Source organism: Chiloscyllium plagiosum, unplaced genomic scaffold (assembly GCF_037043375.1).
Source record: "Chiloscyllium plagiosum isolate Xiang-an unplaced genomic scaffold, Cpla_swu_hap1 HiC_scaffold_9, whole genome shotgun sequence".
Taxonomy (NCBI): Eukaryota; Metazoa; Chordata; class Chondrichthyes; order Orectolobiformes; family Hemiscylliidae; genus Chiloscyllium; species Chiloscyllium plagiosum.
In genome coordinates this window covers 114,715,738-114,859,916 of record NW_028270147.1, presented here as the reverse complement: position 1 = coordinate 114,859,916, position 144,179 = coordinate 114,715,738, and the positions used below count along the sequence as shown (strand labels likewise).

The 144,179-nt window shown below is 47.1% G+C and overlaps 1 long non-coding RNA gene and 1 gene segment (V, D, J or C); one reads left to right on the top strand and one right to left on the bottom strand.

Moving 5' to 3' along the window:
* Positions 1–48,120: 48,120 nt before the first annotated feature.
* On the bottom strand, positions 48,121–99,726 carry LOC122554661 (uncharacterized). Of its 2 annotated transcripts, XR_015758247.1 has the most exons (3): positions 99,632–99,726; positions 91,124–91,198; positions 48,121–48,996 (listed from the first exon to the last, which is right to left on the bottom strand). It is a non-coding gene; the product is annotated as an uncharacterized LOC122554661 (long non-coding RNA). The 2 variants fall into 2 exon arrangements; XR_015758248.1 differs by lacking the exons at positions 91,124–91,198; positions 99,632–99,726 and adding an exon at positions 59,998–60,105.
* On the top strand, positions 98,333–109,332 carry LOC148149266 (Ig kappa chain V region Mem5-like). The segment is given in 4 exon segments: positions 98,333–98,399; positions 98,586–98,884; positions 99,384–99,417; positions 108,455–109,332. Coding segments are annotated over 4 exon segments (711 nt in total).
* Positions 109,333–144,179: the final 34,847 nt, after the last annotated feature.

The window sequence follows — 144,179 nt, the reverse complement described above, 5'->3', positions numbered from 1 at the left end:
CTCACCCCATTACTTTACATTTTCCCTGACTACTGCACCTAACCCACACATCCCTGAACACCATGGGTAACTTAGCTTGGCCAATTCTCCCAACCTGCACATCTTTGCACCATAGCAGGAAACCAGAGCACCCGGAGGAAACCCACACTGTCACAGGGAGAATGTGCAAACTCCACACAGACAATCGCCTGAGGCTGGTATTGAACCCAGGTCCCTGGTGCTGTGAGACAGCAGTGCTAACCACTGAGCCAACATGCTGAACATTATTGCTTGCTGTAATGTCTGCTTCATGACTTGTAACATGTTTTATTGTTTTAAATAAATAAACTCACAAAGTTAATGGATTGATTATGGGACCATTATCTTTAACATGTCCTGGTGAAAAGCAGGAGAAAACACTGCGCAGATGAAGCATATTGTACAAGCAGCTTAATCTGCAGGTAGAAAATATAAACTACATTGTCTGATTGTGTGAAAGTGTATGAGGCAACAAATGGGCAAGGAACAAAAGTAGACCACTCGGCCCTTTGAACCCGCTCCCCCATTCAATAAGATTATGGTTGATCTGATTTTAGCTTCAACTCTACATTCTCTGATAATTTTTCATCCCTTCAGTCATCAAGAATCTATCTATGGTCATGGCTGATCATTGAGCACTGTACTGTAATCCCTCCCTAGCCCATATGGCTTGAATCTTTAGCCACAAGAGCTATCTCTACCTTCTTCTTGAAAACGTAATGTTTTGGCCTCAACCACTTTCTGTGACAGAGAATTCCACAGGCTCACCACTCTCTGGGTGAAAACATTTTTCCTCATCTCTGTCCTATAGGGTTTACCCCTTAACCTTAAACTATGAGCCTGGTTCTGGACTTCTCCAGCATTGGGAACATCCTTCCTCCATCTAATTTGTCTCGTCCTGTTCCAATTTTACAGCTTTCTCCAAGATTCCCTTCCTTCATTCTTCTAAACTCCAGTGAACATAATCCTCACCAACTCAACCTCTCCTTATACGTCAGGCCTGCCATCACAGAAATCAAATGGCATTCAGTAATTAATATTAATCAGCCCATTGTGGAAGACAGACTTTGAAGGTCAGGGTTATGAGACAATCTTTGCCAGTTCTAAAATTCAGGTTCCTGTTGCAGTAATCTCAATGGAATCATTCGATACAATCTTACAACAGCAGAAAGATGGGCGGTGTGGATGGAGGATGCAGACAGTGGTGTAGACAGTGGGTGTAGATGGTGGTGGAGACGGTAGTGTAGACATGAGCAAGACTTTGTGTGGTGATCAGAAGAGTGGCTGTGTGGAATCACAAAGAGAGCAGCCAGTGACACAGTCAGGGACACGCCCTGGTGCTGGAGGTCATGCTGCTGCTGGCAAAGGTCGCATTTCATCTGGAACTGCAATCCCTCCCTCCACACTCCACTCTTGTCCTCACATGCCTCACTACAACCTCTGGAGATGCCAGCTAGCACCTTGTGCCCTCCATTGACCTTGTCTCCATTAGCCTTGACCCTCCTTCCAAGCATCCACTTGGGCCTTCACTGAAACTTGAGCCATTTCCTCTGAGCTTAGATCATGTATTTGCCATCTTGTGACTGCCTCATCTAGTCACCATTAACCTGCACTGCCCTCTCAGCATGGAGCTTAGATTGATTCAGCGCAGAAAAGGCCCTTTGGCCCATTGAGCCTGCACAGACATAACTACCGCTAAAGGCACTCTAATCCCAATTTCCTGCACTTATCCCAAATCCTTGAATGTTATGATATTTAAAGGTTGTAAGGTTTCCAGCATCCACTACCTTCCCTGACAGAGGGTTGTGTGTTTATAGCTTATATCACATCAGGCTCACGGAACTTAACAAAAGCTCAACTCTTTGGGCCTTTTGTATGGGTGGCGTGGTGGCTCAGTGGTTAGCACTGCTGTCTCACAGCATCAGGCACCAGGTTCAATTCCAGCCCCAGGTGACTGTTGTGTGGAGTTTGCACATTCTCTCTGTGTTGGTGTGGGTTTGCTCGGTGTGCTCCAGTTTCCTCCCACAATGCAAAGATGTGCAGGTTAGGCTGAATTGACCATGTTACAATTGCCATAGTATTCAGGAATATGTCAGTTAGGTGCCTTAGTTTGGGGAATGGGTCTAGGTGAGTCTCTCTTTGGAGGGATGTTGTGGACTTGTTGGGCCAAATGGCCTGTTTCCACACTGTTGGGATTCTGTGACAGTCCATTCCAGATTCCCACCACTCGCTGAATGAAAACATTATTTCCCAAATCTCATTTGTGATGTTTGTAGTGAAATCCTCCAAACCATTCATTTTGTCTAGTGTTGTTTACCTCTTGAGCTGCTGGTTCAATAAATGTTTTATTCCTTTTGATAAAATATGAATTCCCAGACAGGGGCTGTTAACCTTGTCCAATCAGGGAGCCCTGGCTGACAGATTAAAAAGGGGAGTGTCAGAAGTACTGATACTCTGGTACCTGACTCTGAATAACAACCTGCCAACCAACCCCCTCCTTCTGTCACCCTCAATCTCCCCATGCTTACTCTTGAGGCCCCTTCAATCCAGCTTGTGCTGCCTTTGGGAGAGGTTGGCCTTTCGTCCATCACCCAGGAACGTGGTCATCATCCCAGAGAAACATAGTCTCACTCATTACAGACAGAGACAACTGATGGTGTGATTAACCTGAGGGTCACTACAGCTGAGGCAGGGGGAGAGAAGGTGGCACCTTAATGGTGGTAGCGCCCTTCATTAATCCACTTCAACCCTCTTGGAATTCAAGAATTCAGCCTCTCTTGTTCAGACAACTCCCCTCCCTGTAACGTAATATTGATGCATCTAGTTTAGGGCTAATTGACCATTGAAATACGACTATGGCTAGTCAGCATTGGCTGGGCAGGCAGCCACTATTGCAATGACCCCAGCTCCAGAATATCCCCTTGTAATCGGGCAACACATTAGGGAACACAGTGTGCACTGCCTCTGAAATCCCTCCCTTACTGAGAATACACTCTCAGCATTCACCTTTCTCAGCTACCATCTCAATTTACTATAAATTCTGTGTCCAACGATTCAGCCCCACTAGCTACCTGATGAAGGAGCAGTGCTCCGAAAGCTTGTACTTCCAAAGAAGCCTGTTTGACTCTAACCTGGTGTTGTGTGAAGTTTAATAAAGACTGAATTGTTTTTCATCCGAGATTTCGGAAGATTAAAGCCTCATCTTCAATCCCCATCACAAAGCCCATTCTCTGTCCATCACTCAGAGACAAATGCCTTAGCAACACCTACAGGCAGCACAGAGTGACACAATCACACTCAGTGCGATACCTACACGCAGTACAGAATAGCACGCACACACTCAGAGCCACTTACAGGCAGCACTGAGTAACATGCTCACACTCCATGCTGCCTGGAGGTGTCTCTCTGAATAATACACCCACACTCAGAGTGACATCTACAGGCAGTATTATGTAGTACACTCACATTCAGAGAGACGCAGCCTGCAGTATCAGCGATTGACCTAAGATCATTTCAGGTACTATCCAGCATGCAGCAGAGAGTGGACAGTGCAATCCCAGCAACTGGGCCTGGACCAACAGAGTGAAGGGGAATGCCTTAGATTGTAATCATTGAGTCCCAACAGATTTCAGTTTCTGTTCTGTTTGGAATCTTGTAACCTCCACAGATTCCAGATGGAAGAGATCATTTGAAAGTGATTGATGATTAGCTGGCAGTCAATACACAACAGATATCTTATTGATTGACAGGCCAAGCAGCCAATTGTGACAACGTCATGCTGAAATGCAGCCAATCAGCTGAACGGTGTGGTCCATTCCCAAAGCACACAGAGACAGAGACTGAATCTTCTTCATCTTTATTCCCTTTTCCAGACTGACATTGACAGAAAACAGACTGCAATTAACAGCCCAGACAGAGGAAGTTGCTCAAATTCACAGCCATAATGGAGCTTGAGGAAAACACTTGTGGAGATTTTCTCAATAATGTGAGAGTCTTGTCCCTTTAAACAGTGATAAAAACCTGAAATTGGAGCTGGTGGCTGAGCAGGAAAGAGATCTGGTTGACTGAAGCAGAAACGTCTGAGGTTCACATTGTTTTCTACAGCTGACAATCTTCAGCAACTTGTAGAGATTTTACTTGTCATCACAAATCACACCTGTTCCCATCAAACACTCACAGGACAAGGACAGCATGAGATTTGACACACTGTAAAGCTCTCTCTACACTGTCCCAATGACCTGCCTGAACTCCTGAACCTCAGTAATGTCTCCAAGGAGTTCTGAGAAGGAAAAGAATTGAAATTTAATTCTCACAATGATCTTTGTCCTGCCAGCTCAACCCTGTCCTATTTAAAGTTGTGTCTCCTTTGTGGACTGTCTCAAACATTCTACACACATTCTGATCTCCTGAGGCTCTTGCTGAGGGGAGAGGGGAGGGTCACGTGGGTGAGGGCACAGGAGAAACGAGCGTTGGACTCCCAGTCAGACCCAGAGAGAGTCAGCAGACTGCTGACACTGTAGGTGCTGTCTGAAGCTCGCAGGTAGTTGCTGGTCTGAACCCCGTCCGAAATGACTGCACCATCCTTCTTCCACTGCACCTCCAGCTCATCGGGATAGAAGTGATTGGCAAGGCACACCAGGGTGGCAGTGCCCTTGGCATTGACCTGCTCTGGGGAGGGGGGCAGCAGGGTCAGCTTGGGCTGAGAGTTCTCACGGCCTGAAAGACAAGAAAAACAATTTTAATCCCTGCCAGTTTCAACTTTCAAAATATTCACTGGGAAAACGTTTGAACATTTGTAGCCAATACCTAACAAATCTGACGAAAGAACAGGCATTGTTTAAATTGCTTCTTGGGATGTGAGTGTCACTGGCAGGGCCAGCATTTATTGCCCATCCCTAATTGCCCCTGAGAAGGTGATGGTGAAAGAGAAGGGACAGTTTTGGACCATAATTTAGGAAATGAATGTGGGCAGCTGGAAGGGCGATCAATGGGGGAGCATTTCAGTAACAGGGATCAGAACTCAGTGAGATTGAGAGGAGGGATGGAAATGGAGAACAACGGAGAAAGTGTAAAAGTTTTCATTTGGGAGTGAAATATTTTACTAAACTGTGCGGTGCTTTGGTAAAAGTGGACTGGAACCAGCGGCATGATGGGAAATCAGTGTCAGGGCAGTAGGATCCCTCAAAGGAGGAGTCAGAGATCGTTCAGAATCTGTTCCCACAATGAGTAAGGGTGGGACTCCCAAATCTAGACTCTCAGCCTGGGATGTCAAAAGGCAGCCAGAGTAGGGCAGACCAAACAGGGAAGGTGATGTTGGTTATCTGGAGTTCAAACCTGCAGAAAGCTGAGAGGAGGATAGAAAATGCAGGAGTGACATTGAACATGACCTGAGGAAAGCAAAGAGCTGACAGGATGAAATCAAATAATAGAATTTACAGTACAGAAGGAGGCTATTCAACCCATCATGTCTGTGCTGGCTCTGGAAAGAGCTATCCAGCTAGTCCCACTCTCCAGACTGATCTCTGTTGCTCTCTAACTTCATTCATTTGCAATATGCACATTGAAACCTCCAACAGAATCCACCTCCACCATCCTGTCAGGCAGCATGTTCCAAATCCTAACAACTCCCTCATCTCACTCCAAGCTGTCTTGTTGACCATCTTGAAATTGTTGCCTCTAGTTACAGACATACCAACTCATGGAAACAAAATATCCTCCTTAACCCTGTCAAAAATTGTTCAAAACAGTGAACTACTCTATAAGATCACCTCTTAATCTTCTCTGCTCAGAGGGGAATAAGCCCAATCTCTCTAAACTTTCCTTGTATCTAAAATCACTCATTCCTGGTATCATTTCGATAAAACCCCTTTGACCTGTCTCCAGGGTTTTAATATGGCTCTTTAAATAAGGTGTTCATAACTGAACACAAGCTTCCAAATCTGGTCTGATCAGTGATCTGTAGAGGTGTAGCATTGCTTCCTTGCTTTTTTACTCTGTGCTGTATTTTAAAACCCAAGGATTCTGTAAGTTTATAACTAAAAATATAATAAGGGGTTAGAGGATGAAATATGAAAGTTTGCCAGCCAGTAATATAAAAGAAGATTGCAAGACTGTTTTTTTTGTCGAAATATAAAAGCTAAGAGGAAGGCAAGACTGGATGTTGGACTGCTGGAAAATGAGGCTGGAGAAGTACTAATGGGGAACAAGGAAATGGCAGAGGATCTGAATAGTGACTTTACATCAGTCTTCACAGTAGAAGACACCAGTAGTATACCAGAACTTAAAGAGATTCAGGGGCAGAGATGAGAGTAATGGTGATCACTGAGGAGAAGGTGCTGGGGAAGCTGAAAGTTCTGAGATGGATAAATCAGCCAGACTGGATAGACTACACCCCAGAGTTTGAAGGAGATAGCTGAGCAGATTGTGGAAGCATTGATGGTGATCTTTCAGGAATCACTGGAGTCAGGGAGAGTCCAAGAGGACTGTAAAATGGCGAATGTAACCCCCCTGTTTCAGAAAGGAGGGAGGCAGAAGATGGGAAATTATAGGATGGTTAGTCTGACCTCAGTCTTTATTCAGATTGTAGACTTCAGTTTAAGGACGAGATTGCAGGGGAGTTGGAAGTGCATGGTCAAGTCGGGCTGTGCCAGCATGGCTTCATCAAGGGGTGGCCTGACAAATCTGTTCGAATTCTTGAAGGAAGGAATGAAGAAGTTAGATAAAGGAGAGCCAGTGGACGTGATCTATTTGGATTTACAGACAGCCTTTGACAATGTGCCATACAGGAGGCTACTAAAGAAGAGAAAAGCCCTTGGTGTTCGGGACAAGGTCCTGGCATGGAAAAAAAGGTTGGCTGCCTGGCAGAAGGCAGAGAGTGGGATAAAAGGATCTTTTTCAGGATGGCAACCGGTGACTAGTGTGGTCCTGCAAAGGTCCATGCTGAGACTACAGCTATTCACCAAAAATAAATGATTCATTAATGATCTGGATGAAGGATCTGAGGACATTGTTGCTCAATCTGCAGGTAACCCAAAGATAAGTGGAGGGACAGGTCGTGTTGAGGAAGTGGAGAAGCTGAAGAAGGAGTTGATCAGGTTCAGAGAGTGGACAAAGAAGTGGCAGATGGAATACAATGTGGGAAAGTGTGAGCTTATGCACTTTAGTAAGAAGGATAAAAGCATAGACTGTTTTTTAAATGAGGAAAGGATTCACAAATCTGAATCACAAAGGTACTGAGGAGTCATAATCAGGTTTTTTTTAACGTTACCATGTTGGTTCAGTTGGCAGTTAGGAGCACAAATGCAATGTCAGCATTCATTTCCAGAAGGCTAGAACATGCTCAGTGGTTAGCACTGCTGCCTCACAGCGCCGGGAACCCGGTTCGATTCCTGTCTTGGGCATCTGTCTGTGTGGAGTTTGCACATTCTCCTCGTGTCTGCGTGGGTTTCCTCCGGGTGCTCCGGTTTCCTCCCACAGTCCAAAGATGTGCAGTTTAGGTGAATTGGCCATGCTAAATTGCCCGTCGTGCTATGTGCGTTAGTCAGGGATAAATATAGGGGAAAGGATCTGGGTTGGTTGCTCTTCAGAGGGTCGGTATAGACTTATTGGGCTGAAGGGCCTGTTTCCATACTGTAGGGAATCTAATCACAAGAAAAGAGGTGTACCGCTGAAGCTGTCTAAGGTCAGAACACAATTCATGTATTGTGAGCAGTTTTGGGCCCTGTATATAAGGAAGAATGTGCAGGCATTGGAGGGTGTACAGAAGAGTTTTACAAGAATGATCTTGGGGATGAAGGGCTATCATATGAGGAACAGTTGAGGACTCGATGGAGTTTAGAAGGATGAAGGGAATCTCATTAAAACTTACAGAATACTGAGATACCTGTCTCTAGTGGATGTGGAGAAGATGTTTCCAACAGGGGAAGAGACCGGGACCCGACGGCACAGCCTCAGAGTGAAGGGAAGACCCTTTTGAATTAAGATAAGGAGGAATTCCATCCGCCATCGGGTTGTGAATCTGTGGAACTCACTGCAGAAGGCTGGGGAGGCCCTGTCATTGAGCGTACTTCACACAGAGGTAGCTAGGATCTAAATGCTTCCCACCATGAGTGGAGGAAGTGTGGTCAGTGACAGCAGTTGGATATCCAGGTTTCAGAGCTTGAGCAGCAGCTGGTGTCAGTGCAGAGCGTCCGTGAGGCTGAGAGCTCCGTGGAGAGCACGTTTCTAGATGTGGTCACTCTGCAGCTTCAGAGTATGCAGGGAGAGAGGGAATGGGGAAGCAGCAGACAGTCCAAAAGGACCAGGCAGCTAGTACAGGAATCCCCTGAGTGCATCCCACTCCCCAACCAGGATTCAGTTTGGAATCCTGATGAGAATGATGGTACATCTGGGGAGTGCAGCCAGAGACAAGTCCACGGCACCACGGGGATTTCAGCTATTCAGGGGGACACAAGGAAGACTGGAAGAGCGATAGTGAGAGGAGATTCGAGAGCGAGGGCAATCGATAGGTATTTCTGCAGCTGCAGATGGGAATCCAGGATGGTGTATTGTCTCCCTGGTGTCAGGGTCAAGGATGTCACTGAGCAGCTGCAGAGTACCCTGAGGGGAGAGGGGGAACAGGCAGCAGTCGTGGTCCACATCGGTCCCAGTGACAGAGGGAGAAAAGGGATGGTCCTGCAGTCAGAATTTAAGGAGCTCAGGAGGGAATTAGCAGCAGGAACTATAATGTAGGAATCTCCGGATTACTCCCAGTGCCCCACACAAGTGAGAAGAGGAATGGGAGGGTGAATGTGGGGCTTGAAAGAGGATCCAGCAGGGAGGGCTTCAGATTCTTGGGACATTGGGACTTGGTCTTGGGGAGATGGGACCTGGACAGACCAGACAGTGTTGCTCCTGAACAGAGCTGGCACTGAGCTCCTTTGGAATGATTTGCTAGTTGGAGAGAATTTAAACTAACTTGGCAGGACTGTGGGAGCCAGGGGGAATATCAGAGAGGAACACCAAGGTCCACAGAATTCTCAGTGCAGTCAATAAGTTACCACCCAGTGGGAAGGATGTGGAGGAATACAAATGCAAGAAATTTACAGAGACCTGAAAGTGTGATAGAGTCGTTATAATGTGGGGGAAAGGGGGGATTTAATTTCTGAATATAGACTGGGGTAGTAGCAGTGTAACAGGCAGAGAGGGGCCAGAGTTGTGAGAGTGTGTTCAGGTGAAGTTTCAGGTGGCATCATGGACAGTAAAGAAGGTTGTGTAAGAGTACAATGAGATCTTGACCAACTGGGTCAGTGGGCTGAGGAATGGCAGATGGAGTTTAATTCAGATAAATGTGAGCCCTGTATTTTGGTAAGACACAGGAGATGGGTGAGACCCTAAACAAATATTTCAGGTCAGTATTTATTGTGGCGAAGGACATGAAAGCGAGGAAATATCGAAAAATAGTGATATCTTGAAAAGAGTCCACATAGAAATGAGGAGATGCTAAAGGTCATATAAAGGTCGATAAATCCTGAGGACCTGATCAGGTGTATCCCAGAACATTTTGGGAAATGAGGGAAAAGATTGTTGAACCCCTTGCTGAGATATTTTCATCATTGACAAGCATAGGTAAGGTGCTGGAGAACCAGAGAGGTTGGCTAATGTTATGCCATTATTTAAGAAAGACTGTAAGGAAAAGCCAGGGAACTATAGACCAGTGAGCCTGATGTCGGTGCTGGGTAAGATGTTGGAGTGGATTCTGAGGGACAGGATTTATATCCATTTAGATAATCAGTGTGGTTTTGTACATGGAAAATTATGTCTCCCTAATTTGATTGAGGAGGTGACAAGGAAGATTGATGAAGGCAGAACAGTAGACATTGTCTATATGGACTTCAGTAAACTGTTTGACAAAGTTCCACATGAAAGACTGGTTTGTAAGGTTAGACCACACGGGATCCAAGGGGAGCGAGCCATTTGAGTGAGGAATTGGCTTGAATATAGGAAACAGAGAGTGGTGGTAAAGTGTTGCTTTTCAGACTGGATAGAGAGATAGGTAGAACAATACAGTGCGGAACGGGCTCTTTGGACCTCGATGTTTCACCAACCTATGAACCAATCTAAGCTCATGCTCTACGCTATCCCATCATCATCCATGTACTTATCCAAGGATTGTTTAAATCTCCCTAATGTGGTTGAGTTAACTACATTGGCAGGCAGGACATTCCATGTCCTTACTACTGTCTGAGTAAAGAACCTGCCTCTGACATTTGTCTTAAATAAATCATCCCTCAATTTGTAGTTATGCCCCCTCATACAAGCTGACATCATCATCTGAGGAAAAGGACTTCACTGTCTCCCCTATCTAATCCTCTGATCATCTTGAATGTCTCTATCAAATCCCCTCTAGCTTCTTTTTTCCAATGAGAACAGACCCAAGTGTCTCAGCGTTTCCTCATAAGACCTTCCCTCCAGACTAGGCAATGTCCTGGTAAATCTCCTCTGCACCTTTTCCAATGCTTCCAAATCCTTCCTGTAATGAGGCGACCAGAGCTGAACACAGTATTACAAGTGCAGCTGCATTAACGTTTTGTATATGACATTACGGCTCCGGAACTCAATCCCTCTACCAATAAAACTTAACACACACTCTGCCTTCTTAATAGCACTATCAACCTGGGCGGCAACTTTCAGGGATCTATGTAAATGGACTTCAAGATTCCTCGATACATCCACACTACCAAGAATCTTTCTATTGACCCAGTACTCTGCCTTCCTGTTATTGTTCCTAAAATGAATCACCTCACATTTAGCTGCATTGAACTCTATTTGCCACCTCTCAGCCCAATTTTGCAGTTTATCCAAGACCCCCTGCAACATGCAACATTCTTCCACAATGTTCTCCACTCCACCAACTTTAGTGTCATCTGCAAATTTACTCATCTATCCACCTGTGCCTGTGTCCAAGTCATTTATAAAAATGACAAACAGCAGTCATCCCAAAACAGTTCCTTGTGGCACATCACTTGTAACCAGACTCCAGGATGAATATTTTCCATCAACCATCACTCGCTGCCTTCTTTCAGAAAGCCAGTTTCTAATCCAAACTGCCAAATCACCCTCAATCCCAAGCCGCTGCATTTTCTCCAACAGCCGACCATTTGGAACCTTATCAAAGGCTTTACTGAAGTCCAGATACATCATGTCAACTGCTCTACCCTTGTTAACATGCTTGGTCACCTTCTCAAAAACCTCAATGAGGTTTATGACATGACCTGCACTTGACAAAATCATGTTGACTATCTGAAATCAAATTGTTGCTTGCTAGATTATTATAAATCCTATCTCTTAGAATCCTTTCCAAAACTTTTCCTACAATAGATGGAAGGCTCACTGGTCTATAATTATCTGGGTCATCTCTGCTGCCCTTCTTGAACAAGGGCACGACATATGTAATCCTCCAGTCCTCTGGTACTAAACCTGTAGACAATGATGATTCAAAGATCAAAGCCAAAGGCTCCTCCATCTCCTCCAGAGCTTGCCAGAGAATCCTCGGATAAATCCCATCTGGCCCAAGGGACTTGTCGACTTTCACTCCATCTAGAATAGGTAACACCTCTTCCCTACTCACCTTGATCCTTTCTAGTCTAATATCTTGTATCTCATTCTTCTCCTTTACAATATTCTCCTTTTCCTGAGTGAAAACCAATGAGAAATATTCATTTAGCACCTCTCTGACCTCCACAGGGTACATACACAACTTCCCAATTCTGTCTTTGACTGGCCCTATTCCTACCCTAGTCAACCTTTTATTCCTCACATATCTATAGAAAGCTTAAGGGTTCTCCTTTATTCTACCTGCTAAAGACTGCTCATTTCTTCTCTTTGCTCTTCTTAACTCTTTCTTTAAATCCTTCCGAGCTAATCTGCTAATCTCTATCACTTCGTCTGAACCAACGTATCTCATTGTCACAGAAGCCTCTTTCTTCTGCTTAACAAGAGATGCAATTTCTATCATAAACCACAGTTCCTTTACCTTATCACTTCCTCCCTGCCTGACAGGGACATACCTATCAAGGTCATGCAATATCTTCCTGAAGCCAGCTCCACACTTTGATTGGCCCCATCCCCTGCATTTTGCTCCCCCATTCTATGTATCCTAAGTCTTGCCTAATCACATTATAATTGCTCTTGCCCCATCAATGACTCTTGCCCTATGGCATGTATCTATCCCTTTCCATCGATAAACTAAATGTAACTGAATTTTGGTCACTCTCTCCAAAGTGCTCACCTACAACTAAATCAAACACCTGACCTAGTTCATTACCAAGCACCAGGTCCACTGTGGCCTCCCGTCTTGTCAGCCCTTCGACATACTGTGTCAGGAAACCATCCTGCACACATTCGACAAAAACTGATTCATCCGACGTACTAGGTCAGATTACTCAGTATGGAAACAGGCCCTCCAGCCCAAACCGACCCTCCGAAGAGCAGCCCACCCAGACCCACTCTCCTACATTTACCCCTTCACCTAACATTACGGGCTATCCAGCATGGCCAACTCACCTAACCTGCATTTTGTTTTGGATTGTGGGAGGAAACCTGAGCACCTGGAGGAAACCGATGCAGACACGGGGAGAATGTGCAAACTCCACACAGACAGTTGTCCGAAGCGGGAACTGAACCCGGGTCTCTGGCGCTGTGAGGCTAACCACTGTGCTAACCACTGTGCCACCATGCCGCCCAGTGCCGGGTTATAGCATTTCCAATCAATGTTGAGGAAGTTAAAGTCCCCATAATGACCACCCTGTTCCTTTCACTCCTAGCCAGAATCGTTTTGTCAATCCTCTCCTCCACCTCCATGAAACTCTGCAGAGGCCAATAAAATACTCCCAGGAGTGTGACCTCTTCTGTACCTGTTTCTAACCTCAGCCCATACTACCTTGTCAAAAATTCTTTCAGCCACCATTTTGCTGTCCTTGACTAACAAAGCCACACCTCCCCCTCTTTTACCATCTTGCCTGTTCTTAACGAAAGATCTAAACCCTGGTACTTGCAATATTCCTGACCCTGTTCTATCCATGTCTCTGAAATGGCCACAAAATCAAAGCCCCAGGTACCTATCCATGCTGCAAGCTCACCTAACTTATTTCGGATACTTCTGGCATTGAATAGACACACATCAAACCAGCTTGCTATCTGCCAACACATTCCTGTGACCATGAAATTCTGTCCACGCCCTCCCTACTCTCATCCTCCTATGCACTGGAAGGACACCTCAGGTTCCCATCCCCCTGCTGCACTGGTTTAAAGCCACCCAAAAGCACCAGCAAATTTCCCAGCCAGGATATTAGTACCCCTCTGGTTCAAGTGATGACCGTCCTGTTTGTAGAGGTCCCACCTTCCTCAGAATGAGCCCCAGGGAGGGAGTACTTGAAACCCTCCCTCCTGCACCATCCCTGCAGCCACGTGTTCAACTGATATCTCTCTCTATTCCTTGCCTTGCTATCATGTGGCCCGGGCAACAAACCAGAGAAAACAACTGTGTTTGTTTTAACTCTCAGCTTCCGCCCTAGCCCCCGAAATCCTGCCTTACATCCCTATCCCTCTTTCTGCCTATGTCGTTGGTACTATGTGAAGTATGACTTGGGGCTGGGCACCTTCTCCCTTCAGGACTCCAAAGACAGGATCCGAGATATCACGGACCCTGGCGCTTGGGAGGCAACACACCAACCGTGAGCCTCGTTCTCAGTAGAGATCTGTGAAATGAGGAAGCTGGAGAAATCTACATTCATCCCATGTGGCTGGAGGGTTCCGAGATGGAAGATGAGATGCTCTTCCTCCTGGTTGGAGGGTTCCTAGGCGGAAGTTGAGGCGCTGGAGGCAGAATGTGAACAATGTGAACAATTCCTCATCCTGCGATAGGAAGGATGTTGTTAAATTTAAAAAGCTGTGGAAAAGATTTACCAGGACATGACCAGGAACTGGAGGGTTTGAGCTACAGGGAAAGGCTGAATAGACTGGGGCTATTTTCCCTGGAGCATTGGAGGCTGAGGAGTGACCTTATAGATGTTTATAAAATAATAAGGGGCATGGACAAGATGTATATCCAAGGTATTTTCCTTCGGTAAGGGAGTCCAAAACAAGATGGTATGGTTTAAAGTGAGAAGCAAATCATTCAAAAGGGACCTGAGGGGTAACTTGTCACACAGAGGGTGGCATGTGTATGGATCGAGCTGCCAGAGAAAGTGTTGGAGGCAGATACAATAACAGCATTTAAAACACATTGGGATGGGTACATGGATAGGAAGGGTTTCGAGGGATGTAAGCCAAATGCTGGCAAATGGGATGAGGTCAGTTTAGGACTGGTTAGTATGGACAAGTTGAACTGAAAGGTCTGTTTCCACGCTGTATGACTCCAGGACTATGAGAGGCTGGAAAAGCTGAGACTTTTTACCCTGAAGCAGAAGGTTCTGAGGAGTGACCTTACAGAGGTTTAGAAAATCATGAGAGACATAGATGATGTGAAGAATTCAAGAAGGAGGTGAATGTTTTGTAGCGATGGCAAAAAATATTCCCAAAGATCATTCAGGGATGAGGAACATCAGTTATGAAGATTAATTGGAGAATTTGGGACTGTCTTCTTTGGAGAAGGCTGAGAGGAGATTTGTTCGAGGAATTCAAAACCAGGAGGGGCCTGGACAGAGTAAATAGGGAGAAAATGTTCCCAATTGAGAAAGGATTGAGACCGAGAGACCACAGATTGAAAGTGATTGGGAAAAGTAACAAAAGTGAGATGGGGAACAATATGTTCAGCCAGTGACTGGTTAAGGTGTGGAATGCACTGCCTGAGAGTGTGATGGAGGCAGCTTCAATTGAAACATTCCGAAGGGAATGAGACTGTTATTTGAAAAGGAACAATGTGCAGGGTGACAGGGAGAAGGCAGGAGAATGACACTCAGTGAATTGCTCATTCAGAGAGCCATACAGACAGGATGAGCAGAATGGCCTCCGTGTGCGCTGTAACAATTCTGTGATTGTGTGATTGAGCAGAGTTAAAGCTGGGGGAGGTGGGAGCTCGGTGTCTCACTGTGCTGCTGCTGCTGCTGCTGCTGAGGTCAGTGAGATCAGAGACTGGGAAAGGGAGCCAGAGCTCACATCAAACTCTGCCCGTGTCCGTCACACTGAGACTGGCAGGAGGCTACTCACTGATTTCACACCATGCTGCAGGAATGGGACCACAGGCTGCAAATGGACAGAGCTCCTCCACACGGTGAGTAACACTGACTGACTTATATCTTGCTGCTTAAAGGGGGCAATGGAACTAAAGAAATACAGTTGGACACCCTGTTAGACACAGTGCTCCTCAATCAACCATTTCATTCACTGCAGCTCCCCACTAACACCTTCAACAATTCAGTATTTGTGTTTTAGAAATTGTGTTTAGAAATTGAAAGGGTTAATAAAGGAGGATTGAGGTTGACTTACTCAGCCTGAACTTGGTTCCTTTACCGAACATAAGAGTAGCTGTTGTACTACATACAGTAATAGTCAGTGACATCCTCATTCTGAACGTTGCTGATTGTCAGGGTGAAACTGGTCTCATATCCTCTGCCAGTGAATCACTCGGAGATTCCTGTGTTTCGAGTTGTTGTTTCATAGATCAGGAGGGAGGGTTTCTGTCCTTCTCGCTGCTGGCGGTCTGACCCAGTCCCACTGACAGCACCAGGGGAGACCGGCTCATGATGATGTCCCCACTGATACCTGAGGGGTCAGAGAGAAACACAGTGAAGTCAGAACTGTCACAGAAAGAGCATGTCAAATGAGAGATTGTTGGAGACACTGAGCTTTCCTCTGGTTTCAGCATTTTCCCTTCAATCACAAGTCAGTGGAATTGGAGTGAAATGGAGAGCAGCTTAAGATTCAAGGTGAAGGAGAGAGATTTGTACCTGCGACGCAGAATTCCAGGGGCCAGAACAGCTGGATGTGTGAAATCATGGTGTGTGCTCCTGTCCCTGGGCCTGGTTCCTGATAAACTCTCCCTTCACTGGGCTCTGCTTTATAAAGCTGCAGCCTGTGAGAGTCTGACTGGGTGTTCCTCAGTATGAAAATGGCGTCAGACAGAGAGAGCCACGTCAGCCCCTCACACTTCCTCTTCTCTCTCTCTCTCTGTCACAGAGAATCATTGATGTGAACAACACTGAATGAGGCCATTTGGCCCATTGTGTCTGTATTGATCGACAAAAATATCTGAACACTGCTCCAATGTCATGAGAGTTTGTGACTCAACCAGCCTTTTAGGCAGTGAGTTCCAGACTCCCACCACCCTCTGAGCGAAAACATTTCTCAATTCTCTTCTCAGGGTCTACCTCAACTGAACCTGAACTCACTTGAGTTGAGAAGGATGAGAGGAGATCTGACTGAAATGTATAACATTCTAACAGGGCTGGACAGATTTGATGCTGGAAGGAGGTTTCCCCTGGTTGGGGAGTCTGGAACCAGGGGACACAGTCTCGGGGGGTACAGGGTAGACCTTTCGGACTGAGATGAGGAAACATTTCTTCACTCAGAGGATGGTCAACCTGTGGAATTCTGTTCAAGTTGTTGAGGACAAAGGACTGAATATGTTCAAGAAAAAGACAGAGGTAATTGTTTTGCATTTTAACAACAGCAAGGGGTATGGGAAGATGGCAGGAATATGGCATTAAGACAGAGGAACATCCATGGACATATCGAATGACAGAGATACTCAAAGGGCCGAATGGCCTATTCCTACTCTGGGTTTCTATGTCTCTATGTTGGTGTTACCTTCAATCTCTCCCCTTGGTCTTGTTCCCTCTACTCATGGAAAAGGTGCCTTCCTGCCCACCCTATCTCTGCATCCCATAATCTTACAGCCCTCTGTCAGGTCCCCTCTCAACCTTCACTGCTCCAAGGAAAACGACCCCAGTCTTTCTAATCTTTCCTCATCGCTCAGCCCCTCCAGGCCAGGCAGCGTCCTGGTAAATCTCCTCTGTACCCTCTCTAGTACAATCACATCCTTCCCAGAATGTGGTGTCCAGAACGTGTCTCGCTCTCTCTATCACTGTCTCTCTGTCTCACATCTGCCATGTCTTTCTCTCTACATCTCTCTCCCACTCTGAATTTCTCTTATATTCTATCTCTCCTACTCTGTCTCATAGCCAATCTCTCTAACTCTCTTTTGCTTCTTCACTCTGTCTCACAATCTCCATTTCTTCACCTCTCACTGTTTCCCTCATTCACTCCCTCACTCCCTCCAATTGTGATCTGCCCTTCTCTATTCCTTCCTCTTTTACTCTTCCTCCCTCTCTTTTGTCTTTACAGTCTCCCTCTCTCTCTCTCCTGCACTCTGTCTCAAATCCTACTCTTGTCTCTCTCTCTCATTCATAACCCAACCCTTCTATCCTGATTCCTTTCACTCTCAGTCTCACACTCTCTTTCTCTTTCTCTGTCTGTTTCTCACTTTCTCTTTCTCCATCCCTCTCAGTAACACCTTATTTCTCTCTCTCTATCCCTCAACCTCACCATCTCTACCTCCCTCTACCTCTCACTCACTCGCTTCATACATCTCACACTGTCCCAGACACTTCTCATTCTCTATCTCTCACCCTCTCACGCATACCGTCTCCCTCTATCTCTCTCACTGACTCTCTTCTCTCTCTTTTCCACAGTCTGCCAGGTGGCAATATTTAAATGCAGGGCGAATCCCCCTCTGCTTTGCCTCATGAGTGGATGTTAACCATTGACCCCAGAGGCATGTCTTCTCCTGTAGTAAGGCTCCATTCCCCACACTGAGCAGGCTTTAGCCTCTCTCAGGAAGATGGACCGATTCTTGTCAAATGAAGGGCAGTTCTGTGCTGTTGGCCTATTCTCACTGGGGACTGGTTTGGACACAAACCTCATTCCATGAAGGCCCAGCAGAGAGAGGAGATCCTCAGGCCATCAGTGTGAGCTGGAGGGACAGGACAGGCTCTGACCAACTGACCCATCCCGTCCATTCACAACATGTTCCAATCCCTTCCCCTCTCCTTCCCCTTCCATGATCAGTCTCCAGGTCAGGGTGTTCCACTGCGATGAGAGCTGGATAATCACATAGTTTCAACAGAATGGAACTCAGCCCCATACCCACCATGGTGTCCATGACCCACTGGACTCTCCAAAAGGGACCAGTAAACATGGAACTCCTTCCACTGGACAGTCTGCTAATAAATGTGGACCACCCTGCAATAGACACTATTAAACATGGGCATCCTTCCCACTGGACCCTCCAATAGAAGCCAGCAAACTGGGACTTCCTTCCCAATGCACAGTCCAATGGAGACCAGTAAACATGGACATCCATACTATTGGATCAGCCAATTGATACCAGTAAACATGGGCCTCCTTTCCACTGGAATGTCCAGTAGAGACCAGTAAACACGAGCCTCCTTCCGACTGGACGTTCCAACAGATAACAGGAACCATGGCCCTCCTTCCCCGTGTACCTTCCAATAGAGACCACTAGATATGTGTCTCATTCCCACGGGAAGCTCCAACTGAGATCAATAAACATGGGCCTTCTTCCCATTAGACTTTCCAGTATCTCAGCATTAAACCCCAAATAGGCCTCTGATTTCCATTCCCACAACATTGTCCGCCTCTGCATTACATCAGCCCCTTGAACACAGAAACCTTCATTCCTGTTTTTCCCACTCCATGTTTCCGATGTCCTCTCCCAGCTTCCCCCATCCATACTCCATAAATCCCAACTGTCTGAAATGGAGTGGTTCCTTCCCTGTCTCACATCAAGGAGGAGATGGACAGACCTCCCACTGTACAGTAACCATCACTGTCTGACATACCTCCCAATGTACAGAAACTGTCACGGACCGACATACCCGCCAACTGTACAGTGACTATCACAGCCCGACATACCTCCCACTGTACAGTAACCATCACAGCCCAACATACCTCCCATTGTACAGGAACCATCACAGCCCGACATACCTGTATAACTCCTGCCCTGGTTTGCCTTTCCAAAATGCAACATCTCACATTTATCTAAACTGAACTCCATTTGCCACACCTCTGCCCATTGCCCCATGTGATCAAGGTCCCGCTGTACACTGAGATCATCTTCTTCACTATCCACTGTTGCACCAGTTTTGGTGTCATTTACAAACTTAACATTACTCCTATGTTCACACCCAAATCATTTACTTAAATTATGAAAAGCAATGGACGAAGCATCAATTCTTGTTGAAAAGTGTGGTGCTGGAAAAGCGCAGCAGACCAGGCAGCATCCGAGGAGCAGGAGAATCGACGTTTCGGGCATAAGCCCTTCTTCAGGAATTAGGCTGGTGTGCCAAGCAGGCTGAGATTAAAGGTAGGGGGGAGGGAATTTGGGGGAGGGGTGTCGGGAATACGATAGGTGGAAGGAGGTGAAGGTGAGGGTGATAGGCCGGAGAGGGGGTGAGGGCAGAGAGGTCGGGAAGAGGATTGCAGGTCAAGAGGGCAGTGCTGAATTCAGGGGTTGGGACTGAGATAATGTGGGGGGAGGGGAAATGAGGAAGCTGGAGAAATCTACATTCATCCCGTGTGGTTGGAGGGTTCCTAGGCGGAAGATGAGGCGCTCTTCCTCCTGGTTAGATTAGATTAGATTAGATTACATTACAGTGTGGAAACATGCCCTTCGGCCTAACATGTCCACACCGCCCCGCCGAAGCGCAACCCACCCATACCCCTACATTTACCCCTTACCTAACACTACGGGCAATTTAGCATGGCCAATTCACCTGATCTGCACATCTTTGAATTGTGGGAGGAAACCGGAGCACCCGGAGGAAACCCACGCAGACACGGGGAGAACGTGCAAACTCCACACTGTCAGTCGCCTGAGGCGGGAATTGGACCCGGGTCTCTGGCACTGTGAGGCAGCAGTGCTAACCACTGTGCCACCATGCCACCCTTGGAGGGTTGGAGGGTTCCTAGGCAGAAGATGAGGCGCTCTGCCTCCAGCATCTCAACTTCCGCCTAGGAACCCTCCAACCAGGAGGAAGAGCGCCTCATCTTCCATCTAAGAATCCTCCAGCCACACGGGATGAATGTAGATTTCTCCAGCTTCCTCATTTCACAGATCTCTACTGAGAACGAGACTCACAGTTGGTGCGTTGCCTCCCAAGCGCCAGGGTCCGTGATATCTCGGATCCTGTTTTTGGGGTCCTAAAGGGAGAGCGTGCCCAGCCCCAAGTCATACTTTGCATTGGTACCAACGACATAGGCAGAAAGAGGGATAGGGATGTAAGGCAGGATTTCAGGGGGCGAGGGTGGAAGCTGAGAGTTAAAACAAACACAGTTATTTTCTCTGGTTTGTTGCCCGGGCCACATGATAGCAAGGCAAAGGAATAGAGAGAGATATCAGTTGAACACGTGTTTGGAGGGATGGTGCAGGAGGGAGGGTTTCAAGTACTCCCTCTCTTGGGGCTCATTCTGAGGAAGGTGGGACCTCTACAAACAGGACGGTCATCACTTGAACCAGAAGGGTACTAATATCCTGGCTGGGAAATTTGCTGGTGCTATTTGGGTGGGTTTAAACCAGCGCAGCAGGGGGATGGGAACCTGAGGTGTCGTTCCAGTGTACAGGAGGATGAGAGTAGGGAGGGCATGGACAGAATTTCACGGTCACAGGAATGTGCTGGTAGATAGCAAGCTGGTTTGATGTGTGTCTACTTCAACGCCAGAAGTATCCACAATAAGTTAGGTGAGCTTGCAGCATGGATAGGTACCTGGTGCTTTGATGTTGTGGCCATTTCAGAGACATGGATAGAACAGGGTCTGGAATATTACAAGTACCAGGGTTTAGATCTTTCGTTAAGAACAGGCAAGATGGTAAAAGAGGGGGAGGTGTGGCTTTGTTAGTCAAGAACAGCATAATGGTGGCTGAAAGAAGTTTTGATGAGGTAGTGTGGGCTGAGGTTAGAAACAGGTACAGAAGAGGTCACACTCCTAGGGGTTTTTTATTGGCCTCTGCAGAGTTTCATGGAGGTGGAGGAGAGGATTGACAAAATGATTCTGGTTAGGAGTGAAAGGAACAGGGTGGTCATTATGGGGACTTTATCTTCTCCAACATTGACTGGAAATGCTATAACTCGGCTCTGAGCGGCATGGTGGCACAGTGATTAGCACTGCTGCCTCACAGCGCCAGAGACCCGGGTTCAGTTCCCGCCTCGGGCAACTGTCTGTGTGGAGTTTGCACATTCTCCCCGTGTCTGCATCGGTTTCGTCCTGGTGCTCAGGTTTCCTCCCACAATCCAAAAAATGTGCAGGTCAGGTGAGTTGGCCATGCTGGATAGGCCGCAATGGTAGGTGAAGGGGTAAATGTAGGGGAATGGGTCTGGGTGGGTTGCTCTTCGGAGGGTCGGTGTGGACTTGTTGGGCTGGAGGGCCTGTTTCCATACTGAGTAATCTGATCTAGTACGTCGGATGGATCAGGTTTTATCGAATGTGTGCAGGAGGGTTTCCTGACACAGTATGTCGAAGGGCTGACAAGACGGGAGGCCACAGTGGATCTGGTGCTTGGTGATGAACCAGGTCAGGTGTTTGATTTAGTTGTAGGTGAGCACTTTGGAGAGAGTGACCAAAATTCAGTTACATTTAGTTTATCGATGGAAAGGATAGATACATGCCAAAGGGCAAGAGTTATTGATGGGGCAAGAGCAATTATAATGTGATTAGGCAAGACTTAGGATACATAGAAAGAGGGAGAGAAATGCAGGGGATGGGGCCAATCAAAGTGTGGAGCTGGCTTCAGGAACAGATATTGCATGTCCTTGATAGGTATGTCTCTGTCAAGCAGGGAGGAAGTGATAAGGTAAAGGAACTGTGGTTTACTATAGAAATTGCATCTCTTGTTAAGCAGAAGGAAAGAGGCTTCTGTGACAATGAGACAAGATGGTTCAGACGAAGTGATAGAGATTAGCAGATTAGCTAATTAGGAAGGATTTAAAGAAAGAGTTAAGAAGAGCAAAGAGAAGACAGTCTTTTACATGACATTATGGCTCTGGAACTCAATCCCTCTACCAATAAAACTTAACACACACTCTGCCTTCTTAATAGCACTATCAACCTGGGCAGCAACTTTCAGGGATCTATGTAAATGGACTTCAAGATTCCGCGATACATCCACACTACCAAGAGCAGTCTTTAGCAGGTAGGACCCTTAAGCTTTCTATAGGTACGTGATGATTAAAAGGTTGACTAGGGTAGGAATAGGGCCAGTCAAAGACAGAATTGGGAAGTTGTGTATGTACTCTGTGGAGGTCAGAGAGGTGCTAAATGAATATTTCTCATTGGTTTTCACTCAGGGAAAGAAGAATATTGTAGAAGAAAAGAATGAGATACGAGATATTAGACTAGAAAGGATCAAGGTGAGTAGGGAAGAGGTGTTACCTATTCTAGATGGAGTGAAAGTCGACAAGTCCCTTGGGCCAGATGGGATTTATCTGAGGATTCTCTGGCAAGCTATGGAGGAGATGGAGGAGCCTTTGGCTTTGATCTTTGAATCATCATTGTCTACATGTTTAGTACCAGAGGACTGGAGGATTACAAATGTTGTGTCCTTGTTGAAGAAGGGCAGCAGAGATGACCCAGGTAATGAAAGATCAGAGAGCCTTACATCTATTGTAGGAAAAGATTTGGAAAGGATTCTAAGAGATAGGATTTATAATCATCTAGCAAGCAACAATTTGATTTCAGATAGTCAACATGATTTTGTCAAGTGCAGGTCATGTCATAAACCTCATTGAGGTTTTTGAGAAGGTGACCAAGCATGTTAACAAGGGTAGAGCAGTTGACATGATGTATCTGGACTTCAGTAAAGCCTTTGATAAGGTTCCACATGGTAGGCTGTTGGAGAAAATGCAGAGGCTTGGGATTGAGGGTGATTCAGCAGTTTGGATTAGAAACTGGCTTTCTGAAAGAAGGCAGCGAGTGATGGTTGATGGAAAATATTTAGTCTGGAGTCCGGTTACGAGTGGTGTGCCACAAGGATCCGTTTTTGGACCACTGCTGTTTGTCATTTTTATAAATGACTTAGACACAGGCACAGGTGGATAGATGAGTAAATTTGCAGATGACACTAAAGTTGGTGGAGTGGTGGACATTGTGGAAGAATGTTGAATGTTGCTGGGGGTCTTGGATAAACTGCAAAATTGGGCTGAGAGGTGGCAAATGGAGTTCAATGCAGCTAAATATGAGGTGATTCATTTTAGGAAGAATAACAGGAGGGCAGAGGACTGGGTCAACGGAAAGATTCTTGGTAGTGTGGATGTATCGCGGAATCTTGAAGTCCATTTACATAGATCCCTGAAAGTTGCTGCCCAGGTTGATAGTGCTATTAAGAAGGCAGAGTGTGTGTTAAGTTTTATTGGTAGAGGGATTGAGTTCCAGAGCCATAATGTCATGCTGCAACTATACAAAACGTTAGTGCAGCCGCACTTGGAATACTGTGTACAGTTCTGGTCGCCTCATTACAGGAAGGATGTCGAAGCATTGGAAAAGGTGCAGAGGAGATTTACCAGGACGTTGCCTGGCCTGGAGGGAAGGTTTTATGAGGAAAGGCTGAGAGACTTGGGTCTGTTCTCATTTGAAAGAAGAAGGCTAAGAGGGGATTTGATAGAGACATACAAGATGATCAGAGGATTAGATAGGGTAGACAGTGAAGTCCTTTTCCTCAGATGATTATGATGTCAGCTTGTATGAGGGGGCATAACTACAAATTGAGGGATGATAGAGTTAAGACAAATGTCAGAGGCAGGTTCTTTACTCAGACAGTAGTAAGGGCATGGAATGTCCTGCCTGTTGATGTAGTTATCTCACCCACATTAGGGAGATTTAAACAATCCTTGGATAAGTACATGGATGATGATGGGATAGCGTAGAGGATGAGCTTAGATTGGTTCATAGGTCGGTGCAACATCGAGGGCCGAAGAGCCCGTTCTGCGCTGTATTGTTCTACCTATCTCTCTATCCAGTCTGAAAAGCAACACTTTACCACCACTCTCTGTTTCTTATCTTCAAGCCAATTTTTTACTCAAGTGGCTCGCTTCCCCTGGATCCCATGTGGTCTAACCTTACAAACCAGTCTATCATGTGGAACTTTGTCAAACACTTTACTGAAGTCCATATAGACAATGTCTACTGTTCTGCCTTCATCAATCTTCCTTGTCACCTCCTCAATCAAATTAGGGAGACATAATTTTCCATGCACAAGACCACACTGATTATCCAAATGGATATAAATCCTGTCCCTCAGAATCCACTCCAATATCTTACCCAGCACTGACATCAGACTCACTGGTCTATAGTTCCCTGGCTTTTCCTTACAGCCTTTCTTCAATAATGGCATAACATTAGCCAACCTCTCTGGTTCTCCATCATCTTATCTATGCTTGTTAATGATGAAAATATCTCAGTCAGGGGCTCAACAATATTTTCCCTCATTTCCCAAAATGTTCTGGGATACACCTGATCAGGTCCTTGGGATTTATTGACCTTTATATGATCTTTAGCATCTCCTCATTTCTATGTGGACTCTTTTCAAGACATCATTATTTTTCGATATTCCCTCGCTTTCATGCCCTTCTCCACAATAAATACTGACCTGAAATATTTGTTTAGGATCTCACCCATCTCCTGTGTCATACCAAAATACAGCATTCACATTTATCTGAATTAAACTCCATCTGCCATTCCTCAGCCCACTGGCCCAGTTAGTCAAGATCCCATTGCACTCTTACACAACCTTCTTCACTGGCCACGATGCCACCTGAAACTTCACCTGAACACACTCTCACAACTCTGGCCCCTCTCTGCCTGTTACACTGCTACTACCCCAGTCTATAATCAGAAATTAAATCCCCCCTTTCCCCCACATTAAAACGACTCTATCACACTTTCAGGTCTCTATAAATTTCTTGCATTTGTATTCCTCCACATCCTTCCCACTGGGTGGTGACTTATTGACTGCACTGTGGACCTTGGTGCTCCTCTCAGATATTCCCCCGGCTCCCACAGTCCTGCCAAGTTAGTTTAAACCCTCTCCAACTAGTAAATCATTCCAAAGGAGCTCAGTGCCAGCTCTGTTCAGGAGCAACACTGTCTGGTCTGTCCAGGTCCCATCTCCCCAAGACCCAGTCCCAATGTCCCAAGAATCTGAAGCCCTCCCTCCTGGATCCTCTTTCAAGCCCCACATTCACCTGTGTTACCGTCCCGTTCCTCTTCTCACTTGTGTGGGGCACTGGAAGTAATCCGGAGATTCCTATATTATAGTTCCTGCTGCTAATTCCCTACTGAGCTCCTTAAATTCTGACTGCAGGACCATCCCTTTTCTCCCTCTGTCACTGGGACCGATGTGGACCACGACTGCTGGCTGTTCCCCCTCTCCCCTCAGGGTGCTCTGCAGCTGCTCAGTGACATCCTTGACCCTGGCACCAGGGAGACAGCATACAATCCTGGATTCCCATCTGCAGCTGCAGAAACACCTATCGATTGCCCTCGCTCTCAAATCTCCTCTCACTATCGCTCTTCCAGTCTCCCTTGTGTCCCCCTGAACAGCTGAAATCCCGTGGTGCCGTGGACTTGTCTCTGGCTGCACTCCCCAGATGTACCATCATTCTCATCAAAATTCCAAACTGAATCCTGGTTGGAGAGTGGGATGCACTCAGGGGATTCCTGTACTAGCTGCCTTGTCCTTTTGGACTGTCTGCTGCTCCCCCATTCCCTCTCTCCCTGCATACTCTGAAGCTGCAGAGTGACCACATCTAGAAACGTTTCTCCACGGAGCTCTCACCCTCATGGACGCTCCGCACTGACACCAGCAGCTGGTCAAGCTCCGAAACCTGGATCTCCAACTGCTGTCACTGACCACACTTCCTCCACTCATGGTGGGAAGCATTTAGATCCTAGCTACCTCTGTGTGAAGTACACTCAATGACATGGCCTCCCTAGCCTTCTGCAGCAGTGAGTTCCACAGATTCACAACCCTATGGCGGATGGAATTCCTCCTTATCTTAGTTCAAAAGGGTCTTCCCTTCACTCTGAGGCTGTGCCGTCAGGTCCCAGTCTCTTCCCCTGTTGGAAACATCTTCTCCACATCCACTCGAGACAGGTCTCTCAGTATTCTGTAAGTTTTCATGAGATTCCCTGCATCCTTCTAAACTCCATCGAGTCCTCAACTGTTCCTCATATGATAGCCCTTCATCCCCAAGATCATTCTTGTAAAACTCTTCTGTACACTCTCCAATGCCTGCACATTCTTCCTTATATACAGGGCCCAAAACTGCTCACAATACATGAATTGTGTTCTGACCAGAGCCTTATACAGCTTCAGCGGTACACCTCTTTTCTTGTGATTAGATTCCCTACAGTATGGAAACAGGCCCTTCAGCCCAATAAGTCTACACCCACCCTCTGAAGAGCAACCAACCCAGACCCTTTCCCCTATATTTATCCCTGACTAACGCACCTAGCACGATGGGCAATTTAGCATGGCCAATTCACCTCACCTGCACATCTTTGGACTGTGGGAGGAAATCGGAGTGTCCGGAGGAAACCCACGCAGACACGAGGAGAATGTGCAAACTCCACACAGACAGTTGCCCGAGACAGGAATTGAACCCGGGTCCCCGGCACTGTGAGGCAGCAGTTCTAGCCTTCTGGAAATGAATGCTGACATTGCATTTGTGCTCCTAACTGCCAACTGAACGTACATGGTAATGTTAAGAAAAACCTGATTATGACTCCTCAGTACCTTTGTGATTCAGATTTGTGAATCCTTTCCTCATTTAAAAAACAGTCTATGCCTTTATCCTTCTTACTAAAGTGCATAAGCTCACACTTTCCCACACTGTTTTCCATCTGCCACTACTTTGTCCACTCTCTGAGCCTGATGAACTCCTTCTTCAGCTTCTCCACTTCCTCAACACGACCTGTCCCTCCACTTATTTTTGTGTTACCTGCAGATTGAGCAACAATGTCCTCAGATCCTTCATCCAGATCATTAATGGATCATTCATTTTTGGTGAATAGCTGTAGTCCCAGCACGGACCTTCGCAGGACCACACTAGTCACCGGTTCCCATCCTGAAAAAGATCCTTTTATCCCACTCTCTGCCTTCTGCCAGGCGGCCAACCTTGTCCCTAACACCACGGGCTTTTCTCTTCTTTAGTCGCCTCCTGTATGGCACATTGTCAAAGGCTGTCTGTAAATCCAAAGAGATCACGTCCACTGGCTCTCCTTTATCTAACTTGTTCATTCCTTCCTCCAAGAATTCGAACAGATTTGTCAGGCCACCCCTTGATGAAGCCATGCTGACACAGCCCGACTTGACCATGCACTTCCAACTCCCCTGCAATCTCATCCTTAAACTGAAGTCTACAATCTGACTAAAGACTGAGGTCAGACTAACCAGCCTATAAGTTCCCATCTTCTGCCTCCCTCCTTTCCTAAACATTAGCCATTTTACAGTCCTCTTGGACTCTCCCTGACTCCAGTGATTCCTGAAAGATCACGACCAATGCTTTCACAATCTGCTCAGCTATCTCCTTCAAACTCTGGGATGTAGTCTATCCGGTCCGGCTGATTTATCCATCTCAGAACTTTCAGCTTCCCCAGCACCTTCTCCTCAGTGATCACCATTACTCTCATCTCTGCCCCTGAATCTCTTTAAGTTCTGGTATACTACTTGGTGTCTTCTACTGTGAAGACTGATGTAAAGTCACTATTCAGATCCTCTGCCATTTCCTTGTTCCCCATTACTACTTCTCCAGCCTCATTTTCCAGCAGTCCAACATCCAGTCTTGCCTTCCTCTTAGCTTTATATTTTGACAAAAAAAAAGTCTTGCAATCTTCTTTTATATTATTGGCTGGCAAACTTTCATATTTCATCTTCTAACCCCTTATTGCATTTTTAGTAATAAACTTACAGAATCCTTGGGTTTTAAAATACAGCACAGAGTAAAAAAGCAAGGAAGCAATGCTACACCTCTACAGATCACTGATCAGACCAGATTTGGAAGATTGTGTTCAGTTATGAACACCTTATTTAGAGAGCCATATTAAAACCCTGGAGACAGATTAAAATGAGTTTTATCGAAATGATACCAGGAATGAGTGATTTTAGATACAAGGAAAGTTTAGAGAGATTGGGCTTATTCCCCTCTGAGCAGAGAAGATTAAGAGGTGATCTTATAGAGTTGTTCACTGTTTTGAACAATTTTTGACAGGGTTAAGGAGGATATTTTGTTTCCATGAGTTGGTACGTCTGTAACGAGAGGCAACAATTTCAAGATGGTCAACAAGACAGCTTGGAGTGAGATGAGGGAGTTGTTAGGATTTGGAACATGCTGCCTGACAGGATGGTGGAGGTGGATTCTGTTGGAGGTTTCAACGTGCATATTGCAAATGAATGAAGTTAGAGAGCAACAGAGATTGGACTGGAGAGTGGGACTGGCTGGATAGCTCTTTCTAGAGCCAGCACAGTCATGATGGGTTGAATAGCCTCCTTCTGTACTGTAAATTCTATTATTCCATTTCATCCTGTCAGCTCTTTGCTTTGCTCAGGTCCTGTTCAATGTCACTCCTGCATTTTCACTCCCAAATGAAAACTTTTACACTTGCTCCATTGTTCTCCATTTCCATCCCTCCTCTCAATCTCACTGAGTTCTGATCCCTGTCACTGAAATGCTCCCCCATTGATCGCCCTTCCAGCTGCCCACATTCATTTCCTAAATTATGGTCCAAAACTGTCCCTTCTCTTTCACCATCACCTTCTCAGGGGCAATTAGGGATGGACAATAAATGCTGGCCCTGCCAGTGACACTCACATCCCAAGAAGCAATTTAAACAATGCCTGTTCCTTCATCGGGTTTGTTAGGTATTGGCTACAAATGTTCAAACGTTTTCCCAGTGAATATTCTGAAAGTTGAAACTGGCAGGGATTAAAATTGTTTTTCTTGTCTTTCAGGCCGTGAGAACTCTCAGCCCAAGCTGACCCTGCTGCCCCCCTCCCTGGTGCAGGTCAATGCCAAGGGCACTGCCACCATGGTGTGCCTTGCCAATCACTTCTATCCTGATGAGCTGAAGGTGCAGTGGAAGAAGGATGGTGCAGTCATTTCGGACGGGGTTCAGACCAGCAACTACCTGCGAGCTTTGGACAGCACCTACAGTGTCAGCAGCCTGCTGACTCTCTCTGGGTCTGACTGGGAGTCCAACGCTCGTTTCTCCTGTGCCCTCACCCACGTGACCCTCCCCTCTCCCCTCAGCAAGAGCATCAGGAGATCAGAATGTGTGTAGAATGTTTGAGAAAGTCCACAGAGGAGACACAACGTTAAATAGGACAGGGTTGAGCTGGCAGGACAAAGATCATTGTGAGCATTAAATTTCAATTCTCTTCCTTCTCAGAACACCTCAGAGGCATTTCTGAGGTTCAGGAGTTCAGGCAGGTCCTTGGGACAGTGTAGAGAGAGCTTTACAGTGTGTCAAATCTCATGCTGTCCTTGTCCTGTGAGTGTTTGATGGGAACAGGGGTGATTTGTGATGCCAAGTAAAATCTCTACAAGTTGCTGAAGATTGCCAGCTGTACAAAACAATGTGAACCTCAGAAATTTCTGCTTCAGTAAACCAGATCTCCTTCCTGCTCAGCCACCAGCTCCATTTTAAGGTTTTTATCACTGTTTAAAGGGACAAGATTCTCATGTTATTGAGAAAATCTCCACAAGTGTTTTCCTCAAGCTCCATTGTGGTTGTGAATTTGAGCAGCTTCCTCTGTCTGGGCTGTTAATTGCAGTATGTTTTCTGTCAATGCCAATCTGGAAAAGGGAATAAAGATGAAGAAGATTCAGTCTCTGTCTCTGTGTGCTTTGGATTTTTGTTTTTTTTTTCTTTTTTTTTCTTTTTCTTTTTCTTTTTCTTTTTCTTTTGTGCAGGTGTGAGACACAGTGGAAGACACAAAGTGCACCAATCTTTATTCAATTTCCACCACCAGGAAGATAGGAAAACACCCGGGTGGCCAGTGACAAACACTGCCCTTTCTGTGTGCTTTGGAAATGGACCACTCCGTTCAGCTGATTGGCTGCATTTCAGCATGACGTTGTCACAATTGGCTGCTTGGCCTGTCAATCAATAAGATATCTGTTCTCGTATAGACTGACAGCTAATCATCAATCACTTTCAAATGATCTCTTTGATCTGGAATCTGTGGAGGTTACAAGATTCCAAACAGAACAGAAACTGAAATCTGTTGGGACTCAATGGTTACAATCTAAGGCATTCCCCTTCACTCTGTTGGTCCAGGCCCAGTTGCTGGGATTGCACTGTGCACTCTCTGCTTCATGCTGGATAGTATCTGAAATGATCTTAGGCCAATCGCTGTCACTGCAGGCTGTGTCTCTCTGAGTGCGAGTGTACTACATAATGCTGCCTGTAGATTTTTTTTAATTTCAAAAATATACTTTATTCATATATATTTAATCTATACAATTGGACATGTCATCATTCTGTAATGAGAAAGTGAGGTCTGCAGATGCTGGAGATCAGAGATGGAAATGTGTTGCTAGAAAAGCGCAGCAGGTCAGGCAGCATCTAGGGAACAGGAGAATCGACGTTTCGGGCATTAGCCCTTCTTCAGGAATGAGGAAAGTTGGTCCAGCAGGCTAAGATAAAAGATAGGGAGGAGGGACTTGGGGGAGGGGCGTCGGAAATGTGATAGGTGGAAAGAGGTCAAGGTGAGGGTGATAGGTCAGACTGGGGTGGGGGCGGAGAGGTCGGGAAGAAGATTGCAGGTTAGGAAGGCGGTGCTGAATTTGATGGATTTGACTGAGACTGTAAACATTCCATTTTTTTGCGTATCGAAACAGGGTAATCATTCCTATTCACAGGTTGGTGCGATTACATTGAGCTGAGACGCCAGTGGAGCCCAAATGACTGCGTGGGCCCCCTGTTCTTCTTAGGCAGGCAGATGTTAGACGGTGGTCTTTCCCTACTGCGCCTTGGCGGCAGCTGCCCCAAGCTTCAGCGCGTCCCTCAACACGTAGTCCTGGACCTTGGAATGTGCCAGTCTGCAACACTCAGTTGGGGTCAACTCCTTCAGCTGGAAGATCAACAGGTTTCGGACCACCCAGAGAGCGTCCTTCACCGAGGTGATGATCCTCCAGGCACAGCTGATGTTCGTCTCGGTGTGCATCCCGGGGAACAGGCCGTAGAGCATGGAGTCCCGCGTCACGGTGCTGCTCGGGACGAACCTCGACAGACACCACTGCATTCCTCTCCAGACTTCCTCTGCATAGGCACATTCCAGAAGGAGGTGTGTGACAGTCTCGTCCCCCCAGCAGCTGCTTCGAGGGCAGCGTGCGGTGCAGCTGAGAGTCCGGGCGTGCATAAAGGATCTCACAGGCAGAGCCCTTCTCACCACCAGCCAAGCCATGTCTTGGTGCTTGTGGGAAAGTTCTGGCGATGAGGCATTCTGCCAAATGGCTTTGACAGTCTGCTCAGGGAACTGCTCGACAGGATGCGCTCTCTCATTTTCCCGAAGGATCTCAAGGACACTACGTGCTGACCACTTCCTGATGGACTTGTGGTCAAAGGTGTTTTTCTTGATAAATTTCTCCATGAAGGACAGGTGGTACGGAACGGTCCAACTACTCGGAGCGTTCCGTGGCAGCGAGGCCAGGCCCATCCTTCGCAACACCGGGGACAGGTAGAATCTCAGTACATAGTGACACTTGGTGTTTGCGTACTGGGGATCCACGCACAGCTTGATGCAGCCACACACAAAGGTGGCCATCAGGGTGAGGGTTGCATTGGTGTGTTTTTTCCCCCATTGCACCGGTCTTTGTACATTACATCTCTTCGGACCTGGTCCATCTTTGATCTCCACATGAAGTGGAAGATGGCCCGGGTGACTGCGGCGGCATAGGTTCTGGGGATAGGCCAGACCTGTGCCACGTATAACAATACTGAGAGTACCTCACACCTGATGACCAGGTTCGTACCCGCGATGGAGAGCGACCGTTGCTTCCATCTGCCCAGTTTCTGTCTCAGCTTCCTGATCCGCTCCTGCCGGTCTTGGCGCAGGCCCCAGCCCCCCCGAACCAAATACCCAGCACCTTCAGGTGGTCAGTCCTGACGGTGAAGGGGATAGAGGATTGGTCGGCCCAGTTCCCGAAGAGCATGGCTTCGCTCTTGCCTCGGTTTACCTTGGCCCCCGAGGCCCATTCGAACTGGTCACAAATGCACATGAGTCTGTGCACGGACAGCGGATCCGAGCAGAAAACGCCGACGTCATATATGTTCAGGGAGGCCTTAACCTGCAGACCCCCGCTGCCAGGAATAGTCACCCCTCTCAGGCTCGCATCCTTCCTGATGGACTCGGCAAATGGCTCTATGCAGCACACAAACAAGGCAGGAGAGAGAGGGCAGCCCTGCCTGACTCCAGATCTGACTGGGAAGCTATCTGATTCCCACCCATTGATTGAGACTTCACTGACAATGTTGGTGTAGAGCAGTCTGATCCAATTAGCGATTCCCTCCCCGAAGCCCATTTTGGAGAGGACATCCCTCATATATGTATGCGATATCCTGTCAAAGGCTTTCTCCTGGTCCAGGCTGATGAGGCAGGTGTCCACCCCCCTGTCCTGCACGTAGGCAATCGTATCTCTGAGGAGTGCGAGACTCTCAGCGATCTTCCTGCCCGGTACAGCACAGGTTTGGTCAGGGTGAATCACCGACCCCAGAGCAGACCTGACCCGGTTGGCGATGACCTTTGACAAGATTTTGTAGTCTGTGTTTAACAGTGAGATCGGTCTCCAATTTCTAATTTCTTCCCGCTCCCCCTTCTGCTTGTAGATGAGGGTGATGATGCCTTTCCTCATGGATTCACTCATGGTACCTGCCCAAAGCATACTGACATACACCTCCAGCAGGTCCCGACCAATCAAGTCCCAAAGAGCGGAATAGAGCTCGACCGGTAAGCCGTCGCTTCCGGGAGTTTTATTCTTTTCGAAGGACTCGAAGGCCTTGGTCAGCTCATCCAGAGATAGCGGCTGGTCCAGCCTCTCTCGTGTTCCGTCGTCTAGGACCTCCGTGATAGAGGACAGGAACGACTGGGAGGCCGCGCTGTCGGTTGGCTTCGAGTCATACAGACTGGCATAGAAGGATTCACTGAACCTCATGACGTCAGCCTGAGATGACGTTAGCGAGCCATCTTCTTCCTTCAGGCTGCTGAGCACGGAGCTCTCTTGGTGCACCTTCTGGAAGAAGAAACGTGAGCACGTCTCGTCCTGCTCCACCGAGCGGACCCTGGACCGGAAGATTATCTTGGAGGCCTCCGAGGCAAAGAGCGAGGCTTGCTGGCCCTTCACCTCCTTGAAGTCCTCCGTGACATCGACCCCCAACGTCTGCAGCAGGAGCAGGTTCAGCATACTTTCCTGGAACTGGGACTGTTTTCCCCGCCTCTCTCTCGTCTCCTGAACACCTTTGAGGATGAAGAACCTCTTGATGTTCCCTTTTACTGTTTCCCACCAGTCCGCTGGAGACTCAAAGAGGGGCTTCACGGTTCTCCAACCTGCGTAGTCCGTCTTGAGCTCCTCGATGTTTCCCGGGGTCAACAGCTTGGTGTTCAGTTTCCATGTTCCCTTACCAGCCCGCTGCTCGTCCTGTAGGTGACAGTCGGCCAGCAGGAGGCAGTGGTCAGAGAAGAACACCGGCTTGACGTCGGTGGATCTGACCGAGAGCGTTCGAGACACAAACAGGTAATCTATCCTTGAGCGGATAGACCCATCTGCCCGTGACCAGGTGTATCTACGCTGCGCTCCGTCTGCAGGGGTGCTGAAGACGTCGTGCAGCTTGGCGTCTTTGACCGTGTCCATCAGGGCTCTGGACGTGGTGTCCAGTTTACTGTCCCCCCCCCGCCAGATCGTCCATCTGCATCGATGATACAGTTGAAGTCTCCGGCCAGAATGACCGGCCTGGACGTAGCCAGCAACAGTGGAAGCTGCTGCAGGACGGCCAACCGTTCACTCTTACCCACTGGGGCGTACACGTTGATTAGTCTCACGGGAGCGTTTCTGTATGTAACATCAGCAACGACGAGGAGTCGCCCGCCCACCACCTCCTTAACCTCGGAGATGGTGAAGTTGCCTCCCCGTAACAGAATACCCAGGCCCGAGGAGCGGTTATCGTTACCCCCCGACCACACTGACGGCTCATGGACCCACAAGCTCGACCATCTCCTGTAACTGCTGAGGTGCGGTCTCCCACACTCCTGCAGAAACAGGACATCGGCTTTCACGTTGGCCAGGAAGGCCAGTGTTGAAACACATCGCGCAGCAGATTTTATGCTGCGCACATTGATAGTTGCAATTTTAAACCCCATTTTGTTAACAGGTTGTAAGGTTACCCATGTCCGATTGTCGCTGGTCTTGCCCCTCTCGGGTAGCTGTCTGCATCCCCGTGCAGTACGCAAACTGCTGGACCCTCGCTGGGCTGAGGTAGCTGTCCAGTTCCTCACTTGGCCCATTTGCCCGCTTCGGTGTCATCGGGCCGAGACCAGAGTCCACGCTGTCTGTTTCTATATCTGCTGCTCCCAGTGACCTGGAGCTGTGTGGCGGCGGGGCCATCCTGGCTTTCAACTGGTGGGGGGTGGTGGTTTCCTCAGGAGGTTCATCCCTTGGTTGGCAGATGCTGCCCTCCTTTCTCCTCGCAGCGCTCTGCCTCTTCTTTTGGTGACGATCCTCCTTATGCCCGTCCTCACCCTCCGAACAGCTGTTCGTGTCTTCCCCATGCAGCTGCCTTTTCCCCTTTTTCTGGGAGGTCTTGGTGGCCGGGTGGATTTTCCTCCTCCTGTTTTGCACCATGGTCCATTTCTCTGCCTCCTTCTTTCCCTTCTCCATCTCCTCCTCCTCCATCTGTCCTGTCGGAGCTTCGCTCGGCAGCTGTACCTCTCCGGTAACTGTCATCTGCTCTGCTCCGGCCTGTCCTTCCTGTTGCGTGCCCCCAGACACCATTCCCTTGCCGGTTTACAGTGCCTTGCCGTCCTTTTGTGGCCTGCCTCCGGCCATCTGCGCATAGGTGGCCGCCCCTGGTCTTGGGCAGGCCCTGTACACGTGGCCCGCCTCCCCGCACAGATTGCAGTTCTTTTCCTCCTTGCACTCTTTGGTCGGGTGACCCTCCTTCTTGCAATTGCGACAGATCGTGACCTTGCAGTCCGCCGCCATGTGGCCTGACCTCCCACAGGTTCGGCACACTTTCGGCTGCCCTGCATAAGTCAGGTACCCTCTGCTCCCTCCGATAGCAAAGCTGGAGGTGGGTGGAGGATATTCCCGCTGGCATCCACCTTCAGGGTTACCTTGACCTGTCGTTTGCTGGTCCAGATCCCGAAAGGGTCAACCACATCAGTGCTTTGTCCCTCGACCTGCACATATCTTCCCAGGAATGTCAGAACATCGGTTGCTGGCACGTAGGGGTTGTACATGTGGATCGTAACAACCCGGCTCCTCTGTGGAGGAAGCACACACAACGGGACCACCGACAAGATGGAGCACAGCGGCTCCCCTTCCTTTTCCTTGAAGACCTTCAGGAGCTGCTCACATTGCTTCACGCTCCTGAAGGTGACGTCGAAGTAGCCTGCCCCAGGGAAATCCTGCAGGCAGTACACATCTGCTGCGGCGAACCCACAGCACTCGAACAGCACCTTCTTGACGAACACCGTCCGATCGACTGGTGTACGCTCTTCCACCTTCTTGACAGACACCCGGACGGTGTTTCGAACCCCCTGGCCCGGGGTGCGGGCAGCTGTTGAGGCCATAGCTCTGAGGTTGGCTGGTCCCTGAATTGGCGTTAGGCCGAAGCCAGCATGAAGATCCACCAATAGCAGGTCAGCACAACCAAACGATCCTCCAACGTCCAATCACGATCCAGCGATGATCTCCACTAGCTCTGATGACTCGCAACTCGACCCCTGTCCTGATAAGAACAGACACTTGATCTTAGCCAAAAGGCCGAGAAGCGTTCTCAGTTACAACTGAAAAAACCCCTTCCAGCTCTCAGTGTAGAAATTCAGTTATTTCCGTTTCCCTGCTCTATCCCAATAGCTTCCCTTTCTGTGTGACTGTGTTTCTGGTGTGTTGAACAATATCTGACACTTGCCTGCCTAATGCTCTTACACCCACTGATACTTGTTGAGTTCTCCCAGATACATTGCTGCTCCTTGCAGTTTGGTGACCCGCTTTGAGAGCCGTTTGTTCGGTCTTTGAGTGTAATTCATTTTGTGCCTGATCCCAGTGTTAATCAGAAGGACACTCCACCTTGCAGTCTGACAAACCAGGTTCACCCATGTCATGGCTCTACTTCTAGCCTCGGCTCCAGTCTTTCAAAGAGATTAATTCAAGCCTCTCCAGTTTGATCATTTGAAGAGTATTTCATTTATTTTGATTTCTCCTGGGATGGGCGGGCACAAAAATGTCTGCTATTTGTTGCCCTTTCCTAATTGTCCTGGAGAGGGCGGTGGTGAGCCATGTAATATCTGAGTAGGAAGGCACTGGGATCTGAACAAAAAAACCCATGAAACTCAATGAAACTTCCTCAATGAAACCCATGAAACTTCCTGAAGAAGGGCTTATGCCCGAAACGTCGATTCTCCTGTTCCTTGGATTCTGCCTGACCTGCTGCGCTTTTCCAGCAACACATTTTCAGCTCTGATCTCCAGCATCTGCAGCCCTCACTTTCTCCATGAAACTCAATGTCATGTTCACGAATGTAGTTGGACATGGGAACCCAGTCATCACCCGGTCTGTGACTCCAGTCCCACAGTGACGCGATTCATTCTTAACAGCCCCATAATCTGGCTCAGAACTCAGTCCGAGTAACTAGAGATGGGCAATAAATTTGAGGTTTCATTTACAATAATTTATAAAATAGTTCATTTTTAAAAAAATATTTAAAATATTTAAATCTATGTTAACCTGCGTGTACAAGGCATAATTTCAAAATTTGCTGATGGTATGAAACTTGGAAGTATTATGGCTGATGAAGAAGATAGCGTCAAACTTCAGAAAGGATGTAGATAAGTTAATGGAATGAGCAGATGGCTGTAGAAACAATTTAATGGAAAGAGATGTCACTGATTCATTTTGGAAGGAAAACGTGGAAAGACAAAACAAACTAAAGGGTACAAGTATGGGTGGGTGTAGGGGCAGTAGGACCTGGATGTTTATGAGCATCAGTCACTGAAGGTGGCAGGATAGGTAGCTGTTCTCATGACAGAGCAGCTGATTAAAGCAGATGCCATATCAATATGAACATAGAATACAGCGTGGATGTGAAAAGAATGCTTCCTTTTCGGGGAGAATATCAAATTAATACAAGTTCCCTCATAGAAGACTGAGATAAGCAGGTTTTTTTTTATTCTTGCATAAGGTCATAGGTCTTTGGAACTTTTCTTCAAGCAAAGAAATGAAACCTCTGAATGCTTGTAGTGAGGAAGTAGACAGTCATTGCTTATCAAGAATCTATCAGAGTGAGGCAAGAATGTGGAATAATCAGGTCAGCCATGGGGAGCAGGCTCAAGAGGATGAATCTCCTTCATTTGTCCCTAATTCGTATGATCGTGTGGCCAGTTCCACCGTTGTAAGATCAGCGCCTTGAAAGCTTGTGGTTTTCAATAAAGCAGCTGAAGTGGCTGCTGGTTTGTGTGGGCGCGAATGGAAGGGGACTTTACCCATAATCCTCAGCAGCAGGGCAAACGCTCTCTCGCCACTAGAGGGCAGCTGCTTCACTGTCCCTGATCAGTAAAAAAATAAACTGGGGCCCTGCTTGGAGCTAACTGGCTCAATCTGTAAAGATCCATAGAGAGCCAGTGCAGCTTTAAAAGTAGGGTAGTGAGGGCACCATAATGAAAATATCCCCTGTGATAAGAAAAGCGCTTTGATGTGACTTTTGTTTGTCTTCACAGTGTGCTGTTTTTTTCATTCTGTGAAACACGTAGACAATGTCAGTACTGAGTGACACAAAGAGTATATTTCCTCCTCTAATCCCTTTCCAAAACACCCTCTCCATCTTGCTTTACTCCTTATTGACTCTTCTACAATTGTCCCTTTTCCCTCTCTCCGTCCCAGAGGAATTGATGGCCGGAGTTCATGACCCCGCACTGTGTGAAGGTTGGTGTGAAGTGAGGCCAGTGTGTTGGAGCTTGGGCCCCTGCCTCAGGCCCAGGTGTAGGGGCCTGTTCAACAATCTGCACATTGTCCTTTTTCTCTTTCTGACTGTACTGGAGTTTTCAAGCTGCAATAACGAGCTGGCAACAAGGTGCCTTGTCTAAAATGTTCCCAGCACTGGACAGATCTCTGCTGTTGATTTTTTCTCTCTCTCTGGAGCCAGCTCTGTATTCAGTGCCTGTTATCATTTTGTTAGAGTTCATATGTCAGCTGCTGCTTCCTTGCCATGGAATTGGAAAAAAATCATCAACGCCTCTTGAGATTTAAATCATTTAACATTCCAATGATGTGAATGCATCAGTGTTGTTTATGGCAGGGAACATTTAACATTATGGTTCGAGGTTTTAATCGATCTTCTCTCGTGATAATACAGTTTGCAATGCTTCTCTCCCCTTACCTGTTATTCAGATGCTTGCAAACCTGTTATGATGAGGGCAGTGCGTCTTCAACACCGTGTGACGGAGTGGAAAATGCTGTAGTATTTGAAATGAAATCTATAATGTGTTTGAATTTTATTTTTGCAATGCCAATTTTCATAAACAATATCCTGTTCCATTTTTTAGTTATGTTTGTCAATGAATGTTCCCTGAGATACTGAGAGTTTACACAACACGCCATTTGCCTGTGACCCAGTTGTTGGCTGAAGCCTCTGGTTGTTCGGTGAGTCTAAACCTTTGTCTTGCTCTCTGCAGTTATACCATCAACTTGGTTTCTCAGTGTGAGCCAGGAGACCACTGTGTGGTGACTTCCTGCCCCACTGTCGGGGTAAAGGCAAGTGGGAACTGTCGAGGTAAATCCCATCATGAACATCAGAACATTCTGCTCAGCTGGAACTACATCCACTGACTAATTTCTCTGGGCACCATCGCAGTAAAACCAAATCCCTCCCTTTGCCAGCACAAAAAGAAAGTGCCCGTCAGATTCCCTGGTGTGTGATGGTTTAGCCCAATAGGAGCAGCACTGGCAGATCATGCTGTATCAGCCTGGACAGAAACCTGGGCAACCTCCAAATGAAAATGTGATCTTCAATGGATCTGCTGCTACAGGAAATATGCAATTGGAATCCTTGTTACTGAATCACCTCATCAAACCTAAATACAACTGAGAAAATATAAGCCAAATCAATTTCCCAAGGTCACAACACAACAAGAAAGTGGGGAACAGACAGATACTGTCCCCTGTCTTTAGGGAGCATTGCGTTTCCTATCCCCTCTCTCTCTCTGTGGGTTACAATTTTTACCATCCTTTCTGTGTGAGAATATTACTGTTCCAGTCTCCACTCTCTTGGGGACAGGGTGGGGGTGTCACATCCACCCAGTTTGTTCGTTCCATTTACTCTTCTGAAACAGGGAATCCCTGCTTCACTATGTGTGTGTGCAAGGTGTGAAAGCCCTGCACAGCTCACCCTTCATCTCAATCAGAACACAGGGTTGGTCAGTACTGTCTGGACCCAGAACAATAACACTGACTAACTGGAGACAACTCAGATCAAGTCCCAATGAGACAGCTATTGACCTTCACCCTCAAAGCCCACTGAGGAGGTGGTCATTAATCCCAGTGTTGTCACAAAGTAAGTTCTCCCAGAGATTCATGATCCATTCACCGGGGCGGCACGGTGGCACAGTGGTTAGCACTGCTGCTTCACAGCGCCTGAGACCCGGGTTCAATTCCCGCCTCAGGCGACTGACTGTGTGGAGTTTGCACGTTCTCCCTGTGTCTGCGTGAGTTTCCTCCGGGTGCACCGGTTTCCTCCCACCGTCCAAAGATGTGCAGGTCAGGTGAATTGGCCATGCTAAATTGCCTGTAGCATTAGGTAAGGGGTAAATGTATGGGTGGGTTGCGCTTCGGCGGGTCGGTGTGGATTTGTTGGGCCGAAGGGCCTGTTTCCACACTGTAATGTAATGTAATGTAATCTAATCTAATCATTCTAGATTTGACATAAGTGTGTGATGTTGTTGGATGACAGGTGGGAAGGCTTCGAGACAAAACATAAAAGGAGAGAGAATTATATTTCTATTATGCCGTTTTTGAGCTTACAGCCAACTGAATACTTCCGAAGTCCAGGCATTGTTGTGATGTGGGAATTGTGACAGCCTGGGCAAGGCAGATCATATGGCAGCACCACCCAGAGACTGGAGGCTGCTACTGCAGGCAGGGGACAAACCAGTTCTGCTGTAAGGGAAGGACACTGGAGCACACAAGGACATGAGAAATTGAAGCAGGAGTAGGACTCCAATGACTGTCCATCCTTTCTTAAATACCGGGACCAAAATTGCACACGATACTTCAAATGCAGGCTCACAAACACCCTGTAAAGTTTCAACTAGATTTCTCTACTTTTAAATTCCAAACCCAGACAATAAAGGTGAAAAATCCATTTGCCTTCTCAATTCCTTGCTGCACCTGCACTAACTTTCAGTGTCCCATGCACAATACTACCCCAATCACTCTGTACTGCACTTTATTGGAATCTCTCACTATTTAAATACTAGTCAGCCTTTCGATTATTCCGAAAAAAGTGCATGGTCTCACACTTTCTGACATTAAATTCCATCTACTGTGTATGAGCGTTTAATTTCCAGTTTGGTCACCTCTTTCTGATTGACTGTCTCAATGCATCTATCTGTAGCATGCCCCATTCCCATTTGTTGATGGCCCTGACGCTTGATTATCTAACCCTTTCGTGCTGGTTCCATTCGATGTTGACAGACAGGAGGTTGGAAGAACACAGAAAGCCAGGCAGCATGAGGCGGTGTAACCCTTCTTCAGGAATAGGGGTGGGTGTAGGGGGAGCTGCAGATAAAGGGGGTGACGGGGGAATGGTGGAGAACGGGGATAGATGAAGACAGGCAGAGGACACGACCTGGTTCATCAATGGAAGGAATGAATCTTTTGGTGGCAGAGAGGAGTGAAAGAGATGGGAGGGGCTGAGGAGGGAGTCAGGGGATGGCAAGGGAGGGTATTTGAAATTGGAGAACACAGTGTTGAATCCTCTGGGCTATAGGCTGTCCAGGCGGAAGATGAGGTATTGTTCCTCCAATTTGCGGTTTGGTTCATTGTGGCAATGGAGGAAGCCAAGGATGGTCATATTGGAAAGGGAGTGGGTAGGGGAATTAAAATGGGTGGTGACTGGGAGGTCTGGTCGGCCCCTACAGGCCCAGCTGAGATGCACGACCAACCGCTGCCTAAGTTTATGTTTGGTCTTCCCAATGTAGAGAAGACCACATCAGGGGCACTTGATGCTATAAACTAGGTTGGAGGAGGGGCAGGTGAACCTCTGTCTCACCTGGAAGGACTGTTTGGGGCCCTGGAGGGAGGTGAGGGGTTGGTGTACCAGCAGGCTTTGCATCGTTTCCTTTTGCAGGAGAAGGTTCCTGGGGGTTCAGCAGAGATAGTGGAGAGAGTGGCGCAAACCAAGAATTGTCAAAGGGAACAGTCCTTGTGGAAGGCAGACAGGGGTAGCGTGAGGAAGACATTCTTGGTGGTGGGGTCTTGTTGGGGTTGGCGGAAAAGGATGATGTGTTTGATACAAAGATTGTTTTGGGTGATAGGTGAGGACAATGGGGACTCTGTCTTTATTCTGTTTGGAGGGGGGTGGGTTTAGAGCAATGGAACGGGAAATGGAGGGGGTGCGATGGATGACAGAGGGAGCAAAAGTACGTTGTTCGAAATAGGTGGGTATCTGGAATACTTGGGAGTGGAATGCCTCCTCATCCGAGCAGATAGAGCAGAGGCGGAGGAATTGGAAGAATGGGATGGAGTTCTTGCAGGATACTGGGTAGGAGAAAGTATAGTCCGGGTAATAATGAGAGTCTGTCAGTTTGCAGTAAATGTCTATCTGAACACTGTCACCGGAAATGGGAATGGAGAGGTCAATAAAGGGAAGGGAGGTGTCCAAGGTGGACCAAGTGAATTTGAGGGTGGGGTGGAAGTTGTGGGCGAAGACCATGAACTGCTCCAGTGCACTGCACCAATGTAGTCATCAATGTAATGGTAGAAAAGCTGGGGCATAGTGCCTGTGTAGGCACTGAAAAGGGACTGTTCAACATAGCCAATAAAGGGGGAGGGATAGCTGGGGCCCATCCAGGTACTCATAGCCACCCCCTAGATTTAGAGGAACTGGAAGGAGTTAAAGGAAAAGTTGTTGAGGGTGAGAACCAGTTCAGCAAGGCGGAGGAGGGTATTGGTGGAGGGCGAGTGGATGGATCTGTTGGAGAGAAAAAAGCAGAGGACCAGGAGGCTGATCTTATTGTGTATGGATGTATATAAGGACTGTCCAAAGAGCTGGGGGCCTGGGGACTGGAGGTTACTGAAGAGATGGAGGGCATGGTTGGTATCAATGAAGTAGGTGGGAAGTGCCTGAACCATGGAGGAGAGGATGGAGTTGAGGTAGGATGAGAGGGGTTCGGTGGGGCAGGAAGATGTTGAGATGATTGGTCGGCCGGGGTAGTTGGGCTTGTGGATCTTGGGGAGCAGGTAGAACTGGACATTGCAGGGCTGGGGAACTATGAGTTTGGAGGCAGTGGAGAGGAGATCACTGGAGGCAATGGGGGCACTGAAAGTGCAAGTGATTTTGCCCTGATGGGTCACAGTGGGGTCATGGGCAAGGGGGAGGTAGAACATGGTGTCAGAGAGTTGGGGTTTGGCCTCTGCGACATAGAGGTCTGTTCCCCAGACTACCACCACCCCACCTTTGTCAGCGGGTTTGATGGTAAACGGGGTGTTGGTACAGAGAGAGTGGACTACTGCACATTCGGACGGGGGGTGGTTGGAGAGGGTGAGGGGGGTGGAGAAATTGAGGCGGCTGATGTCACATCAGTGGTCAGCAATGAAGAGCTCGAGGGTGGTGGGGAGTGGGGGGTGACCAAGTGGAGGAGGAAGGGTGGATGTGGGATAAGGGGTCCTCAGAGGGAGGTTGGGAGCTTTTGTTAAAGAAGAAGACACGGAGGTAGAGGCGGCGGAAGAAGAACTCCACGTCCTGGTGGGTGCAGGATTTTTTGAGGTGGGGAACGAACGTGAGCCCTTTCCTCAGAATGGACCTTTTGGCCTCAGAGGGTTCGAGGTCGTGGGGGGATAGTAAATATGGGGCAAGTCTCGGGGTGGGAGACGAGGTTTTCAGTGGGGTCCACGATGGCTGAAGGAGGGGAGGGGGCAAGGGTGAATAGGAGAGAATGGGTGTGGGAGAGAAAAGAGATTGGGGCAGAGGTGGTTAGTGAAGTGAGGTGGGGGAGTGGGAAGGTGGGGATGAGGTGAAGATGGAGAAGTGGAGGGATAGGGTGCACTGTGGGGGTATATGGGTGAGGAGGGTGAGTGAGTGTGCTGGCTGGCTGCAGGTAGGCAGTAGGACTCAGGGGTGACTCTGGGAAATGTAGACTAAGTCTTGGTTGCAGAGTGGGTGAGGCCAGAAGTGGAGGCCAAGGATGGAGCGAAGTCAAGGCCAGTCTGAATGTTTTGACCCAGGTTCAATTCCAGCCTCAGGTAACTGTCTGTATGGAGTTTGCACATTCTCCCCGTGTCTGCGTAGGTTTCCTCTGGGTGCTCTGGTTTCCTCGCACAATCTAAAGACGCGCAGGTTAGGTGAATTGGCCATGCTAAGTTGCCCATAGTGATCAGGGATGTGTAGGTTAGGTTCATTAGTCAGAGTAATAAGATAGGGGATTGGGTCTTGGGTGGGTTACTCTTCCAAGGGTCAGTGTGGACTTGTTGGGCCAAATGGCCTGTTTCTCACAGTAGGGATTCTATGACAGTCAATTCCAGATTCCCACCACCCGCTGAGTGAAAAAGTTCTTCACCAAATCTCATTTGCGGTGTTCATAATGAAACCTTTCAAACCATTCATTTTGTCTCGTGTCATTTAGCTCTTAAGCTCCTTGTTCAATAACTGTTTTATTCTTTTTGATAAAATATGAGTTCTCTGACAGGGACAGTTAACCGTGTCCAATCAGGGAGCCCTGGCTGACAGATAAAAAGGGGAGTGTCAGAAGGACTGATACTCTGGGACCTGACTCTGAATAACAACCTGCCAACCAACCCCCTCCTTCTGTCACCCTCAATCTCCCCATGCTTACTCTTGATGTCCCTTCGATCCAGCCTCTGCTGCCTTTGGGAGAGGTTGGCCTTCCGTCCATCACCCAGGAACGTGGTCATCATCCCAGAGCAGTCACACTTTTCACCTGAGGGTCATCACAGCTGGGGCAAGGGGAGAGAAGGTGGCATCTTCATGGTGGTCATACCTGTCATTAATCCACCGCAACCTCTCTTGGGGCTGCAAGAGTTCAACCTCCCTCCCTCAGACAGCTCCCCTCCCTGGAAGGTAATATTGCTGCACCTAGTTTTGGGTTAATAAACCACTGAAATATGATTATGGGGACTCAGCATTGGTTGGGCAGGCAGCCACGATTGACCCTGGATCCAGAAAGTCCCCTTGTAAGTGGGCAACACATTAGGGAGTACAGTCTAGATTAGAGTAGTACTAGAAAAGCACAGCAGGTCAGGCAGCATCTGAGGAGCAGGAAAATCGACATTTCTGCATTAGGGAGCACAGTGCCCACTGCCTCTGAAATCCCTCCATTACTGAGAATACACTCTCAGTATTCACCTTTCTCAGCTGCCATCTGAATTTACTATAAATTCTGTGTCCAAAGATCCTGCCCCTCCAGCTACCCGATGAAGAAGCAGTGCTCTGAACGCTTCTACTTTCAAATAAACCTATTTGACTATAACCTGGTGTTGTGTGCTTTTTAACTTTGGCCATCTGAATGAGCTGCCGTCTCAGACTGAATCAGCAGAACTGTTTTCCATTCATAATTTGAGAAGATTAAAGCCTAATCTTCAATCCCCAGCACAAAGCCCATTCTCAATCCATCAATCAGAGACACATACCTCAGAGAGACACCTACAGACAGCACGAAGTAACACACGCACTCTCTGAGACAGGCAGCAATGAATAACATGGTAAAAACAATGACTGCAGATGCTGGAAACCAGATTCTGGATTAGTGGTGCTGTAAGAGCACAGCAGTTCAGGCAGCATCCAAGGAGCTGTAAAATCGACGTTTCAGGCAAAAGCCCTTCATCAGGAATAAAGGCAGAGAGCCTGAAGCGTGGAGAGATAAGCTAGAGGAGGGTGGGGTTGGGGAGAAAGTATTCTGGATCAGTGGTGCTGGAAGAGCACAGCAATTCAGGCAGCATCCGAGGACAGGCAAAATCGACGTTTCGGGCAAAAGCCCTTCATCAGGAATAAAGGCAGAGAGCCTGAAGCGTGGAGAGATAAGCTAGAGGAGGGTGGGGGTGGGGAGAGAGTGGCATAGAGTACAATAGGTCAGTGGGGAAGGAGATGAAGGTGATAGGTCAGGGAGGAGAGGGTGGAGTGGATAGGTGGAAAAGGAGCTGGGCAGGTCGGACAAGTCCGGACAGGTCAGGGGATCGAGTTGCTGGAGGTTAGAAGCTAGGATGAGGTGGGGGAAGGGGAAATGAGGAAACTGTTGAAATCCACATTGATGCCCTGGGGTTGAAGTGTTCCGAGGCGGAAGATGAGGCGTTCTTCCTCCAGGCGTCTGGTGGTGAGGGAGCGGCGGTGGAGGAGGCCCAGCACCTCCATATCCTCGGCAGAGTGGGAGGGGGAGTTGAAATGTTGAGCCACTGGGCGATTTGGTTGATTGGTGCGGGTGTCTCGGAGATGTTCCCTAAAGCGCTCTGCTAGGAGGCGCCCAGTCTCCCCAATGTAGAGGAGACCGCATCGGGAGCAACGGATACAATAGATGATATTAGTGGATGTGCAGGTAAAACTTTGATGGATGTGGAAAGCTCCTTTGGGGCCTTGGATAGAGGTGAGGGAGGAGGTGTGGGCGCAGGTTTTACAGTTCCTGCGGTGGCAGGGGAAAGTGCCAGGATGGGAGGGTGGGTCGTAGGGGGGCGTGGACCTGACCAGGTAGTCACGGAGGGAACGGTCTTTGCGGAAGGCGGAGAGGGGTGGGGAGGGAAATATATCCCTGGTGGTGGGGTCTGTTTGGAGTTGGAGGAAATGTCGGCAGATGATTTGGTTTATGCGAAGGTTGGTAGGGTGGAAGGTGAGCACCAGGGGCGTTCTGTCCTTGTTATGGTTGGAGGGGTCGGGTCTGAGGGCGGAGTTGCGGGATGTGGACGAGAGGCATTGAACCATGCGGGAAGGGAAATTGCGGTCTCTAAAGAAGGAGGCCATTTGGTGTGTTCTGTGATGGAACTGGTCCTCCTGGGAGCAGATAAGGCGGAGGCGGAGGAATTGGGAATACGGGATGGCATTTTTGCAATTGATAGGTTGGGAAGAGGTGTAATCCAGGTAGCTGTGGGAGTCAGTGGGTTTGTAAAAAATGTCAGTGTCAAGTCGGTCGTCATTAATGGAGATGGAGAGGTGCAGGAAGGGGAGGGAGGTGTCAGAGATGGTCCAGGTAAATCTGAGGTCAGGGTGGAATGTGTTGGTGAAGTTGATGAATTGCTCAACCTCCTCTCGGGAGCACGAGCTGGCGCCAATGTAATCATCAATGTAGCGGAGGAAGAGGTGGGGAGTGGTGTCAATGTAATTATGGAAGATCAACTCTTCTACGTAGCCAACAAAGGCAGGCATAGGTGGGGCCCATACGTGTGCCCATGGCTACCCCTTTGGTCTGGAGGAAGTGGGAGGATTCGAAGGAGAAATTGTTAAGGGTGAGGACCAGTTCGGCCAAACGAGTGAGAGTATTGGTGGAAGGGTACTGTTGGGGACGTCTGGAGAGGAAAAAAACAGATGGCTTGGAGGCCCTGGTCATGGCGGGTGGAGGTGTAGAGGGATTGGATATCCGTGGTGAAGATGAGGCGTTGCGGGCCAGGGAAACAGAAGTCTTGGAGGAGGTGGAAAGCGTGGGTGGTGTATCGAACGTATGTGGGGAGTTCCTGGACTAGGGGGGATAGGACAGTGTCGAGGTAGGTAGAGATGGGTTCAGTGGGGCAGGAGCATGCTGAGACAATGGGTCGGCCAGGGTGGTCAGGCTTGTGGATCTTGGGAAGGAGGTAGAACCAGGCAGTGCGGGGTTCCCGGACTATAAGTTTGGAAGCTGTGGGTGGGAGATCTCCTGAGGTGATGAGGTTCTGTATGGTATGCTCACACTCCATGCTGCGGATAGGTCTCTCCGAATGTGGGTGCGTTACTGAGCGCTGCCTGTAGGTGTCTCTCTGAGTAACATATCCACACTGAGAGAGACACCTACAGGCAGCATTAAGTTAAACACTCACACTCAGAGAGGCACACATTCGAGATGAGAGTGGTGCTGGAAAAGCACAGTAGTTCAGGCAGCATCCGAGGAGCAGGAAAATCGACATTTCGGGCAAAAGCCCTTCATCAGGAATAGAGCCCTATTCCTGATGAAAGGCTTTTGCACGAAACGTCGATTTTCCTGCTCCTCGGATGCTGCCTGAACTGCTGTGCTTTTCCAGCACCACTCTCATCTAGAATCTGGTTTCCAGCTTTTGGCAGTCCTTGTTTTTACCTCAGAGAGGCACACGGCCGACAATGTCTGTGAATGGCCGAAGAATGTTTCAGGGGCTACCCAACATGCAGCAGAGATTGCACAGTGCGATCCCATCAGTGGGCCTGGACCAACAGAGTGAAGAGGGAATGCGTCAGATTGTACTTATTGAGTCCTAACAGCTTTCAGTTTCTGTTCTTTTTGGAATCTTGTAACCTACACAAATCCATGATCAAAGGGATCATTTGAAAATGATTAATGATTGATGATAGTAATTGATTGACAGGCCAACCAGCCAATCTCTACAAAGACCTGCTGAAATGCAGCCAATCAACTGGGGGCGGCGAAGGTCATCTATTTCCAAAGCACACAAAGACAGAGACTGAATCTTCATCTTTATTCCCTTTTCCACATTCACATTGAAAGAAAAAAACCTGCAATTAACAGCCCAGACAGAGGAAGCTGCTCAAATTCACAGCCACAATGGAGCTTGAGGAAAACACTGGTGGAGGTTTGCTCAATAACATGAGAATCCTGTTACTTTAAACAGTGACAAAATCTTAAATTGGAACTGACAGCTAAGCAGGAAGGAGATCTGGTTTACTGAAGCAGAGACTTCTGAGGTTCACATTGTTTTGTACATCTGACAGTCTTCAGCAACTTCAAGAGATTTTACTTGGCATCACAAGTCAACCCTGTCCCTATCAAACACTCCCAGGACAAGGTACAGCATGAGGTTTGACACAGTGTAAAGCTCCCTCGACACTGTTGCAATGACCTGCTTTAACATCCAAACCTCAGAAGGTTCTCTGAGCAGTCCTGAGAAGGAAGAGAGTTGAAATTCAGTGCTGACAATGATCTTTGTCCTGCCAGCTCAGCCCTGTTCTGTTTTAAGTTGTGTCTCCTCTGTGGACTGTCTCAAACATTCTACACACATTCTGATCTCCTGATGCTCTTGCTGAGGGGAGAGGAGAGGGTCACGTGGGTGAGGGCACAGGAGAAGTGAGCGTTGGACTCCCAGTCAGACCCAGAGAGGGTCAGCAGGCTGCTGACACTGTAAGTGCTGTCCGAAGCTCGCAGGTAGTTGCTGGTCTGAACCCCGTCCGAAATGACTGCACCGTCCTTCTTCCACTACACCTCCAGCTCATCAGGATAGAAGTGATTGGCAAGGCACACCAGGGTGGCAGTGCCTTTGGCATTGACCTGCTCCGGGAAGGGGGGCAGCAGGGTCTGCTTGGGCTGAGAGTTCTCACGGCCTGAAAGACAAGAGAAACAATTTTAATCCCTGCCATTTGAAGGGAATTCAACCCTCACAATATTCACTGGCAATACAATCTTTTGGAACATTTGTAGTCAATGCAGAATAAACCCAACAAAGGAACAGGTATTGTTCAAATTGCTTCTTGGGATCTGAGTGTCATTGGCAGGACCAGCATTCATTACTGTCCCTAGTTGCTCCTGACAAGGTGATGGTGAAGCAGCAGAGAGAGAAGGGACAGTTTTGGACCATTGTTTATGGAATGATTGTGGGCAGCTGGAAGGGCTATCAATGGGGGATCATTTTAGTGACAATGATCAGAACTCAGTGAGATTGAGAGTATGGATGGAAATGGAGAACCATGGAGCAAGTGTAAAAGTTTTCATTTTATGAAACTGTGTGGTGCTTTGGTAAAAGTGGATCGGAACCAGCGACATGATCAGAAATCAGTGTCAGGGCAGTGAGAGCCCTCGAAGGACGAGACAGAGATTGTTCAGAATCTGTTCCCACAAAGAGTAAGGGTGGGACTCCCAGATCTAGACAAAATGAACAAGAGGATTGGAGGTCATACTGACATGGATTGGGAACTGGTTTGTAGACAGGACAGAAAGAAGGAGTCTTTTTCTGAATGACAGGGAATTACAACTTAGGGCACCACAGGGGTCAGTCCTTGGTACTCAGTTATTCATAATATATAGTAATAGAGTCATAGAGTCAGAGAGAGGCCCATCAGCCCATTGTGTCCATACTGGTCAAAAAACAACAACCCAATAATTGTCATCCATTTTTCCAGCAAAAGGGAATTAGATGCAGTGTGTATTTAAGAAGGAATTAGATATAGTTCTTAGGATTAAAGGGATCGAAGAATGTGGGGAGAAAGCAGGAACAGGGGACTGTGTTGGATGATCAGCCATGATCATATTAAATGGTGGAGCAGGCTTGAAGGGCCTAATGGCCTACTGCTGTTCCTGTGTTTGATGTTTCTGTTTCTCAGATAATGATGGAATGTCTCTCATCATTTTGAAGCGGGAAGTCAGATGAGTGTGGAGGTGGAAGATGTGGGCATGGTGATTAATGCAGGTCAGTAAGGTGGTTAAGAAGATACATGGGATAAACTGTTTTTCTTTTTCCCTTGATGGAATGAGGGCATTTCTGGATCGGCAGCATTTATTGCCCATCCCTAATCACCCAGAGGGCAGTTTAGAGTCAACCACATTACTGTGGGTCTGGGGTCACATGATACAGATGGCCGCTTCCTTCCCTAAAGGACATTAGGGAATCAGATGGCTTTTTCCTGACAATCAACGATGGTTTCATGGTCATCATTAGTCTCTTAATGTCCTCAATTTTTTTTGATTGAATTTGAATGCCACCAACTGCTGGATTCTAACCCTGGTCCCCAGAACATTACCTGGATCTCTGGATTAACAGCTCAGCAATAATACCATTTTGGTTGACAGCGAAAGGAAGAAGTTTGTTTATTCTGGAACCATATAAAACCCCAGTTAGAGCACAGTGAGGGAACAGTGTACGGTTCTGGTCACCACATTACAGGAAGGATGTGATCCCTCGAGAGACCAGGACAGAGGAAGAGTTTGTCTGGAATGGGGACTTTGAGCTTTGAGGAATGATTGGATTGGCTGGGAGTGTTTTCGTTGGAACAGTGGAGGCAGAAGGGAGATTTGAAGGTGGTGTATAAAATGATGAGAGGCCTGGATAGATTGGATAGGAATGACTGATTTCCACCAGCACAGAGGGCAATAACCATGGGGAGAGATTGAAATCAGTTGGGGGCAGGATTATAGGGGAGTTGAGGGTATTTGTTTTCACCCAGAGGCTGGTGGGATGTGGGACTCACTGTCTGAAAGGGTGGGAGAGGCAGAAACCCTCATCATATTGAAAAAACACTTGGATATTCACTTAAAACAGTGACACCTCCAGAGCTATGGAGCAAGAGCTGGAAAGTGGGATGGAGCTCGATATCTCTTTAACAAATCTCCGATCACCCACAGATCAGGAGAACTTTATCCGATAACGTTGGAACAGACTCGGATCCACACACTTCAGGAAAGAGTCATGTTGGGTGCCTGTGTAGAAGGTTCTAGATTATATTTCAAAACTTGCTGCACACTGCTGGGCTGAAGGTCATGGGTGAGGCTGCACTGAGTCTTCCTATTCCAGAGTCAGGCAGGATCACTGCTCCTAATGACCCCATGACCCCTGGAAGGTGAGAGTGTGCAGACAATGGTTGAGGGTCTGAATCAGGAGACTCCAGCCTTAAAGAAAAACTTGGATTTGTGTAGTTCCTGTTCCCAACTCAGAATGACCCAATGGATCTTTCCTGCAGACTGTGCACAGCAAGATCCCAAACACCATGTGATAACTAGCAGAGAAATATATTCTCAGTGATTTTTGACTGGGGGATAAATATTGACCATGGACACCAGGGGGAACTGCCTGCTCTTCATCCAACAGTGGCATGGAATGGCATCTTTCACAACTGAAAGACTCCCAGCTTATCCAAAAAAAGAATAGTTCCTTGTAGATAACGTTGCAGGTAGGTCGGGGAGTGACGAAGTCATTTGGTTTGCTTTCCTTTATCAGTCAGTGCATTGAGTATTGGAGTTGGGAGTTGTTGCGGCTGTACAGGACTTTGGTTAGGGCACTTTTGAAATACTGTGTACAATTCTGTTCTCCCTGCTGTAGGAAAAATGTTGTGAACCTTAAAATGATCCAGATAAGATTTACAAAGATGTTGCCAAGGTTGGAGGGTTTGCGCGAAAGGGAGAGGCTGAATAGGCTGAGGCTGTTTTCCCTGGATCATTGCAGGTTGATGGGTGACCGTATAGAGGTTTATAAAATCATGAGGGGCATAGATAGGGTGAATAGAGAAGATCTTTTCTCCAGAGTGGGGGAGTTCAGAACTGGAGGGCAGAGGTTGAAGGTGACAGGGGAAAGATTTAAAAGGGACCTAAGGGGCAACGTTTTCATTCAGAGGGTGTTAAATGTATAGAATGAGTTGACAGAAGAAGTGGTGAAGACTGGTACAATTACAACATTTAAAAGGCATGGGTATATTAATAGGAAGAGTTTAGAGGGATATGGGCCAAATTCTGGCAAATGGAACAAGATTAATTTAGAATGTCTGGTCATCATGGATGAGTTGGACCGAAGGATCTGTTTCTGTACTGTACATCTCTCTGACTCTAATTGTATTTCGATTCAGCCCTTAACATTTCAGGCTCTCCCAAAGACATTTACAGACAGTTTTGTTTGACAAACAGTCCCTGTTGCAATGTCAGGAATGTGGCAGCCAGTTTCTACACAGTAAGATCCCACGAGAAGCAATGAGATCAAAGAGCAATAATGATGTTGGCTCAAGGATAAATATTGTCCTGAACTCAACCCAAAGCGAAAGTAATTTGGTTCATTTGGATGGAAAATGAGAAAATGGAAGGTGAAGGAGAAGGTAGGATTGCCGGTTAGTGATGGGATTGATTGTGACCAGAAAATAAAAGAAAGGGACGGAATTTTTGAAAATCAAAGGAAGTATAAAAGTGCAGGGAAAATCAATAGTGGAACAAACTTCAAGAGTTTGTATCTAAATGCATGAAGCATTCTGAGTAAGGTAGACAAAGTGATGCCACAAATTTAGGTAAATTGAGTTTCCAAGGAATTTAAACTAGTTAAATGTGGAGGAGGGCTCAGGAGAGGTTATTCAAGTTTCAAAAATACATAATAGGACAGAGCGTACAGAAAGGATCAGGAATCAAACGTAAAGCACAGCAGAAAGAGGACAACAATGATGGGAAGGACGGCAGTCAATGCAGGACTGAGGGTGTTGTACTTAAAAGCACACAGTATACACATTGAGCTTGTCGTGCAGATTGAAACTGGCAGGTACGATGTTGTGGATATCACAGAGACCTGGCTGTAAGGGGATCCAGGCTGGGAGCTAAATATCTAAGGATAAATGTCCCATCAAAAGGACAGGCAGATGGGCAGAGGGGCCTTGTTAGTATGAAATGAAATTAAATCAATAGCAAGAAGTGATATAGAGTCAGAAAGTGGAGAATGTTTGTGGGTAGAGTTGAGGAACCGCAAGAAATAAAGAATCTGATGCAAGTTATGTTCAGGTCTCCAAGCAGTAATAAGGGTGTGGGGAAGAAAATCAATCAGGAGACAGAAAAGCCATAAACAAAATGTCAGGGCAGACTTCAATGGATAGGTGGACTGGGTGGCACGTCTCATGGAATGTCTATGAGATGGTTTTTGGAGCAGCTTGTGGTTGAGCCATTATGGAACATCACTCAATTCCACATCACTCAAGTTCTGGATTGAGTGATATGGAAAGCGGTAAACTTGGTTAGTGAGCTGAAAATGAAAGTATCTCTATGGATATGTGACCATAATATGATAGAATTCCCCCTGTAGTTTGAGAGGGAGAAGCTGCAGTCAGATGGAACAGTATTTCAGTTGAATAAAGGGAACTACAAAGACATGAGGAAGGAGCTGGCCAGAGTTGATTGGAAGGGGATCCGAGCAGGTAAGATGGTGGAGCAGAAAGCAGCAGAGTTTCTGGGGATAATTCAGGAAGCAGAGTAGGAATTCATCCCAAAAAAGAAGAAACATACTCAGGGGAGGACAAGGCAACCATGGCTGATGAGGGAGGTCAAGGACAACATGAAAGCAAAAGGGAACGCATCCAATGTGGTGGAGAATAGTAGGAAGCCAGAGGATTAGGAAACCTTTAAAAATCTGTAGAGGATAACTGAAAATGCATTGATGCTGAAGAAGGTGAAATGTGGGGGTAAGCTAGCCAGTAATATAAAAGAAGATTGCAAGAGTTTTATCAGATATACAAAAAGGAAGAGGGAGTCAAAAATAGACATTGGATCACTGGGAAATGAGGCTGAAGGAAGAATAATAGGAAATAAAGGAATAGTAGAGCAATTAAATAGATACTTTGCATCAGTCTGCACCATGAAAAACACCAGCAGCGTCCCAGTACTTCAAGACTGTCAGGAGGCAGAGGGGAGTGTAGTGGCCATCACTAAGGAGGAGGTACTGGGGAAGCTGAAAGGTCTGAATGTCGATAAATCACCCAGACTGGATGAACTACACATCTGTGTTCTGAAGGAGATTGCTGAGGACATTGTGAAGGCTTTTTTCCTCACTTGTGATTCCTCACTTTCAGGAATCAATGAAGTCGGGGTGTGAAGGTTGTTTGGGGAGGAATTTGATGTGGCAAGGGACTGGAAAATGGCTCACATAACACCCCTGTTTAAGAAGGGAGGGAGGGAGAAGATTGGAAATTATAGGCCAATTAGCATGGACTCAGTTGTTGGTATGGTTTTTGACTTCAATTTAAGGGTGAAATTGCAGAGGACTTGGAAGTACAATGGGAAAATAGGGCTGAATCAACATGGCTTCATCAAGGGGACGTCATGCCTGGCAAATCTGTTAGAATTCTTTGAGGAGGCAATGAGCCAGTCAGACAAAGAACAGTCTAAGGAAGTAATCTATTTGGATTTCCAGAAGGCCTTTGATAGCAGGTAAGAGATCATTGTATTAGGTAAGGTACTGGCATGGACTGAGAACTGGCAGGTTGGCATAAAGCAAAGAGTGAGAAAAAATGGCAGCTGGTGACCAGTGGAGTTCTGCATGTGTCAATGTTGGGACCATAACTATTCACGTCATACATGAAGAAAGTGAAGACATTGTTGCAAAGTTTGCAGATGACATGAGATAGGTTGAGGAACAGGTAGTTTTGAGGAAGTGGGAAGGCTGTAAAAGGTCCTGGATAGGCTCAGAGAGTGGGCAAAGAAGTTGCAGATAGAATACAATGTGTGACAGTGTGAGGGTATGCACTTTGGGAGGAAGAAGAGATGGAAAGACTGTTTTCTAAATGAGGAAAACCTTTGGAAATCTAAAGCACAAACTTCATTCAGGATTCTCTGAAGGTTAACAGGCAGGTCCAGTTTGTGCTTGGGAAGGTAAATGAAATGTTAGCATTTATTTCAATAGGGCCCGGATACAAGAACAGAGATGTACTGCTGAGGCTGTGTAAGGCTCTGGTCAGACTGTATTTGGAATATTGTGAGCAGTTTTGGGACCCATATTCTAAGAAATGCTGTGCTGGCTTTGGAGGTGTCCTGGGGATGAAGGGCTTGTCATATGAGGCATGGTTGAGGACTCTGTGTCTGTACTCGATGGAGTTTAGAAGGATGAGGAAGGAGTTTATTGAAATTTACAGAATACTGATAGGCCTGGATAGAGTGGATGCGGAGAAGATGTTTCCAAAAACAGGAAAGACGAGGTAATCAAGGCACAGCATCAGAATGAAGGACGGCCCCTTTCGAGCTGAGATGAGGAGGAATTTCTTCAGCTAGAGGGTGGTGAATCTGTGGAACTCATTGCTACAGAGGGAAGTGGAGGCCAACTCACTGAGTGTATTTAAGACAGAGATAGATAGGTTTGTGATTGTTAAGGGGATTGAACGTTCCTGTGGAGTAGGCAGGAGAATGGGGGTGAGAAGCATATCTGCCAAGCTCAAATGGCAGAGCAGATTCAATTGGCTGAATGGCTGATTTCTGATCCTATTTTTAAAAGTCTTCTGGAGAGTTTCCCCAAACCCCTGGAACACTGAACCCACTGGACTGTGAGCCCTGCTGTAGCTGTTTATCATCAGATCATTAGGAGAAAGTGAGGACTGCAGATGCTGGAGATCAGAGCTGAAAAATGTGTTGCTGGAAAAGCACAGCAGGTCAGGAAGCATCCAAGGAGCAGGAGAATCAATGTTTTGGGCATGAGCTGTGAAGAAGGGCTCATGCCCGAAACATTGCTTCTCCTGCTCCTTGGATGCTGCCTGGCCTGCTGCGCTTTTCCAGCAACACATTTTTCAGCTATCATCAGATCATTGTCAAAAGATAACCAAAGAGTGGAGAGAATGTGCACCTATATGGGAATTTCAGGATACTTCGCAGTTCCTCGAATACCTTGAGTACAGGAAGTGTGGTCAGTGACAGCAGTTGGAGCTCCGGGTTTCGGAGCTTGAGCAGCAGCTGGTGTCAGTGCGGAGGGTCCGTGAGGCTGAGAGCTCCATGGAGAGCACGTTTCTCGATGTGGTCACTCTGCAGTTTCAGAGTATGCAGGGAGAGAGGGAATGGGGGAGCAGCAGACAGTCCAAAAGCATCAGGCAGCTAGTACAGGAATCCCCAAAGTGCATCCCACTGTCCAACCAGGATTCAGTTCATAATCCTGATGAGAATGATGGTTCATCTGGGGAGTGCAGCCAGAGCCAAGTCCCTGGCATCACGGGTGGCTCAGCTGTACAGGGGGGCACAAGGAAGACTGGAAGAGCGATAGTGAGAGGAGATTTGAGAGTGAGGGCAATCGATAGGTGTTTCTGCAGCTACAGATGGGAATCCAGGATGGTGTGTTGTCTCCCTGGTGCCAGGGTCAAGGATGTCACTGAGCAGCTGCAGAGCACCCTGAGGGGAGAAGGGGAACAGGCAGCGGTCGTGGTCCACATTGGACCCAGTGACAGAGGGAGAAAAGGTATGTGGTCCTCCAGTCAGAATTTAAGGAGCTCGGGAGGGAATTAGGAGCAGGAGCTAAAAGATAGGAATCTTTAGATTACTCCCAGTACCCCAAGCAAGTGAGAAGAGGAACAGGAGGGTAACACAGGTGACTGTGGGGCTGGAGAGAGGGTCCAGGAGGGAGGGCTTCAGATTCTTGGGACATTGGGAGTGGGTCTGGGGGAGATGGGACCTGGACAGACCAGACAGTGTTGCTCCTGAACAGAGCTGGGACTGAGTTCCTTTGGGGTGATTTACTAGTGCTGTTGGAGCGGGTTTAAACTAACTTGGCAGGGCTGTGGGACCCAGGAGGGAATATCAGAGAGGAACACCAAGGTTCACAGAATCCTCACCACCCAGTGGGAAGGATGTGGAGGAATACAAATTCAAAGAATTTATAGAGACTTGCAAATATGATAGAATCGTTATAAATGGGGTGACGGGGTCTTTGATTTCAGAATATAGATTGGGGTAGTAGCAATGTAATGGGAAGAGAGAGGCCAGAATTGCGAGACTGTGTTCAGGTGAATTTTCAGGTTGCATCGTGGCCAGTGAAGAAGGCTGTCTAAGAGTACAATGGGCTATTGACCTGGGCCAGTAAGCTGAGGAATGGCAGATGGAGTTTAATTCAGATAAATGTGAGTGCTGTATTTTGGTAAGACACAGGAGATGGGTAAGATACTAAACAAATATTTCAGGTCAGTATTTATTGTGGAGAAGGACGTGAAAGCGAGGGAATTTGAAAAAATAGTGATGTTTTGAAAAAGTCCACAATACAAATGAGGAGATGCTAAAGGTCTTAAAACATATAAAGGTAGATAAATCCCTAGGACCTGATCAGGTGTATCCCAGAACATTGTGGGAAACTAGGGAAGAGATTGCTGGACCCCTTGCTGAGATATGTTTATCATCAACAGCTACAGGTAAGGTGTTGGAGAACCAGAGAGGTTGGCTAAAGTTGTATCATTATTTCAGAAAGGCAGTAAGGAAAAGCTAGGGAACTATAGACCAGTGAGCATGATGTCAGTGCTGGGTAAGATATTGGAGTGGATTCTGAAGGACAGGATTTACATCCATTTAGATAATCAATGTGATTTTGTGCATGGGAAATTGTGTCTCCCTGATTTGATTGAGGAGGTGACAAAGGAGATTGATGAAGGCAGAACAGTAGACACTGTCTGTATGAACTTCAGTGAAGTGACAAGGTTCCACATGATAGACTGGTTAGTAAGGTTAGACCACATGGGATCCAGGGGGAGCTAGCCGTTTGGGTAAAAAAATTAGCTTGAAGATAGGAGAGAGGGACTGGTGGTAAAGGCTTGATTTTCAGATTGGAGATCTGTGAATAGCTGTTTGCCGCCAGGATTGTTGCTGGGTCCACTGCTTTTGGTCATTTAAATTGCTGCCTCACAACGCCAGAGACCCGGGTTCAATTCCCGCCTCAGGCGACTGACTGTGTGGAGTTTGCACATTCTCCCCGTGTCTGCGTGGGTTTCCTCCGGGTGCTCCGGTTTCCTCCCACAGTCCAAAGATGTGCAGGTTAGGTGAATTGGCCACGCTAAATTGTCCGTAGTGTTAGGTAAGGGGTAAATGTCGGGTTATGGGTGGGTTGCGCTTCGGCCTTGTTGGGCCGAAGGGCCTGTTTTCACACTGTAAAGAAATCTAATCTAATCTAATCTAAATAAATGATTTCACTGTGAATATAGGAGTTAACATAAGTTTGTAAATGACACCAAAATCGGTGGGACAGTGAATAGTGAAGAAGATGATCTCAGGGTCCAGCGGGACCTTGATCAGATGGGGTAATGGGCAGAGGAGTGTGAAATGGAGTTCAGTTTAGATAAATGTGAGATGTTGCATTTTGGAAAGGCAAACCAGGGCAGGAGTTATACAGTTAATGGTAGGGCCCTGTGGAGTGTTGCTGAAAAAAGAGACCGAGAGGGTGAAGATGAAGGTGAAGACGCAGGTGAAGGTGAGTGTACTGTACATTATTCCTTAAAACTGGATCCCAGGGAGACAGGGTGATGAAGAAGGTGATGGGAACGTTTGCCTTTAGTGGTCACTGTATTGAGTATAGGAGTTGGGACATCATATTGCAGCTGTACAGGAGATTGGTGAGGCCACTTTGGGAATAATGTGAAAAACTCTGATCATTCTGTGATAGGAAGGATATTGTTAAACTTTAAAAAGGTGCAGGAAAAGATTTACAAAGATTTTGCTCGGAATTGGAGGGTTTGAACGATAGGGAGAGGATGAATAAACTGGTGCAATTTTCCCTGCAGCATCGGAGGCTGAGAAATTTATAATGAGGGACATAACTAATGTGACTAATTCAGGAAGCATGTGAATGTTTTGTAGAGATGACAAATTATATTCTTAAAGATCATTCCAAGGATGAGGAACATCAGCTATGAATATCTACTGGAGAATTTGAGACTGTCTTCTGTGAAGAAGGCTTAAAGGAGATTTGTTCGAGGAATTAAAACCAGGAGGGGCCTGGACAGAATAAATAGGAAGAAAATGTTCCCAATTGAGAAAGGATTGAGACCGAGAGACCACAGATTGAAAGTAATTGGGAAAAGCAACAAAGTGAGATGAGGAAAAACATTTTCAGCCAGTGAATGGTTAAGGTGTGGAATGCACTGCCTGAGAGTGTGGTGGAGGCAGCTTCAATTGAAACATTCCGAAGGGAATGAGACTGTTATTTGAAAAGGAACAATGTGCAGGGTGACAGGGAGAAGGCAGGAGAATGATACTCCGTGAATTGCTCATTCAGAGAGCCAGTACAGACTGGCCAGGCAGAATGGCCTCCTTATGCGCTGTAACAATTCTGTGATTGTGTGATTGAGCAGAGTTAAAGCTGGGGGAGGTGGGAGCTCGGTGTCTCACTGTGCTGCTGCTGCTGCTGCTGCTGCTGCTGCTGCTGAGGTCAGTGAGATCAGAGACTGGGACAGGGAGCCAGAGCTCACATCAAACTCTGCCCGTGTCTGTCACACTGAGACTGGCAGGAGGCTACTCACTGATTTCACTCCATGCTGCAGGAATGGGACCATAGGCTGCAAATGGACAGAGCTCCTCCACACAGTGAGTAAAACTGACTGACTTATATCTTGCTGCTTAAAGGGAGCAATGGAACTAAAGAAATACAGCTGGACACCCTGTTAGACACAGTGCTCCTCACTCAACTATTTCATTCACTGCAGCTCCCCACTAACACCTTCAACAATTCAGCATTTGTGTTTTAGAAATTGTGTTTCAGTTTTGACAGGGTTAATAATGGAGGATTGAGGTTACATCCTCATTCTGAATGTTGCTGATTGTCAGGGTGAAACTGGTCCCTGATCCACTGCCGGTGAATCGATCGGAGATTCCTGTGAATCGAGTTGCTGCATCATAGATCAGGAGAGAGGGTTTCTGACCTTCTCGCTGCTGGTACCAAGCAAGGTAGCTGCTAATGCTATGACTGGCCGTACAGGTGATGGTTGCGGTCTGGCCCAGTCCCACTGACAGCACCAGGGGAGACTGGCTCATGATGATGTCCCCACTGATACCTGAGGGGTCAGAGAGAAACACAATGAAATCAGAACTGTCACAGAAAGAGCCTGTCAAATGAGAGATTGTTGGAGACACTGAGCACTCTCTGGTTTCAGCATTTTCCCTTCAATCACAAGTCAGTGAAATTGGAGTGAAATGGAGAGCAGCTAAAGATTCAAGGTGGAAGGAGAGAGATTTGTACCTGCGACACAGAATGCCAGGGGCCAGATCAGCTGGATGTGTGAAATCATGGTGTGTGCTCCTGTCCCTGTGCCTGGTTCCTGATAAACTCTCCCTTCACTGGGCTCTGCTTTATAAAGCTGCAGCTTGTGAGAGTCTGACTGGGTGTTCCTCAGTATGTAAATGGCATCAGGCAGAGAGAGCCACATCAGCCTCCCGCATTCTCACTCTCTCTCTCTGTCTCAGAGAGTCATTGATGTGGAATAGCACTAAATGAGGCCATTTTGCCCATCGTGTCTGTACTGGTACACAGCGATCTGATGACACTAATCCCATCCTCCAGCTCTTGGCCCATTACCCTGGAGCCTACAGCAACACAAGGGAATATCTAAACACTGCTCCAATGTCACGAGAGTTTGTGACTCAGCCAGCCTTTCAGGCAGTGAGTTCCAGACTCCCACCACCCTCTGGGTGAAAACATTTCTCCTCAACTCACCTCTCACTCTCCAACTTGACAGGGCCTGGTCTCACTCGAGTTGGATGAGAGGGGATCTGATTGAAACATATAAAATTCTAACAGGGCTGGGCAGGGAGGAGGTTTCCCCTGGTTGGGGAGTCAGGAACCAGGGGGATACAGGGTAGATCATTTAGGACTGAGATGAGGAAACATTTCTTCACTCAAAAGGTGGTCAATCTATTGAATTCTCTACCACAGATGGCTGTGAAGTACATGGAACTGAATATATTCAAGAAAAAGAGAGAGATAATTGTTTTGCATTTTAACAGCATGAAGGGAGTTGGGAGAGAGCAGGAATATGGCTTTGAGATGGAGGGTCAGCCATGATCATACTGAATGACAGAGCACGCTCAAAGGGCCAAATGGCCTACTCCTGCTCCGAGTTTCTATGTGTCCATGTCTGTGTTACCTTCAATCTCTGTCCCTGGTTACTGAGTCCCTTACTGACGTATAAAGTGCCTTCCTACCCACCCTATCACTGCCCCAAATAATCTTATCCCCCTCTGTCATGTCCCCTCTCAACCTTCATTGCTCCAGGGAAAACAATCCTTTCCAAGCTTTCCCCACAGCTGGCCCTCCAGTCCAGGCAGCATCCTGGTAAATCTCTGCCCCCTCTCAAGTACAATCATGTCCTTTCCAGAATGTGGTGACCAGGACCTGTCTACCTCCCTCTCTCTATCTCCCTTTCTGACTCACATCTGCCACATCTTTCTCTCTACTACTACCTCTTTCTCCCACTGTTAATCTCTTTCATATTCTCTCTCTCTCTTTCTTTCTCTCTCTCACTCTGTCTCATAACCACTCTGTCCAACTCACTCACGCTTCCTCACTCAGTTGGATAATCTCTATTTCTCCATCTGTCTCTGTCTCCGTCACCCACTTCAATTGAAAACCTCCAAATATTATCTGCCCCTTTCTATTCCTCCCTCTGTCTCTCTCCCTATCTCTCCGTATCCCAAACTAAAGTCTTTCTCCCTCCCTCTCTGTCATTTTGTCTCTAACCATACTCATGTCTGTCTCTCTCTCTCTCTCTCTCTCACATACACTCAACCCTACTCTCTCTCTCCCGATTCCCTTCATTCTTGGTCTCACTCCTCTTGTTCTTTCCCTCACTCTTTCCCTCACTCCATCCCTCTCAGTCACATCTTGTTTCTCTTCCTCTAGCCCTCAACCTTACCATTTCTACCTCCCTCTACCTCTCTCTTAGTCCCCTCACATATCTCAGATGCTCCTCCCTCTATCCCTTGATCACACACAGACACTCTCGCTCCAACTCTCTCTGTCTCGCTTCTCTCTCTTTCACAGTGTCCTGGGTGGTGACAGTTGAATGCAGGACAAATCTCCCTCTGCTCTGCCCCACTAATGGATGTTAACCCTTGACCCCAGAAGCATGTCTTTTCCTGGAGTAAGGCACCATTTCTTGCATTGACCAGGGTTTGGCCTCTCTCAGAAAGATGGACAAATTCTTGTCAAATGAAGGGCAGTTCTGTGCTGTTGGCCTGTTCTCACTGGGGACTGGTTTGGACACAAAGCTCATTCCATGAAAGCCCAGCAGAGAGAGGAGATCCTCAGGCCATCAGTGTGAGCTAGACGGACAGGACAAACTCTGAGCCACTGACCCATCCTGTCCATTCACAACATTTCCAATCCCTTCCCCTCTCCTTCCCCTTCCATGATCAGTCTCTGAATCAGAGTGTTTCACTGGGATGAGTTATAACAGAAAGGTACTGAACCACACAGCAACCATGATGTCCATGATACACTGGACACTCCAACAGAGACCAATAAACATGGGCCTCCTATTCACTGGACCTTCCAATGGAGATGAGCAGGTGACTGAGTTTTTGAAGAAGTAATCAAGAAGAGAGATCAAGGTAGAGCAGTACACTCTGTCCACATGGACTTTAGCAAGGCCTTAGACAAGGTTCCCCATGGTAGACTGCTTAGTAAGATTATATCACATAGAATCCAAGGGAGAGCTAGCCAATTGGATATAAAATTGGCCTGATGGTAGGAGGCAGAGGCTGGTGAGAGAGGGTTGTTCTTCAGACTGGAGGCCAGTGACCAGCCGTCTGCAAAATGAATAGATCCTAGATCCACTGTTGTTCATCATTTAAACGAACAATGTGGATGAGAAAATAGCAGGAATGGTCGGGAAGTTTGTGGCTGACATTAAAATTGTTGGCATCGTGGACAGGGAAGAAGGTTATCCAAGAGTGCAATGTCATCTTCATCAACTGGGCCAGTGGGTCAACAAATCCAGATGGAGTTTAATTTTGATAAATGCAAGGAGTTGCATTTAGGTAAGACAAACCAGGACAGGAATTACACAATTAATGGTAGAGCCATGGGGAGTGTTGTTGAACAGAGAGACTGAGGGGTACAGGTGCATAGTTCCTTGAAAGTGGGGTCACAGGTAGACAGGGTGGTGAAGAGGGTATTTGGCACGCTCACCTTCACTGGTAAAAGCAGGGAGTACAGGAGCTGGGATATCATGTTACAGCTGTACAAGGCATTGGGAAGGACACTTTTGGACACTTTGTACATTTCTGCTCAACCTGCTATAGGAAGGAAGTTATTACACTGGTTTGGGTTAAAGAAAGATTAACAGAGGTGTTACCAAAATTGGAGGGTTTGAATTATAAGGCGAGGATGGATAGGCCGAGATGTTCCAGAAGAGACCAGTGAACAACAGCCTCCCTCAAATGGGACTGTCCAGTACCTGAGCTGCAAACCCCACATCCTCTCCGTCACGTAGGTCTCTTATTTCAATCTCAGCAACACTGTCTGTTTCTCCACTACCTCAGCTCTTTGACCACAGAAACCCTAATTCCTGCTTGTCCCGCCTCCTAACTCTATGATTCCAATGTCCTCTCCCAGCTTCCTAAAGCCACATTCCATAAACTCCAACTTGTCTGATATGGAGTGGGCCCTTCACTGTCTTACCGATATGTCATTCCAGAATGACCCCTGACCTCACTGCCAGCCGATTGCCTCCATGTCCTCCCTCCTCCATCACGCTGTGTCCTGCTGCAGACTCACATTCCCTCCCTCCCCCTTCCATCTTCTGTCTCTGGTCTCCTGCCCATTGTTGCTTCCTCCATCCCACCATTGACAGCAGAGCCTTCAGACCCATAGAGCATGCTCTCTGACCTCGCGCCCTTCATCCCTCCCCCTCTCAATGGTTGTGCTGTTGAATATATTGTTCAGTTCAATCACTTTTGTTTCACGGTTCACTTGCCATGGATTTGCTGATTTATTCCAGTAAATCTAGTCTGGCCTATTCCCTGAGTTGGTTCAAACCTGTTTTGTTTGAGAAAACACTCATCTGTAAACTGGGTTGTCTGTTTCTCCCGATCTTTGTGTAAAGGTGAGACTAAGTGTGTGTAAGCTCTTATACAGCACAGACAGAGGTCACTGGGCCGATTGTGACTGTTAGTCAAATGAGTCCAATGAGTCCCATTTACCCAGCCCTTCCTGTATAACCCTGCAATTGTTTCCTTTTCAGCTATTTCTCCAAATGCCCTTTTGAAAGTTGCTGTTGAATCCACTTCCACTCACCTTGCAGACAGTCACCATGAACTCGCCGAATAAAAATGTTCCTGTCTTCTCCCTTGTCCTTCAGACCCTTTCTGAAATGTGTGCCCTCTGGTTACTGACCCTCCTGCCTGGAGAAACAATTTGTCCTGTATTTACTGCATCCAAACTCACTAATTGTGAACCCGTCATTGAGTGAGACCTATTTCCAGCACAGGGGGAGAACATTCAGCCTGTCAGGTAAATGCTGTCATTTCATGGAGCAATCCAGTCAGTCCCACCCCCTCCCCTACCCGACCCCCAGGGCCTTGCAGGTTTATTTCCATCAAGAGTCCATCCAATCTGCATTTGTAATCACTGAGTGTCTTCATCTGCCTCACCTGAATGGGCACTAATTTCCAAGTCATTACCAATTGCAGCGAAAAACAAAGTTCTTCCTGACATCCTGTATCTCTTGCCCAACAAAATGTAAGGTATTCTCAATGTGAAGATGGGATTTTTTCTCCACACGGACTGTGCAGTGGTCACCCTTACTGATACTGTCATGGACAGATACACCAGCAGCAGACATATTGGTGAGGGTGATAGTGAGTATGTTTTTCCCTCTTGTTGGTTCCCTCACCACCTGCCCCAGGTCCAGTCTAGCAGCTGAATCAGGTGGAGCGTGACCAGCTTGCTCAGTAGTGATGCTTCTGAGCAGGTCTTGATGGTGGACTCTGAATTCCCTTCCTCAGGGTATATCCTGCATCCTTCCCACCCTCAGTGCTCCCTCCAAGTGTTGTTCAACATGGAAGAGGACTGACTGCTTAGTTGAGGTTGGAGTGGAGGGCGGTGCTATGTGGTAATCAGCAGGAGGTTTCCTTCCCCATGTTTGACCTGCTGTCATGAGGCTTCATGGGTTCCATAGTTAATGGTGAGGACTCACAGGGCAACTCCCTTCTGACTGTACACACCACTGTGTTGCCTCCCCTGCTTGGTCTATCCTCCCAGTTATAAATTGAATGAGGGAACAATTCTGTGCAGGTTTTACAGCTTGGAGACAGAGCTGCTGCTGGATTCTGTTTCTGATCTCCGAGCGCAGGCATGTGTGTTTGGGAGAGAGTGACTGACACTTTTTCCATCACTGTGCTGTTTCTGCAAAAAGAAATCCCAGAACCAGCCTCCTGTGCTGTCAGATTCCAGGGAGTGCACATGGTTCACAGTTTTCTCCCATCTCAGTAACAAACACCAAGGTCCACAGAATCCTCAGTGCAGTCAGTAAGTCACCACCCAGTGGGAAGGATGTGGAGGAATACATCTGCAAGGAATTTACAGAAACCTGCAAATATGACAGAGTCGTTATAAATGCGGGGAAGGGGTCTTTAATTTCTGAATATAGACTGGGGTAGTAGCAATGTAATGGACAGAGAGGTACCAGAGTTGTGAGACTGTGTTCAGGTGAATTTTCAAATAGCATCGTGGCCAGTGAAGAAGGCTGTCTCAGAGTGCAGTAGGATCTTCATCAACTGGGCCAGTGGGCTGAGGAATGGCAGATGGAGTTTAATTCAGATAAATGTGGGTGCTGTATTTTGGTAAGATAAGGTTTGGAAATAAATCTCATTCCATGAAGGCCTAGCAGAGAGAGGAGATCGTCAGGCCATCAGTGTGAGCTGGAGGAACAGGACAGGCTCTGACCCACTGACCCATCCTGTCCATTCACAACATGTTCCAATCCCTTCCCCTGTCCTTCCACTTCCATGATCAGTCTCTGATTCAGGCTGTTTGACTGGGATAAAGGTCAGAGCATCACACAGTTACAACAGAATGGAACTGACCCCACACCCACCATGGTGTCCATGATGCACTGGACACTCCACCAGAGTCCAGTAAACATGGAATTCAGTTCACCGGGCTGCATAATGGAGAGACATGGGCCTCCTTCCCACTGAACATCCCAAGAGAGATCAGTAAACATGGATCTCCTTCTGACTGGATCCTCCAAGAGAGACCGTAAACATGGACCTCCTTCAGATTGGATCATCCAGTAGAGACCAGTAAGCATAGGCCTCCATTCTATTGGACTCTCCAAAGGAGACCAGTAAACATGGACCTTTTTCCTGCTGGAACCTCCAAGAGAGACCAGTAAACATAGGCCACCTATTCACTGGAGTTTCTGATGGAGATGAGCAGATGACTGAGTTTTTGAAGAATTATTCAAGAAGATAGATAAAGGTAGAGCAGTACACTCTGTCCACATGGAGTTAGACAAGGCCTTAGACAAGATTCCTCACGGGAAATTGTTTAATAAGATTATATCACATAGGATCTGGGGAGAGCTCGCCAATTGGATATAAAATGGGCCTGATGGTAGGAGGCAGAGGCTGGTGAGAGAGGGTTGTTCTTCAGACTGGAGGCCAGTGACCAGCCGTCTGCCACAAGAATCGATCCTGTATCCACTGTTGTTCATCATTTATATAAAAAAATTGGATGAGAAAATAGCAGGAATGGTCAGTAAGTTTGTGGTTGACATTAAAATTGTTGGCATCGTGGACAGGGAAGAAGGTTATCCAAGAGTGCAATGTCATCTTGATCAACTGGGCCAGTGGGTCAACAAATCCAGATGGAGTTTAATGTTGATAACTGCAAGGAATTGCATTTTGGTAAGACATACCAGGGCAGGAATTACACAATTAATGGTAGAGCCATGGGGAGTGTTGTTGAACAGAGAGACTGAGGGGTACAGGTACATAGTTCCTTGGAAGTGGGGCCACAGGTAGACAGAGTGATGAAGAAGGTATTTGGCACGCTCACTTTCACTGGTTAAAGCAGCGAGTACAGGAGCTGGGATATCATGTTACAGCTGTACAAGGCATTGGGAAGGCCACATTTGGACACTGTGTACATTTTTGCTCAACCTGCTATAGGAAGGAAGTTATTACACTGGGTTGGGTAAAAGAAAGATTAACAGGGATGTTATCAAGATTGGAGGGTTTGAATTTCAAGGCGAGGATGGATAGCCGAGATGTTTTTCCAGGGAATGCAGGAGATTGAGGGTTGACCTTACAGAAGTTTATAGAATCACGAGGTTCATAGATTTTTCCCCAGGTAGGAGAGCCCGGTACAAGAAGGAATAGGTTTAAGTTCAGAGGGGAAAGAATGAGAAGGGACCAGAGAGGCAACATTTTCACACAGGGGACGGTGTGTATGTGCAATGAGCTGCCAGAGGAAGTGTTAGAGACGAGTACAATTACTACATTTCAAGGACATTTTTACAGGAACATGGATAGGAAGGATTTAGAGAGGATTGGGCCAAACACAGGCAAATGGCAAATGGGACTAGTTCAGTTTTGGAAACTTGGTCAGTATGGAGGAGTTGCACTGAAGGGCCTGATGCCACGCTGTAAACCTCTATGACTCTCTGCTGATATATACATGGGCCATCTTCCCATAGGACTAGTAAACATGGACCTCCTTCCCACTGGACTGTCCAGTACCTGAGTTGCAAACCCCATATCCTCTCCGTCATGTAGGTCTCTTATTTCAATTTCAACAACACTACCTCTGCAACTACACTGTCTCTGCGCTACCTCAGCCCCTTGACCACAGAAACCCTAAATCCGCGCGTCCCACCTCCAAACTACATGACTCCAATGTCCTTTCCCAGCTTCCTAAAGCCATATTCCATAAACCCTAACTTGTCTGATATAGAGTGGGTCCTTCCCTCTCTTACACGTAGTGTCGATACAGAATGACCCCTGACCTCACTACCAGCCAATTGCCTCCATGGCCTCCCTCCTCCATCACTCCGTGTCCTGCTGCAGACTCACATTCCCTCCCTCCCCCTTCCATCTTCTCTCTCTGGTCTCCTGCCCATTGTTGCTTCCTCCATCCCACCATTGACAGCAGAGCCTTCAGACCCCTAGAGCATACTCTCTGACCACCTCCATCGCTTCCCCTCTTGATGGTAGTGCTATTGAATATACTGTTCAGTCCCATTACTTTTGGTTCGTTGTTCCTTGCCATTGCATTGCCGACTTATTTCAGTAAATCTAGTCTGGCCTGTTTTCTGAGTTGGTTCAAGAGTGTTTTCCTTGAGAAAACACTCTTCTGTATACAGGGTTGTCTGTTTCTCCCAGTCTTTGTGTAAAGGTGAGACTAAATGTGTGTAAGCTCTTATACGGCACAGACAGAGGTCACTGGGCCGATTGTGACTGTTGGTCAAATTAGTCCAATTAGTCCCATTTACCCAGCCCTTCCTGTATAACCCTGCAATTGTTTCCTTTTCAGCTATTTCTCCAAATGCCCTTTTGAAAGTTGCTGTTGAATCCACTTCCACTCACCTTGCAGACAGTCACCATGAACTCGCTGGATAAAAATGTTCCTATCTTCTCTCTTGTCCTTCAGACCCATTCTGAAATGTGTGCCCACTGGTTACTGACCCTCCTGCCTGGAGAAACAATTTGTCCTGTATTTACTGCATCCAAACTCACTAATTGTGAACCCCTCATTGAGTGAGACCTATTTCCAGCACAGGGGGAGAACATTCAGCCTGTCAGGTAAATGCTATCATTTCATGGAGCAATCCAGTCAGTCCCACCCCCTCCCCTACTCGACCCCCAGGGCCTTGCAGGTTTATTTCCATCAAGAGCCCATCCAATCTGCCATTGCAATCACTGAGTGTCTTCACCTGCTTCACCTGCATGGGCACTAATTTCCAAGTCATTACCAATTGCAGCTAAAAACAAAGTTCTTCCTGACATCCTGTGTCTCTTACCGAACAAAATGTAAGGTATTCTCAATGTGAAGATGGGATTTTGTCTCCACACGGACTGTGAGGTGGGCACTCTTACTGATACTGTCATGGACAGATGCACCAGCAGCAGACATATTGGTGAGGGTGATAGTGAGTATGTTTTTCCCTCTTGTTGGTTCCCTCACCACCTGCCCCAGGTCCAGTCGAGCAGCTGAATCAGGTGGAACTTGACCAGCTTGCTCAGTAGTGATGCTTCTGAGCAGCTCTTGATGGTGGACTTTGAAGTCCCTTACTCAGGGTATATCCTGCATCATTCCCACCCTCAGTGTTCCCTCCAAGTGTTGTTCAACATGGAAGAGGACTGACTGCTCAGTTGAGGTTGGAGGGGAGGGTGGTGCTATATGGTAATCAGCAGGGGGTTTCCTTCCCCATGTTTGACCTGCTGTCATGAGGCTTCATGGGTTCCATAGTTAATGGTGAGGTCTTCCAGGGCAACTCCCTTCCGACTGTACACACCGCTGTGTTGTCTCCCCTGCTTGGTCTATACTGCCAGTTAAAAACTGAATGAGGGAACAATTCTGTGCAGGTTTCACAGCTTGGAGACAGAGCTGCTGCTGGATTCTGTTTCTGATCTCCGAGTGCAGGCGTGTGTGTTTGTGAGAGAGTGACAGACACTTTTTCCATCACTGTGCTGTTTCTGCAAAAATTAAATCCCAGAACCAGCCTCCTGTGTTGTCAGATTCCAGCGAGTGCAGACAGTTCACAGTTTTCTCCTGTCTCAGTAACAAACGTCCAGCTGCTCTGAGCTCCTTCTTTCACTTCCTCTTTTGCTGAAGTTTCAACCTTGTAATCTGACAGTCTTTGCAGTTATTTTTTACACTGGGGCTTTCTGCTGTGGTCAGAATCTCTCATAATAAGTGTTCAATCAGTGACAATCACAGCAGCTAAAAGCAGTCAGGACTTAGGATCCCGGACTCACAGTAAAACATACTGGGAAGATAAAAGCCATCCTCTTCATCTCCTGGTACAAACTCCATCCCAATCCCTGGGAGTCTGCTGCACAATCAGACTCTTTACAATCGTGGCCACATCTCTGCGAATGATCTGAGCCCCATATCCTCCATATTATACAGACCAGCCACTGAAAATCTCAGTCATGCCTGTGGGACTCCAAACATGACCATTCCAATGTTGTTCTGGCACACATCACAGCAATCGCCCTCCATAAACTTCAGTTCATCCAAAATTCTGATGCCTGTATCCAAACTTGCATCAAGTCCTGTTCCTCCATCCTGAAGAAGGGCTCATGCCCGAAACGTCGATTCTCCTGCTCCTTGGAAGCTGCCTGACCTGCTGCGCTTTTCCAGAAACACCTTTTCAGCTCTGATCTCCAGCATCTTCAGTCCTCACTTTCTCCCTGTTTCCCCAACCTCCTGCACCCTGTGACTACATTGGCTCCTTGATCTTCAAGTTCTCAAACTTGTTCGCAAATCCCACTCTGCCCTCCACCCTCCCTATATCTGTAACCTCCTCCAAGCTGCCTCAGTCAGTGTGATCAGCAATCTTGGATGTATGGCTCTCTGTTTCTCCATCCAAGTCATTGAGAAATATCATAAAAAGCTGAGCTTCCAGCACAGATCCCTGGGGATACCACTATTCACATCATCCTCATTGGAGGATGCACACACTATCCCTCCTCTCTGCCTCCTACCTCCAAACTAATCCCTGACTAAAGACAAATACTTTTCTCTAATTGGCTTGAGGTAGGAAGCAGTGGGTAACAGTGGAAGGATGATTGTCAGACTAGAGGCCTGTGTCTAGTGGAGTGCCTCGGGGCTCAGTGCTGGGCCCATTACTCTTTGTTATCTATATCAGTAACTTGGATGAGAATTTGCAAGCCATGATTGGGAAGTTTGCAGATGACATTACAATGGACATTGAGGAAGGTTATCAGAAATTGCAGCAGGACCTTGATCAGCTGGAGAAATGGGCAGAGAAATGGTGAAATGAGTTCAGAGAGATAATTGTGAGGTCTTGCACTTTAGGAAGTTTAATTGAGGTGGGAGTACCATGGTGAATGGTAAGGCCTTAAGGACTGTAGTGAAACAGAGAGATCTTGGAGTTCAGGTACATGGTTCTCTGGAAGTTGAGTCACAGTTTGACAGGGCAGTGAGGAAGGCTTTTGACACACTGGCCTTCATTAGTCAGGGCATTGAGTATAGAAGTTGGGAAGTTATGTTGCAACTGTACAGAACGTTGGTGAGGTCGCACTTGGAGTATTTGGTCATTTTGTTGTAGGAAGGATATTATGAAACTGGAACGAGTTCAGAGGAAATTTACAAGCATGTTGCCAGGACTCAACAGAGTTTTTGTGAGAAGTTGGACAAGCTAGAACTTTTTTCTGAGAGTGTAGGAGACTGAGGGTTTTTTTTTTAGAAGTGTATAAGACCTTGAGAGACATGGATAGGGTGAATGGACTCAGTCTTTTTCCCAAGGTTGGGGAATTGAAGACTAGAGAGCATCAGTTTTAGGTTAGAGTGGAAAGAATAAAATGGAACCTGAGGGACAACTTGTTTACACAGAGTTAGCGGTGAGTGGAAGTGATTGAGGCAGGTATATTAACAACTTTTAAAAAGGCATTTGGACAAATACATGGATAGGAAAGGCTCCAAAGGAATGGGCCAAGTGCAGGGAAATGGGGTTAGCATGGATGGACATTTTGGTCAGCACGGACCAGTGTGGACCAAAACACCTGTCTCTGTGCTGCAGGACTCGATGACTCTTTGACTCTATAATTCCATATGTTTCCATGTTTATGAACAGTCAGTCAAACACAGAAACAAAGGAACTAGGAGCAGGAGTAGGCCATTCAGCCCTTTGAGTAGGCTCTGCCAGTCAATATGACCATGGCTGATCATCCAACCTAGTCCCCTGTTCCCACTTTTTCCCCATAACCTTAATCCCTTTAGTCCTCAGAACTATACCAATCTCCTTCTGGAAAACATTTAATGTTTTGGTCTCAACCGCTTTCTCTGACAGAATATCCCACCAGCTTCCCAGTCTCTAGCTAAAGAAATGTCTCCTCATCTCAGTCTGAAATAACCTTTCCCTTTTCTTTAAACTGTAATTCCTGGTTCTGGATTCTCCAGACATCAGGAACATACTTCCTGTGTTTTTCTGGTTTTGTCCTGTTCGGATTTTAAAAGTTCCAATGTGATTCATCTAAATCTTCTAAACTCCAGTGAATATAATCCTAACTGATCCAGTTTCTCATCAGATCTAAGTGCTGTCATCCCAGGAATCAGTCTGGTAAACATTTACTGCCCTCCCTCCACAGCCAGAACTTCCTTCCTCAGATAAGGAGACCAAAACTGCACACAATACAATCATAAAATCACACAGTACAGAACAGGCCCTTCAGCCCATTAACTGTGTACCAGTCAAACTACACTAAACCTACACCCGTCCCACTTTCCAAAATGAGGCCCATGGCTTGAATGTTATGACATTTAAACTGCTCACCCAAGTACTTTTTAAAGTTTGTGAGGTTTCCCACATCAACTACACTCCCAGGCTCTGCATTTCAGACCCACACCACACTCTGGGTAAAAAACATTTTCCTCAAAACATCTTGAAACCTCCTATCTTTCACACTGAATGTGAGCCTACCTGTTATTGACCCTCCCAAGAAGGAGAACAGCTGCTTTCACTCCACCCTGTCCATTCCCCTCATAACCTTATACACCTCTATTAGGTCCCCCCTCCACCTTCTCTGCTCTGAAGAAAACAACTCAATCTGATCCAATTTCTCTTCATCACTGCGAGGTTCCATCCAACACAATATCCTGGTGATTCCCGTCTGCACCCCGTCCAGTGCAATCACCTCCTTCCTACAGTGTGGTGACCTGAACAGCACACAGTACTCCAGCTGTGGCCTAACCAATGTTCTGCTTAACTGCACCATATCCTCCTGCTTTTATAACCAATACCTGAAATGACAAAGGCAAGTGTCCCATCTGCCTTCATAACTGCTCTGTTAACCTGTCTTGCCACATTCAGGGATCAGTGGACAAGCACCCCAAGATCACTCTGTTCCTTTGAGCTTTCTCAGGTCAAAGAACAAGGGACAAAGAAAATTAAAAAAACAGAAACTGGCCCTTCGGCCTTCCAAACCTGCGCTGATCCAGAGCTTCTATCTAGACCTATCATCAATTTTCCAAGGATCTGTATCCCTCTGCTCCCTGCCCATTCATGCATCTATCTCGATACATCTTTAATGATGCTGTCATGCCCGCCTATACCACTTCCGCTGGTAAGGTGTTCCAAGTACCAACCACTCTCTGCGGAAAGAACTTTCCACGTATATCTCCCTTAAACCTTTCTCCTCTCATCTTGAACCCATGGTCCCTAGTAATTGAGCCCCTCACTCTGGGAAAAATCCTCTTGCTATCAACCCTGTTTATAGCTCTCATGATTTTGTAGACCTCTAGAAGGTCCTCACTCAATCTTCAACTTTCTATTGAAAATAATAATGCTAATCTACTCAACCTCTCTTCATAGCTCACTCCCTCCATATGAGACAATCCTGGTTAACCACCTCTGTACCCTCTCCAAGTATCCACATCCCTCTGGTAATGTGACCAGAACTGTATGCAGCATTCCAAATGTGGCTAAGCCAAAGTCTGTTACAATTCTAACATGACCTGCCTACTCTTGTACCCCAACCGATGAAGGAAAGCATGCCATCTGCCTTCTTGACCACTCTATCAACCTGCATTACCACCTTCAGGGTAAAATGGACCCGAACATCCAGATCTCTCTGCATCAATTTTTCCCCGGGCTTTCCATTCACTGTATAGTTTACTCCACCATCGGATCTTCCAAAATTCATCAGATCACATTTGCCCAGATTGAACTCCATCTGTCCATTGAACTTTCTCTGCCCAGCTCTCCAACTATCTATATTCTGCTGCATTCTCTGACAGTCCCCTTCACTATCTGCTACTCCACCAATCTAAGTGTCATCTGCAAACCTGTTAATCAGACCACCCATACCTTCTTCCAGATCATTTATATCTATCATAAACAAGAGTGCTCCCAGAATGGATTCCTGTTCTCCATTTTGAGAAACTCCCTTCCACTACTACTCTCTGTCTCCTGTTGCCCAGCCTGTTCTCTATCTATCTAGCTAGTACACACTGTACGCCATGTGACTTTAATTTCTCCATCAGATTACATGGGGAACGTTATAAAACACTTTACTGAAGTCCATGTGTATGACATCCACAGTTCTTCCCTAATCAGTCAACTTTGTCACTTCTTCAAAAATTCTACAAAGTAGGTAAGACATGACATTCCCTGCACAAAATCATGCTTCCTATCACGGATACATCCATTTTCTTCCAAATCAGTATCTGTTCCAGCAACTTCCCTTCCACTGATGTCAGGCTCACCGCTTGATAACTACCTGGATTATCCTTGCTAATCTTCTTACACAAGGGGACAACATTAGTTCTTCTCCAGTCCTCTGGGACCTCACCGGTGTTCAAGGTTGCCACAAAGATATCTCTTAAGGCCCCAGCTATTTCCTCTCTTGCTTCCCACAGTACCCAGGGATAGATTCCGTCCTGACCTGGGGACTTGTTCACCTTAATGCCTTTTAGAATACTCAACACTTTCTCCCTCCTTAAACCGGCTTGACCTAGAGTAATCAAACATCTATCCTCAACTTCAGCATCCATCTTCTCCCTCTCCTTGGTGAATACCAAAACAAACTACTCATTGAGAATCTCTCCCATTTTCCCTGACTACACGCATAACTTTCCTCTATCCTTGAGTAGGCCAACCCACTCTAGTCATCCTCTTGTTCCTTATATATGAATACAAGACTTTAGAATTTTCCTTAACCCTGTTTGATATTTCGTGACCCCTTTTAGTCCTTTTAATTCCTCATTTCAGATCGGTCCTAGTTTCCCAATATTCTTCCAAAGCTTTGTCTGTTTTCAGCCAACTAGACCTTATGTATGCTTCCTTTTTCCTCTTAGCTAGTCTCACAATTTTACCTGTCATCTAGGGTTCCCTAATCTTGCCATTTCAATCCCTCATTTTCACAGGGACATGTCTGTCCTGCATTCTAATCAACCTCTCTTTAAAAGCCTCCCACATATCAAATGTGGATTTACCTTCGAACAGCTGCTCCCAATCTACATTCCCCATCTCCTGCCGAATTTTGCTATAGCTGGCCTTCCCCCAGTTTAGCCCTCTTCCTTTCGGACCACTCTCATCTTTGTCCATGTGCATTCTAAAAACTTACGGAATTGTGGTCACTCTTCCCAAAGTAATCCCCGACTGAGATTTCAACCACCTGGCTGGGCTCATTCCCCAACACGAGGTCCAGTGTGGCCCCTTCCCAAGTTGAACTATTTACATACTATGTAAAATCCTCCTGGGTGCTCCTTACAAATTCTGCTCTGTCTAAACCTGTAACTTTAAGTGAATCCCTGTCAATGTTGGGAAAATTTAAATCTCCCATCACCACCACCCTGTTGCTCCTACATCTTCCGTAATCTGTTCACATATTTGACCTCTATCTCACGCTTGCTGTTGGGAGGCCTGTAGTACAGCCCCAGCATTGTTACTGTCCCCTTCCTGTTTCTGAGGTCTGACCAAATTGCCCCTCTTCTCAAGTCCTCCATAGTGTCTTCCTTCAGCACAGCTGTGATATCCTCTCTGACCAGTAATGCCACTCCTCTCCCCCTTTTACCTCCCTCTCGAACCCATCTGATACATCTGTATCCTGGGATATTTAGTTGCCAATCTTGCCTTTCCCTCAACCAAGTCTCAGTAATAGCAATAACATTATACTACCAGATACAAATCCAAGCCCTGAATTCCTCTGCCTTACCTACTACACTTTTTGCATTAAAACAAATGCATCTCAGGCCACCTGTCCCTTTGCATTCATCATCTACCTTCTTACCCTTAGTCACGCTGATTTCATTACTTAGTTCCTTACAGGCTTTAGTTACTACGTCCTTACTGTCCACTAACCTCCTCATTTGGTTCCCATCCCTCTGCAACATTAATTTGAACCGTCCTTAAGAACGTGAGCAAATGTAGCCTGGAGGACATTGGTTCCAGACCTGCCCAGGTGCAGACTGTCTGATTTGTAATAGTCCCACCTCCCCCAGAACCAGTCCCAATGTCCCAAAATCTGAACACCCCCCACCCCCCCCACCGCGCCATCTCTCAAGCCACTCATTCATCCTGTAGGCGGCACAGTGGTTAGCACTGCTGCCTCACAGCGTCAGAGAGCCGGGTTCAATTCCCGCCTCAGGCGACTGACTGTGTGGAGTTTGCACGTTCTCCCCGTGTCTGCGTGGGTTTCCTCCGGGTGCTCCGGTTTCCTCCCACAGTCCAAAGATGTGCAGGGCCAGGTGAATTGGCCATACTAAATTGCCCATAGTGTTAGGTAAGGGGTAAATGTAGGGTTATGGGTGGGTTTCGCTTCGGCGGGTCGGTGTGGACTTGTTGGGCCGAAGGGCCTGTTTCCACACTGTAATGTAATGTAATGTAATCTAATCTAATCTATTCTTCCATGTCTACTCTGACTAGTACGCGGCACTGGTTGCAATCCTGAGATTACTACCTCTGAGGTCCTTATTTTTAATGTGGTTCCTAACTCCCTAAATTCTGCGTGTAGGGCCTCACCCCGTTTATTACATATATCATTGGTGCCTACATACACCATCACAGCTAGCTGTTCACCCTCCCCCTTCAGAGCTATTCGGGAGTCTCGTTTTCATCCACAGAACCACCTATCTATTCCCCTTACAAAGTCCAAATAAACCACATCCACTGGCTCACCCTTATCAAATCCACTCACTACATCCTCAAACAATTCCAGTCGATTTATTAAGCATGATTGTTCTTTTGACAATCCATGCTGACTCTGTCCAATTCTGTCACTGTTTTCTCAGTGCTAAGCTATAAAATATTTTACAATGAATTTGAGCTTTTTCTCCACGACAGATGTCCGGATAATTGGTCTAAAATTCCCTAAAGTAAATGCTCAATGTTTCCCTTCATGGAAAAGTAAGGGCTACACAGAAAACCACTGAGTGACCACTAGGACAAGATCCAGAACACAGGAGGATCAGAAAGCTGAATTGTATCGATTTTAATGTAAGGAGCTTGACAAGTCATGTGGTTGAACTGAGAGCATTAAACATCACGTGGGGATATAGAGTCATCGAGACATAGAGATGTACAGCATGGAAACAAACCCTTTGGTCCAACCTGTCCATGCTGACCAGATGTTCCAACCCAATCTAGTCCCACCTGCCAGCACCCAGCCCACATCCCTCCAAACTCTTTCTATTCATATGTCCATCCAAATGCCTTTTAAATGTCGCTAGTGTACCAGCCTCCACCACTTCCTCTGTCAGCTCATTCCATATACGTACCACCCTCTGTGTGAAAAAGTTACCCCTTACGTCTCTTTTATATCTTTCCCCTCTCATCCTAAACCTATGCCCTCTAGTTCTGGACTCCCCCACCCCAGGGAAAAGACTTTGTCTATTTATCCTATCCATACCCCTCATAATTTTGTAAACTTCTATAAGGCCAACCCTCAGCTTTCAATGCTCCAGGGAAAACAGCCCCAGCCTGTTCAGCTTCTCCCTATAGCTCAAATCCTCCAACCCTGGCAACATCCTTGTAAATCTTTTCTGAACCCTTTCAAGTTTCACAACATCTTTTCAATAGCAAGGAGACCAGAAAATTTCAACAGTGCCCAAACCAAAGTCCTGTACAGGCGCAACATGACCTACCAACTGCTGTACTCCATACTTTGACCAATAAAGGAAAGCATAGCAAACACCTTCTTCAATATCCTGTCTACCTGTGACTCCACTTTCAAGGAGCTATGAACCTGCACTCCAAGGTATCTTTATTCAGCAACACTCCCTCGGACGTTACCATTAATTGTATGAGTCCTGCTAAGATTTGCTTTCCCAAAATGCAGCACCTTGAATTTATCTGAATTATCTGCGTGGGTTTCCTCCGGGTGCTCCGGTTTCCTCCCACAGTCCAAAGATGTGCAGGTCAGGTGAATTGGCCATGCTAAATTGTCCGTAGTGTTAGGTAAGGGGTAAATGTAGGGTTATGGGTGGGTTGCGCTTCGGCGGGTCGGTGTGGACTTGTTGGGCCGAAGGGCCTGTTTCCACACTGTAAAGTAATCTAATCTAATCTAATCTAAACTCCAGCTGCCATTTCTCAGCCCATTGGCCCATCTGATCAAGATCCTGTTGTAATCTGAGGTAACCTTCTTTGCTGTCCACTACACCTACAATTTTGGTGTCATCTGCAAATTTACTAACCATATCTCTTATGCTATTTCATATGCTGTTGCATTGTCTTTTTGGAATATCATATTGTTGCAATTGCTGAGACATGATTGAACAAAGATAGGACTGGCAGCTCAACATTCCAGGGTAGAGAAGTCTCAGGTGGGATAGACAGGGTGCAAGAGAGGTGGGTGTGTTGCATTATTGATAAAAGAAACCATGACTGCAGTATTGCTACTGAAGGAGCATTTCTTGGAAGAGTCTTCAAATGACGCCGTCTGGGTAGAGCTAGACAAAAGGACAATCACTTTGCTGGGATTATACTACAGGCTCTTCAATAGTCAGATGGAGAGAGAGGAGCAGATATGTCGGCAAATCACTGAGAGGTGTGAGAGGAATGGAGTTATATTAGCAAGGAATTTCAACTTCTCTAACATAAACTTTATGTTTGACTTCATGTGAATGGAATTTTTAAAGTCCAACCAGGAGAGCTTTTGGTGCCAGTACGTAGATAGTCCCATAGACATGGGCAGTGCTGGGCTCAATCTGAGGTAATGTCAAATTGTTGAAGAGTCAATGGGTGAGCATTTTGGAGATAGTGAACATAACTCCGTACGTTTCCTAATTATTATGGAAAGGAATAAGAATAGTGCAGAAGTTAAGTGTCTAAAGTGAGGCAAGGCCAATTTCAATTTCATTAGACAGGATCTGGCAAATACAGACTGGGAGCAGTTACTTGGAGGTCAGTCTACATTTGGAAAGTGGGGATCTTTTTAATGTAGTTCAGGGCCAGCTCAGAAAGAAAGGCAAGGACTGCAGCTCCTGGGATCTTGGATGTCAAAGGACATGGATAGTTTGAGAAAGAAAAAGGAGGAAGCATATGCCAAGTACAGAGCATCAAAAAGAGGGGAGGCCATTCAGGAGGAGAGAAAGTGTGGGGAGGTGCTTAAAAAATAGGAGGACAAAGAGGAGCCATAAAATATCTTTGGTAACCTGATCCCCTCACCCCAGAATACTTTGGAAAGTGGCACGAGGAAGAATAGATGCACTCGTGGTCACCTTTCAAAATTCTTGACTCTGGAGCAGTTCCTATGGATTGGAGAATGGCTAACATAACTCCACTATTTAAGAAGGGAGACAGAGAGAACACAGTGGTTTTTGTAGACCGGTTAGCTTGACATCAGTAGTGGGAGAAATACTGGAGTCCATTATAAAAGATGTGCAGCAAATTTTGTTGTAACCTGCACCTTATGAACTCGCACTCTTAACAAACCGGCAAAAGTTATATCCCTCAAATGCCAGAAAGTTTATTAATATATCATTCTGTCCAATTATTATACATTACAATATATTAACTTCAGAGTAAATATACTTGTTTTTCAATTGAATATCCACATGAAATATCAACAATTGATTCAATTTCGAGTCAATTTCTCCTCAAACACGGCGACCTGCCGCAATGCCCAGGTAATCAGTTGAGTGTGAGTGAGAAGGATATGGGGAGAAAGTGGGCTATTCTAGATACAAAGCATTGCTGACCACAATCATCATCTAGTGGCCTGCTGTCAGGAGCTGAACAAGAAAGAAAGAGTCATTAAGCTGAACAAGAAAGTTTGCAATTAAAGATGCCTAAGTTAAGTTCATAAGTCACATAATCTGCACCTTTTGAACCGGCACTCTTGAGAAACCGGCGAAAGTTATATCCCTCAAATGCAACAAAGATTAATATATCATTCTTTGCAATTATTATAGTTGAAAAAAAAGTTTCATAGTTATTATGGAACCAGATAAGGGCAGTGCAGAGGTTAAGTGTCTACATTGTCAGGGACAAGAGAGAAAGAGTCATTAAGCTGAACAAGAAAGTTTGCAATTAAAGATGACCACGTTAAGTACATAAGTCACATACTGAGAGCAAAAGGATCTGCCTGGATTCTGGAAAGGTAGGAGCGGTAGCAGTGATGTGATGACTGACAGATGTGAAAACAGTGGAAGGATTTGCTGAATTCATCAAATATGAAGTACCAATTTCTAATTAGAGTGACAATCACGATGCAAGCCAACTATTCCCATCCCAACTGCTGGTATTATTGGACAACACAGATCTCAGAACAAACCCAAAAACCACTGAAGAAATGCACTTGGTCTGCAGCATCTGTCGAGCATAAGCATGCAATGGCAAGTCGGCATGTTGGGAAGTTGATGGTGAAGGGTTGTCTTTGTAATTGGAATCCTGTGACCAGTGGTGTATCATTGGGATTGGGGCTGCGACCCTTTCTGTTTGGAATGTACATTAATGAATTGACTGTGATTGTACAATTAGAAAGTTTTCAGATGCCACATAAATTGATGGTGTTGTTGATATTGATTTGATTTTTATTTTATTGTCACATGGACTCAAGTACAAAAGCATTGGAGTATAGTAAAAATTATGTGATGTCACCTTCTAAGGAGCCATCTTAGGTACAAGGACCGAGATACAGACTCTTAAGAACAAGGTAAAAAGAAAGAATAAGTTTAAAAGTTACACGTTACAGACATCTTGACCTTTTTAGTTTTAAGAAGAAAATAAAGAAATAAATCATTATTTCAATCATTATAGTCTTGCTTAGGCGCTTAACTACCGTGGGATCATACTTTGAGTCATCACTTCGAGACCGGAAGGCAAACTGAGGCTGTGGTGGGTTGAAAGACCACCTTATACAGCAAAAGATCACCCTGAGGGCCAAGAGACAACCACGCTGGGCCACTGAGAGATCACCATGCCAGGCCGAGAGTCCATCACGCTGGAGCGACAGTCGAGCATACTGAGCCGAGAGGCCGCCACATTAAACTGAGAGCCCAACACGTCAGACCGAGAGTCTGCCTCACCGAGCTGGGAGGTCTCTCTGCCAGGTCAGGACTCTGCCACACCAAGTCAAGAGACCGCAACACTGGGGCTGCACTGTTCAGAGGCCTGGCAAGTGAGGCTGGGAGTCCGTGTCTGGGAGAGAAAAGAAGAGAGAACGACAAAAGAAAAACACAAAAGAAAATAAAAACCAGTGGAAGAAAAAGCAGGAAATGAAACAGATCGAGCAGATCAACTTGGTCTGAAGAATCCGACTCTGCCGCCATCTTCGATTACTGGGTCTTAGGCTACAGTCTGATATTGATCAGCTGGTAATTGGGCAGAGCAATGGCAGATGGAATTAATCCCGATAAGTGTGAGGTAGTTCAATTTGGGAGGTCTAATAAGGGAAGGATATACACAATGAAAGTTATGTGCCTTGGGTGTCATTGTGCCTGAATCACAGAGGGTTGGTCTGCAGGTACAACAAGCAATTAGGAAGGCAAATGGAATTTTGTCCTTCATTGCTAAAGGGATTGAATTTAAAAAGCAGAGAGGTTATGCTGCAGCTGTACAGGATGCTGGTGAGGCCACACCTGGAATACTTTGTGCAGTTTTGGCCTCCTTACTTGAGAAGGATGTACTGGCACTAGAAGGGGTGCAGAGAAGGTTAATTCCAGGGTTGAGGGGGTTGGCTGATGAGGAGAGACTGAGTTGACTGGGATATATTCATTGGAACCTAGAAGAATGAGGGGGGATCTTATAGAAACATATAAAATTATGAAGAGAATAGATAAGACAGAAGTAGAGAGAATATTTCCACTGGCAGGTGAAACTTGGACAAGAGGGCATCGCCTCAAAATTAAGGGGAGCAGATTTAGGATTGAATTGAGAAGGAACTTCTTCAACCAGAGGGTCGTAAATCTATGAAATTCCTGGCCCAGTGAAGTAGTTGACGCTACTTCAGTCAACATTTTTAAACATTTATAGGAATTAAGAGATAAGATGAGAGCGCAGGTAAGTGGAGTTGAGTCCAGGAAAAGATTAGATTAGATTAGATTACAGTGTGGAAACAGGCCCTTCGGCCCAACAAGTCCACACCGACCCGCCGAAACGAAACCCACCCATACCCCTACATTTACCCCTTACCTAACACTACGGGCAATTTAGCATGGCCAATTCACCTGACCTGCACATCTTTGGACTGTGGGAGGAAACCGGAGCACCCGGAGGAAACCCATGCAGACACGGGGAGAACGTGCAAACTCCACACAGTCAGTCGCCTGAGTCGGGAATTGAACCCGGGTCTCTGGCGCTGTGAGGCAGCAGTGCTAACCACTGTGCCACCGTGCCGCCCACAAAAGATCAGCCATGATCTTATTGCACAGTGGAGCAGGTTCAAAGGGCCAGATGACCTACTCCTGCTCCTAGCTCTTATGTTCTTATGTTCCTTGGGAGTAGTGAGGAACAAAGGGACCTTGGTGTTCAACTACATCGATCCCAGGAGGTATCAGCACAGCTAGACAGGGTGGTGAAGAAGGCATATGGGATGCTAGCCATCATTAGCCAGGGTGTAGAATATTGGAGTAAGGAAGTCTCGTTGTTAATTTACAGAGCATTGGTTCGGCCGTTTCTGGAACACTGTGTACAGTTCTGGTCATGACACTGTTGGAAGAACATGATTGGACTGGAGAGGGTGTAGAGGAGATTCACCAGGATGTTGCTTGGGATGAAAAGTGTTAGTTATGAGGAGAGAGACTGGATAGACTGGGTTTGTTTCCTCTGGGGCAGAGGAAGCATGGGGGTGGGGGGTGGGGGGGGTGGGGGGGGAGGGCGGTGGGTAGTGAATCTGATTAAGGTATACAAAATTCTGACAGACATAGACAAAGTCAATCGTGATCATCTTTTCCCCATGGCAGACATGTCTATGACCGGAGGGAATAAGCTTAATGTGATGAAAAGGTGGTTTAGAGGGGAATTGAGGATTGTTTTCTTTCTCCAGAGGGTGGTAGAAATATAGACAATAGACAATAGGTGCAGGAATAGGCCATTCAGCCCTTCGAGCCTGCACCGCCATTCAATATGATTATGCTGATCATTCCTAATCAGTATCCTCTTCCTGCCTTATCTCCATAGCCCTTGATTCCACTATCTTTGAGAGCTCTATCCAACTCTTTCTTAAATGAATCCAGAGACTGGGCCTCCACTGCCCTCTGGGGCAGAGCATTCCATACAGCCACCACTCTCTGGGTGAAGAAGCTTCTCCTCATCTCTGTCCTAAATTTTTAAGCTGTGTCCTCTGGTTCGGCACTCACCCATCAGTGGAAACATGTTTCCTGCTGACAGAGTGTCCAATCCTTTCATCATCTCAATCAGATCCCCTCTCAGTCTTCTAAACTCAAGGGTATACAAACCGAGTCGCTTCAGTCTTTCAGTGTAAGGTAATCCCGCCATTCCAGGAATTGACCTCGTGAACCTACGCTGCACTCCCTCAATGGCCAGAATGTCTTAACTCAAATTTGGAGACCAGAACTGCACACAGTACTCCAGGGCCCTGTACAGCTGCAGAAGCACCTCTTTGCTTCTATACTCAATTCCTCTTGTTATGAAGGCCAACATGCTATTAGACTTCTTCACTACCTGCTGTACCTGCATGCTTGCCTTCATTGATTGGTGTACAAGAACACCCAGATCTCTCTGTTATGCCCCTTTACCTAAATTGATTCTATTGAGGTAGTAATCTGCCTTCCTGTTCTTGCCATCAAAGTGGATAACCATACATTTATTCACATTAAACTGCATCTGCCATGCATCTGCCACTCACCTAACTTGTCCAGGTCACCCTGTAATCTCCTAACATCCTCATCACATTTCACCCTGCCAACCAGCTTTGTATCATCAGCAAATTTGCTAATGTTATTGCTGATACCATCTTTTATATCACTAACATATATTATTAAAAGCTGCGATCCCAGCACAGATCCCTGCGGTACCCCACTGGTCACTGCCTGCCATTCCGAAAGTTTATCACTACCCTTTGTTTCCTATCAGCCAACCAATTTTCAATCCAATCTAGTACTTTGCCCCCAATACCATGCGCCCTAATTTTACTCACTAACCTCCTGTGTGGGACTTTATCAAAAGCTTTCTGAAAGTCCAGGTACACTACATCTATTGGATCTTCAGAGTTACATCCTCAAAAAATTCAAGAAGATTAGTCAAGTATGATTTCCCTTTCATAAATCCATACTGACTCTGTCCTATCCTGTTACTACTATCCAGATGTGCAGGAATTTCATCCTTTATAATAGACTCCAGCATCTTTCCCACCACTGAGGTCAGACTAACTGATCTATAATTTCCTGCTTTCTCTCTCCCACCTTTCTTAAAAAGTGGTATAACATTAGACACCCTCCAAACCTCAGGAACTGACCCCGAATCTATCGAGCTCTGGAAAATAATCACCAACGATCCATGATTTCCCGAGCCACCTCCTTCAGTATCCTGGGATGTAGACCATCAGGCCCCGGAGACTTATCAACCTTCAGACCTAACAGTCTCTCCAACACCAAATCCTGGCAAATATAAATTCCCTTAAGTTCAGGTCCTTCAGCCACTGTTACCTCAGGGAGATTGCTTGCGTCTTCCCCAGTGAACACAGATCTGAAGTACCAATTCAATTCTTCTGCCATTTCTTTGTTTCTGCTATATTCTCCTGTTTCTGTCTTCAAGGGCCCAATTTTAGTCCTAACCATTTTTTTGCCTTGCACATACTTAAAAAAGCTTTTACGATCCTCCTTTATATTATTGGCCAGTTTACCTTCGTACCTCATTTTCCCTCTGTGTATTTCCTTCTTAGTAATCCTCTGTTGCTCTTTAAAAGTTTCCCAGTCCTCAGTTTTCCCTCTTATCTTTACTATGTTATACTTTTTCTGTTTTAACTTTATATGTTTCTTAACTTCCCTCGTCAGCCACGACCGCCCATGCCTCCTCCTGGGATCTTTCTTCCTTTTAGGAATGAACTGATCCTGCAACTTCTGCATTATACGCAGAAGAATGTGCACATAGAATGTGCTGCCTGAGAAGGTGGTGGACGCAGCTCCTCTCACAACATTTAAGGCACATCCAGATGAGAACATAAAATGCCAGGGCATGGAAGGCTATGGACCAAGTGCAGGTAAATGGGATTAGTGCAGTTTGGTGTTTACTGATCGGCATTGACATGATGGGCAGAAGGGCCTGTTTGTTTGCTGTATGACTCTATGACTATGAAGAGAAGGAGGCATTTTTCATGTCAATTGAGAAGATATTTAAACAAGTGAGGTGAGGAAAAACAATGGAGCTTGCCCATGCAAAAATGAACTTGGGAAGCACAAGACGTTTCTATATCCCTGCCAGAGGAACATTCTCAGGATCACGAGGAAGTAAAAAGGTGAAAAACACATATGCATTGATCCCGCAAACATACAGACAGATGTTTCAGAACTTACAGAAACAGCCTCCACAAACTTCTACTCAGTTTGAGAGAATTCAGCAAAATAATGTTGACAGGTGGATAAGAGCATTAAAGGCTGAGAATACTTACAATGCTGTCGGAGAAATTATTCTCTGAGAAGGATTTAAAACTTCCTTCCCGTCTTGAATCAGAATTCATGTAAAAGCCTGAAGGGGAACAACAGCATGACAAGCAGCTAGAATGGCTAATGATTATAGACTTCATTAAAGCCAAAACCCTGCAGATGCTGGAATCCAAAGTGGACAAACAGGAGGCTGGAAGAGCACAACAAGCCAAGCAGCATCAGGAGGTGGAGAAGTCACCTGATGGGAGACCGATCCAGAAAACTTATTCCCATCAGGCCCAGAAATGGGAGAAAAATTAAAATTGGGAGTGTGTGTGGAAGGCAGGTAGACAGGGGAGAGAATAGACAGGAGGGACCTGCCCGAGAACTACTCTTCAGATTCAGAAAGAAATTGCTGAGGGTGGAAGCAACGATCAGAAGTTTAAATGATTCTCTTGGAATAAGGTGGGCCATGTGCATATGGAATGTTGAAAGCTGTGAGGTAGACCCAGAATTTTTATGGGCGTTAATAAAAAAGAGTCAGAGGAAGGAATGCAAACAGATAATCCCATGGAGCAGGTTGTAGCTGTAAGTATAACAAAAAGGCTGGAGGTGAATTCTGTCATTAGTAAAGGAAGTTGGAAGATAGATGAGAGGTGGACAGGATTTTTATCAAAAGGGATGGTGACTCCTTTTTCTTCAGCTGAACACAGAATCAAACTGAGAGATACAGGGGCAACACAGTGACTTTTACTGGAGAAAGAATTGATTTTCCCTCCAGAGAGCTCGATGGATTCTAAGGTGTTCATCAATGGGATTGGTGGAGAATATATTCCACTTCAATTGTATAAAATGCAACTGGAATGTGATTTGTTATCAGGAGAAGTAATTGTCGGAGTGGGGAAAACATTCCCTGTTGAGGGAGTTGATTTCCTTCTGGGGAATGTTTTGTCAGGATTAAAGGCAGTATCTTCCCCAATGATTGCAGAATGTCCAAAGGAGGTCCAAGAAACAGAACAATGACAGGAACAGGTTCCTGGTCTCTCTCCTTCGTGTGAGGTAACCAGGGCAATGGTTAAACAAAATCCATCAATAAGGGCTGATGTGACACCACAGCAAGTGAAATGATTGCTGAAACTTTCCGAAAGGGTGAAGATAATCCAGGTGGAGTGTTTGGTTTGAGGTCACTAATTACAGCAGATCCAAAAAGCAGATCCCGAATGAAATAAATGAGCAAAGTCAGCTCATACTGAGGTCGAGGCTGGAGGGGTTTCAGAATTCTATTATCTTCAGAATGGAGCACTGATGAGGAAGTGGAGACCCCTCCCCCCCTCTCCATGGACCCCCAGATGAAGAATGGTTGGTTAGACATTGGCTAGTGGTGCCACCCAGCTATCATAGGGAGATATTGTGAGAAGCACATCAGATTTCCATGACAGGACCATGGGGATTTGGAAATTGTCCAATTGTCCACAGGCATCCAGAATCAGGTGTTTTATTGAGCCAAAAATATATAAAGTTGTGGCGCAGTTTTATAAATGTATCATACTTGAACTCATCTTTACCAATCTGCCAGCTGCAGATGCATCTGTCCACGAAAGTACAGTAAGGGTGACCACCGCACAGTCCTTGTGAAGACCAACACCTGCCTTCACATTGAGAATAGCCTCCATTGTGTTGTGTGGCACTATCACGAGACTAACTGGGACAGACTTACAACCAATCTCACAACTCATGACTGGGCATCCATGAGGCACTGTGGGCCATCAACAGCAGCAGAATTGTGCTCCAGCCCCGACTGGACCATTATCATTAAACCAGGGGATCAACGCTGGTTCAATGGAGAATTCAGGAGGGCATACCAGGAGCAGCACCAGTCATTCATCAAGATGAGGTATTCGTGTATTCCTGATGAAGGGTTTTTGCCTGAAAGATTGATTTTACTGATCCTCAGATGCTGCCTGAACTGCTGTGCTTTTCCAGCACCACTCTAATCTAGACTCTGGTTTCCAGCATCTGCAGTCATTGTTTTTACCAAGATGAGTTATTTACCTGGTGAAACCACCAAACAGGACTACTTGCATGCCAAGCAGCACAAGCAGCAAGTGACAGACAGTATGAGACAACCCACAACCAATGGATCAGGTCTAAGCTCTGCAGTCCTGTCACATCCAGTCATGAGTACTGGTAGACGATTAAACATATCACTGGATGAGAGGGCTCCACAAAAACCCCCATCCTCAATGATGGAAGAGTCCAACACATCAGGGCAAAAGATAAGGCTGAAGCTTTTGCAGAAATCCTCAGCCAGAAGTTCTGAGTGGGTGATCCATCTTGGCCTCCTCCAGTGGTCCTCAGCATTAAAGAAAACTGTCTTCAGTCAATTCGATTCACTCCACGTGTTATCAAAAAATGGGTGGAGGCACTGGGTACTGCAAAGACTATGGGCCCTGACAACATTTTGGTAATAGTACTGAAGACTTGTACTCCAGAACTTGCCACTTCCCTAGCCAAACTGTTCCAGGAAAGCTATAAACACTGGCATCTGCCCGACAATGTGGAAAATTGCCCAACTATGTCCTGTACATAAAAAGCAGGACAAATCCAAGCCAGCCAGTTACCGCTCCATCAGTCTCCTCTCGATAATCGGGAAAGTGATGGAATGTGTCATCAACAGTGCTATCAATCAGCACCTGCTCAGCAATAACCCGCTCAGTGATGCCCAGTTTGGGTTCCGCCAGGGTCACTCAGCTCCTGGCTTCATTACAGATTGGTTCAAACATGGACAAAAGAGTTGAATTAGGGATGAGCAATAAATGCTGGCCTTGGGCAACTGGGGATAAGCAACAAATGCTGGCCAGCCAGTGATGCTCACATTACACAAAATGAATAATTTTTTAAAAAAACTTGTCAAGTTATAGGTAAACCTCAACATGTGATTGAACCAGCATCCTTAATTCCTCTCCCAGTTTTTGAGGAACCATTCAGTCGTGTATAGGTGTGTCAAGTAGTGAGTATAATGGATGAGGGGATGAGAAAAATCATGAGATCCAAAGACAATTGGACAATTTCCAAAGTGAACTTCCTCCTATGAGGTGAACAAATTCAGAGATGGAATTTGGAAGGATGAGGGGGAATCTCAGTGAAACATACTGTATGCTGAGAGGCCTGGATAGAGTAGACATGGAGAAGATGTTTCCACTTGGCAGAGAGAGTGAGGGCACAGCCTCAGAGTGAAGGGACCATCCTTTGGAACTGAGATGAGGAGAAGTTTTTTCATCCAGAGAGTGGTTAATCTGTGGATTAATCATTGCCGCAGAATGCTGTGGAGGCCAAGTCATTGAGTTTATTTAAGACAGAGATAGATGGATTCTTGATTGGTAGAGGGATCAAGGGTAATGGAGAAAAGGCAGGAGAATGGGGTTGACAAACAAATCAATTATGATCGAATGGCAGAGCAGACGTGATGGGCTGAATGGCCTAACTCTGCACTGATACATGGTCTTTAAAAGATACACTTAGGTGTCCCAGATTAATCGAACATGATGTGGATGTAGGTTATTCAGACCCAATAAAACAAAATCCATTTTGATTAAAACCAGAGAAGAAAGCCAAAGTAACAAATGAAGCTCAATGCTTGTTGGTGAATCAATTGATTGAACTGTCAGAGTAATTGGAGTTCTCTTGTGTAGGATTGAGCAAAAGTCAGTATCATCTAAAACCCTGGATTTTTTTTTTTAATAGCTGCCTGGAACTATTGTTCTGCCTGGAATTCCAGTTCACACCTCAACTCTGAAAGGGGCACCAACCAGAACACATTCTCTTGACTGAAACGAACTTTTACAACCTCGGCCTACTAACACACACGACCAACAAGCAGCTTCAGAACCAAGAACCACAGAGGCTGAACAGAGAAGCTGCATCCAGAAACCAAACCAAGAGCATCATCGCAACAAAGGACACCCGAGAGCAGGAACACCAACCAAACGCGATCTGAACAAGAGCTTCCAGACACAGGCCTGTTCTGAATAAACACAGAGATTCTTTTGCCCTGAAACACCTGTCTATTGCCTTCTTAATTTCACACTTTTAAATAGGCCCATTTGCGGAACCAGGGATCTGGGGATGATTTAAACCATCTAAAAATCAGCAGATTACTGATCACAAACAAGAGAGGGTACCCTGATTGAACTGTTAAGAGTAATTGGAGTTCTCTTGTTTGGTGACTCAGCCAGATGTTTCAATTCGATTCTGTGTACACTATAGGAAAGTGAATGTAGTCACAAAGATGGATTTGTATCCTATTCCCAGGTCAGAAGATTGCATTGAAATGGTGGGTAGTGCGTCATTCCTATCGAAAATTGATTTGATGAAAGTATATTGAGAAGTACCGCTGACAAGAGCCAAGGAAATTTCTGCCTTTGCTGCATTCTGGATCTTTGTACACAAAGGAAAACTCAAATACATTTGAAACATTTTGGGACGACAGGGTAGAGACTGAGGGCAGAACTGAAGAAAATTAGCTTTATTCGGGAAATGGTTTTGGAAAATTTATGGGATTAAATTTTGATAAATCCGCAAGGACAAAAAATCTACATTTCAGATTACTTCAGGAATTGCCCAAAAATTTTGGGAACATTGGTGTTCAAGATTCTATCAATTCTGGAACTGTTCCCAGTGACTGGAGCGTTGCGAATGTAGCATCACTATTTAAAATGGGAGGGAGAGAGAAAAGTGGGCAACCTGGACCAATCAGCCTGACATTGGTATTGGGAAAAATACTCAAGTCCGTTGTGAAAGATTTAATCACTGAGCACATGGAAGACAGTGACAGGATTAGGCAGAGTCAGCATGGTTTGTGAAAGGGAAATCATGCTTAACGAATTGACTGGAATTGTTTGAGGGTGTAATGAGCGGATTTGACAAGGGGGAGCCAACGGATGTGGTTTATCTGGAACATTCAGAAGGCTTTTATTAAGTCCCACAGTAGAAATTAGTGTATAAAAGTAAGACTAATGGGACTGGGGGCAGTGTACTGACATGGATAGAGAACTGGTTGGCAGGCTGGAAACAAAGAGTAAGAAAAAACAGACCTTTTTTCTGAAAGGGTACCACAGGCCTGGACGCAGCTATTCACATATTTGTTCATGGTTAAGATTAGGGAACTTAAGAGTAATATCTCCAAGTTTGCCGATGACACAAAGCTAGGTGGGAGGGGAAGCTGTGAAGAAGATGCAGAGATGCCTGTGTCTGTGTATACCAGTCACTGAAAGTCAGCGTGCAGCAGGCAGTGAAGAATGTAAATGATATGTTACCTTTCACGTGAGAGGATTTGAGTGCAGGATCAGGGATGTCTTGCTGTAATTGTATGGGGCCTTGTGAGTCCACACCTGGAATATTCAAACCAAAACTGGTTCAGTGACAGGAGACAGAAGGTGGAGGCAAAAAGTTGTTTGTGTGACTGGGCCCAGTGTGCAGTGGGATACCACAGGGATCAGTGCTGGGTCCCTTATTGTTCAGGATATATTGAAACAATGAAGATGAGAATGTGAGAGGTGAGGGATGGGGTGAGTGGATGGTGACTGAGTTTGTAGATGACACAAGGTTTGGCAGATGGTTGACAGTGAGGAAGAAGGTCTTAGGTTACAGGAGGATCTAACTGGATTGGTCAGATGGGCAGATCAGAGTCAGATGGAACTTACCCCTGATACATGTGAGGTGATGATCTTTGGACGATGTAACAGGTGAATAAGGTATTTATGAAGTCATATGGGACACTTGCCTTTATCATTTCAGGTATAGATTAGAAGACCAAGGAAGATATGTTGGAGCTGTGCAGAACTTTGGTTAGACTACAGCTGGAGCACTGTGTGCAGTTCTGGTCACCACGTGATCAGAAGGATGGGATTGTACTGGAGGGGGTGCAGTGGATATTAACCAGGATGTTGCTTGGAATGAAGCATTTCAGCGATGAAAAGAGTCTGGATAAACTCGGGTTGTTTTCTTTGAAGCAGAGAAGGTTGAGAGGATCTGATAGAGGTGTAAACGGGTATGAGGGGAATGGACAGAATGAATAGAAAGCAGGTGTCCCTATTCTTCGGAGTTGGCACACATTCACTGTGAAAGACAGGAGCTTCAGAGGGGATTTGAAGAGGAGGTTTTCACCCAGAGGGTGGTGGGGGTCTGGTTTGCATTGTCTGGGCTGGTAGTTGAGGATCAACCCTTGAAATATCATAACATTTAAAGCTATGGGCCTTGTGTTGGAAAGTTGGTTGAATGCAGGTTTACTGTAGTTTGGATGGTACAGGTACAATGGATCGAAGGGCCTCTTCTGTACTGTGCGATTTTATGATTGTATTGTGTGCAGTTTTGGTCTACTTATCTAAGGAAGGATGTTCTGGCTGTGGAGGGAGGGCAGTGAAGGTTTACCAGGCTGATTCCTGGGATGACAGCACTTAGATCTGATGAGAAATTGGATCAGCTAGGATTATATTCACTGAAGGTTAGAAGATTGAGGGGAGTCACACTGAAAACTCTAAAATCCTAACAGGACAAGGCAGGACGTTCCTGATGAGGAGGGAGTCCAGAATCAAGGATTACAGTTTAAGGATATGGAAAAGGACATTTAGGGCTGAGATGGAGAGAAATGTTTTCATTCTACAGGAAGCCTGTAGAAGTTTCTGTCACTGAAAGCAGTTCAGCTCAAACCACTGAATCTTTTCTAGAAAGGGCACGATACAGTTCTTAGAATGAAAGGGATCAAAGGTTATGGGGAGGAAGCAGGAACAGACAACTGAGTTGATGATCAGCCATGATCATATTGAATGGCAGAACAGGCTCGAAGGGCTGAATGGCCTATTCCTGCTCCGAGTTTCACTGTTTGAGAGACTGTTCATCAACGTGGAAACATATTGAATTCGAGAAAAACATTTGCCTTGGGTTAGGAATTAGTTTGGAGATAGGAGGCAGAGTGGGGGAATAATGTGTGTGTCCTCCAATGAGCAAGAGGTGAATAGTGGAGTGCCCAGGGATCCGTCCTGGGACTTTAGCATTTCACAATATTTCTCAATGACTTGGATGAAGGAATAGAGAGCCATATATCCAAGATTGCTGGCCACACTGAGTGAGGCAGCTAGGAGAAGGTTACAGAGATGGGGAGGGTGGATGGACAAGGAGGGAGTTCAGAACAAGGACGAGAATTTGAAAATCGAGGTGTTGTTGGAGGGGTTGCCAATGCCACTCAGTGAGGACGGTGGGGGATGGGGATGGTTTTTTTTTGAGTTTGGATACGGGCAGCAGAGTTTGGGGTGAGCTGAAGTTTACAGAGGGCAGTGGCCGTGATGTGGCCCAGGACAACATTAGAATGATCATGTTTGGAGTCCCAAAGCAACGGCTGGGATTTTCAGTGAGTGATCTCTGTGATGTGGAGGATTTGGGGCTTAGATCAGCCTCAAAGATGAGGCCAAGATTGTAAGGAGTCTGATACTAAATAAAAGCTGAAAAAGCTGCAGATGCTGCAAATGAGTAAAAAAAAACAGAAATTGCTGGAAAAGTTCGGCAGGTCTGGCACCATCTGTGGAGAGAAAGTCGAGTTAACATTTTGGGACAAGTGAACCTTCTTCAGAACTGTTCTGAAGAAGGGTCACTCGACCTGAAAGGTTAACTCTGATTTCTTTCCCCAAATGCTGCCAGACCTGCTGAGGTATTTTGTTTTTGTCAAGAGTCTTGTTGAGCAGCAGACAGTGCTCAGGGAGAGGGATGGAGGTTGTACCGGGATCTGAAGAAGATGGATTTGATCTTCACAATGTGTTTCCCAGTGAGCCTGGCTCCTCAGTCCTGACTGCTCTTAGCTGCTGTGATTGTCACTGGTTGGACACATATTATTAGAGATTCTGACCACAGCAGAAAGCCCCAGTGTAAAAAATAACTGCAAAGACTGTCAGAGCACAAGGTTGAAACTTCACCAAGAGAGGAAGTGAAAGAAGGAGCTCAGAGCAGCTGGACGTTTGTTACTGAGATGGGAGAAAACTGTGAACCGGCTGCACTCCCTGGAATCTGACAGCACATAAGAACATTAAAACCAGGAGCAGGAGCAGGCTATCTGGCCTCTTGGGCCGCTCTGCCATTCTGTCAGATCATGGCTGATCTTTTCATGGCCTCAGCTCCCCCTACCCACCTTTTCACCAAAACCCTTGATTTGTTTACTGTTCAAAAATTTACATGTCTTAGCTTTAAAAACATTTACTGAGGAAACCTCAACGACTTCGCTGGACAGGGAATTCCATACATTCACAACCTTCTGGGTGAAGAAGTTCCTTCTCTATTTAGTCCTAAATCTGCTCCCCCTAGCACAGGAGGAGGCCATTCAGCCCATGGTGTCTGTGAGTGATCCAATTAGTCCTACTGCCCTCTCTCTCCCCATTACCCAGAAAATCTTTCCTTTTCAGCTCAATCTCCAGGTGCCTCTTGTCGACTTTGGTCCACAGCAGAGACTGCCCCTAATCTGGGCTCCAAGTTGGCATCTCATTCATTCATTGGGAGTCAAACTGCCTGGGCTGGGAAATGGAGCTCAGGACCCTGAACATCCTCTCTCCCCTCCTGAGGGACATTTGATGCTGAGGTTTAATTCTATGGAACTTTACAATATATGCCTACCATACACACTTCTCCAGTCTGTGTGTAAAAGGCTGGAGCCTGCCAGCAGGATATTCAACTGCAGGAGCCGTCATCAATTTGACCAATTCTGACCACACCCACTTTCCGTAACCTTGCAACTCATTACTAATATCAAATCTGTCCATCTCGTCCTTGGTGTGAGACAGGGAATGGGCCACTCCATTTCAGACAATTTGGAATTTATGGAGCACAGATAGAGTAAGCTGAGAGAGGACATCGGAATCATGGAGTTTGGAGGTGGGATGAGCAGGAATAAGAGTTTCTGTGGTCAAGGGGATGATGTAGTGCAGAGGCAAACAATGTTGTAGAGTTTGAAATAAGAGACCTATGTGATGGAGAGGATGTGGGGTTTGAAGCTCCATTACTGGAGGATCCAGTAGGAAAGAAGCTCAGGCTTATTGCTGTTCATTGGACATTCCAGTGGGATGGAGGCCCATGTTTACTGATCTCTGTTGGAGGTTCCAATTGAGTCCCATGGAATTGGAATGTTGGTATTTCTTGCAGCAATTGGAATCTTGGTATTTATTATAAAAGGACTGGATTACAGAAATAAAGAAATATTGTTACAATTCTGTGAGGCATTGGTGAGACCACATCTGAAGCATTGTGTCCAGTTTTGGTCTCTTTACTTGATGAAAGATATGATGGTACTGGATGTAGTTCAGAGGATGTTCACCAGACTGATTCCCGGGATGAAAGGGCTGTCATATGAGGAATGGTTGAATAGCTAGGGCTTGTACTCACTGGAATTCAGTCGCATGAAGGGGGCATCTGAGTGAAGTATATAAGATGCTAAAGGGGATTGATAGGCTGGACATGGAACAGATGTTCTCTCTTGTGGGCCAGTCTCAAACAATAGGTCATAGATATAGAGTGAGAGGAGGTATGTTTAAAACTGAGATGAGGAGAAACTACAGGTGGCACAGTCGTGCAGTGGTGAGCACTGCTGCCTCACAGTGCCACGGACCCAGGTTCGATTCCACCCTCGGGCAACTGTATGGAGTTTGCACATTCTCCCCCTGTCTGTGTGGGTTTCATCTGTGTGCTCCGATTTCCTCCCACAGTCTAATGATGTATGCATTAGAAGGATTGGCCATGCTAATTTACCCATAGTGTCCAGGAAAGTGTTGGTTAGATTCATTAGTCATGGGAAATGTAGGGTTACAGGGAATGGGTTCAGGAATGGCTCTGGGTGAAATGCTTTTTGAAGGGTCGGTGTGGACTTGTTGGGCTGAATGGCCTGGTTCGATACTGTATGGAATCTGTTCCATTCCAACTACTTCACTCAGAGGGTTGGAAGTCAGTGCGCACCACCACCAACCCCTCCTACCCCGCTCCCCACTCCCCCCCCACCCCCTTCCTTAAGCACAATGGAGGCAGAATCAATCAACAGATTCAGGAAAGAAACAGATATCTTTCTGATGAAAAGCAGGATAGAGGGCAATAGGGAGCAGTCTGGAAAGTGGAGAGGAGGTTAAGATCAGCCATGATCATGTTAAATAGGAAACGAGCTTGAGGGATTGAATTACCTATTCCTGCTCCTCATTCCGAAGTTCAATCTTGCTAAGGCAATGAGATCCTTGTTTACTGATCTGTATTGGAGGATTCAGTCACAAAGAGTCACATGTTTACTGGTCTGTATTGGAGGGTCCAGTTTGAAGCTGGTCCATATTTACTGGTCTGTACTGGAGAGGTCAAAGAAATGGAGGCCTTTCTTTCCTGGTTTCTATTGGAGACCCAACAGGAATAAGCTCCATGTTAACTAGTCTCCGCTGGAGTATTCAGTGGGAAATAGACCCATCTTTACTGGTCTCCATTGGAGGCTCCAGTGGCAAAGAGGCACCTGTTTAATGGTCTCTACTGGAGAGTTCAGTGAGAATGGATTCCATGTTTACTGGTCTCCATTGGACAGTCCAGTGGGACATGGATAACGTGGTGAGTGTGGGGATCATTTCCTTTCTGTTGTAACTGTGTGATGGTCCAATCCTCATCCCAGTAAAACTGGAGCTTGAACATGGAAGGGGAAGGTGAGGGGAAAGGATTGGAATATGTTGTGAATGGACGGATGGGTCAATGGGTCAGAGCCTGTCCTGTCCCTCCAGCTCACACTGATGGCCTGAGGATATCATCTCTCTGCTGGGCCTTCATGGAATGAGGTTTGTGTCCAAACCAGTCCCCAGTAAGAATAGGTCAACAGCACAGAATTGCCCTTCATTTGACAAGAAACTGACCGTCTTCCTGAGAGAGGCCAAATCCTGGTCAATGTGGGAAATGGGGCTTTACTCCAGGAGTAGACATACTGTTGGTGTCAAGGGTTAACATCCATTAGTGGGATAGAGCTGGAGCAGATTTACCCTGTATTTAGCTTTCACCACTTGGGACATTGTTGGAAAGGCAGAGAGAGGGAGAGGGAGTGAGTGAGAGGGAGAGAGAGAGACTGTTGGCGAGAGAGACATAGAAGGACACGGTGTGAAAGTGAGAGAGAGCGGGATAAAGAGTCTGAGGCAGTGTAAGATGAGTAAAAGGGGGAGAGAGAGAGAGAGGTAGAGATGGTGGAGTTGAAGAATAGAGATAGAGTGAGATAGAGTATGAGACAGTGTGACTGAGAGAGAGGGGACAGAGAGAGAAAGAGAGAGAGAGAAAGATGCAGAGCAGGTGTGAGACTAGGAGTAAAGGGAATCTAGTGAAAGAGAGACAGACAGATATGTTCTGGTCACCACATTATGAGAAGGATATGACTGTACTCAAGAGGGTGCAGAGATTTCCCAGGATGCTGCCTGGCCTGGAGGGTCTGAGCTATGAGGAAGGATTGGAAAGGCTGGGATTGTTTCTCTTGGAGCAGTGAAGGTTAAGAGGGAACCTGCTAAAGGGCTATAAGATTATGAGGGGCAGAGATAGGGTGGAAAGGAAGGCAACGTTTTCCATGAGTATAGGGATCAATATCCAGCGGCAGAGATTGGAGATTACACAGACATAAAAAGATAGAAACAGGGAGCAGCAGTAGGGTTAGGATTAGGGTTAGGGATTGGCCCTGTGAGGCTGCTCTGTCATTCAATATGATCATGGCTGATCCTCTCCCCCAATGCCAAGATGGGATTGGTGTTGTGAGATCATTGATGCCCAGTACAGACTTGTTAAATGCTGTTCATGTCATTGTGCTTCTGGTTAAGAGAGAGACAGAAGACAGAGAGAGAGAAAGAGAGAAAGAGAGAGAGAGAGAGAGAGAGAGAGAGAGAGAAAGTGTACATTGTGAGATTGAGTGAGAGAGGGCGAGGCATTTAATTGCTGCCCCAGGTCTCACTGTTCCAATGTCCTGGAATAACGCCTGTTATTGAGATCAGTTAGAGAGTGACTGGAGGGAGGGAGACAGAAAAAGAGAGAGTGAGGCAATTTGAGATTGAGGGTATAAGGAGAGAATGAGTGAGGAATTAGTTGGAAAGATATGTGAAGAAGAATGAATGATAAGAAAGAGAGAGAGAGACCAACAAACACAGAATGAAATGGAGATAAACGAAGTGTCAAACATACATGGACAAAGGGAAAGATAAAAGTGGTTATGTAATTGGGAGAGGACAGAGTCGGAGACGGAAATAGAAAAAGAGGGAGAAAGTCAACGAAGAACAGGAATATATACAAGAGAAAGGTGAGAAAGAGAAAAAAGGGAAAAGGGAGAAAGGAAGTATAAAAAGGAAGGACAAGAGAGAGAGAAGAGGAAGTGTGAGGGGCTGACGTGGCTCTCTCTGCCTGATGCCATTTACATACTGAGGAACACCCAGTCAGACTCTCACAGGCTGCAGCTTTATAAAGCAGAGCCCAGTGAAGGGAGAGTTTATCAGGAACCAGGCACAGGGACAGGAGCACACACCATGATTTCACACATCCAGCTGATCTGGCCCCTGGCATTCTGTGTCGCAGGTACAAATCTCTCTCCTTCCACCTTGAATCTTTAGCTGCTCTCCATTTCACTCCAATTCCACTGATTTGTGATTGAAGGGAAAATGCTGAAACCAGAGGAATGCTCAGTGTCTCCAACAATCTCTCATTTGACAGGCTCTTTCTGTGACAGTTCTGACTTCACTGTGTTTCTCTCTGACCCCTCAGGTATCAGTGGGGACATCATCATGACCCAGTCTCCCCCGGTGCTGTCAGTGGGACTGGGCCAGACCACAACCATCACCTGTTCGGCCAGTGGAGACATTAGCTACTACCTCAGTTGGTACCAGCAGCGAGAAGGTCAGAAACCCTCTCTCCTGATCTATTATGCAACAACTCGATTCACAGGAGTCTCCAATCGATTCACTGGCACTCAATCCGGGACCAGTTTTACCCTGACAATCAGCAACGTTCAGAATGAGGATGTCGCTGACTATTACTGTCAGAACAACAAGTATAGCAGCCCCCCTCTACACAGTGATACAGAGCCATACAAAAACCTCAACACACACAGCACCACCTCCTGTACTGACACATTCCCAGTTATATAAATGTATAATAATGGACACACAGTCCCACCATCTGAACTGGCACATCCACAGCTAGATGCAAATGAAACTGAACAAATTACTCCATACTGGGATTGTCACTGTCCACTACACACTCCAGTCCCTGTGGTGTCCACTGCTCACTGAAGGCTTCAAGTTTCCCTTTTAGCCCTCATGGCCACGCTTGAAGAGCAGCTGCAAGATTTAACATCGAAAAATAAATTTCACAAAACTCCCAAGCCCAGCTGGACACAGAGAGACAGAGACAGAAAGACACATGAATGAGGGAGAGAAAGAGAGGGCCAGAAAGAGGGTGAGAGTGAACGAGAGACTGAGACAGGGAGAGATTGAGAGTGATGGGGGGAAGCAGAGAGCAGAGATTTTTGTACAGCCTCTGCACTGAGAGCTTTCACTGTGGTACACGTTCGGTAAAGGAACCAAGCTCAGACTGAGTAAGTAAACCTCCATCCTCCGTTATTAACCCTGTCAGTACTGAAGCAACTTTTTAAAACACAAATGCCGAATTGTTGAAGGTGTTAGTGGGAAGCTGCAGTGAATGAAATGGTTGATTGAGGAGCACAGTGTCTAACAGGGTGTCCAGCTGTATTTCTTTACTTCCATTGCTCCCTTTAAAAAACAAGATCTAAGTCAGTAAGTTTTACTCACCGTGTGGAGGAGCTCTGTCCATTTGCAGCCTGTGGTCCCATTCCTGCAGCATGGAGTGAAATCAGTGAGTAGCCTTCTGCCAGTCTCAGTGTGACAGACACGGGCAGAGTTTGATGTGAGCTCTGGCTCCCTGTCCCAGTCTCTGATCTCACTGACCTCAGCAGCAGCAGCAGCAGCACAGTGAGACAGCGAGGTCCCACCTCCCCCAGCTTTAACTCTGCTCAATCACAAAATCACAGAATTGTTACAGCGCACACGGAAGCCATTCTACCCATCCTGTCTGTACTGGCTCTCTGAATGAGCAATTCACTGAGTGTCATTCTCCTGCCTTCTCCCTGTCACCCTGCACATTGTTCCTTTTCAAATAATAGTCTCATTCCCTTCGGAATGTTTCAATTGAAGCTGCCTCCACCACACTCTCAGGCAGTGCATTCCACACCTTAACCACTCGCTGGCTGAACATGTTGTTCCTCATCTCACTTTTGTTAGTTTTCCCAATTACTTTCAATCTGTGGTCTCTCGGTCTCAATCCTTTCTCAATTGGGAACATTTTCTCCCTATTTACTGTATCCAGGCCCCTCCTGCTTTTAATTCCTCAAATAAATCTCTCAGCCTTCTCCAAAGAAGACAGTCCCAAATTCTCCAATCAATCTGTATAACTGATGTTCCTCATCCCTGGAATAATCTTTGGAAATATTTTTTGCCATTTCTACAAAATGTCACCTCCTTTCTGAATTATTCACATTATCTATGACCCTCATGGTCTTATAAACCTCTATAAGGTTTATAAGTCACTCCTCAGACTCTTACGCGTCAGAGTAAAAAGTCTCAGCTTTTCCAGCCCCTCATCGTCATGGAGTCATACAACGTGGAAACATACCTTTCAGTCCAACTTGTCCATGATAACCAGATATCCTAAACTGACCTCATCCTATTAACCAGCATTTAACTTACATCCCTCGAAAACCTTCCTAGCTATGTACCCATCCCAATGTGTTTTAAATGCTGTAATTGTATCCGCCTCCAACACTTTCTCAGGCAGCTCGATCCATACACATACCACCCTCTGTGTGACAAGTAACCCCTCAGGTCCCTTTTGAATCTTTTCCCTCTCACCTTAAGCTTATACCCTCTTGTTTTGGAATCCCTTTCCCAAGGAAAAGACCTTGGATATACACCCTGTCCATGCCCCTCATGATTTTATAAACATTTATAAGGTCACCCCTCGGCCTTAGATGCTGCAAGAAAAATAGTCCCAGTTTCTTCAGCCTTTCCCTGTCGCTCAAACCCTCCAATTCCTGGCCATGTCCGTGTAAATCTTTTCTGCAGCTTTTTAAGTTTAACAGCATCCTTCTTATCGCAGCGTGATCAGAATTGTTCACATTATTCCCAAAGTGGCCTCACCAATCTCCTTTCCAGCTGCACCATGATGTCCCAACTCCTGTACTCAATGCAGTGACCAATAAAGGCAAGTGTACCCAACACCTTCTCCATCAACCTGTCTCCCTGTGACCCCACTTTCAAGGAATAATGCACCTGCATCTTCACCCCAAGGTCTCTGTGTTCAGCAACACATCACAGGGCCCTCCCATTAACTGTATAACTCCTGCCCTAGTTTGTCTTTCCAAAATGCAACACCTCACATTTACTAAACTGAACTCCATTTGCCACACCTCTGCCCATTGCCCCATCTGATCAAGGTCCTACTGTACCCTGAGATGAATTTCTTCACTATCCACTGTCCCGCCAATTTTGATGTCATCTACAAACTTACTGTAACTCTTATATTCACATCCAAATCATTTCTTTAAATGACAAAAGCAGTGAACCCAGCACCAATGCTTGTGGCACACAGCTATTCACAGATCTCCAGTCTGAAAAGCAACCTTTTAAACATCACTCTCTGTCTCGTATCTTCAATCCAATTTTTTTACCCCAATGGCTCACTCCCTCTGGTTCCCATGTGGTCTAATCTTACTAACCAGTCTATCATGTGGAACCTTGTCAAACACTTTACTAAAGTCCATATAGACAATGTTTACTGTTCTGTCTTCATCAATCTTCTTTTGTCACCTCCTCAATCAAATTCAGGAGACATGAATTCCTATACATAAAACCACATTGATTATCCAAAGAATGTAAATCCTATCCCACAGAATCCACTCCAACATCTTACCCAGCACTGACATCAGGCTCACTGGTCTACAATTCCCTGGCTTTTCCTTACAGTCTTTCTCAAATAATGGCATAACATTAGCCAACCTCTCTGGTTCTCCAGCACCTTACCCACAGTTGTCAGTGATACACATATCTCAGCAAGGGGCCCAGCAATCTCTTCCCTAGTTTTCCCTACCTTTATGTGTTTTAAGATCTTTTGCGTCTCCTCATTTGTGTGTGATCTCTTTTCAAGACATCACTATTTTTCCAAATTCCCTAGCTTTCTCCCCAATAATTACTGACCTGAAATATTTGTTTGGGATCTCACCCATCTCTTGTGTCTTACCAAAATACAGCACTCACATTTATCTGAATTAAACTCCATCTGCCATTCCTCAGCCCACTGGCCCAGTTGATCAAGATTCCATTGTATAATTAGCCCTTTTCACAGCCAATGATTAGATTAGATTCTCTACAGTGTGGAAACAGGCCCTTCGGCCCAACAAGTCCACACCGATCCTCCGAAGAGTAACCCATCCAGACCAATTTCCCTCTCAGTAATGCATCTAACACTGTGGGCAATTTAGCACAGCCAATTCACCTAATCTGCACATCTTTGAACTGTGGGAGGAAACCAGAGCACCCGGAGGAAACTCACGCAGACACAGGGAGAATGTGCAAACTCCACACAGACAGTCATCCAAGGCTGGAATCAAACCTGGGACCCTGGTACTGTGAGGCTGCAGTGCTAACCACTGAGCCACCATGCTGCCCCCCTGAGCCACCACTGAGCCACTGATGCCTCCTGAAAATTCACCTGAATACACTCTCGCAACTCTGGCACCTCTCTGCCCATTACACTGCTGCTACCCCAAACAATATTCAGAAACTAAAGAGCCCCCTCCCCCATTTATAACAACTCTATCACATTTGCAGGTCTTTGTAAATTCCTTGCATTTACATTCCTCCACATCCTTCCCACTGGGTGGTGACTTATTGACTGCACTGAGGATTCTGTGGACCTTGGTGTTCCTCTCTGATATTCCCTCCTGGCTCCCACAGCCCTGCCAAGTTAGTTTAAACTCTCTCTAACAACGCTCATAAACCACCTCACAAGAATCTAAAGCCCTCCCTCATGGATTCTCTTTCCAGTCCCACAGTCACCTGTGTTCACCTCCTGCATGGGACACTGGGAATGATCCGGTGACTCCTATTTTGAGTTCCTGCTGCTAATTCCCTCCCAAGCTCCCGAACTTCTGACTGCAAGACCACTTTTCTCCATTTGTCACTAGGACCGATGTGGACCATGAATGCTGCCTGTTCCTCGTCTCCCCTTAGGGTGCTCTGCAGACGGTCAGTTACATCCTTGACTATGGCACCAGGGAGACAACACACCATCCTGGATTCCCATCTGCAGCTGCAGAAACACCTATCGACTGCCCTCACTCTCGAATCTCCTCTCACTATCGCTCTTCCAGTCTTCCTTGTGCCCCCCCCTTACAGCTGAGCCTCCCGTGGTGCCATGGACTTGCCTCTGGCTGCACTCCCCAGATGAACCATCATTCTCATCAGGATTATGAACTGAATCTTGGTTGTAGAGTGGGATGCACTCAGGGGATTTCTGTACTAGCTGCCTGGTCCTATTGGACTGTCTGCTGCTCCCCCATTCCCTCTCTCCCTGCATACTCTGAAGCTGCAGAGTGACCACATCTAGAAACGTGCTCTCCATGGAGCTCTCAGCCTCATGGATGCTCTGCACTGACACCAGCTGCTGCTCAAGCTCCGAAACCCAGAGCTCCAACTGCTGTCACTGACCACACTTCATGTACTCATGGTATTCCAGGAACGGGGAAACATTCTGAAGTTCCCACATGGATGCACACTATTTCCACTTTTGGATTATCTCTTTGCAGAGTTCTGATGACAAACAGCTATAGCAGGGCTCACAGTCCAGGGGGTTCAGTGTTCCAGGGTATTGGGGAAACTCTCCAGAAGACTTTAAGAAACAGGAGCAGAAATCAGCCATTCAGCCCATTGAATCTGCTCTGCTATTTGATCTTGGCAGATATGCTTCTCACCCCCATGCTCCTGCCTATTCCACAGGAACTTTCCATCCCCTTAACAATCATGAACCTATCTATCTCTGTCTTAAATACACTCAGTGACTTGGCCTCCACTGCCCTCTGTAACAATGAGTTCCACAGATTCCCCATCCTCTGGCTGAAGACATTCCTCCTCATCTCATCTCACCGTGCCGTGTGGGCGGTACGGTGGCACAGTGGTTAGCACTGTTGCCTCACAGCGCCGGAGACCCGGGTTCAATTCCCGCCTCAGGCGACTGACTGTGTGGAGTTTGCACATTCTCCCCGTGTCTGTGTGGGTTTCCTCCGGGTGCTCCGGTTTCCTCCAACAGTCCAAAGATGTGCAGGTTAGGTGAATTGGCCATGCTAAATTGCCCATAGTGTTAGGTCAGGGGTATGGGTGGGTTGCGCTTCGGTTGGTCGGTGTGGACTTGTTGGGCCTGTTTCCACACTGTAATCTAATCTAATCTAATTTAAAGGGTTGGCCCTTCATTCTGAGGCTGTGCCTTGGTTACCTAGTCTCTCCTGTTTTTGGAAACATCTTGTCCCCATCGATTCTATCCAGGCCTATCAGTATTCTGCAAATTTCAATAAGATCCCTCCTCATCCTTCTAAATGCCATTGAGTACAGACCCAGAGTCCTCAAACACACCCTATATGACAAGCCCTTCATCCCCAGGATCATTTTTGTAAACCCCTTCAATGCCAGCACATTGTTTCTTAGAATATGGGTCCCAAATCTGCTCACAATATTCCAAATTCAGTCTGACTAGAGCCTTATACAGCCTCAGCAGTACATCTCTGTCCTTGTATTCTAGCCATATTGAAACGAATGCTAACATTTCATTTGCCTTCCCAAACACAAACTGGACCTGCCTGTTAACCTTAAGAGAAACCTGAATGAGGTTTGTGCTTTAGATCTCCAAAGGCTTTCCTTATTTAGAAAATACCTCCACACCCTGACTCCATTGATTCCTGAAAGATCATCACTAATGTCCCCATAATCTCCTCAGTGATCTCCTTCAGAACATACTGGTGTAGTTCATCCAGTCTGGGTGAGTTATCCACATTAAGACCTTTCAGCTTCCCCAGTATCTCCTCCTTAGTGATGGCCACTACACTCCCCTCTGCCCCCTGACAGTCTTGAAGTACTGGGACACTGCTGGTGTTTTCCATTGTGCAGACTGATGTAATGTATGGATTCAATTCCTCGGCTTTTTCTTCATTTCCTATTATTCTTTTTCCAATGTCTATTTCTGCCTCCCTCTTCATTTTTATATATCTGATGAAACTCTTGCAATCTTCTTTTATATTACTTGTTCGCTTTCCCCCACATTTCACCTTCTGTACCCTGAATTTTTTTTTTAGTTATCCTCTACAGGTTTTTAAAGACTTCCTAATCCTCTGGCTTCCCACTATTTTCCACCACATTGTATACCTTTTCCTTTTGCTTTTATGCTGTCCTTGACCTCCCTCATCAGCCATGGTTGCCTTGTTCTCCCCTTAGTCTGTTTCTTCTTTTTCAGGAGGAATTCCTACTCTGATTCCTGAATTACCCCCAGAAACTCTGCTGTTTGCTGTCCCACCATCTTACCTGCTCGGTTCCCCTTCCAATCAACTCTGGTCAACTCCTTCCTCATGTCTTTGTACTTACCTTTACTCAATTGAAATACTGTTCCATCTGATTGCACCTTCTCCCTCTCAAACTACAGCGGGAATTCTAACATATTATGGTCACTTCTCCAGAGGGATACTTTCATCTTCAGCTCACTAATCAAGTTTACCTCATTACACATCACTGAATCCAAAACTGCCTGTTCCAAATGATCAACCACAAGCTGTTTCAAAAACCATCTCATAGACATTCCATGAAATCCTTTTGTTGAGATGCGCTACCCAGTCCACCTATCCATTGAAGTCTGCCATAACATTTTGTATTTGGCTTTTCTGTCTCCAGTTCCAAACTTCCAGCTCAGCACTGTCTCCATAACTTGTCCTATCTGCCTATCTTCTTTTCCACCTATCCACTCCACCCTCCCACCCCTATTGTACTCAACTATTGTACTCTATGCTACTTTCTCCCCACCCCCACCCTCCTCTCACTTTTCTCTCCACCCTTCAGGCTGTCTGCCTCTATTCCTGATGAAGGGCTTTTGCCCAAAACGTTGATTTTACTGCTCGTCGGATGCTACCTGAACTGCTGCGCCAATCCAGCACCACTCTAATCGAGAATCTGGTTTCCAGCATCTGCAGTCATTGTTTTTACCCTTTTCTGTCTCCTGATTGATTTCCTTCCCCACACCCTGGTTACTGCTTGGAGACCTGAACATAACTTGCATCAGATTCTTTATTTCTTGGGTTCCTCAACTCTACCCCCACAGATTCTACACCTTCTGACTGTATCACTTCTTGCTATTGATTTAAAGGCATTTCTTACGAACAAGGCAACTCTTGCCCCTCTGCCCATCTGCCTGTCCTTTTGATAGGACATGTATCCTTGGATATTTAGTTCCCAGCCCGGATCCCCTTACAGCCATGTCTCTGTGATACCCACAACATTGTACCTGCCAGTTTCAATCTGCACTACAAGCTCACTGTGTATACTGTGTGCATTAAAGTACAACTCCCTCAGCCCTGCATTGACTGCCCTCCTTCCCATCATTGTCCCCTTATCTGCTGTGCTTTATGTTCGATACCTGATCCTTTCCACACTCTCTGTCCTTTTACATCTTCTAGAATCTTGAATAATCTCTCCTGAGCCCTCCTCCACTTTAACAAGTTTAAATTCCTTGGAAACTCAATTTACCTTGATTTGTGACATCATTTTTCTACCTTACTCGGGATTACTTCGTGCATTTAGACACAAAGTCTTTACGTTTGATCTATTATTGATTTTCCCTGCACTTTTATGATCCCTTTGATATTCAAAAATTCTGTCCATTCCTTTTATTTTCTGGTCACAATCAATCCCATTACTAACCAGTAATCCTACCTTCTTCTTTACCCTCCATTTTCTCATTTTCCATCCAACTGAACCAAATTATTTTCTCTTTGGGTTGAGTTCAGGACGATATTTATCCTTGAACCAAAATCATGAAGAATGCTCTTTGATCTCATTGCTTCCAGTGGGATCTTGCTGTGTAGAAATTGTCTGCCCAATTCCTGAAATTGCAAAATTGACTGGTTTTCAAACAAAATGTAAATGTCTTTGGGAGAGCCTGAGGTAGTGAGGGCTTGATTGAAACACAATTAGCGTCATGGAGATGTACAGCACAGAAACAGACTCTTCGATCTGACTTATCCATGCCAACCACAGAGACATAGAGTCATAGAGTCAGAGAGATATACACCACAGAAACAGACCCTTCTGTCCAACTTATCCAACCAGATAACCTAAATTAATCTAGTCCCATTTGTCAGCATTTAGCCCATATCCTTCTAAACCCTTCCTATTCATATACCCATCCAAATGCCTTTTAAATGTTATCATACCAGCCTCCACCACTTCCTCTGGCAGCTCATTCCAAAAATGTACCACTCTCAGTAGGAATACATTTTGCCTTAGTTCCCATTTAAATCGTTCTCCTGATACTTTCCACCCATGCCCTCTCGTTCTGGACTCCTTCACTCTGACCAAAATATCTTCTTGTTTCACTTGATCAATGCCCCCATGATGTTAGAAACCTCGATATAGTCATCCTTCAGCCTCCAGCGATCCAGGGAAAATAGCCTCAGCCTATTCAGCCTCTCCCGATCGCTCCAACCCTCCAACTTAGCAACATCCTTGGAAATCTTTTCTGAACCATTTTAAGGTTCCCAGCATTTTTCCTACAGCAGGGAGGCCAGAATTCCACACAGTATTCCAAAAGGGGCCAAACTAATGTCCTGTACAGGTGCAACAGCTCCTAACTCCAATACTCAATGCATTGCCCAATAAAGGAAAGCATGCCAAATGGCTTTGACACCCCTCTACTTACCGGCAACTCCACTTTCAAGGAACTAATCTTTTTTGGGATGAACTGGGAGTCTTTCAGTTGTGCTTTTCCTAATCACCCTGTTCAGAAACAAACTTCTTGCTTTCACTCTCAACTAAAAATAAGATAAAGGAGGTGATGATTTAATGGTACTATTGCTGAGCTGTTCATCCAGAGATCCAGATTAATGTTCTGGGGACCAGGGTTAGAATCCTGCCACAGCAGATGGTGGAATGTGAATTCAATAAAAAAAATCTGCAATTAAGTGTCTAATGATGACCATGAAACAATTGTTGATTGTCAGGAAAAAGCCATCTGATTCCCTGATGTCCTTTAGGGAAGGAAACTGCCATCCTTACCATATGACCCCAGACCCACAGCAATGTGGTTGACTCGAAACTGCCCTCTGGGTGATTAGGGATGGGCAATAAATGTTGATCCTGCCAGTGACACTCACATCCCAAGAAGCAATTTAAACAATGCCTGTTTATTTATGGGGTTTGTTAGGTATTGGCTACAAATGTTCAAATGGATTGTTTTGCCAGTATATGTTCAGAGAATTAAAATCCCTTCAAATAGCAGGGACTAAAATTGTTTTGCTTGTCTTTCAGGCCGTGAGAACTCTCAGCCCAAGCTGACCCTGCTGCCCCCCTCCCCGGAGCAGGTCAATGCCAAGGGCACTGCCACCCTGGTGTGCCTTGCCAATCACTTCTATCCCGATGAGCTGGAGGTGCAGTGGAAGAAGGACGGTGCAGTCATTTCGGACGGGGTTCAGACCAGCAACTACCTGCGAGCTTCGGACAGCACCTACAGTGTCAGCAGCCTGCTGACCCTCTCTGGGTCTGACTGGGAGTCCAACGCTCGCTTCTCCTGTGCCCTCACCCATGTGACCCTCCCCTCTCCCCTCAGCAAGAGCATCAGGAGATCAGAATGTGTGTAGAGTGTTCAAGACAGTCCACAGAGGAGACACAACTTTAAATAGAACAGGGTTGAGCTGGCAGGACAAAGGTCATTGTCAGCATTGAATTTCAACTCTCTTCCTTCTTGGGATTGGCTCGAAGACACATCTGAAGTTCAAGGGTTAAGGCAGGCACATTGAAATCATCAAAAAGAAGCTTTACTCTGTATCAAACCTCATGCTGACCCTGTCCTGGGAGTGTTTGATTGGGGCAGTGATGACTTATGATGTCAAGTAAAACCTCTCGAAGTTGCTGAAGACTGTCCGCTGTACAAAACAATGTGAACCTCAGAAGTCTCTGCTTCAGTGAACCAGATCTCCTTCCTGCTCAGCCGCCAGTTCTAATTTAAGGTTTTATCACTGTTTGAAGGGACAGGATTCTTATGTTATTGAGAAAACCTCCACAAGTGTTTTTCTCAAGCTCTAATGTGGCTGTGAATTTGTGTAGCTTCCTCTGTCTGGGCTGTTAATTGCAGTCTGTTTTCTGTCCATGTCAATCTGGAAAAGGGAATAAAGATGAAGAAGATTCAGTCTCTGTCTCTGTTTGCTTTGGAGATTGACCACTCCATTCAGCTGATTGGCTGCATTTCAGCATGGCATTGTCATAATTGGCTACTTGACCTGTCAATCAATGACATATCCGTTGTAGAGGTACTGACAGCCAATCATCAATCACTTTCAAACGATCCCTTTGGTCTGGAATCATTGGAGGTTACAAGATTCCAAACAGATCTCCATTAATGACAACCTGAACCATCTCTGACACCTCCCTCCCCTTCCTGGACCTCTCCATCTCCATTAATGATGACCAACTTGACACTGACATTTTTTACAAACCCACCGACACCGAGGATTCCACCTCTTCCCAACCTACCTCTTGCAAAAATGCCATCCTGTATTCCCAATTCCTCCGCCTCCACCATATTTGCTCCCAGAAGGACCAGTTCCACCACAGAACACACCAGATGGCCTCCTTCTTTAGAGACCGCAATTTCCCTTCCATGTGTTCAAAGATGCACTCCAACGCATCTCGTCCACATCCCACCCCTCTGCTCTCAAACCCCACCCCTCCAACCGTAACAAGGACAGAACCTCTCTGGTGCTCACCTTCCACCCTACCAACCTTCGCATAAACCACAACATCTGATGACATTTCAGCCACTTCCAAACGGACTCCACCACCAGGGATATTAGATTAGATTAGATTACTTACAGTGTGGAAACAGGCCCTTCGGCCCAACAAGTCCACACTGCCCCGCCGAAGCGCAACTCATCCATACCTAACACTACGGGCAATTTAGCATGGCCAATTCACCTGACCTGCACATCTTTGGACTGTGGGAGGAAACCGGAGCACCCGGAGGAAACCCACGCAGACACGGGGAGAACGTGCAAACTCCACACAGTCAGTCGCCTGAGGCGGGAAGTGAACCCGGGTCTCTAGCGCTGTGAGGCAGCAGTGCTAACCACCGTGCCACCGTGCCGCCCCCTCCCACTCCGCGCAGGACATGCAGGTCCTAGGTCTCCTTCACCACCGCTCCCACACCACTCGATATGTTTCCCTCCCCACCCATTCCTCCTTTCCGCAAAGACCGTTCCCTCCGTGACTACCTGGTCAGGTCCACGCCCCCCAACAACCCACCCTCCCTTCCTGGCACCCTCCCCTGCCACCACAGGAATTGCAAAACCTCTGCCCACACCTCCTCCCTTACCTCCATCTAAGGCCTCAAAAGAGCCTTCCACATCCATCAAATCTTTACCAGCACAACCACCAATATCATTTATTGCACCCGATGCGGTCTCCTCTTGCAGAGCGGGACAACCACACCAATCTCTGGGACAACCACACCAATCATCCCCACTGCCCTGTGGCCCAACATTTCAACTCCCCCTCCCACTCCGCGCAGGACATGCAGGTCCTAGGTCTCCTCCACCACCGCTCCCACACCACTCGATGCCTGGAGGAAGAACGCCTCATCTTCCGCCTCGGAACACTTCAATCCCATGGCACCAATGTGGATTTCATCAGTTTCCTCATTTCCCCTTCCCCCACCTCACCCCAGCTCCAACCTTCCAGCTCAGCACCATCCTCATGACCTGTCCTACCTGCTTATCTTCCTTTCCACCTATCCACTCCACCATCCTCTCTGACCTATCACCTCCATCCCCACCTCCATTCACCTATTGTACTCTTTGCTACCTTCCTCCACCCTCCTCTCTGACCTCCCACCTCCATCCTCACCCTATTCACCTATTGTACTCTATGCTACTTTCTCCCCAAACCCCTCTCATTTATCTCTCCACTCTGCAGGCACCCTGCCTCTATTCCTGATGAAGGGCTTTTGCCCGAAACGTTGATTTTCCTGCTCCTCGGATGCTGCCTGACCTGCTGTGCTTTTCCAGCACTATTCCAATCTAGCCTCTGTTTTCCAGCATCTGCAGTCCTTGTTTTTACCGAGAAACAGAAAGCTGTTATGACTCAATAATTACAATCTTAGGCATTCCCTCTTCACTCTGTGGTCCAGGCTCAGGTGCTGGGATTGCACTCTGCACTCTTTGCTGCATGCTGTGTTGTACCTGAAGTGATCTTCGGTCAATCACTGACACTGCAGGCTGCGTGTCCCTCTGAGTGCAGGTGTATCACATAATGCTGCCTGTAGGTGTCACTCTGAGTGTGGGTATGTTATTCAGAGAGACACCTACAGGCAGCATGGAGTGTGTGTGTTACTCAGTGCTGCCTGACTCTCTGAGTGTGTGTGTTACTCAATGCTGCCTGACTCTCTGAGTGTGAGTGTTACTCAGTGTTGCCTGTAGGTGTCTGTGTGTGTGTGTGTTATTCTGCACTGGCTGTCGGCAATGCAATGATTCGGAGATGCCGGTGTTGGACTGGGGTGTACAAAGTTAAAAATCACAAAACACCAGGTTATAGTCACTCTATCATCAGGTGGTTGTGGAGGACACTCCCTTGATGAAGGAGCGGCGCTCCGAAAGCTAGTGTGCTTCCAATTAAACCTGTGAGACAATAACCTGGTGTTGTGTGATTTTTAACTTTGTATCTCAATGAGTGGGAGTGTGTTACTCTGTGCTGCCTGTCGGTGTCCCTGAGGTATTTGTCTCTGAGTGATGGATAGAGAATGGGCTTTGTGATGGGGATTGAAGATTAGGCTTTAATGTTGTCAAATCTCGGAAGAAAAACAATTCAGTCTGAGATGGCAGCTCATTGAGGTGGCCAAAGTTAAAAATCACACAAGGCCAGGTTATAGTCCAACAGGTTTCTTTGGAAGTACAAGCTTTCGGAGCACTGCTCCTTCATCAGGCAGCTCGTGGGGCAGGATCATTGTTCACAGCATTTGCAGTGAAATTGAGCTGGCAGTTGAGAAAGATGAATACTGAGAGTGTATTCTCAGTAAGGGAGGGATTTCAGAGGCAGTGCACCCCAATTACAAGGGGACTTTCTGGAGCTGGGATCATTGCAGTAGTGGCTGTCTGCTCAGCCAATGCTGACTAGCCATAGTCGTATTTCAATGGTCAATTAGCTCTAAACGAGATACATCAATATTACCTTACAGGGAAGGGAGCAGTGAATGAGGTTGAATTCTTGCAGCTCCAAGAGGGATTGCAGTGGATTAATGAAGGGTGCTACCATCACAAAGGTGCCACCTTCACTCCCCCTGCCTCAGCTGTGGTAACCCTCAGGTTAAACACACCACCAGTCATCTCTGTCTGTAATGAGCGAGTGGGACTATGCTCCACTTTCCTGGGTGCTGGAGGGAAGGAGAAAGTGAAGACTGCAGATGGTGGAGATCAGAGTCAAGAGTGTGTTGCTGGGAAACCACAGCAGGTCAGGCAGCATCCGAGGAGCAGGATAATCAATGGTTTGGGCATAAGCTCTTCATCAGGAATGGAGGGAAGGCCAACCTCTCCCAAAGGCAGCACAGGCTGTATCAAAGAGGCATCAAGAGTAAGCATGGGGAGATTGAGGGTGACAGAAGGAGGGCGTTGGTTGGCAGGTTGTTATTCAGAGTCAGATACCAGAGTATCAGTCCTTCTGATGCTCCCCTTTTTTTTTCTTTTTTTGAGCACCCATGGTGTGTGTGTGCAGGTGTGAGACACAGTGAAAGACACAAAGTGCACGAATCTTTATTCAATTTCCACCACCAGGAAGATAGGAAAACACCCGGGTGGCCAGTGACAAGCAGTGCCCTTCACAGAAGGGCAATGTTGTATGATCAAACAGTGAAGGGGAGGGCAGGGATTAAATCAAAATAGAGTTGGAGGGAGAAATGATGCACTCCACTCCCTGCGGCGCCCACCTCTCCCTGAACAACTCCAGGGTGTTGGTGGACACCGCGTGCTCCTTCTCCAAGGACACCCGGGCTCTAACTTAACCGCGGAAGAGGAGCAGGCAGTCGGCCCTAACGACCCCCTCCATGGTCCGCTGCCTGGACCTGTTTATGGCCAGTTTGGCCAGGCCCAGGAGCAGACCCACGAGGAGGCCTTCAGACCTGCAATACTCCCCTTTTCTTTTTCTTCTTTTTCCCACACTACTGCCTAACTGCGGTAGTGCTTATGTTTTTCCCCAGCACCCATGGTGTGTGTGTGCAGGTGTGAGACACAGTGAAAGACACAAAGTGCATGAATCTTTATTCAATTTCCACCACCAGGAAGATAGGAAAACACCCGTGTGGCCAGTGACAAGCCGTGCCCTTCACAGAAGGGCAATGTTGTATGATCAAAACAGTGAAGGGGAGGGTAGGGACTAAATCAAAATAGAGTTGGAGGGAGAAATGATGCACTCCACTCCCTGCGGCACCCACCTCTCCCTGAACAACTCAGGGTGTTGGTGGACACCGCGTGCTCCTTCTCCAAGGACACCCGGGCCCTAACGTAACCGCGGAAGAGGGGCAGGCAGTCGGCCCTAACGATCCCCTCCACCGTCCGCTGCCTGGACTTGTTTATGGCCAGTTTGGCCAGGCCCAGGAGCAGACCCACGAAGAGGTCTTCAGACATGCAACACACCCCTTTTTTTTTGAGACAAAATACACTCCTGTTTATTTTATTTATTTTTTCTCTTTTATTTATTTATTTTTTCTTTTTTTTCCTTTTTAACCCCCACACTACCACCTAAGTGCGGTAGTGCTTATTTTATTCCCAGCACCCATGGTGTGTGTGTGTGTGCAGGTGTGAGACACAGTGAAAGACAAAAGTGCACGAATCTTTATTCAATTTCCACCACCAGGAAGATAGGAAAACACCCGGGTGGCCAGTGACAAACACTGCCCTTCACATCAAAGGGCAGTGCTGTGTGATCAAAAACAGTGAAGGGGAGGGTAGGGACTAAATCAAAATAGAGTTGGAGGGAGAAATGATGCACTCCACTCCCTGCGGCACCCACCTCTCCCTGAACAACTCCAGGGTGTTGGTCGACACCGCGTGCTCCTTCTCCAAGGACACCCGGGCTCTAACGTAACCGCGGAAGAGGGGCAGGCAGTCGGCCCTAATGACCCCCTCCACGGTCCGCTGCCTGGACTTGTTTATGGCCAGTTTGGCCAGGCCCAGGAGCAGACCCACGAAGAGGTCTTCAGACATGCAACACACCCCTTTTTATCTGTCAGCCAGGGCTCCCTGATTGGACAAGGTAAACAGCCCATCAAGGAACTCATATTTTATTGAAAAAAAAACATTTATCGAACAAGGAGCACAAGAGCTAAACGAGACAAGACAAAATGAATGGTTTCATTACGAACATCACAAATGAGATTTGGGAAATAAGATTTTCATTCTGGGTGATGGGAATCTGGAATGGACTGTCATAGACTCCACAGACTGTCACAGTGTGGAAACAGGCCATTTGGCTCAACAAGCCAACACCAACCCTCTGAAGACAGACTCCCCGAGACCCATTCCCCTACCCTTTTACTCAACATCTCCCCTGACTGACAGATTCTTGATCACTGTGGCAATTTTAGAATTGCCAATTTACCTAACCTGCACATCTTTGGATTGTGGGAGGGAACTCGAGCACATGGAGGAAACCCACACAGACATGGGGGAGTGTGCAAACTCCACAAACACAGTCACCTCGGGCTGGAATCGAACCAAGGTCCTTGGTGCTATGAGGCAGCAGTGCAAACCACTGAGCCACCATACCACACATTAAAGAACAGGAGCTTTTGTTAAACTCCGTGAGCCTGACGTGATATGAATTATAAACACACAACCCTCTGTCAGGGAAGGTAGTGGAGGATGGAAACCTTACAACCTTTAAATATAATATGCAAGGATTTTGGATAAGTGCAGGAAATTGGGATTAGAGTGCCTTTAGCGGTAGTTATGTCAGTGCAGACTCAATGGGCCAAAGGGCCTTTTCTGTGCTGCATTAATCTATGCTCCACACTGAGAGGGCAGTGCAGGTTAATGGTGACGAGGTTAGATAGTTCCAAGACGGCAAATAAATGATCAAGGGTCAGAGGAAATGGCTCAAGCTTCAGTGAAGGCCCAAGTAAGTGCTTGGGAGGAGGGTCAAGGCTAATGAAGACAAGGTCAATGGAGACTGAGTGAGGGCACAGGGTGCAGGCATCTCCAGGGGTTGTAGTGTGGCATGTGGGGACAAGAGGGGAATGTGTAGGGAGGAAGTGCAATTCCGGTTGAAATGCGACCTTTGCCGGCAACAACATGACCTTCAGCACCAGGGGGTGTCCCTGACTGTGTCAGGCTCACTGGCTGCTCTCTGTGTGATTCCACACAGCCACCCATGTGGTCACCACGCAAGATCTTGCTCTTGTCTACACCACTGTCTACACCACCATCTGCAACTACCGTCTGGACCTTCTGTCTACAACACCATCTGCACCCACTATCTGCACCCTCTGTCTGCACCACCATCTGTACCCATTGTCTGCACCCAGCATCCACAGCCACTGTCTAGTCCCTCTGTTTGCACCCACCATCTACACCCACTGTCTACACCGCTGTCTGCACCCTCCATCTACACCTCCCATCTTTCTGCTGTTGTAAGATTGTATCCAATGATTCCATTGAGATTACTGCACCCGAAGCCTGAATTTTAGAACCAGCAATGATTGTCTTCTAACCCTGACCTACAAAGTCTGTGTTCCATGTAATGGAAAATTAACAAAATTAACATTTACTCTGAAATCCATTTACTCTGAAATCTGAAAGACAGTGCTTGACTAAAATTAAAACTTTCTGACACTTTGCTGAAGTCTGCTGTCGAGGGACAGCTTGTCTCGGCGCAACTTTGTAAACATTCAACAAGAGAAAAATATAAGAACAGTATGTCCACAACAAGGGAATGAAAAGAATAACAACTCAAATCTTCACAGTCTTTGTCCTTGAGAGTGTGATAAGAAACAGTATAAGGTGAATGTCTGAATTACGCTCATGGCCCTTGCACAAGGCATTTTTGTCAAGTGCATGTGGTCCCCCTGCCATGCAGAAGTTAAAAAAAATATATAATAAAGCTCTTTTTGGTTGCTCTTGCTAATAGTTGAGTTGAGTCAATTTAATTTCCATGACATCCCACAATGGGCTGATTAATATTAATTACTGAATGCCATTTGATTTCTGTGATGGCAGGACTGACGTATAAGGAGAGGTTGAGTTGATGAGGATTGTGTTCACTGGAGTTTAGAAGAATGAAGGAAGGGAATCTTAGAGAAAGCTGTAAAATTGGAACAGGACGAGACAAGTTAGTTGGAGGAAGGATGTTCCCAATGGTGGGGAAGTCCAGAACCAGAGCTCACAGTTTAAGATTAAGGGGAAAACTCTATAGGACAGAGATGAAGAAAAATGTTTTCACCCAGAGAGTGGTGAGCCTGTGGAATTCTGTCACAGAAAGTGGATGAGGCCAAAACATTGTGTTTTCAAGAAGGAGGTAGAGCTAGCTCTTGTGGTTAAAGAATTAAGGGATGTGGGGTAGGGAGGGATTACAGTCTTGTACTTGATGATCAGCCACAATCATATTGAATAGCAGAGCAGGCTGGAGGGGCCAAATGGCCTACTCCTGCTCCTATCCTCTATGTTTCTATGTAGCATATAATAGATTGCCAGGTGGAGGTCACTCTGTCAGATGGGTAAGTATCCATTCACAAATTCCCCCCACATCACTCCCCTTCCATTTTAATTGGGTCCACTCCCTCTTTTCCTATGTCTTTGTTATCTGACCAGTGACCACACCTCCCCTTCATCACCCCGGCCGGAAGCTGTCCTTATAACCCACCGTTTGTTTTAATTTGCTAACTGGGTGATGTGGCGGTGGGGCTTTCAAAAACAGGAAGAGCTGAATTCTTATCGCCCATTGTGCTGATTTTGTTGTGTGCCTCCCTCAATATGGGCGACACAGCACTGCTGCGTCACAGAGCCAGGGACCCAGGTTCGAGAGTCATGCGGCACAGAAATAGGCCCTTCGGCCCATCATGTCCATGCTGACCAACAAACACTAAACTACACTAATCCCATTTACCTGCAGTTGTCTGGAGCCTACTGTGTCATGGCATTCTAAGTGCTCATCCAAATGTTTTTTAAAGCTTGCAAGATTTTCAGCCTGCACCACCCTCTCAACCATCATGTTCCATATATCCACCACACGCTGGGTCAAAAAATACTTTCACCTTAATCTTATGACCCCTGGTCTCAAACAGGCCTGGGTGAGGAGCGGAGGCTGCAGAACAGTGTGAGAGGTGAGGAGTGGAGAGAGGGAGAACAGTGTGAGGGTGAGGAATGGAGGCTGGAGCAGGAAGACTCTTGTGTTCTGGAAAGCAGCACAAATAGGGAAGAGATCCAAGAGCTGGTGGGAATAGTCTCCATGCTTCCTAACAGTAGCTTTATGGTGGGAAAGAGAATAAATCCAGGAGATAATGAGGGCCTATAACAAAGGCTGATCATCCATTACAAATGATTAATTACAATTAATTGTCATGTCGATTATTTAAAGTCAGGTTTTTCTTTTTAATTCATTCACGGGATGAGGACATCCATGACTAGGACAGCATTTATTGCCCACCCCTAATTGCCCCAGAGGGTAGTTAACAGTCATCCACATTACTGTGGGATTGGATTCCCATGTAGGCCAGACCAGGTAAATATAGCAGTTCCCTTCCCTAAAGGATGTTAGTAAACCAGATGGGTTTTCCTCACAATCGACATGGATTCATGGTCATCATTCGACTCTTAATTGCAGATTTATTTTGTTCTTGAATTTAAATTCCCCACCTGCCACGGTGGGATGTGAACCTGCGTCCCCAGAACCATATCTGGGTCTCTGTGCATTAATCACAGAAGGTTAGTGTGTAGGTACAGCAAGTCATCAGGAAAGCTCATTGGTCTGTTGTGCGGGAAAACTGAAGGCATGACTTCATTGCAACATGCAAGATCCTGAGGGGCCTTGACCGGCTGGATGTGGAAAGGATGTTTCCTCTTGTGGGAGAATCCAGAACCAGGGATCACAGTTTAAAATTAAGGGAGAGTCCATTCAAAACAGAGATTCAGAAACATGTTTTTACTCTCAGAGTTGTCAGTCTTTGGAATCCCCTTCCTTAAAAGGCAGTGGATGCAGAATCTTTAGATATTTTTAAGGCAGAGGTAGATAGATTCTTGATGACTGAAGGGACGGAACATTATCGAAGAATGTAGAGTTTAGGTTAAAATCAGATCAACCACGATCTTATTGAATGGGGGAGCAGTTTCAAAGGGTCAAGTGGTCTACTTTTGTTCCTTGTTCATATGTTGCCTCATACAATCAAAGACTGTGCCTCGTATTTTCTACCTGCAGATTAAACTGCTTGTGCAATCGGCCTCATCTGCACAGTGTTTTCTCCAGCCTTTCACCATGACATGTTAAAGATATTGGTCCCCTAATTAATCCATTAACTCTGTGAGTTGGTTTATTTAAAACAATAAAACGCATTACAAGTCATGAAGCAGATATTAAGCAAGCAATAATGTGTGGTTCAGTGGCTCAGTGGTTAGCACTGCTGCCTCAGAGCAGCAGGGACCTGGGTTTGATTCCAGCCTCAGGTGACTATCTCTGTGGAGTTTGCACATTCTCCCTATGTCTGTGTGGGTTTCCTCTGTGTGCTCTGGTCTCTTCCCACAGTCCAAAGATGTACAGTTTAGGTAAATTGCCCATGGTATTCAGGGATGTGTGGGTTAGATGCATTAGTCAGGGAAAATGTAGAGTAACAGGGTGGGGGAGTGGGATGCTCTTCAGAGATTCAGTGTGGACTTGTTGGCCAAGTGGCCTGTTTCCACATTATAGGGATTCTATGAATTGATCTCAGTTTGTGCAGCTTGCAGGCTCACAGATGACTAACTGGCAGGTAGTGTGCAACACTATATATACAGGGGTGGATTTTCTTAAAGACAATGTGTTCACACACCACACAGCCACTGAACATCAAGGGGAGATTGTTACATTCTCTCTTGATGGAGACAGTCATTACCTGGCAGTTGTGTGGCACAAATGTAACCTTGTTCAGGTTCCAAGCCTACATCTCAGACAGTAAAATGTTTTAGAACATCCTCAGCATACAAAAAGTGCTAAACTTTTCAGGTGGCATGATGGCTCAGTGGTTAGCACTGCTGCCTCACAGCGCCAGGGACCCGCCTCAGGGACGTCTGTGTGGAGTCTGCACATTCTCACTGAGTCTGTGTGGGTTTCTGTCGGGTGCTCTGGTTTCCTCCCACAGTCCAAGGATATGCAGGCTGGGTAAATCGGCCATGCTAAATTGCCCATAGTGTCCAGGGATGAGCAGGCTAGGTGGATTAGCCATTGGAAAATACAGGGATAGCATATGGGGCTGGGTGGAATGCTCTTTGGATGGGCAATGTGGACTCGATGGGCCGAATGGGTCACTTCCACACAATAGGGATTCTGTGATTGAAATGCAAGTTCCTTCTTTCCATTCTAGCCCTGAAGCATGCATGTGGTTCTGTCTCATATCCGCTCAAGAGATGGCAACCCTTTGAAGACAGGAGCAGCCTCTATTCTTTTGGAAAGTACTTCTTCCACTCTGTATCCTTCACAGCCTTGTAGACAGCAACAATGAGATCGGGAAATAACCCAAAGCTATAATCTTCTGGACTCTTCATTAAACTGTGGAACCTGAAAAGTACAATTAATGTCCAAATCAATGCAGATATTTCTCAGCAATCCCTAAATGCTGAGTTTTAGTACTCAGCAGGCCCCAGGATACAAAATAACTGAGTAGATCATTGCTCTGAATTGCTCATACATTTCACCTTCACATTTCTGGAGGCTTTGACCAAAAAGGTTGCTTACTCCTCTCCAAAATACAGCTTAAAATCAGCTCCAACTCCCAACCATCCAGCTGAGAGCAGAGCCCTGTACAAACTGGAACCTGGTCAGTGGGAGCACTGTCACTGCTGTCTCAGAAGCTTTGTCTATTTAAACCAGAGACTTAGTCAGAGAGTCATTCGGCACGGAAACAGACCCTTTGGTTTGACTCATCCATGCCAATCAGATATCTGAAATTAATCTCGTCCCATTTGCCAGGATGTGGCCCATATCCCTCTAAACCGTTCCTATTCATATACCCATCCAGGTGCCTTTTAAATGTTGTAATTGTACCAGCCTCCACCACTTCCTCTGGAAGCTCATTCCATACATGCACCACCCTCTGCATGAAAAAATTGCTCCTTAGATCCCTTACAAATCCTACCTCTCTCACCTTAAACCTATGCCCTCTAGTTCTGGACTCACATACCCTGGGAAAAAGTTGTTGGCTATTCACCGTATCTATAGACAATAGATAATAGGTGCAGGAGTAGGCCATTCTGCCCTTCGAGCCTGCACCACCATTCAATATGATCATGGCTGATCATCTTTAATCAGTATCCTGTTCCTGCCTTATCTCCATAACCCTTGATTCCACAATTCTTGAGAGATCTATCCAACTCTTTCTTAAATGAATCCAGAGACTGGGCCTCCACTGCCCTCTGGGGCAGAGCATTCCACACAGCCACCACTCTCTGGGTGAAGAGGTTTCTCCTCATCTTTGTCCTAAATGGTATACCCTGTATTTTTAAGCTGTGTCCTCTGGTTCGGCACTCACCCATCAGCGGAAACATGTTTCCTGCTTCCAGAGTGTCCAATCCTTTAATAATCTTATATGTCTCAATCATATCCCCTCTCAGTCTTCTAAACTCAAGGGTATACAAGCCCAGTCGCTCCAGTCTTTCAGCGTAAGGTAGTCCCGCCATTCCAGGAATTGACCTCGTGAACCTACGCTGCACTCCCTCAATAGCCAGAATGTCTTTCCTCAAATTTGGAGACCAGAACTGCACACAGTACTCCAGGTGTGGTCTCACCAGGGCGCTGTACAGCTGCAGAAGAATCTCTTTGCTTCTATACTCAATCCCTCTTGTTATGAAGACCAGCATGCTATTAGCCTTCTTCACTACCTGCTGTACCTGCATGCTTACCTTCAGTGACTGGTGTACAAGAACACCCAGATATCGCTGTACTGCCCCTTTACCTAAATTGATTCCATTTAGGTAGTAATCTGTCTTCCTGTTCTTGCCACCAAAGTGGATAACCATACATTTATCCACATTAAACTGCATTTGCCATGCACCTGACCACTCACCTAACTTGTCCAGATCACCCTGTAATCTCCTAACATCCTCATCACATTTCACCCTGCCACCCAGCTTAGTATCATCAGAAAATTTGCTAATGTTATTACTAATACCATCTTCTATATCATTAACATATATCATAAAAAGCTGCAGTCCAAGTACTGATCTCTGCAGTACCCCACTGGTCACTGCCTGCCATTCCAAAATGGAGCCGTTTATCACTACTCTTTGCTTCCTATCAGCCAACCAACTTTCAATCCAAGTTAGTACTTTGCCCCCAATACCATGCGCCCTAATTTTGCTCACTAATGTCACTCATGATTTTATAAACTTCTATAAGGTCACCCTTCAGCCTCCAACACTCCAGGGAAAATAGCCCCAGTCTATTCAGCCTCTCCTTGTAGCTCAAACCCTCTAACCCTGGTAACATCCATGCAAATCTTTTTTGCCTCCTTTCAAGTTGAACAACATTGTTCCTTGAGCAGGAAGACGAGAACTGTGCCCTGTATTCTCAAGCAGTCCTCACCAATGGCCACTTTGGTGGACAGCCAGAACATGACATCCCAACTCCTATACTCAGTGCACAGACCAATAAAGACAAGTATACCAATCACCTTCTTCATTACACTGTTTACCCATGGATTTGCTTTCAAGGAACTATGAACCTGCAGTCTAAGGTCTCTTTGCTCAGCAACACTCCCTAGGACCCTGCCCTGATTTGTCTTACCAAATGCAACACTATAGGGAGAGGCTGAACAAGCTGGGGCTGTTTTCCCTGGAGCATCAGAGGCTGAGGGGTGACCTTACAGAGGTTTACAAAATTAAGTGGGGCATGGATAGGATAAACAGACAACGTTTTTTCCCTTGGGTCGGGGAGTCCAAAACTAGAGGGCATAGGTTTAGGTTGAGAGGGCAAAGATGTAAAAGAGACCTAAGGGGCAACTTTTTCACACAGAGGGTGGTACGTGTATGGAATGAGCTGTCAGAGGGTGTGGTGGAGGCTGGTACAATTGCAACATTTAGAGGCATTTGGATGGGTATATGAATAGGAATGGTTTGGAGGGATATGGGCTGGGTGCTGGCAGGCGGGACTAGATTGGTTTGGGATATCTGGTCAGCATGGACAGGTTGGACCAAAGGGTCTGTTTCCAAGCTGTACATCTGTATGACTCTATGACCTTGCATTTATCTAAATAAACCTCTGCCTACCACTCCTCGTCCATTGGCCCAACTGAATAAGCATTGATCATACATTATAAACATGAACGTACGGAAGGCATTGGTGAGACACATATGCAGTATTATGTCCAATTTTGGTCTGCTTATTTGAGGAAGGAATGGGTGGCACTGTAGGCTGTTCAGAGGATGTTCCTCAGACTGATTCCAGGGATGAAAGGGCGGCCCACGAGGAGCAGGTAAAGAGCTTGGGCTTGTACTCGCTAGAGTTCAAAAGAATGAGGAGGGATCTGATTGATGGATAGAAATGGGAAAGGGGATTGATAAGGTGGATATTGGATAGATGCTCCCCCTTGCAGGACAGTCTGGAACAAGAGGTCATCGATATAGAGTGAGAGGAGGTCGGTTCAAAACTGAGCTGAGGAGAAACTACATCTCCCAGAGGGTTGTGAATCTGTGAAAGTCAATGCCCCAGAGTGCAGTGGAGGCAGAATCAATCAACAGGTTCAAGAAAGATGTGTTTCTGATGGAAAGTGAGATAAAGAGCGATGGGGAGCAGGCAGGAGAGTGGAGTTGAGACCAGGATAAGATCAGCAATGGTCATGTTAAATGGTGGAGCGGGCTCGAAGGGCTGAATTGCCTCCTCCCGCTCCTAATTCCTATGTTGAACACACAGTCAAAGCTGACACTGCAAAACTGAGGGAGCTGTTGTCTTTCAGGTCAGATACAAAACAGGGGTCCTGCCACAATATATCGAACTGTACTATGTCCCCCAGAGACAAGTGCTGGAATTTGAATTCAAATCACAAAGCAAGCCTCATTAATGGTGACCACGATAATGATCCCTGATTGCTATCCAGCCTCAGCCTTACCCAGTCTAGACTTCATGTGACTCCAGCCCCACAGCAATCTGGTTAACTCTTAGGTGCCTTCTGAGAGGTCACAGCAAGGCCAGCAGTTCAAGGGCAATTAGTCTTGGGTAACAAATGCTTATCTATGCCAGTGACTCCCACCTCCCAGAAAACAGAATCCAACAGAGATTGATGGCAGCCAAAATTGTCAGATCAGACTCTCAATGAGACGGGGAGATGTTTAAAAATGAATTCAGCTCAGTAAGGAACAGGTCCCCACTTGTTAACACATCGTCGCTGACAAGATAAGTGAGAGAAAACAGAAAACGAAAGGTGAGAACCCTCAAATGTGGGAATATCAGTGAAAATTCAGGCAACTGAAGGAAGATATGAAGAACTGCAAAGGAAGACAAAAAGGAAGCAAGAGTTACAGAAAGTGATTGAGAAAGAGACCTGCAAGAGGTCACAAGAATAACACAAATATTTTACACGAAAATTAGAAAACCAAGGGGGCTCCAGTGCAATGTGAGCCCTTTAAAAACAAACAGGGAATTCCATGAATGAGACTAAGGGAATTGCCGGTATGTACAATAATTAGTTGTGTCAGTCTTTACAGTCAAGGAATGGGATAATGCAGCTTCCATTCCAGGGAGGTTAGTAATGAATTGAAGACTGGAATTCGCAAAATTTGATACATGCCAGAAAACAGCATTGGAGAGTGAGCAGCTCTAAAGGCTGACAGATTCTCCAGGACCTCAGGGGTTTAAAGGAAGGGGGGAAGAATTTTCAGAAGGTTTTCCCATCAGGTTCCAAAGCAGCAACCGTTCCTTTAATTTGGAAAATGTCCTGCGGTAACTCCACGGGTTCAAGAAAGATGAGAGAGGGAACCGTGGAAATTACATTCTGGTCAATCTAACATCTCTTTTGGGGGGTTCTTTGGAATCTATAATTAACAGCCAAGAGAATGAACATGTAGAGAATTGCAAATAGCCCACATAGATTTGTGATGGGTAGGTTCTGACGAACGAATCAAATGCATAAACTAAAATAGTCGATAGGGCAAAAAGTCTCATGGACTTTCAGAAATACTCGATAATTTCCCACAAAACAGTCTGCTGATCAAAGTTAAAACCCATGGGATTGAAGATGAATGTTTGACTTGGTTCGGAGGCTGGTTTTGTGACAGACGACAGAGAAAGAAAGTGATGAGTGGTGTTCCACAAGGATTCTGTGGTGAGGCCTTAACTACTTACTGTATGTATTAATGAGAATCATAGTTCCACATTGACACAAAGTCTGATGGAATAGTAAGCAGTGCAGATGGTCTTTTTGTTTAAAACTCACTCCGAGAACATGGGTGTTGCTGTCTGGGCCAGCATTTATTACACATTCTGCGTTGCCCTTGTGAATAATGGAATCATCATACAGTGTAGAAACAGGCCATTCAGCCCATCAAATCCACACCAACCCACCAAACAGCATCCCATCTGGACTGACCCCATTCCTGTACTGCAGCATTTCCTATGGCCAACCCACCCAGCACACACATCCCTCGACACTATGTGCAATTTGGCATGGCTAATCCACCTAACCAACATATCTATGGACTGTGTGGAAGAAACGCACACAGACATGGTGAAAATGTGCAACCTCCACACAGACAGTTGTCCCAGGGTGAAATTGAACCCAGGTCCCCAGTGCTGTGAGGTAGCAGCACTAACCACTGAGCCACAATCCTGCCCTTTGCAAGGTGATGGTGAGCTGCCTTCTTGAACCACTGTAGTCCATGTGCTGTAGATAAACCCACAATGCCCTTAGGGAGGGAATTCCAGGATTTTCATCCAGCGACACTGGAGGAACAGTAACATATTTTCAAATCAAGATTCTATGTGGATTGGAGGGGAACTTGTTTTTGGTGGTGTTCTGTGTCCTTCTACATGGAAATGATCGTGGGTTTGGAAGGTGCTGTCTCACGAGACTTGGTGTGAATTCCTGCAGTGCATCTTGTAGATGGTGCACACGGCTGTTACTGAGCATCAGTGGTAGAGGGAGTGTATGTTTATCGATGTGGTGCTGTGAGAGAAACATTGAAAACTGTATTATCACGAGTTAGGGTCCATTTAAATCTTGGACCATGATGTGAAATGTTCCGAGCCATAAACAACACTGTTGTATTGACGTCATTATCTTATTAAACAATATTAAAACCTCCGCCAAATATTTTCCTGCAGACAGTGTATTTAAAATATCAAGAGGCTTTCCCCATTGTTGGTTTGATCAGTGACGTAGCAAGGAAGCAGCAGCTGCCCCATGAACTCCAACAAAAGAATGAGAACAGGCTCTTCATACGGAGCTGGCTCCCGAGAATCCAATTCAACAGCAGGGACCAAAGAATAAGGAACAATACAGCACAGAAACAGGCCCTTCGGCCTCCAAGCCTGTGCTGACACATTTTGCCCTTCCATACTGAAACTTCACCTACAGGATTCATATCCCTCTATTCCCTTCTTATTCATGTATTAGAGCAGGTATTTCTTGAATACTTCTATTGTGTCTGCTTACACCCCCTCCTCTGGCAGTGTGTTCCAGGCACTCAACTCCCTTTGTGTGAAATACTTGCCTCGCACATCTCTTTTAAATTCCCCCGCCCCTTGAACCTCTGTTCCCCAATAATTGACCCCTCCACCGTGGGGATAAAAAGCCTCATATTCTCCACTCCACATATCCCATTCACAACTTTATAAACTTCTATCAGGACACGCCTCATTTTTCCGCATTCCAGTGAAAACAAACCCAGTCTATTCAACCTTTCTTCAGGACTACTATCCGCCATACCAGACAATATCCTGATAAACTTTTTCTGCACCATCTTCAAAACATCCAAATTCTTCTGACGGTGTGGTGACCAGAACTGTGTACAATATTCCAAGTGTGGCCTAACTAATGTTCAATAAAACTGTAGCATAACTTGTCTATCCTTATACTCATTGCCCCTTCCAATGAAGGCAAGCATGCCGTAACCCTTTTTTATTGCCTTACCTCCCTGTGCTGCCACCTTCAGTGATCTGTCAACATACACATCCAGATCCCTCTGCATATCAATACTCCAAAGGATTCTGCCATACACTGCATAATTCCCACCTGTATATCACCTTTAAAAATGCATCACCTCACATTTGGCTGGATTAAACTACATCTGCCATTTTTCTGTCCATGCATCCAACTGATATAATATCCTGCTGTATCCTGTGACAATCCTTCTCATTATCTGCAACTCTACCAATCTTTGTATCAACCGTAAACTTACTCATTGGACCAGCTACGCTTTGCTCCAAATCATTTATGGAGATCATGAACAGCAGAGTTCCCACCACTGATCCACGTGGAACATCACTAGTCACAGCCCTCCATTCTGAAAACTGTTCTTCCATCGCTACCCTTTGTCTCCTGTGACTAACCTAGTTCTGTATCCAATGCTGGGAACATTGTAGACAAGACACCTTGTTGCCAGCTCGTTACTGCAACTTGATCCAGTTCATCCAGAAAGAGAAAAAGGACAATGTGCAGATTGTTGAACAGGCCCCTACACCTGGGCCTGAGGCAGGAGCCCAAGCTCCAACACACTGGCCTCACTTCACACCAACCTTCACACAGTGCGTGGTCATGAACCCCGGCCATCAATTCCTCTGGGACCGGGACGGAGTGAGGGAACAGGGACAGTGTCGAAGAGTCAATAAGGATTAAAGCAAGATGGAGAGGGTGTGTTGGAAAGTGCTTAAAGGAGGAAACATACTTTGTGATACCCAATACTGACAATGTCTACGTGTATCACAGAATGAGAAAAAAGTACAATCTGAAGACAATCTAAAGTCACATCAATGTATTTCTTTTTGATATATCATAGCATGCAGGGCATTTTCATTGTGGTATCCTGATTCGAGAGCTGTACTCTCTAAGCTTGAGCCGGCTGGATCCTCGCAGAGCCCCAGTTATTTGTACTGTTCAGTAATGTGGGGGATACCGATGGGGGTACACCTAATGAAGGAGCCGCGCTTCGAAAACTTGTGATTTCAAATGAACCTGTTGAGCTAGAGCCTGGTGTTGTGTGCTTTCTGACTTTATATTGTGCGGTCACAGTGAAACAGCTGCCTTCCAGTAACTATAGAGTACTTGCACTGCTGCTGAGGATTATGGGTAACGCCTCCTTCCATTAGCCATGAACAAACCGGCAGTCATTCCAATGGATTCCAGTGGGAATGACCTGTCAGTTACTTCCCAGATATTACATGGTTCACCATCTCCATCTCCAGGACAATTCGGGAAGAGCAACAAATAACCGACACGTCAACGCCCGCTCCATCCCAGGAGAAATCAAAATAAATGGCATCCAATTCAAGTGAACAAACTGGTGAGGCTTGAATTCATCTCTTTGAAAGATTGGAGCCTCGCCCAGAAGCAGAGCTTTGAGATGGGTGAGTCTGGTTTGTCAGACTGAAGGGTGGAGTGTCCTTCGGATTAGCAGTGGGATCAGCAAAAATATAGTTATACGCAAAGATCTAACAAACAGCCATCAAAGCGTGCCACCAAAGTGCAAAGATCAGTATTTGAAGCCCCACGTCTCCATCTCCATCCTTGTTTGTTGCTCTTCCAACGTGACTCCTTCCTGGAGTGCGTTGATTCAAGTCTGCTCCAATGTTCTCTGATAATGTAATTCTGATCTGTGAGTGATCGGGGTTTTGTTAAAGAGATATTGAGACGTAGGACCGATGTCCTTTCGGGAAGGAAATCTGCCGTCCTTACCTTGTCTGGCCTACACGTAACTCCAGACCCACAGCAATGAGGTTAACTGTTAACCACCCTCTGTAATAGCCGAGCAAGGCCCTCCATTTTAACAATTGCTAGGAAGTCTCAGAAACAGAATGAAACTTGATGGACAACCTGGCATCGACCTTGGCACCGGAAGCAACATCAAACACAGCCCTGTCGACCCTGTTGCATCCTCCTTACTAACATCTGTGGGCTTGTGTAAAATTCAGGAGAGCTGTCTCACAGACTAGACTGACAAGCAACAGCCTGACACAGTCATACTCACATAATTATACCGAACAATGTCCCAGGCACCACCTTTGCCAGCCCTGTATAGGTCCTGTCCCACCAGCAGGAAAGACCCAGCAGAGGTGATGGCACAGTCATATAGAGCCAGGAGGGAGTGAAATCCTCAACATTGACTCTAGACATGATGAAGTCGCATGTCATCAGGCCAGACATGGACAAGGAAACCAGTGGGTGTCTCATCAGCGGTAGGGATACAATTGGAGAAAATTCTGAAGGTTGAATGAATCTCCATATTGGGGTAGTCAGCACGGCTTTGTCAGAGGGAGGCCATGGCCAACAAATCTTTTGGAATTTTGTCGAGAAGGTGACCAGGTGTGTAGATGAGGGAGGTGCAGTTGATGTGGTTTATATGAATTTCAGTAAGGCCTTTGACAAGGTTGTACTTGGGAGACTGATAAAGAAGATACAAGGCTATGGGATCCAGGGTAACTTGGCAAGTTGGATCCAAACTTGGCTTTGTGACAGGTGACAGAAGGTGATGCTAGAAGGCTGTTTGTGTGACTGGATCCAGGGTGCAGTCGGATATCACAGGGAACAGTGTTGGGTCCCTCATTGCTCGTGATATACAGGAACAATGCCGAAGGGAATGTGGAGGTGGATGATAACTGGGTTTGTGGATGATGTGAAGATTGGTCAGATGGTTGACAGTGAAGGGGAAGGTTTTAGGTTACAGGAGGATATAACTGGATTGGTCAGATGGGCAGATCAGAGGCAGATAGCTTTTAAACCAGATAAATGTGAGGTGATGCACTTTTGAAGATGTAACATGTTAACAGGGCAGTTATGAAGGCAGCTGGGGGTACTTGCCTTAATCATTTTAGGTGGAGATTAAAAGAGCATGGAGGATATGTCAGAGCGATACAGAACAGTAGTTAGGCCATAGCTGGAGCACTGTGTGCAATTGTAGTGACCGCACTGTAGGAGGGATGTGATTACACTGGAGGGGGTGCAGAGGAGATTCACCAGGATGTTCCCAGGGATGGAACATTTCAGATGTGAAGAGGATGAATAAGCTCCTGCTGTTTACTTTGGAGCAGAGAAAGTTCGGGGAGTGGGGGGGGGAGGGATCCTGATAGAGGGGGACAAGGTTATGAGGGGAATGGACAGGGTGATAGTAAATAGCTGTACCCCTGACGGGGAGGGTCAAGAACAAGTTGGCTCACATTCAATGTGAAAGGCAGCAGCTTTAGAGGGGATTTGAGGAAAAGCTTTTTCACCCAGAGGGTGGGGGTCGGGAATGCCTGGGAGGGGAGTTGTGGTGAGAAACCTCACAACCTCCACAAAGTACTTGGATGAGCACCTGAAATGACCGAACATTCAGGGTAATGTGCCCACTTCTGGAATGTGGGTGGAGTGTTGATTTAGTGTTGTGTTGGTGGCATAGACCTGATGGGGCGAATGGCCTCTTCTATTCTGTATGATTCTATGAATTCTCCCACTGCTTACCATGTACTGTTCTCCCTCGGCTGATGAATCAGTGTCTGGTCCACGTTCAACACAGAATGTACACTGGGTGGGGGACTTCGAACTGCACCAGCAAAAAGGAATTTTAATAAACAGCCATTCTTTTGTTAGGTTTGTTCTGTATTGGATACAAATGTTCAAACTGATATTCTGCTCGTTAATGTTTGGAGAGTTGAAATCCTTCCGAATGGCAGGAATTAAAATTGGTTCTTTTGTCTTTCAGGCCATGAGAACTCTCAGCCCAAGCTGCCCCTGCTGCCCCCCTCCCCGGAGCAGGTCAATGCCAAGGGCACTGCCACCCTGGTGTGCCTTGCCAATCACTTCTATCCCGATGAGCTGGAGGTGCAGTGGAAGAAGGATGGTGCAGTCATTTCGGACGGGGTTCAGACCAGCAACTACCTGCGAGCTTCGGACAGCACCTACAGTGTCAGCAGCCTGCTGACCCTCTCTGGGTCTGACTGGGAGTCCAACGCTCGCTTCTCCTGTGCCCTCACCCACGTGACCCTCCCCTTTACCCTCAGCAAGAGCATCAGGAGATCAGAATGTGTGTACAGTGTTCAAGACAGTCCACAGAGGAGACACAACTTTAAATAGAACAGGGCTGAGCTGGCAGGACAAAGGTCATTGTCAGCACTGAATTTCAACTCTCCTCCTTCTCAGGACTGGCTCAGAGACCCTTCTGAGGTTCAGGGCTCACGCCAGTTCATTGGGACAGTGGAGAATGAGCTTTACTCTGTATCTAACCCTCGCTGTCCTTCTCCAGTGAGTGTTTGATGGGGTTAGGGGTTACTTGTGATGCCACATAAAATCACATGAAGTTGATGAAGACTGTCAGCTGTACAAAACAATGTAACCTCAGAAGTCTCTGCTTCAGTAAACCAGATCTACTTCCTGCTCAGCCGCCAGTTCCAATTTAAGGTTTGGTCACTGTTTAGGATTCTCATGTTATTGAGAAAATCTCCGCAATTGTTTTCCTCAAGCTCCATTGTGACTATGAACGTGTACAACTTCCTCTGTTTGGGCTGTTAATTACAGTTTTTTCTGTTGATGACAACCTGGGAAAGGGAATAAAGATGAAGATTCAGTCTCTGTTTTGTGAGTGCTTTGGAAATGTACCACTGCCCCCTCAGGTGATTGGCAGAATATCAGCAAATGATTATCATGATTGGCTGCTTGGCCTGTCAATGAATGACGCATTGGCTGAAATTTGGACTGAGAGGCAATCATCAATCATTTCCAAGTGATCCCTTTGTTTGGGAATCTGTTGAGTTTCCAAGATTCCCAACAGAACAGAAACTGAAAGTTGTCTGGGCTGAATCATTACAATCTGAGGCATTCCCTCTTCACTCTGTTGGTCCAGACCCAGCTGGTGGGATCGCACTGTGCCCTCTTTGCTGCTGCTGGGTAACACCTGAAACGAACTTAGGCCAGTCACAGATGCTGGACGCTGCAGTCGTGATGTTTACTTCTCTCACCTTAAACTGTTCCTCACAGTGACAGCTCAAAACGGAAATGAGTGAGGTCTTAGTTCAGAGAGAGGATCAGTCAGGATCTCACAGCATACATGCCCCTGTATGGGTGTGACTGTTACCCAACACTGTCTGTCAGTATGTTGGTCAGTGTGGGTGTGACTGTCATTCAATGCAGTCTGTAGGTGTGTGTCTGTCAGTGTGGGTCCCACTGTTTATGTAACAACTGCACAGAGGCCAGTATCCCGTCATGTGGAGGGTCCTTGACACTGACCCAGCTCCTTCAGAGGCAGCTCTCAGAGCAAACAGGATGTCTGACACTCCTGTTTCTTTCTGATGTGGTGTCGGACTGCGTTGGACAAGTCAGAATTCACACAACACCAGGTTATAGTCCACCAAGTTTATTTGAAATCAGGTTGCTGCTCTTTAGTCATGTGAAGAATTTCAAAAAAAAATCTGTTGGACTATAACCTGGAGTCCTTTGTTGTGTGGCTCTGTTTATTTCTGTCAGCCATATCTCCCTGATTGGATCAGATTATCCACCCCAATCGGGGAATTCATATTCTGTTAGATCCACTTGGCTGACATACAAGCTTCCGGACAGTACAATCGGACACTCGGATCCTCTTTCCCAATCTCAGCCAGCTGGAGATGATGGAGGGGAGGGGGAGCACATCTCGCTCAGGAGATGGAGCTGTATTCAATTGCCCAGCTCCTCGCTACCCAGTCTGTGAGCATACCATATAGTATAACTGATCACACACAGGTCTTTCTGATGGGGTACACAGCATGACTAGCCTGGGCTGTCTGCTTCCAACCAGAATGATGTAGGTTCAAGGACTGAGCCAGAGATTTTGGAATGGTGATGCACTTTGACATTGTGATGTACACAGGAAAGGGAATCCTGCTTTCTCACACAGACAGACTGATACAGCATGATCTCCCAGTGCTGCTCCTATTGGGCTAAACCATCACACACAAGGGAATCTGTTGGGGCGTGATAAGTATCCTGGTTCGAAAGCTGTTCTCCCTCTCTCTGTCCCCATTTCTACAGATTGAACCGGTCAGACCCGAGTAGGGCCCAGTTCATTTGTTCTGTTCAGGGACAGTGAAACAGCTGCCCTCTAGTGGCTATAGAGTGCTGGTACCGCAGCTGAGAACCAGGGCCATGAGCACCTGAATGAAACAGCAGTCATTCCGGTGGATTCCAGTGGGAATGAGTTATCGGTTGTTTTGGCCTCGTTCCCCAGTCGGTCACTCAGGCCATGGCTGACCTGGAACATATTCCCCCTTAATTCTGTAACCCTGACCATCCTGAGTGAATGAACTTTGAACCTCAACCTTGATAGCTTTTTCAGATTGAAAGTTCTAGATTTCCCCCACTCTCTGTCAGAAAGAGTTCCTCCTGAAATCATTCCCAATTCTAATTTTATCCATCCTCTTGTTCTGGACTCGGACACTGGAGAATACAGTTTACATCAACACCGTTAATCATTTCCAGGGAAAAGCCTTGCTTTTGCAATCTGTTCTCTCTCATTAACAGTTTCTGAAGGTGACACGACAGGCTGGATACTGAGAGGGTGGTTCCTGTTACAGGGCAGGCGAGAACTGGAGGGCCAGTTTAACACAAAGCAGTCTCCTGTTTAAAAGGAAGGAGGGGTTTTCTTGCTGAGGGTTGACAGTCTGTGGAATTCTCTTCTCAACATGGGAATGGAGGTTGGGCCATTGTGTTTAGTCATGGCTGAGGTAGACAGATGTTTGATGAACAAGGCAGTTAAGGATAATGGTGGGGCAGGGATAGTGGCTGAAAGTGCAGCTGAGACCATAACCAGATGAGCAGTGATCTTCTTCATTGGCAGAGCAGCTCCCAAAAGGCCTGCTCCTGCTCCTGGGTCCTATGTTCGGGCAGAGGCTGCAGCAATCCTGGACCCCCATTGTTCCTTTGTCACTCACTGACAGAAATATAATTTCAAAACAAACATTATTTTCTTTAACAAGACCAAGTCAGTTATGGTTGCTGTCGTTTTCTCAGCTCTCTTTACATCTCAGCAGGGCTTTAGAAACATGGGTTTTGTGTTACATTGGAGAAGAGACAGACACAGACAGAGTGAGGCCTCAGAGAACACAGAGAGCTTTCACTCTGCACAGCAAGGCTGTCACGGGAAACATCTGGTGAAAGGTTTGGAAGGAGGTGGAGAGGAGAGAGGCATGGGAAAAGAGACCTGACAGTTCAAAATAAAACCTCAACACATATTGCCATCATCTAGTTAATTAATTTGAGAGGATTAGAGACCCATAACAGTGAGAGTGTGGTGGATCAGAAGCTCAAAGGCAGACAGCAAAGAGCTGCATTATTCCTTCTCAGGGAGTTCATGTCATTGGGAAGCCTCAAATTTATTGCCCATCTCCAGCTGTTTGGACTGAGTTATTTTCTGAGCCAGATCATGGGGCCGTTAAGAATGAATCACGTCACTGTGGGACTGGAGTCAGAGACCAGGTGATGACTGGGTTCGCTTGCCTAAAGAACATTTGGGAACATGACATTGAGTTTCATGGTTCTGTTTGGACAAATCCCAGCACTTTCCTTCCCAGATATTACATTGCTCACCACCGCCCTCTCCAGGACAATTAGAGAAGGGCAATAAATAACAGACCTGTCAATGCCCACTCCATCCCTGATGTCTGACGTGTCTGTGTGTCTCTCAGACGTGACTGAACAGGCAGCAAGGGTTTCAAGAGCAACAAAGGTGTTACTCTAGTGCCCCTCCCACTTTCACACTTCAACTTACAAGCTCCTTCAGGGGAAAGGGCTCAGTACCTGCCATTGCCTGCTTCAATGTCCCACATGCCACCTCGAGATAACAGACCCACACGCCCTCCACCATCATCTGCTCTCCATCTCTCTCCAGAAGGCACTATCTCTGGTTGGGAAACAGCTTCAGCCTCCCCAGGTGGTCTCATTCCTCCAAATATGGCCTGGGATGGGAAAGCAAGCCAAGCTATTGGACTGGGAGATGTCAGCCTGGTCTCAGTGGGGAGCACTCACCCCTCACATTCACAATGTAGCACACTGGGTGGATGAGCCATTGGGAAATGCAGGGTTACAGGGATAGTGTCGTGGTTTGGTTCTGGGTGGGATGCTCTTCGGAGGATTGGTGCGAACTCATTGGAGTGAATGGCCTGCTTCGACATTGTACAGATTTCATAATTACATGATTCTGTTACAGAAGCATATTATCCAGGCTGAGAGTGCAGTGCAGTGCTGAGGGAGTGCAGCACTGTCAGAGGGTCAGTACTGAGGGAGTGGAGCACTGTCAGAGGGTCAGAGGGTCAGTACTGAGGCAGTGCAGCACTGTCAGACAGTCAGAGGGTCAGTACTGAGGGAGTGCAGCACTGTCAGAGGGTCAGTACTGAGGGAGTGCAGCACTGTCAGAGGGTCAGTACTGAGGCAGTGCAGCACTGTCAGAGGGCTCAGTACTGAGGCAGTGCAGCACTGTCAGAGGGTCAGTACTGAGGGAGTGCAGCACTGTAAGAGGGTCAGTACTGAGGGAGTGCAGCACTGTCAGAGGGTCAGAGGGTCAGTATTGAGGGAGTGCAGCACTGTAAGAGGGTCAGTATTGAGGGAGTGCAGCACTGTCAGAGGGTCAGTAGTGAGGGAGTGCAGCACTGTCAGAGGGTCAGAGGGTCAGCACTGAGGCAGTGCAGCACTGTCAGAGGGACAGGACTGAGGGAGTGCAGCACTGTCAGAGGGTCATTACTGAGGCAGTGCAGCACTGTCAGAGGGTCAGTACTGAGGCAGTGCAGCACTGTCAGAGGGTCAGAGGGTCATAACTGAGGCAGTGCAGCACTGTCAGAAGGTCAGTACAGAGGCAGTGCAGCAATAACAGAGGGTCAGAGGGTCAGTACTGAGGGAGTGCAGCACTGTCAGAGTGTCAGAGGGTCAGTATTGAGGGAGTGCAGCACTGTCAGAGGGTCAGAGGGTCAGTACTGAGGGAGTGCAGCACTGTCAGAGGGTCATTACTGAGGCAGTGCAGCACTGTCAGAGGGTCAGAGGGTCAGTACTGAGGCAGTGCAGCACTGTCAGAGGGTCAGAGGGTCAGTATTGAGGGATTGCAGCACTGTCAGAGGGTCAGAGGGTCAGTATTGAGGGAATGCAGCACTGTCAGAGGGTCAGTACTGAGGCAGTGCAGCACTGTCAGAGGGTCATTACTGAGGCAGTGCAGCACTGTCAGACGGTCAGAGGGTCAGTACTGAGGCAGTGCAACACTGTCAGAGGGTCAGAGGGTCAGAGGGTCAGTTCTGAGGGAGTGCAGCACTGTCAGAGGGTCAGAGGGTCAGTACTGAGGGAGTGCAGCACTGTCAGAGGGTCAGTACTGAGGGAGTGCAGCACTGTCAGAGGGTCAGAGTGTCAGTACTGAGGCAGTGCAGCACTGTCAGAGAGTCAGAGGGTCATTACTGAGGCAGTGCAGCACAGTCAGAGGGTCAGTACTGAGGCAGTGCAGCACTGTCAGAGGGTCAGAGAGTCAGTGCTGAGGAGGTGCAGCACTGTCAGAGGGTCAGTGCTGAGGCAGTGCAGCACTGTCAGAGGGTCAGTACTGAGGAAGTGCAGCACTGTCAGAGGGTCAGAACTGAGGGAGTGCAGCACTGTCAGAGGGTTCAGTACTGAGGCAGTGCAGCACTGTCAGAGAGTCAGAGGGTCAGTATTGAGGGAATGCAGCACTGTCAGAGGGTCAGTACTGAGGCAGTGCAGCACTGTCAGAGGGTCATTACTGAGGCAGTGCAGCACTGTCAGACGGTCAGAGGGTCAGTACTGAGGCAGTGCAACACTGTCAGAGGGTCAGAGGGTCAGTACTGAGGGAGTGCAGCACTGTCAGAGGGTCAGAGGGTCAGTACTGAGGGAGTGCAGCACTGTCAGAGGGTCAGTACTGAGGGAGTGCAGCACTGTCAGACGGTCAGAGGGTCAGTACTGAGGCAGTGCAACACTGTCAGAGGGTCAGAGGGTCAGTACTGAGAGAGTGCAGCACTGTCAGAGGGTCAGAGTGTCAGTACTGAGGCAGTGCAGCACTGTCAGAGAGTCAGAAGGTCATTACTGAGGCAGTGCAGCACAGTCAGAGGGTCAGTACTGAGGCAGTGCAGCACTGTCAGAGGGTCAGAGAGTCAGTGCTGAGGAAGTGCAGCACTGTCAGAGGGTCAGTGCTGAGGCAGTGCAGCACTGTCAGAGGGTCAGTACTGAGGAAGTGCAGCACTGTCAGAGGGTCAGAGGGTCAGTACTGAGGCAGTGCAGCACTGTCAGAGGGTCAGTACTGAGGCAGTGCAGCACTGTCAGAGGGTCAGAACTGAGGGAGTGCAGCACTGTCAGAGGGTCAGTACTGAGGCAGTGCAGCACTGTCAGAGGGTTCAGTACTGAGGCAGTGCAGCACTGTCAGAGGGTCAGAACTGAGGGAGTGCAGCACTGTCAGAGGGTCAGTACTGAGGCAGTGCAGCACTGACAGAGGGTTAGTACTGAGGGAATGCAGCACTGTCAGAGCGTCAGAGGGTCAGTATTGAGAGAGAGCAGCACTGACAGAGGGTCAGAAGGTCAGAGGGTCAGTACTGAGGGAGTGCAGCACTGTCACAGGGTCAGTACTGAGGGAGTGCAGCACTGTCAGAGAGTCAGAGAGTCATTACTGAGTCAGTGCAGCACTGTCAGAGAGTCAGAGGGTCAGTACTGAGGCAGTGCAGCACTGTCAGAGAGTCAGTATTGAGGGAGTGCAGCACTGTCAGAGGGTCAGAACTGAGGCAGTGCAGCACTGTCAGAGGGTCAGTACTGAGGCAGTGCAGCACTGTCAGAGGGATCAGTACTGAGGCAGTGCAGCACTGTCAGAGAGTTCAGTACTGAGGCAGTGCAGCACTGTCAGAGGGTCAGTACTGAGGGAGTGCAGCACTGACAGAGGGTCAGTACTGAGGGAGTGCAGCACTGTCAGAGCGTCAGAGGGTCAGTATTGAGGGAGTGCAGCACTGACAGAGGGTCAGAGGGTCAGTACTGAGGGAGTGCAGCACTGTCAGAGGGTCAGTACTGAGGGAGGGCAGCACTGTCAGAGGGTCATTACTGAGGCAGTGCAGCACTGTCAGAGGGTCAGAGGGTCAGTACTGAGGCAGTGCAGCACTGTCAGAGCGTCAGCGGGTCAGTATTGAGGGAGTGCAGCACTGTCAGAGGGTCAGAGGGTCAGTATTGAGGGAGTGCAGCACTGTCAGAGGGTCAGTACTGAGGGAGTGCAGCACTGTCAGAGGGTCATTACTGAGGCAGTGCAGCACTGTCAGAGGGTAAGTACTGAGGCAGTGCAGCAATGTCAGAGGGTCAGTACTGAGGGAGTGCAGCACTGTCAGAGGGTCAGTACTGAGGCAGTGCAGCACTGTCAGAGGGTCAGAGGTTCAGTACTGAGGGAGTGCAGCACTGTCAGAGGGTCAGTACTGAGGGAGTGCAGCACTGTCAGAGGGTCAGTACTGAGGAAGTGCAGCACTGTCAGAGAGTCAGAGTGTCAGTAATGAGGTAGTGCAGCACTGTCAGAGAGTCAGAGTGTCAGTACTGAGGGAGTGCAGCTCTGTCAGAGAGTCAGAGAGTCAGGAATGAGGCAGTGCAACACTGTCAGAGGGTCAGAGGGTCAGTACTGAGGGAGTGCAGCACTGTCAGAGGGTCAGAGTGTCAGTACTGAGGCAGTGCAGCACTGTCAGAGAGTCAGAGGGTCATTACTGAGGCAGTGCAGCACAGTCAGAGGGTCAGTACTGAGGCCGTGCAGCACTGTCAGAGGGTCAGAGAGTCAGTGCTGAGGAAGTGCAGCACTGTCAGAGGGTCAGTGCTGAGGCAGTGCAGCACTGTCAGAGGGTCAGTACTGAGGAAGTGCAGCACTGTCAGAGGGTCAGAGGGTCAGTACTGAGGCAGTGCAGCACTGTCAGAAGGTCAGTACTGAGGCAGTGCAGCACTGTCAGAGGGTCAGAACTGAGGGAGTGCAGCACTGTCAGAGGGTCAGTACTGAGGCAGTGCAGCACTGTCAGAGGGTTCAGTACTGAGGCAGTGCAGCACTGTCAGAGGGTCAGAACTGAGGGAGTGCAGCACTGTCAGAGGGTCAGTACTGAGGCAGTGCAGCACTGACAGAGGGTTAGTACTGAGGGAATGCAGCACTGTCAGAGCGTCAGAGGGTCAGTATTGAGAGAGAGCAGCACTGACAGAGGGTCAGAAGGTCAGAGGGTCAGTACTGAGGGAGTGCAGCACTGTCACAGGGTCAGTACTGAGGGAGTGCAGCACTGTCAGAGAGTCAGTACTGAGGAAGTGCAGCACTGTCAGAGGGTCAGAAGGTCAGTACTGAGGCAGTGCAGCACTGTCAGAGAGTCAGTACGAGGGAGTGCAGCACTGTCAGAGGGTCAGAACTGAGGGAGTGCAGCACTGTCAGAGGGTCAGTACTGAGGTAGTGCAGCACTGTCAGAGGGTTCAGTACTGAGGCAGTGCAGCACTGTCAGAGGGTTCAGTACTGAGGCAGTGCAGCACTGTCAGAGAGTCAGAGAGTCATTACTGAGTCAGTGCAGCACTGTCAGAGAGTCAGAGGGTCAGTACTGAGGCAGTGCAGCACTGTCAGAGAGTCAGTATTGAGGGAGTGCAGCACTGTCAGAGGGTCAGAACTAAGGCAGTGCAGCACTGTCAGAGGGTCAGTACTGAGGCAGTGCAGCACTGTCAGAGGGATCAGTACTGAGGCAGTGCAGCACTGTCAGAGAGTTCAGTACTGAGGCAGTGCAGCACTGTCAGAGTGTCAGTACTGAGGGAGTGCAGCACTGACAGAGGGTCAGTACTGAGGGAGTGCAGCACTGTCAGAGCGTCAGAGGGTCAGTATTGAGGGAGTGCAGCACTGACAGAGGGTCAGAGGGTCAGTACTGAGGGAGTGCAGCACTGTCAGAGGGTCAGTACTGAGGGAGGGCAGCACTGTCAGAGGGTCATTACTGAGGCAGTGCAGCACTGTCAGAGGGTCAGAGGGTCAGTACTGAGGCAGTGCAGCACTGTCAGAGCGTCAGCGGGTCAGTATTGAGGGAGTGCAGCACTGTCAGAGGGTCAGAGGGTCAGTATTGAGGGAGTGCAGCACTGTCAGAGGGTCAGTACTGAGGGAGTGCAGCACTGTCAGAGGGTCATTACTGAGGCAGTGCAGCACTGTCAGAGGGTAAGTACTGAGGCAGTGCAGCAATGTCAGAGGGTCAGTACTGAGGGAGTGCAGCACTGTCAGAGGGTCAGTACTGAGGCAGTGCAGCACTGTCAGAGGGTCAGAGGGTCAGTACTGAGGGAGTGCAGCACTGTCAGAGGGTCAGTACTGAGGGAGTGCAGCACTGTCAGAGGGTCAGTACTGAGGAAGTGCAGCACTGTCAGAGAGTCAGAGTGTCAGTAATGAGGTAGTGCAGCACTGTCAGAGAGTCAGAGTGTCAGTACTGAGGGAGTGCAGCTCTGTCAGAGAGTCAGAGAGTCAGTAATGAGGTAGTGCAGCACTGTCAGAGAGTCAGAGTGTCAGTACTGAGGGAGTGCAGCACTGTCAGAGGGTCAGTACTGAGACAGTGCAGCACTGTCAGAGGGTCAGAGGGTCAGTACTGAGGCAGTGCAGCACAGTCAGAGGATCAGTACTGAGGCAGTGCAGCACTGTCAGAGGGTCAGAGAGTCAGTACTGAGGAAGTGCAGCACTGTCAGAGGGTCAGAGTGTCAGTACTGAGGCAGTGCAGCACTGTCAGAGGGTCAGTACTGAGGGAGTGCAGCACTGTCAGAGGGTCAGTACTGAGGGAGTGCAGCACTGTCAGAGGGTCAGTACTGAGGCAGTGCAGCACTGTCCGAGGGTTCAGTACTGAGGCAGTGCAGCACTGTCAGAGAGTTCAGTACTGAGGCAGTGCAGCACTGTCAGAGGGTCAGTACTGAGGGAGTGCAGCACTGACAGTAGGTTAGTACTGAGGGAATGCAGCACTGTCAGAGCGTCAGAGGGTCAGAGGGTCAGTATTGAGAGAGAGCAGCACTGACAGAGGGTCAGAAGGTCAGAGGGTCAGTACTGAGGGAGTGCAGCACTGCCACAGGGTCAGTACTGAGGGAGTGCAGCACTGTCAGGGGGTCATTACTGAGGAAGTGCAGCACTGTCAGAGGGTCAGAGGGTCAGTACTGAGGCAGTGCAGCACTGTCAGAGGGATAGTACTGAGGGAGTGCAGCACTGTCAGAGGGTCATTACTGAGGCAGTGCAGCACTGTCAGAGGGTCAGAGGGTCAGTACTGAGGCAGTGCAGCACTGTCAGAGGGTCAGAGGGTCAGTACTGAGGCAGTGCAGCACTGTCAGAGGGTCAGAGGGTCAGTACTGAGGGAGTGCAGCACTGTCAGAGGGTCAGTGCTGAGGGAGTGCAGCACTGTCAGAGGGTCAGAGAGTCAGTACTGAGGAAGTGCAGCAATGTCAGAGGGTCAGAGAGTCAGTACTGAGGCAGTGCAGCACTGTCAGAGAGTTCAGTACTGAGGCAGTGCAGCACTGTCAGAGGGTCAGTACTGAGGGAGGGCAGCACTGTCAGAGGGTCATTACTGAGGCAGTGCAGCACTGTCAGAGGGTCAGTACTGAGGCAGCGCAGCACTGTCAGAGGGTCAGAGGGTCAGTATTTAGGGAGTGCAGCACTGTCAGAGGGTCAGTACTGAGGCAGTGCAGCACTGTCAGAGGGTCATTACTGAGGGAGTGCAGCACTGTCAGAGGGTAATTACTGAGGCAGTGCAGCAATGTCAGAGGGTCAGAGGGTCAGTACTGAGGCAGTGCAGCACTGTCAGAGGGTCAGAGGGTCAGTACTGAGGCAGTGCAGCACTGTCAGAGGGTCAGAGGGTCAGTATTGAGGGAGTGCAGCACTGTCAGAGGGTCAGAGGGTCAGTATTGAGGGAATGCCGCACTGTCAGAGGGTCAGTACTGAGGCAGTGCAGCACTGTCAGAGGGTCATTACTGAGGCAGTGCAGCACTGTCAGACGGTCAGAGGGTCAGTACTGAGGCAGTGCAACACTGTCAGAGGGTCAGAGGGTCAGTACTGAGGGAGTGCAGCACTGTCAGAGGGTCAGAGGGTCAGTACTGAGGGAGTGCAGCACTGTCAGAGGGTCAGTACTGAGGGAGTGCAGCACTGTCAGAGGGTCAGAGTGTCAGTACTGAGGCAGTGCAGCACTGTCAGAGAGTCAGAGGGTCATTACTGAGGAAGTGCAGCACAGTCAGAGGGTCAGTACTGAGGCAGTGCAGCACTGTCAGAGGGTCAGAGAGTCAGTGCTGAGGAGGTGCAGCACTGTCAGAGGGTCAGTGCTGAGGCAGTGCAGCACTGTCAGAGGGTCAGTACTGAGGAAGTGCAGCACTGTCAGAGGGTCAGAACTGAGGGAGTGCAGCACTGTCAGAGGGTCAGTACTGAGGCAGTGCAGCACTGTCAGAGGGTTCAGTACTGAGGCAGTGCAGCACTGTCAGAGAGTCAGAGGGTCAGTATTGAGGGAATGCAGCACTGTCAGAGGGTCAGTACTGAGGCAGTGTAGCACTGTCAGAGGGTCATTACTGAGGCAGTGCAGCACTGTCAGACGGTCAGAGGGTCAGTACTGAGGCAGTGCAACACTGTCAGAGGGTCAGAGGGTCAGTACTGAGGGAGTACAGCACTGTCAGAGGGTCAGAGGGTCAGTACTGAGGGAGTGCAGCACTGTCAGTGGGTCAGTACTGAGGGAGTGCAGCACTGTCAGAGGGTCAGAGTGTCAGTACTGAGGCAGTGCAGCACTGTCAGAGAGTCAGAGGGTCATTACTGAGGCAGTGCAGCACAGTCAGAGGGTCAGTACTGAGGCAGTGCAGCACTGTCAGAGGGTCAGAGAGTCAGTGCTGAGGAAGTGCAGCACTGTCAGAGGGTCAGTGCTGAGGCAGTGCAGCACTGTCAGAGGGTCAGTACTGAGGAAGTGCAGCACTGTCAGAGGGTCAGAGGGTCAGTACTGAGGGAGTGCAGCACTGTCAGAGGGTCAGTACTGAGGGAGTGCAGACTGTCAGAGGGTCAGAACTGAGGGAGTGCTGCACTGTCAGAGGGTCAGAGGGTCAGTATTGAGAGAGAGCAGCACTGACAGAGGGTCAGAAGGTCAGAGGGTCAGTACTGAGGGAGTGCAGCACTGTCACAGGGTCAGTACTGAGGGAGTGCAGCACTGTCAGAGAGTCAGTACTGAGGAAGTGCAGCACTGTCAGAGGGTCAGAAGGTCAGTACTGAGGCAGTGCAGCACTGTCAGAGAGTCAGTACGAGGGAGTGCAGCACTGTCAGAGGGTCAGAACTGAGGGAGTGCAGCACTGTCAGAGGGTCAGTACTGAGGTAGTGCAGCACTGTCAGAGGGTTCAGTACTGAGGCAGTGCAGCACTGTCAGAGGGTTCAGTACTGAGGTAGTGCAGCACTGTCAGAGAGTCAGAGAGTCATTACTGAGTCAGTGCAGCACTGTCAGAGTCAGAGGGTCAGTACTGAGGCAGTGCAGCACTGTCAGAGAGTCAGTATTGAGGGAGTGCAGCACTGTCAGAGGGTCAGAACTGAGGGAGTGCAGCACTGTCAGAGGGTCAGTACTGAGGCAGTGCAGCACTGTCAGAGGGATCAGTACTGAGGCAGTGCAGCACTGTCAGAGAGTTCAGTACTGAGGCAGTGCAGCACTGTCAGAGGGTCAGTACTGAGGGAGTGCAGCACTGACAGAGGGTCAGTACTGAGGGAGTGCAGCACTGTCAGAGCGTCAGAGGGTCAGTATTGAGGGAGTGCAGCACTGTCAGAGGGTCAGAGAGTCAGTGCTGAGGAGGTGCAGCACTGTCAGAGGGTCAGTGCTGAGGCAGTGCAGCACTGTCAGAGGGTCAGTACTGAGGAAGTGCAGCACTGTCAGAGGGTCAGAACTGAGGGAGTGCAGCACTGTCAGAGGGTCAGTACTGAGGCAGTGCAGCACTGTCAGAGGGTTCAGTACTGAGGCAGTGCAGCACTGTCAGAGAGTCAGAGGGTCAGTATTGAGGGAATGCAGCACTGTCAGAGGGTCAGTACTGAGGCAGTGCAGCACTGTCAGAGGGTCATTACTGAGGCAGTGCAGCACTGTCAGACGGTCAGAGGGTCAGTACTGAGGCAGTGCAACACTGTCAGAGGGTCAGAGGGTCAGTACTGAGGGAGTGCAGCACTGTCAGAGGGTCAGAGGGTCAGTACTGAGGGAGTGCAGCACTGTCAGAGGGTCAGTACTGAGGGAGTGCAGCACTGTCAGAGGGTCAGAGTGTCAGTACTGAGGCAGTGCAGCACTGTCAGAGTGTCAGAGGGTCATTACTGAGGCAGTGCAGCACAGTCAGAGGGTCAGTACTGAGGCAGTGCAGCACTGTCAGAGGGTCAGAGAGTCAGTGCTGAGGAAGTGCAGCACTGTCAGAGGGTCAGTGCTGAGGCAGTGCAGCACTGTCAGAGGGTCAGTACTGAGGAAGTGCAGCACTGTCAGAGGGTCAGAGGGTCAGTACTGAGGCAGTGCAGCACTGTCAGAGGGTCAGTACTGAGGCAGTGCAGCACTGTCAGAGGGTCAGAACTGAGGGAGTGCAGCACTGTCAGAGGGTCAGTACTGAGGCAGTGCAGCACTGTCAGAGGGTTCAGTACTGAGGCAGTGCAGCACTGTCAGAGGGTCAGAACTGAGGGAGTGCAGCACTGTCAGAGGGTCAGTACTG